At 42.8% G+C, this 113,309-nt stretch overlaps 6 protein-coding genes across 8 annotated transcripts in view; 1 reads left to right on the top strand and 5 right to left on the bottom strand.

The window, feature by feature from the left end:
* Positions 1-4,621: 4,621 nt before the first annotated feature.
* LOC311139425 (carboxypeptidase Q-like) lies at positions 4,622-45,871 on the bottom strand. Its single transcript, XM_084174301.1, has 8 exons — positions 45,741-45,871; positions 44,783-45,221; positions 44,003-44,210; positions 41,844-42,051; positions 13,636-13,747; positions 10,993-11,084; positions 8,981-9,182; positions 4,622-5,184 (listed from the first exon to the last, which is right to left on the bottom strand). The coding sequence occupies exons 2-8, from the start codon at positions 45,219-45,221 to the stop codon at positions 5,024-5,026; spliced, it is 1,422 nt and encodes a 473-aa protein (XP_084030427.1). The 5' UTR covers positions 45,741-45,871; the 3' UTR covers positions 4,622-5,023.
* A 1,092-nt stretch (positions 45,872-46,963) lies between these two features.
* Positions 46,964-64,189, bottom strand: LOC311139858 (syndecan-2-like). Of its 2 annotated transcripts, XM_084174836.1 has the most exons (6): positions 63,820-64,189; positions 51,218-51,320; positions 50,485-50,645; positions 50,191-50,350; positions 49,033-49,245; positions 48,329-48,953 (listed from the first exon to the last, which is right to left on the bottom strand). In XM_084174836.1, the coding sequence occupies exons 1-5, from the start codon at positions 63,877-63,879 to the stop codon at positions 49,082-49,084; spliced, it is 648 nt and encodes a 215-aa protein (XP_084030962.1). In that variant the 5' UTR covers positions 63,880-64,189; the 3' UTR covers positions 48,329-48,953; positions 49,033-49,081. The 2 variants fall into 2 exon arrangements, with proteins under 2 accessions (XP_084030961.1, XP_084030962.1); XM_084174835.1 differs by having other exon boundaries at positions 46,964-49,245; positions 63,820-64,166.
* Positions 64,190-65,247: 1,058 nt separating this feature from the next.
* LOC311140488 (magnesium transporter MRS2 homolog, mitochondrial-like) lies at positions 65,248-75,490 on the bottom strand. The gene is made up of 11 exons (XM_084175565.1): positions 74,546-75,490; positions 74,360-74,424; positions 74,023-74,059; positions 73,726-73,838; positions 73,327-73,503; positions 72,517-72,647; positions 71,931-72,047; positions 71,425-71,577; positions 67,952-68,069; positions 67,595-67,708; positions 65,248-67,372 (listed from the first exon to the last, which is right to left on the bottom strand). Exons 1-11 carry the CDS (start codon positions 74,733-74,735, stop codon positions 67,304-67,306), a joined length of 1,284 nt encoding a protein of 427 aa, XP_084031691.1. The 5' UTR covers positions 74,736-75,490; the 3' UTR covers positions 65,248-67,303.
* A 284-nt stretch (positions 75,491-75,774) lies between these two features.
* LOC311140487 (lipid scramblase CLPTM1L-like) lies at positions 75,775-83,822 on the top strand (the record flags this gene model as incomplete). Its single annotated transcript, XM_084175564.1, has 17 exons — positions 75,775-75,978; positions 76,191-76,282; positions 76,451-76,631; positions 76,754-76,893; positions 77,069-77,147; positions 77,272-77,389; positions 77,499-77,593; positions 77,681-77,765; positions 78,128-78,231; positions 78,483-78,548; positions 78,753-78,803; positions 78,900-78,982; positions 79,085-79,119; positions 81,281-81,336; positions 81,438-81,482; positions 82,272-82,387; positions 82,758-83,822. 17 exons carry the CDS (start codon positions 75,775-75,777, stop codon positions 82,834-82,836), a joined length of 1,629 nt encoding a protein of 542 aa, XP_084031690.1. The 3' UTR covers positions 82,837-83,822.
* Positions 83,823-96,392: 12,570 nt separating this feature from the next.
* LOC311140552 (focal adhesion kinase 1-like) lies at positions 96,393-111,358 on the bottom strand. 2 transcript variants are annotated; one of them, XM_084175657.1, is made up of 9 exons: positions 111,278-111,358; positions 110,733-110,870; positions 110,392-110,523; positions 106,959-107,021; positions 104,293-104,332; positions 103,666-103,769; positions 97,892-98,047; positions 97,497-97,577; positions 96,393-97,251 (listed from the first exon to the last, which is right to left on the bottom strand). In XM_084175657.1, exons 2-9 carry the CDS (start codon positions 110,868-110,870, stop codon positions 97,033-97,035), a joined length of 933 nt encoding a protein of 310 aa, XP_084031783.1. In that variant the 5' UTR covers positions 111,278-111,358; the 3' UTR covers positions 96,393-97,032. The 2 variants fall into 2 exon arrangements, with proteins under 2 accessions (XP_084031783.1, XP_084031784.1); XM_084175658.1 differs by lacking the exon at positions 111,278-111,358 and having other exon boundaries at positions 110,392-110,518; positions 110,733-110,810.
* LOC311140551 (focal adhesion kinase 1-like) overlaps positions 110,785-113,309 on the bottom strand; it is a 98,751-nt gene continuing 96,226 nt past the window's right edge. The window contains exons 23-24 of the mRNA XM_084175655.1: positions 111,278-111,364; positions 110,785-110,870 (exon numbers count right to left, since the gene is read on the bottom strand). Coding sequence (XP_084031781.1) covers positions 110,831-110,870; positions 111,278-111,364 — 127 coding nt within the window. The 3' untranslated portion in view covers positions 110,785-110,830. The remainder of the gene's footprint in view (positions 110,871-111,277; positions 111,365-113,309) is intronic.

Below are 113,309 nucleotides of genomic sequence, written 5' to 3'. Positions count from 1 at the left end.
AGATGAGTAGAGGAGTAGAGGAAGAGAGGAGTAGAAGAAGAGAGGAGTAGAGGAAGAGAGGAGTGGAGGAAGAGAGGAGTAGAGGAAGAGAGGAGTAGAGGAAGAGTAGAGTAGAGGAGTAGAGGAAGAGAGGAGTAGAGGAGTGGAGGAAGAGAGGAGTGGAGGAAGAGAGGAGTGGAGGAAGAGAGGAGTGGAGGAAGAGAGGAGTAAATGAAGAGAGGAGTAGAGGAGTAGAGGAAGAGAGGAGTAGAGGAGTGGAGGAGTAGAGGAAGAGAGGAGTAGAGGAAGAGAGGAGTAGAGGAAGAGAGGAGTAGAGGAGTAGAGGAGTAGAGGAGTAGAGGAAGAGAGGAGTAGAGGAAGAGAGGAGTGGAGGAAGAGAGGAGTAGAGGAGTAGAGGAGTAGAGGAGTAGAGGAGTGGAGGAAGAGAGGAGTGGAGGAAGAGAGGAGTAGAGGAAGAGAGGAAGAGAGGAAGAGAGGAAGAGATGTCTGGGAGGTTATGTTACTCTTTGAAGTGAACAAAACACTGGTCTGCTAGGCTGATACCACAGGATGTTATCCACATGAGAGGAACATTATAGTGAAGAGAGACAGCAAGACACCACCAAACCACGTCTTGATACAGTGCATGTGTAGCGAAAATTCCACTGATAAGTGTTTTTAAGTTGTCATAGGAACAAGACCTATTTTGATACTTCACTTAGCTCACCCACACAAAGTGACATCAAATGCAATGTGCAAGGTAGCTATACAGAGAATAATACTGACAATAATTATGTTACCCTGTTTGGACTGATAATGGACTAATAAAATACTGCTGCCAGAGACATTTTGAGACATCCAACTGAAGCTACAGCGTTCAATATAATTTCCCCCGGGTCACAGTCTTCAATATAATATGGTCATCGTGTAAAGGCCTTTGCTGTGTCTGTAGCAGAAAGTAAAGTGTAGTGGTGTACCACATAGAGGAATGGGAGTCCCATCAGTTGATTACCCTCTCCTATCTATAACAGATCTGTAGGGCTCTCCCAGCATGAGGCCTCATACATTCCCCATATTCATTAAACAGTCCTATTTGATGCCTGGAGATTATGTGACTTGACGAGAAGAGAGAGAGAGAGAGAGAGAGAGAGAGAGCGAGAGAGAGAGAGAGAGAGAGAGAGAGAGAGAGAGAGAAAAGAGAGAGAGAGTGAAGAGAAAGCGAGAGTAGAGAGAGCGAGAGAAGAGAGAGAGAATGAAGAGAGAGCGAGGAGAGAGTGGAGAGAGAAGAGAGTGAGAGAAGAGAGAGCGAGAGAGAGAGAGAGCGAGAGAGCGAGAGAGCGAGAGAGCGAGAGAGCGAGAGAGCGAGAGAGAGAGAGAGAGAAAAGAGAGAGAGAGTGAAGAGAAAGCGAGAGTAGAGAGAGCGAGAGAAGAGAGAGAGAATGAAGAGAGAGCGAGGAGAGAGTGGAGAGAGAAGAGAGCGAGAGAAGAGAGAGCGAGAGAGAGAGAGAGAAGGGAGAGAGAGAGAGAGAGAGAGTGAAGAGAGAGAGAGAGAAGAGAGAGTGGAGAGAGAGAGAGTGAAGAGAGATAGAGAGAGAAGAGAGATAGAGAGAGAAGAGAGTGAAGAGAGAGAGAGAGAGAGAGAGAGAGAGAGAGAGAGAGAGAGAGAGAGAGAGAAAAGAGAGAGAAAAGAGAGAGAGAGAGTGAAGAGAAAGCGAGAGTAGAGAGAGCGAGAGTGAAGAGAGAGCGAGAGAAGAGAGAGAGAGAAAGTGAAGGGAGAGAGACAGTGAAGGGAGAGAGACAGTGAAGGGAGAGAAAGAGAGAGAAGAGAGTATGGTACCAATGCTGCCCAGGCTTGGCCCACAGCCCATGAAATGTCTATAAGGGCAACTCAATGACCTAGTCTGGTGACTATACAGCCTTCTAAACTATAAAACAGCTGGTAACACTGAACAACGTAAACATGTTAACACACACTGTATACAGACAGAACGAAATAAATACATCTGTCTTCATCTCCTACTTGGATTGATGAGGGACTAAAACGAGTGAACTGCCCCCTGACATCTATAATAGTCTGGTTGCCCCACAACTCACCCTGGCCTGGTGAGAGGAGGGACTGACATCTATAATAGTCTGGTCTGGTGAGAGGAGGGACTGACATCTATAATAGTCTGGTGAGAGGAGGGACTGACATTTTATAATAGTCTGGTGAGAAGAGGGACTGACATCTATAATAGTCTGGTCTGGTGAGAGGAGGGACTGACATCTATAATAGTCTGGTCTGGTGAGAGGAGGGACTGACATCTATAATAGTCTGGTGAGAGGAGGGACTGACATTTTATAATAGTCTGGTGAGAAGAGGGACTGACATCTATAATAGTCTGGTCTGGTGAGAGGAGGGACTGACATCTATAATAGTCTGGTGAGAGGAGGGACTGACATCTATAATAGTCTGGTCTGGTGAGAGGAGGGACTGACATCTATAATAGTCTGGTCTGGTGAGAGGAGGGACTGACATCTATAATGGTCTGGTGAGAGGAGGGACTGACATCTATAATAGTCTGGTCTGGTGAGAGGAGGGACTGACATCTATAATAGTCTGGTCTGGTGAGTGGAGGGACTGACATCTATAATAGTCTGGTGAGAAGAGGGACTGACATCTATAATAGTCTGGTGAGAAGAGGGACTGACATCTATAATAGTCTGGTCTGGTGAGAGGAGGGACTGACATCTATAATAGTCTGGTGAGAGGAGGGACTGACATCTATAATAGTCTGGTCTGGTGAGAGGAGGGACTGACATCTATAATAGTCTGGTCTGGTGAGTGGAGGGACTGACATCTATAATAGTCTGGTGAGAAGAGGGACTGACATCTATAATAGTCTGGTGAGAAGAGGGACTGACATCTATAATAGTCTGGTCTGGTGAGAGGAGGGACTGACATCTATAATAGTCTGGTGAGAGGAGGGACTGACATCTATAATAGTCTGGTCTGGTGAGAGGAGGGACTGACATCTATAATAGTCTGGTCTGGTGAGAGGAGGGACTGACATCTACACTGAACAAAAATTCAGTATCTCTGTGCATTCAAATTGCCATAGATAAAATGCAATTAAGTTTGTTGTCCATAGCATCTCCCTGTCGCAAACCTCTCGTACACACAACGCCATATACTCCATCTGCCCGGTACAGTTGAAACTGGGATTCATCCGTGAAGAGCACACTTCTCCAGCGTGCCAGTGGCCATCAAAGGTGAGCATTTGCCCACTAAAGTCAGTTACGACGCCGAACTACAGTCAGGTCTAGACCCTGGTGAGGACGACGAGCATGCAGATGAGCTTCCCAGAGACAGTTTCTGTCAGTTTGTGCAGAAATTCCTTGGTTGTGCAAACACACGTTTCATCAGCTGTCCGGGTGGCTGGTCTCAGACGATCCCGCAGGTGAAGAAGCCGGATGTGGAGGTCCTGGGTTGGCGTGGTTACATGTGGTCTGCGGTTGTGAAGCCGGTTGGACGTACTGCCAAATTCTCTAAAACGACGGTAGAGAAATTATCATTCAATTCTCTGGCAACAGCTCTGGTGGGCATTCCTGCAGTCAACATGACAATTGCACGCTCCCTCAAAAAATTTAGACATCTGAGGCATTGTGTTGTGTGACAAAACAGCACATTTTAGAGTGGCCTTTTATTGTCCCCAGCACAAGGTGCACCTGTGTAATGATCATTCTGTTTGATCAGCTTCTTGATATGCCACACCTGTCAGGTGGATGGATTTTCTTGGCAAAGGAGAAATGCTCACTATCAGGGATGTAAACAAATGTGTGCACAAATATGAGAGAAATAAGCTTGTTTGTGTGTATGGTACATTTCAGTGATCTTTTATTTCAGCTCATGAAATATGGGACCAACACTTTACATGTTGCGTTTATATTTTTATTCAGTATAGAATAGCCCGGTCTGGTGAGAAGAAGGAAGTCATAAAGATATCACCTTGTAAACCGGGTTTATCCTGTCTGTCACTAGGCCAGTCTGGCACCAGAACCCCATCACTTCCTGTAACATGAAACATGCAGTACATAGCCGAACACAGGTTCATTTCAATGGAGCTCTGAACAGACAGTGTCCCCATTGGTGTGGTGGAACCAGAAGTACTTACTGTCTGCAACATGCAGGCTGGCTCCTGGAGGACAGACAGAACAACACAGGTAAGGAGTCAGTTACATCAATGTATTAACTATGATGTGTGTGTGCCTCTGAGTCCTTGAACGTACCATTATGACTGATCAAACGTGCAGTGCATACTGTATTCTAACTTCTAATCAAATCACATTCTCACCATGATTACTGTTGACAAAGCTAAACCCAGAGTTCATTACAAACCCATTATGTTATGCTTTCCCATGTATTTTGCAAGTGAATGGAAGTAGGAGCAGGGGGAACCAGAGCAGTACCCCCATCACTTCCTGTATCTAAACTTCCCAAGCACGTAAAAAAACGAAGTGCCTGACCAGCACACCAATGTTGAAATTAGGTTAAGGTTAGGTTAAAGGTCAAGTTTTAGATTGAGTCTAATTGGACTCTTCGCCAGAAAAGTCCCTGTTAGTCTCTTCCATCTATGAATGAGGCATTCATAACATACACGTGTACCATGGTCCAAGAAATGCTCAGCTTTATTGACAGATTGGACATAATGACAGTCAACATGAAACATGCAGTACTTAGGCGTTCATTATAAAAAAAATAGACTGCAAATAATGCCATAAATACTTCATTCCATTTTGTACATTGTGTGGTTTATACACACAATTAATTATTCCTTAGCCACTTAACCACAGTGGGGTATAATTTCACAGAGATTGGTTACTGCAGTAAGCCCTTCTGGAGGACAAACAACATAAAAGCATGTATACATACAATCAATCAAAAATAAATGCTCAGTAAAGCATTTTCATGACAGCATATTCCCTATAGTGCAATACTTTTATTCCTCAAAAAAAATATATAAGGGATAGGGTGTCATTTGGGACACAGGACAGTCCAAGTGGACTACCTGGGCAGCATCTCCTCCAGGTCAGCCACTACGTAAGCCACGACCGCCCACAGGGCCGAACACAGGTTCATTTCAATGGGGCTCTGAACAGACATGGTGTCCCCATTGGTGTGGTGGAACCAGAAGTACTTACTGTCTGCAACGTGCAGGCTGGCTCCTGGAGGACAGACAGAACAACACAGGTAAGGAGTCAGTTACATCAATGTATTAACTATGATGTGTGTGTGCCTCAGTCCTTGAACGTACCATTATGACTGATCAAACGTGCAGTGCATACTGTATTCTAACTTCTAATCAAATCACATTCTCACCATGATCACTGTTGACAAAGCTAAACCCAGAGTTCATTACAAACCCATTATGTTATGCTTTCCCATTTATTTTGCAAGTGAATGGAAGTAGGAGCAGGGGAAACCAGAGCAGTATAAGTGCATCTGGTAGCAGTTAGTTTTAGCTTGGCAATCAGGTCCCTGCACAGTTTCCATTTGGAAACAGCACGACATAGCAGCCCTTCCTGACACTAACATTCCCATGGTACTGCTAGGAAGAAATCTAATGTCCTGTTAAACATCTAGATTTCTGTCTTGTATTCTTCCTGATAGAGAGCCTGTTACGTTCTGTTAAACATCTAGCTTTCTGTCTTGTATTCTTCCTGTTAGAGAGCCTGTCATGTTCTGTTAAACATATAGCTTTCTGTCTTGTATTCTTCCTGATAGAGAGATACTTATGTCCTGTTAAACATATAGCTTTCTGTCTTGTATTCTTCCTGTTAGAGAGCCTGTCATGTCCTGTTAAACATCTAGCTTTCTGTCTTGTACTCTTCCTGACAGAGAGCCTGTCATGTTCTGTTAAACATCTTGCTTTCTGTCTTGTATTCTTCCTGATAGAGAGCCTGTCATGTCCTGTTAAACATCTTTCTTTCTGTCTTGTATTCTTCCTGACAGAGAGCCTGTCATGTTCTGTTAAACATCTAGCTTTCTGTCTTGTACTCTTCCTGATAGAGAGCCTGTCATGTTCTGTTAAACATCTAGCTTTCTGTCTTGTACTCTTCCTGATAGAGAGATACTTATGTCCTGTTAAGCATCTAGCTTTCTGTCTTGTATTCTTCCTGACAGAGAGCCTGTTACGTTCTGTTAAACATCTTGCTTTCTGTCTTGTATTCTTCCTGTTAGAGAGCCTGTCATGTTCTGTTAAACATCTAGCCTTCTGTCTTGTATTCTTCCTGACAGAGAGCCTGTCATGTTCTGTTAAACATCTAGCCTTCTGTCTTGTATTCTTCCTGTTAGAGAGCCTGTTACGTCCTGTTAAACATATAGCTTTCTGTCTTGTATTCTTCCTGATAGAGTGATACTTATGTCCTGTTAAACATATAGCTTTCTGTCTTGTATTCTTCCTGTTAGAGAGCCTGTCATGTTCTGTTAAACATCTAGCTTTCTGTCTTGTATTCTTCCTGTTAGAGAGCCTGTCATGTCCTGTTAAACATATTGCTTTCTGTCTTGTATTCTTCCTGTTAGAGAGCCTGTCATGTTCTGTTAAACATCTAGCTTTCTGTCTTGTATTCTTCCTGTTAGAGAGCCTGTCATGTCCTGTTAAACATATTGCTTTCTGTCTTGTATTCTTCCTGTTAGAGAGCCTGTCATGTTCTGTTAAACATCTTGCTTTCTGTCTTGTATTCTTCCTGTTAGAGAGCCTGTCATGTCCTGTTAAACATCTAGCTTTCTGTCTTGTACTCTTCCTGTTAGAGAGCCTGTTACGTTCTGTTAAACATCTAGCTTTCTGTCTTGTATTCTTCGTGTTAGAGAGCCTGTCATGTTCTGTTAAACATCTAGCTTTCTGTCTTGTATTCTTCCTGAGAGAGATACTTATGTCCTGTTAAACATCTTGCTTTCTGTCTTTTATTCTTCCTGATAGAGAGATACTTATGTCCTGTTAAACATTTGCTTTCTGTCTTGTATTCTTCCTGATAGAGAGATACTTATGTTCTGTTAAACATCTTGCTTTCTGTCTTGTATTATTCCTGTTAGAGAGCCTGTCATGTTCTGTTAAACATCTAGCTTTCTGTCTTGTATTCTTCCTGAGAGAGATACTTATGTCCTGTTAAACATCTTGCTTTCTGTCTTTTATTCTTCCTGATAGAGAGATACTTATGTCCTGTTAAACATTTGCTTTCTGTCTTGTATTCTTCCTGATAGAGAGATACTTATGTTCTGTTAAACATCTTGCTTTCTGTCTTGTATTATTCCTGTTAGAGAGCCTGTCATGTTCTGTTAAACATCTAGCTTTCTGTCTTGTATTCGTCCTGTTAGAGAGCCTGTCATGTTCTGTTAAACATCTAGCTTTCTGTCTTGTATTCGTCCTGTTAGAGAGAGACTCCTGATAGAGAGCCTGGCATGTTCTGGCTATGGCGGTACTGATGTGGGAAAAAACTGTACCCAACCATGTGCCCAAATCCACTGTAACAGAGGGAAAAAGCAACACCACATTTTCACTCTGGAAAAATGAAGGAGTGTGTGAAGTGAAAGGTCATTAGATGGAGCTAAATTACATTTAGGGTGAATCCCAAATGGCACCATATTCCCTACATAGTGCACTAAGTTTGACCAGAGCCATATGGGTCAAAAGTAGTGCACTATATGGGGAATAGGGTGACATTTAGGACGCAACCATAGACGTTTTGCCATTGGTGAAATGAGAGTGAGGTGTTTGGACAGCTGGTCCAGTGATTCATTTGTTTAACATTGTGGCTTTTTGAACCCTCACACAGTGAACAGCCCTTCTACAGGTTACACCATTCATCCACCCAGAATAGCTACTTTTCCACTGACATAAGGTGATGTCATTCCTGAAACATTTCCTTTACAGTAGAAGGGGTGATCTTTTAATGAAAAGTATTTATACAGGTTGGTAACACTGCTTCTGGGTTAGGGGGAGTACAGTCAGAGGACAATCTATTAGCTGGACTGATGGAGGGAGAAGTGGACTCATTTTACATTTCAGTCATTTAGCAGACGCTCTTATCCAGAGCGACTTACATACATGTTTTCATACTCATCAACATTAGATTACTGTAGAGGTCTGGGCCTGTAGTCATAAAGCATCTCAGAGTAATGTACGAGTGCTGATCTAGGATCAGTTTTGTCTTTTAGATCATAATGAATAAGATGATATGAACAGGGGGGACCTGTTCCTAGATCAGCACATCTAGCTTACTCTGAGACACTTTATGAATACTGTGAAAAACGTGCATTTTAGAGGATTATCTTCTAAAACATCCTTTCCCTCTACTGGTTCCTAATGAGCTTCATTGTTTCTTTACGATCTCCACCTCAGCTTTAAGGGACACCAAAACAACTGTCAGATGAAAGCCATGTTATTGACGTAGGTTAGAGTAAACACATGCTGGTAGGCTGTGACACACACACACACACACTTCCTTTATTTAGTCTATAGACAAGTTTCTGCGGTCATAGCACATATCAGCAAATACGATATTGGGGATGTGTTTCATAACACACTTCCTCTTCCCTGTCATACCAAATGGTTTGTTTGCCTACATAGCAACGCTAGTTATTTTAAAATCGGTGTACACAGCATATTTCACTTCTATATAATGTTATTTGAGAAACTGATCAATTCCACAAAAATGACCAGGTGGAACTGAATGTCCAATTGGTCTACTAATAATGTGCTACTTCCTCTTTAAAAGGTCAAAAGCACTTCTGCAGAGGGTCGGTAGAGGAAGCCTCCTCAGCTTATCTCCCAGACAGACAAAAAGCGTTGGAACAAAGAGTCAATAGCTATAAGCAAACCTTGACACTTGGAGGAACTTGATGTGGACTACTATTGGAAAGCCTTCTCAGATGAAGTCCCAGACAGACACAAACAAAATGGTAGTCTACACACCTGGCTCCTACTGACTCAGACAGACAGACAATAAAAGGCAGTCTACACACCTGGCACGCCGGCATCCATCCACATCTCTATATCAGTTCCCTCTCCGTGTTCCTCCAGGGTGGTGGTGTTGATGGGCTTCAGTAGCTTCATCACCTCAGCCATGACAGCCCTAGCCTGGGCTGAGCCTGTGAACTGCAGCCCCTGGGGGGTGAAGGTACCCAGGTCAGACTCCATCACCAGGTTCAAGTTAGAGATGTTCACCTGGGGGACAGCAGAACAGGTATACAATCATGAATAATCATTGATTGGATTTATATAGTGTTTTTCCAGTGCTGAAAGCCCTTTATATTGTATAACTGCCCTAATGTTGCTGGACCCCAGGAAGAGTAGCTGCTGCCTTGGCAGGAACTAATAGGGATCCATAATAAATACATAGTAAGGTGGGAAACTCACCTCTTCAACCACAAATGTGTAGCACTCTTGGGTGATGCATGACAAACATTTTGTGCCAGGATGCTCACCACACATCAGAGAGAAATTTGTACATTCAACTCTCCTGGCTGTTGATTCATTTAGCCAGCGTTCGAGCTAAAAAGCTTCACCAGGATGTGAGAGAAGTTGGGGAAAAGAGTGGACCATCACCCCCAATTCACTCACTAGCGGCGAATACGCTTCTGCAAGTGCGAGTGCATAGAATGTCCCACAAAGCGGAACAGGAACCTCCACTCCATGATAGTCAATGCAGATTCCTCTTTGAGAAGCACGACGGGAACGTTTGCTGCAAACGTCTGCTCTAAGGCAGTGGTATTCAAAGTCAGGGTTACGGAAACCAAAATGAAGAGAACAGATTATTGTATGGGACAGTATCCAAACGTTTTTGAGACAGATATTTCGAAAAATACAATTTTATTGAGTAAATGTATTTATTGGTTTCTTTTCATTTTGATAAGAGATGAAAATGTAATAAATTGAAGATTATTTGTTGATGTAACAATCGAAATGTACCGATTTTAAGTTTGCGTCATAATTTTGGGGGTGGGGTCATGAGAAATTAGAGTGAAAAAAATTGGGTCCCCAGAAATTCTGCCGGAAAAAATGGGGTCCCTGCTGAAAAAAAGTTTGAATAGCACTGATCTAAGGTATTTGTATATCCAATGTGTAGTGGTATTACTGAAGTTTTTCTGAGAAATCTGAGGAAATCCATCGTATATAGTTGGATCCAGTGCAGGCCAGGGAGAAGGTGGGTCTCTGGTCAGAGTCAATATGTGAACCCTCTTTTTCCCTCTAACCACTGGCCATTCTGATTACGTTCACATTAAAATGCACAGAAACCACAACGCTCACAGAATGCTGCTATTAAGTTACAGTGCGGTCTCGGCTCCATTCTGACTTAAACAATCTGTGCAGTGCCCTACATCCCAGTGGCTCTCCTACAGTAGATCTGACAACAGTTTACATTTCTGTGTACCGCTCCGATTGAAGCCAGATCCTACCACATGCTGACTGGCAAAGAACAACCTGATGTTGATGAAAAGCCATCAGCTATTGATAGTAAAATGCTATTACCGGTACGCACACAATCTGAAGGAGACTGGCGTCAACGATTCACATGTAAGAACAACCACATAATAGTTGTACTGTTTCAGTGGTTTGTATGACCTCTTCTACCCAGTGGACTGTGTCTGTGTGTGTGTGTGTGTGTGTGTGTGTGTGTGTGTGTGTGTGTGTGTGTGTGTGTGTGTAAGAATCAAAAGCGAAGAGAACAGGAGTCTTAAATCTAGCCACAAAACGAGCTTATAGGAGAGGGGTGTTTGACTCTGACACTATGAGGTCCGGAGCCTGCTGGTTTTCTGGTCTACCTGATAATTAATTGCACCCACCTGGTATCCCAGGTCTAAATCAGTCCCTGATTAGAGGGGAACTATTTAAAAAATGCAGTTGAACTGGCATCGAGGTCCAGAGTTGAGTTTGAGGGTTATAGGATGTACTGTATGATAGGATGATAATGGTTAGAGTGTACAAGTTGATTGGCAGTAAAAAGCCAACAAGATGCACGATGGTAGAACGGTACCTTGTGAAGCTGGAAGTACTGTTGTGCTCCAACCCCTCCCTGCTCCTCTGCAGACCACAGCACTGTCCGGAGGGTTCTTCTGGGACGCAGACCTGGACACACAATCAGAATTCATACATGGGCCACAACCATTTCAACAAAGCAGCAATACAAAAAGCGCTTTACAACAAATGGATTCCCTCTTCCTCACCAACCCTTGGGGTATTTAATATTCCACATATTCAGCAGAAAAGTACTATTCACCAGACCCTAGTCAATATTTCCTCCATTCACTGCAATGATAAGCACCATTCAGAGAGAGGACTTCCAGCCTGTATGTTATTTTATGAATGACCCCCACAAGGCTACTACTTTATGTGGGCTACAAAGGACAGCAGGCCACTCCCTTCCTATAGAGGATCTCTAATATAAACCCTTTAGCCTACACCCTCATCTGCCATCACTGGCATTTTATTTATATTTTTTTAACTTTAGTTTATTTAGTAAATAGTTTCTTAACTCTATTTTCTTAAAACGGCATTGTTGGTTAAGGGCTTGAAAGTAAGCATTTCATTGTAAGGTCTACACCTGTTGTATTCGGCGCATGTAACAAATAAAATTAGATTAGTTTTTTATCTCTAGGGTTGAGTCCCAAATGGCACCATATTCTCTATATAGTGCACTACATTTGGGCCCTGTTGAACAGACTACTGCACTATATAGGGAATAGGGTGCCATTTAGGACGTAGGCGCACTAAGCCCAAGGGACCAATTATTGTTCAGTGGCTTCATCTTGACTAAATGTTTCATTGATGATAGGTCCTCTTCATTAATTTAAATTTTTACATTTTTAGTCATTTAGCAGACGCTCTTATCCAGAGCGACTTACAGTTAGTGAGTGCATACATTTTTCATACTGGGCAAAGCTGGGCATATTTCAGCCAAGTACTTTACTATACATGCATCCAGCCGCAAGAACGAACAATAAAGCAGCGACTGGTTATTACTGTCCAGACATTACAACGTCTTCACATATTCAATGGGAATGACATACTTTCCATGGCAACATTAGTGGGAAAAGGAAAAATTCTCTTAAGTCAACGTTAAGGCTTCCAGTCAGAGAGCACAAACAGCTCGGTGGTCTACTCCACCTGTCTAATTACACTTCATGTGGAAAAAGTTATACTTTATTAAGTGAACAACGACCAGAAAAAGAATGAAGTAGGCCATGCTAATTGCTATATTTGACGAGTCATCAGACCGCAGTTTAGATGCATTTTCAAGTGTACGTCACAAGAGCGCTGATCTAGGATCAGGTCTCCCCTGTCCATGTTATCTTATTCATAGTGATCTAAAAGGCTAAACTGATCGTAGATCAGCACTCCTACTTTGAGAAGCTTGATACATACGGCCCCTGATCACAAAACAGCTTCAAAAGGATGCCAATAGACTCGATACAAAAGAGGAATCTTTTTGTTTAGGCTCATGTCAATAAGAGCTTCAGAGAGTGGATTATGTTCCAGATAAATAGAGTCTAAATCCTAAATGGTACCGTCTTTCCTATATAGTGAATTATTTTGACTAGGGGGCCCTGGTCAAACGTAGTTCAGTATAAGTAGGGAATAGGGTGTCATTTGGGACAAAGAGGGTGTGAGCTGAGAATAGTAGTACCTCCCAGGATCTGGTTCTGACCCAGGTCTTTAAGCAGAGACTCCCAGGTTCTGGTTCTGACCCAGGTCTTTAAGCAGAGACTCCCAGGTTCTGGTTATTACCCAGGTCTTTAAGCAGAGACTCCCAGGTTCTGGTTATTACCCAGGTCTTTAAGCAGAGACTCCCAGGTTCTGGTTCTGACCCAGGTCTTTAAGCAGAGACTCCCAGGTTCTGGTTCTGACCCAGGTCTTTAAGCAGAGACTCCCAGGTTCTGGTTATTACCCAGGTCTTTAAGCAGAGATAGGTCCTCCCATGTTCTGACCCAGGTCTTTAGACAGAGACAGGGCATCACAGGTTCTGGTTCTGACCCAGGTCTTTAAGCAGAGACAGGGCCTACCAGTTTCTGATCCAGGTCTTTAAGCAGAGACAGGGCCTCCCAGGTTCTGACCCAGGTCTTTAAGCAGAGACAGAGCCTCCCAGGTTCTGACCCAGGTCTTTAAGCAGAGACTCCCAGGTTCTGGTTCTGACCCAGGTCTTTAAGCAGAGACTCCCAGGTTCTGGTTATTACCCAGGTCTTTAAGCAGAGATAGGTCCTCCCATGTTCTGACCCAGGTCTTTAGACAGAGACAGGGCATCACAGGTTCTGGTTCTGACCCAGGTCTTTAAGCAGAGACAGGGCCTACCAGTTTCTGATCCAGGTCTTTAAGCAGAGACAGGGCCTCCCAGGTTCTGACCCAGGTCTTTAAGCAGAGACAGAGCCTCCCAGGTTCTGACCCAGGTCTTTAAGCAGAGACAGAGCCTCCCAGGTTCTGACACAGGTCTTTAAGCAGAGACAGAGCCTCCCAGGTTCTGACCCAGGTCTTTAAGCAGAGACAGAGCCTCCCAGGTTCTGACCCAGGTCTTTAAGCAGAGACAGGGCCTCCCAGGTTCTGACCCAGGTCTTTAAGCAGAGACAGAGCCTCCCAGGTTCTGACCCAGGTCTTTAAGCAGAGACAGGGCCTCCCAGGTTCTTACCCAGGTCTTTAAGCAGAGACAGGGCCTCCCAGGAGATGAGCGCTCCACCACCATCATCCATGGCCCCCTGGCCCACATCCCAGCTGTCCAGATGGCCACTGAGCAGCACCACCTGAAGGGAGGGACAGACAGCATACCTGGGATTAGTGATGGGGAAAAAAATTACAAAATTGATACAGTTACATATCGGAATATTATTTTGTACGCTACATCGTATTGACAATATTATTTTTGCTCTAGTTGGCGGTAACTGCATCAAAAGCATAGCTTGTTCTCCATCATCTTTTTAAATAGGGAGCCAAATTGTATTCAGTAATTTTATTTACATGACTGATCAAAACTTGTTTTCTCATGACTCTCTCTTGTCCCTCTGCAGCAGACAACAGTATGGTGAGCAATATGTTTGGAACATCGAATCGCAATAAAATCACAGTATCGAATAGCAATACATACCGTATTGGCACCTAAGTATCGTGACAATATCGTATCGTGAGGTCCCTGGCAATTCCCAGCCCTACCTGAGATCAGTACTAAGTTACATGGATGATCAACACAATCATTAATTATACTGTAGGTCAGACAGAGGTTTGGTTTCAAAGCAAGAATGGTGAACCGGAAATTCCAGGTTTCACCCTCGGCTCTCTTGGATTACAATGTACTGTAGCCAATAGCTACTGAGGGGGTCAACAACCAGCAGGATCCTACTAATGATAAAATGTTGAAGGGGGATGCCAAAGATATTTTAAAAAACACAGCAGCACCACCTGAATAAAGGATAGCAGACCTGGGCTCTGTAATACGTTAAATACTGTAGATCAGTACAGTCATTATAGGTCACAGGTTTAGTTTCAAAGCAAGAATGGTGAACCGGAAATTCCAAGCTAAAGAATGCAATATTTCACCCATGGCTGTCTCGGACTACAATGTACTGTAGCTGCATAGGGGTCAACAGTCAGCATCCTACTCAAAGTGTGCATCCCAAATAGCACCCTATTCCCTACAGTATCTAGTGCACTCCTTTTCCCCAGAGCTCTATGGGATATAGTAAAATGTCTAAGGAGGATGTCAAAGGTGTTCACAACATGAACAGAAAGAAACACAAAAAGGCTGATGAATAAAATCCATTCACTTCACAATGGTTAGAAGGAAAAATACGTTTGAGAACAAACTTTTCCAGATGTTGGCTGTCGTCGGTAGAAATGGGAGTGTGCCATACAGAGAGGGAGAGAGGGAGGCCGATTGGGTGAGGCGCCTTTGTGCAGACACTGAAAATAAACCAAACTACCCCCCATCCCTCAGTGTGTGCCATGTGTTAAAAATATCCCCTTCTTCCATGAAGAGTATTTCAAGTCTTCAACCCGTCTCTTGTCCTAGAGACAACACAGGAGTATGCAGAGTCATTGGTATGGATTTTGGTGGGAATATACTGTAGACATACCGATCGTGGCTAAAAATAACCAGATTGACCTCCAATAGGAAATGATTCAACAGCTCCCATCATTACGCCACAAAATAATAGTTGAATGAGTAAAATCCCAATCAAAAGAATCTAGGCCTGACATAGTGAGTCCCAAACCCCTAAATCATGAAGAGTAAATATGATCCTCTTCAACATTAATAACCGTCACCACTTTGCACTGATGGTTTTGCCATGAACCTCCCAAAAAATGAACACCCAAAACTAGAGCATGAAATCAAATGATTAGGCCTAATATCTTTTCAGACGTCCACCAGCGGGTGGTCCTCTGTAGCTCAGCTGGTAGAGCACGGCGCTTATAATAATAATATAATATAATAATAATAATAATAATAATATAGTAATATGCCATTTAGCAGACGCTTTTATCCAAAGCGACTTACAGTCATGCGTGCATACATTGTAACGCCAAGGTAGTGGGTTCGATCCCCGGGACCACCCATACACAAAAATTTATGCACGCATGACTGTAAGTCGCTTTGGATAAAAGCATCTGCTAAATGGCATATTATATTATTATTATTATTAAATACATTTAATTTGGACAGTTCTACCAATACCTCGAAGTTGGCTTGGTTACCATGCCAACAGAAGCGTGCCGTCAGAAAACCCTTCAGACTAATCATCGAAGCTGCTGTACCAGGATCTTCAGACAGCAAGGTTGAAAGATTTGGCTAAATCAAAATGGAACAACTTTCTCCTTTGAAAATACAGTTTTTATGCTCTGTGACAAATTGAAAAAGAGAAGAGCCTTGAAATCTAAGCTGATGAATTGCGCCAGTGAACTGCCTAAAACAGATCTACGATCAGTCAGATAAATCATATCTACCCCATTGTCTTCTCCATTTGTGAGTTTTATGAACTACACTCTATTCCCCGCACATCCTCAGCCCCAGAGCCTTTCTCCCAAAGTCACACATCTGGGGCGCATAGACCTCCAGCATTAACAGCACTGAGTGAGTGAAGGCCATTGAACCACACAATCGGTATTTCTACCTTTCAGATGAGGAGAAAATAAATGAATGCCAGAAAGGAAGGAGGAGAAAGGAGAGGTTTTGATAAATGACATGGGGGAAAATAACCTCATTGTGTGCAACATATCTTCCAATGTCCAGGGATTAGCCTTGGTTTTCTACATCTAAGAAAATAAGAATCCTGTTACATGTTTCTTCTTCTGTTTATTCAGGAACAGACTCGGGTATATTTGCTGCGGCAACAGAGAACAAAGGTTGCTTGATCCCGAGCACTGAGGGAACTCTGATGTTCTTTATGGTTCGAGCAGAGATGATTTTGATGAAAACATATTCAGGAATCCAAGCAGAGAAACTAAGCAAAGTAAAATTAAACATGGATGTCCCTCTTCAGGCAACTTTCATCGCAGACTCCTTTGCCGATGTCAGGTAAATGGTTATCTAATCTACACTATGAGTCTGGGAATCTGGCCCCATGAACCATATAGAAGTAGGTAAGACAACAGTAGCCTATATGACATTTGTAGCAGAAGAGCATAATCTTAAGGCTCGGACACACTGGTAGTATTTGCTAGCCCAGAGTACTTAGCAGCTCTGAATAGAATGCTGGCCATAATTTGCTAACCGATTCTACATGTAGAATCGCGCGGAAATGTCGGCAGTCAGACGTCCACCAGCGGGTGGTCCCTAAAACACACTGCGCCGAACAAACAGCAGATGAATGACAGATCATCATTCGGTGCATTGTGTGTGTGGTCCCTTAGACCTAGATTGTGTAGCCAAACTAAAGTTCAAATCTTCAGTGTTTTTCAGAGAAACTAAAGTCCTGAACTTGATTCCCAGCGTACCTCCCTAGTCACTATCAGACTTCTATCTTGCTGGACTGAAAAGGAGACTAATTTGCTTGACTGGTGGACTTCCCTGGATGCAAGCACTTTAAAGTGGGCGAGAGATTCAACATGTTCATGCACAAAGGTGTAACATATGAATCACATTTTAATTGCAGCTTCTCTGGGTATTTTTGGCAGGCAGAGCCCGCCAGCAGTTGCAGTTAGAGTATAGGTGTCTGCTGGGGTTAGCAGTGTAAATAATGGGATTCAGACAACTTGTTAAATTGTTCTGGCCTTCACAGGACCTTTCTCACACAATCTGCTTTAGGTTATGTTATGTTAAATTTCATAGATACAGTGCATTCGGAAAGTATTCAGACCCCTTGACTTTTTCCACATTGTTACATTACAGCCTTATTCTAAAATGGATTAAATAAAAAATGTCCTCATTAATCTACACACAACACCCCATAATGACAACGAGAAAACAGGTTTTTAGAAATTTGCGCAAATGTATTACAAATTTAAAACAGAAATACCTTATTTACATAAGTATTCAGACCCTTTGCTATGAGACTCAAAATTGAGCTCAGGTGCATCCTGTTTCCATTGATCATCCCTGATATATTTCTATATTCTGTGGTAAATTCAATTGATTGGACAAGATTTGGAAAGGCATACAGCTGTCTATATAAAGGTTCCACAGTTGACAGTGCATGTCAGAGCAAAAACCAAGCCATGAGGTTGAAGGAATTGTCCGTAGAGCTCTGAGACAGGATTTCTGCAGCATTGAAAGTCTCCAAGAACACAGCGGCCTCCATCATTCTTAAATGGAAGAAGTTTGGAACTACCAAGACTCTTCCTAGAGCTGGCCGCACGGCCAAACTGAGCAATTGGGGGAGAAGGGCCTTGGTCAGGGAGGTGACCAAGAACCCGATGGTCACTCTGACAGAGCTCCAGAGTTCTTCTGTGGAGATGGGAGAACCTTCCAGAAGGACAACCATCTCTGCACCACTCCACCAAATCAGGCCTTTATGGTAGGTTGGCCAGACGGAAGCCACTCCAGTAAAAAGGCACATGACAGATCACTTGGAGTTTGCCAAAAGGCACCTAAAGAACTCTCAGACCATGAGAAACAAAATTCTCTGGTCTGATGAAACCAAGATTGAAACTCTTTGGCCTGAATGCCAAAAGTCACGTCTGGAGGAATCCTGGCACCATCACTATGGTGAAGCATGGTGGTGGCAGCATCATGCTGTGGGGATGTTTTTCAGCGGCAGGGACTGGGAGACTAGTCAGGATCGAGGGAAAGATTAACGGAGCAAAGTACAAAGAGATCCTTGATGAAAACCTGCTCCAGAGCTCTCAGGACCTGACTGGGGTGATGGTTGACCTTCCAACAGGACAACGACCCTAAGCACACAGCCAAGAGAATGCAAGAGTGGCTTTGGGACAAGTCTCTGAATGTCCTTGAGTGGCCCAGCCAGAGCCCTGACTTGACCCCGATCGAACATCTCTGGAGAAACCTGAATATAGCTGTGCCTTGACGCTCCCCATCCAACCTGACAGATCTTGAGAGGATCTGCAGAGAAGAATGGGAGAAACTCCCCAAATACAGGTGTGCAAAGCTTGTAGCGTCATAACCAAGAAAACTTGAGGCTGTAATCGCTGCCAAAGGTGCTACAACAAAGTACTAAGTAAAGGGTCTGAATACTTATGTAAATGTGATATTTCAGGTTTTATTTTATTTATAAATTTGCAAAAATGTATAAAACCGGTTTTTGCTTTGTCATTATGGGGTATTTGTGGGTAGATTGATGAGGAAAGAAAACAATTTAATCAATTTTAGAATAAGGCTGTAACGTAACAAAATGTAGAAAAAGTCAAGGGGTCTAAATACTTTCCGAATGCACTGTATATATATATATCACTGGCACAGTAGAGCGGTACAGAATCATGGGATTAAATAAAAAAGGGACAATCTGTGATTGGTACAACCATTTTTGCATATATAGCCAAAGATCTTCTCCGGTCAAAAACAGCCACCCTGAATATAATAAAGTCAAACCAGAAGCAGACTTTCTCCATGCTTTGATGAGAACAAGCCATAGGTTCCCAAGGAATAACCGAGTGTGAGTTAGCCTGTGAAATACATTATGGGGTCACACTAGTACTTCACTTTCCAGTTCAATACTTTAATACCACTAATGAGAATAAGGCAGAGGTTTTATTCACTACTATAACGTCTATGCAATGGTTCAACACCCAGTATTCCAGATGTTGCATGGTTAAGGTAGAACGAGCAGTGAGGGATATTAGCCTAGCTACTCCTATAAGATTCAAATGATTTGGACAAACAGGCTACCTCTTGTTTAACACAACATAATGGCCTAATCATCTCGGTTGAGCCATAAATTAGGTTCCATTAGTTGATTCGTGTAAACAGAGGTGTGAGCCAAGTCATTACAGTGCTTGAGAACTGCTGCTGCAACCAAAACTTTAGTCTATTTCAAAGTTGAACAGAGCTCAGTTAAAGATGCACTATGGAAATGTAGTTGCCAGTTGCAAACGCTATGCTTTTAGTCATGGATGTTGATACAGTGGGGAAAAAAAGTATTTAGTCAGCCACCAATTGTACAAGTTCTCCCACTTAAAAAGATGAGAGAGGCCTGTAATTTTCATCATAGGTACACGTCAACTATGACACACAAATTGAGGAAAAAAAATCCAGAAAATCACATTGTAGGATTTTTAATGAATTTATTTGCAAATTATGGTGGAAAATAAGTATTTGGTCACCTACAAACAAGCAAGATTTCTGGCTCTCACAGACCTGTAACTTCTTCTTTAAGAGGCTCCTCTGTCTTCCACTCGTTACCTGTATTAATGGCACATGTTTGAACTTGTTATCCCCCTGCTTAAGCCAGTACATGTCCAGGCCCGTCTGAAGTTTGCTAGAGTGCATTTGGATGATCCAGAAGAGGATTGGGAGAATGTCATATGGTCAGATGAAACCAAAATAGAACTTTTTGGTAAAAACTCAACTCGTCATGTTTGGAGGACAAAGAATGCTGAGTTGCATCCAAAGAACACCATACCTACTGTGAAGCATGGGGGTGGAAACATCATGCTTTGGGGCTGTTTTTCTGCAAAGGGACCAGGACGACTGATCCGTGTAAAGGAAAGAATGAATGGGGCCATGTATCGTGAGATTTTGAGTGAAAACCTCCTTCCATCAGCAAGGGCATTGAAGATGAAACGTGGCTGGGTCTTTCAGCATGACAATGATCCCAAACACACCGCCCGGGCAACGAAGGAGTGGCTTCGTAAGAAGCATTTCAAGGTCCTGGAGTGGCCTAGCCAGTCTCCAGATCTCAACCCCATAGAAAATCTTTGGAGGGAGTTGAAAGTCCATGTTGCCCAGCGACAGCCCCAAAACATCACTGCTCTAGAGGAGATCTGCATGGAGGAATGGGCCAAAATACCAGCAACAGTGTGTGAAAACCTTGTGAAGACTTACAGAAAACGTTTGACCTGTGTCATTGCCAACAAAGGGTATATAACAAAGTATTGAGAAACTTTTGTTATTGACCAAATACTTATTTTCGGTACATAAATACTCCCCCAGACAGACACACAGGCTCACTTATGATAAACCCTGTCATTTCCTGGAACACAGGAACTAGTGTACAACCTTCCACGCTTCCAAAAATCTATAAATCACATCACCCTGGCCTTTTGGCCAAATAAAAGTGCATTTGTCACATGCTCTGAATACAACAGGTGTATTCTAAAAATTGCAGAGTTAAAAAGTAAGAAAATTTGCAAATAAAAATAGTAATACAATAGATAACAATAACTAGGCTATATACAAGGAGTACCAGTACCGAGTCAATGTGCAGGGGTACGAGGTAGTTGAGGTAATATCTACATGAAGGTAGGGATAAAAGTGACTAGGCAATCAGGATGGATAAGAAACAGAGTAGCAGCAGTTTATGTGGACAGTGTGAAAGTGTGTGACAACTACAAACAGAGAAGAATGTTTTAGGTTAAATAAATAGGTTAAAAATAGATAGTATCTACACAGTAAATCAGGAGATTTCACAGTCTCCTTCTCTTGCCCTACAGTGAGGGAAAAAAGTATTTGATCCCCTGCTGATTTTGTACGTTTGCCCACTGACAAAGACATGATCAGTCTATAATTTTAATGGTAGGTTCATTTGAACAGTGAAAGACAGAATAACAACAACAAAAATCCAGAAAAACGCATGTCAAAAATGTTATAAATTGATTTGCATTTTAATGAGGGAAATAAGTATTTGACCCCTCTGCAAAACATGACTTAGTACTTGGTGGCAAAACCCTTGTTGGCAATCACAGAGGTTTCTTGTAGTTGGTAACCAGGTTTGCACACATCTCAGGAGGGATTTTGTCCCACTCCTCTTTGCAGATCTTCTCCAAGTCATTAAGGTTTCGAGGCTGACGTTTGGCAACTCAAACCTTCAGCTCCCTCCACAGATTTTCTATGGGATTAAGGTCTGGAGACTGGCTAGGCCACTCCAGGACCTTAATGTGCTTCTTCTTGAGCCACTCCTTTGTTGCCTTGGCCGTGTGTTTTGGGTCATTGTCATACTGGAATACCCATCCACGACCCATTTTCAATGCTCTGGCTGAGGGAAGGAGGTTCTCACCCAAGATTTGACGGTACATGGCCCCGTCCATCGTCCCTTTGATTCGGTGAAGTTGTCCTGTCCCCTTAGCAGAAAAACACCCCCAAAGCATAATGTTTCCACCTCCATGTTTGACAGTGGGGATGGTGTTCTTGGGGTCATAGGCAGCATTCCTCCTCCTCCAAACACGGCGAGTTGAGTTGATGCCAAAGAGCTCAATTTTGGTCTCATCTGACCACAACACGTTCACCCAGTTCTCCTCTGAATCATTCAGATGTTCATTGGCAAACTTCCGACGGGCCTGTATATGTGCTTTCTTGAGCAGGGGGACTTTGCGGGCGCTGCAGGATTTCAGTCCTTCACGGCGTAGTGTGTTACCAATTGTTTTCTTGGTGACTATGGTCCCAGCTGCCTTGAGATCATTGACAAGATCCTCCCGTGTAGTTCTGGGCTGATTCCTCACCGTTCTCATGATCATTGCAACTCCACGAGGTGAGATCTTGTAGCCCTTTCCAGCCTTGTGTAGGTCTACAATCTTGTCCCTGACATCCCTGGAGAGCTCTTTGGTCTTGGCCATGGTGGAGAGTTTGGAATCTGATTGATTGATTGCTTCTGTGGACAGGTGTCTTTTATACAGGTAACAACCTGAGATTAGGAGAACTCCCTTTAAGAGTTAGCTCCTAATCTCAGCTCGTTACCTGTATAAAAGACACCTGGGAGCCAGAAATCTTTCTGATTGAGAGGGGGTCAAATACTTATTTCCCTCATTAAAATGCAAATCAATTTATAACATTTTTGACATGCGTTTTTCTGGATTTTTTTGTTGTTATTCTGTCTCTCACTGTTCAAATAAACCTACCATTAAAATTATGGACTGATTATTTCTTTGTCAGTGGGCAAACGTACAAAATCAGCAGGGGATCGAATACTTTTTTCCCTCACTGTATGTTCATCCCAAAAAAATCAGTCTAAAAGTTGACAGACCTTGAACAGATTACTACAATTAAAAACTACAATTCATTACATATGCATTCTCTTTCCAGGATTAGCTTTAGGCTCTGAAATAAAATACAGAGGTTAGATCTAGGTTTCCATCTACTTCCTTATCTATTTGTAGCAATGTGATTTACATTATGTTTGGTAAGCATTTTATTTGTTGCGGCCCCCAGGAACTGTCAGCCAGTGAATCCGATTCCCCCCCCCACAGTAGTGATGCAGCTGCACATTGTGTTGGTTCGACTCTGGGCATCTACAGCCTACTGATGGGTGACAGCCCAACACAGGCAGGGCACATCATGGAGACAATGGAGAGACACATCATGGGCTCTATTTTTATTCTACAACAAATGCTTTTCTATATCCCCACATTCATACCACGTGGTACCCAACTCATTGTCCAAATTAAATTGTTAGGCTAGTTTGTAGCAGTGTTGTAGTGTGCAATTCCCATCCAATGTAAAGCACTGGGATTAAAGAAAAGCACAAACTTTTCATGACAATGGATTGCATGTATACTACAGCCTTGATGTGTCATGACATGGTCCTCAACTAAGTGGGCATAGGCCTATTTATTCAAGCTCTGACTGCATTTTATTGGCACAAGAAGAAATTGAGCTAAACGGAACCACAAAGCGCCATTTTGGTGGTAGTCATCTGTGTCTAAAAACAGACCCTGGACCTCGAGACAAACTGAATCATACAGGCCAACGAAAGACAGGAAATGAGGTCAAGAAACCCACCGGTTTCATTTCCTGTGATTACGCTGAAAGCCTGCTCCACAGATAAGAGCAGCAGCTGCTTTCACAGAAATATGTACAGGGCCTTGCAAAAGTATTCATCCCCCTTGGCGTTTTTCCTATTTTGTTGCATTACAACCTGTAATTTAAATTGATTTTTATTTGGATTTCATGTAATGGATATACACAAAATAGTCCAAACTGGTGAAGTGGAATGAAAAAAATAACTTGTTTCAAAGAAGTCTAAAAAATAAATAATGGAAAAGTGGTGAGTGCATATGTATTCACCCCCTTTGCTATGAAGCCCCTAAATAAGATCTGGTGCAACCAATTACCTTCAGGAGTCACATAATTAGTTAAATAAAGTCCACCTGTGTGCAATCTAAGTGTCACATGATCTGTCACATGATCTCAGTATATATATATATACAGTGGGGGAAAAAAGTATTTAGTCAGCCACCAATTGTGCAAGTTCTCCCACTTAAAAAGATGAGAGAGGCCTGTAATCTTCATCATAGGTACACATCAACTATGACAGACAAAATGAGGGAAAAAAAATCCAGAAAATCACATTGTAGGATTTTTTATGAATTTATTTGCAAATTATGGTGGAAAATAAGTATTTGGTCACCTACAAACAAGCAAGATTTCTGGCTTTCACAGACCTGCAACTTCTTCTTTAAGAGGCTCCTCTGTCCTCCACTCGTTACCTGTATTAATGGCACCTGTTTGAACTTGTTATCAGTATAAAAGACACCTGTCCACAACCTCAAACAGTCACACTCCAAACTCCACTATGGCCAAGACCAAAGAGCTGTCAAAGGACACCAGAAACAAAATTGTAGACCTGCACCAGGCTGGGAAGACTGAATCTGCAATAGGTAAGCAGCTTGGTTTGAAGAAATCAACTGTGGGAGCAATTATTAGGAAATGGAAGACATACAAGACCACTGATAATCTCCCTCGATCTGGGGCTCCACGCAAGATCTCACCCCGTGGGGTCAAAATGATCACAAGAACGGTGAGCAAAAATCCCAGAACCACACGGGGGGACCTGGTGAATGACCTGCAGAGAGCTGGGACCAAAGTAACAAAGCCTACCATCAGTAACACACTACGCCGCCAGGGACTCAAATCCTGCAGTGCGAGACGTGTCCCCCTGCTTAAGCCAGTACATGTCCAGGCCCATCTGAAGTTTGCTAGAGTGCATTTGGATGATCCAGAAGAGGATTGGGAGAATGTCATATGGTCAAATGAAACCAAAATAGAACTTTTTGGTAAAAACTCAACTCGTCGTGTTTGGAGGACAAAGAATGCTGAGTTGCATCCAAAGAACACTATACCTACTGTGAAGCATGGGGGTGGAAACATCATGCTTTGGGGCTGTTTTTCTGCAATGGGACCAGGACGACTGATCAGTGTAAAGGAAAGAATGAATGGGGCCATGTATCGTGAGATTTTGAGTGAAAACCTCCTTCCATCAGCAAGGGCATTGAATATGAAATGTAACTGGGTCTTTCAGCATGACAATGATCCCAAACACACCGCCCGGGCAACGAAGGAGTGGCTTCGTAAGAAGCATTTCAAGGTCCTGGAGTGGCCTAGCCAGTCTCCAGATCTCAACCCCATAGAAAATCTTTGGAGGGAGTTGAAAGTCCGTGTTGCCCAGCGACAGCCCCAAAACATCACTGCTCTAGAGGAGATCTGCATGGAGGAATGGGCCAAAATACCAGCAACAGTGTGTGAAAACCTTGTGAAGACTTACAGAAAACGTTTGACCTGTGTCATTGCCAACAAAGGGTATACAACAAAGTATTGAGAAACTTTTGTTATTGACCAAATACTTATTTTCCACCATAATTTGCAAATACATTCATAAAAAATCCTACAATGTGATTTTCTGGATTTATTTTCTCATTTTGTCTGTCATAGTTGACGTGTACCTATGATGAAAATGACAGGCCTCTCTCATCTTTTTAAGTGGGAGAACTTGCACAATTGGTGGCTGACTAAATACTTTTTTTCCCCACTGTATGTATACACACACACAGTGAGGGAAAAAAGTATTCGATCCCCTGCTGATTTTGTACGTTTGCCCACTGATCAGTCTATAATTTTAATGGTAGGTTTATTTGAACAGTGAGAGACAGAATAACAATAAAAAAATCCAGAAAAACACATGTCAAAAATGTTATAAATTGATTTGCATTTTAAATGAGGGAAATAAGTATTTGACCCCCTCTCAATCAGAAAGATTTCTGGCTCCCAGGTGTCTTTTATACAGGCAACGAGCTGAGATTAAGAGCACACTCTTAAAGGGAGTGCTCCTAATCTCAGTTTGTTACATGTATAAAAGACACCAGTCCACAGAAGCAATCAATCCGATTCCAAACTCTCCACCATGGCCAAGACCAAAGAGCTCTCCAAGGATGTCAGGGACAAGATTGTAGACCTACACAAGGCTGGAATGGGCTACAAGACCATCGGCAAGCAGCTTGGTGAGAAGGTGACAACAGTTGGTGTGATTATTCGCAAATGGAAGAAACACAAAAGAACTGTCAATCTCCCTCGGCCTGGGGCTCCATGCAAGATCTCACCTCGTGGAGTTGCAATGATCATGAGAGCGGTGAGGAATCAGCCCAGAACTACACGGGAGGATCTTGTCAATGATCTCAAAGCTGCTGGGACCATAGTCACCAAGAAAACAATTGGTAACATCCTACGCCGTGAAGGACTGAAATCCTGCAGCGCCCGCAAAGTCCCCCTGCTCAAGAAAGCACATATACAGGCCCGTCTGAAGTTTGCCAATGAACATCTGAATGATTCAGAGGAGAACTGGGTGAAAGTTTTGTAGTCAGATGAGACCAAAATCGAGCTCTTTGGCATCAACTCAACTCGCCGTGTTTGGAGGAGGAGGAATGCTGCCTATGACCCCAAGAACACCATCCCCACCGTCAAACATGGAGGTGGAAACATTATGCTTTGGGGGTGTTTTTCTGCTAAGGGGACAGGACAACTTCACCACATCAAAGGGACGATGGACGGGGCCATGTACCGTCAAATCTTGGGTGAGAACCTCCTTCCCTCAGCCAGGGCATTGAAAATGGGTCGTGGATGGGTATTCCCACATGACAATGACCCAAAACAAACAGCCAAGGCAACAAAGGAGTGGCTCAAGAATAAGCACATTAAGGTCCTGGAGTGGCCTAGCCAGTCTCCAGACCTTAATACCATAGAAAATCTGTGGAGGGAGCTGAAGGTTCTGCAAAGAGGAGTAGGACAAAATCCCTCCTGAGATGTGTGCAAACCTGGTGGCCAACTACAAGAAATGTCTGACCTCTGTGATTGCCAACAAGGGTTTTGCCACCAAGTACTAAGTCATGTTTTGCAATTTTTAACATTTTTGACATGCGTTTTTCTGGATTTTTTTGTTGTTATTCTGTCTCTCACTGTTCAAATAAATCTACCATTAAAATGATAGACTGATCATGTCTTTGTCAGTGGGCAAATGTACAAAATCAGCAGCGATCAAATACTTTTCTCCCTCACTGTGTATATTATGGTGGAAAATAAGTATTATTTTTGGTCATATTTCTTGTTTGTTTCACAAAAAAATTTATTTTGCATCTTCAAAGTGGTAGGCATGTTGCGTAAATCAAATGATACAAAACCCCCCAAAATCCATTTTAATTCCAGGTTGTAAGGCAACAATATAGGAAAAATGCAAAGGTGGGATGAATTTTTTTTTTATTTCCCCATATTGCCGTAATAAAACGTGACATTTTAAAGCAGAGTCGAAGGACGCTGAGCTAGGCTTTCTGTAGCGGGCTACTCAACACCACAGCTGCTACTCAACACATCACAGCTGCTACTCAACACATCACAGCTGCTACTCAACACATCACAGCTGCTACTCAACACATCACAGCTGCTACTCAACACATCACAGCTGCTACTCAGACTTTGTAGGCTGATGTTTTGGGTGTGAATTTAACTCCGGTCTAATTAGCATACATGGCTCATATCTCATACTTTATCTAAAGTATATTTTTTGCCCAGCACCGGTTTTCTAAAGTTGTGCTGATGTGCTGTCCATCACCCTTGTATGGTTTTCTGGATGATTCAGTGTCATTACTAAGTGAAAACCGACTTGCTGTGAAAAATGCATTTGGTCCGACATTAGAGAAATCTAAATCACAGCTCAGTCGAAGAGTCTAGCACATTTTATTATTTATTATAAACCTCCAAATGCCTAGACAAGGAATTTATACACCAATTCATCATACCACAGGGAAACAGGCAGCACTTGCTTTTATCACTTTTTTATAGCAACAGTTGATAGATGTTACCACTGTGTCATTGTCTACAGAGAATGGTAACCAATAGGCTGACTGATGTTTGAAGAGGCTCCTCTCCTCTCGACCCCATTCAGGAAATAGCCAGCTTGAATCCCAAATAGCACCCTATTCACCAAATAGTGCACTACTTTTGAACAGATCCCTATGGGCCCTGGTCAAAAGTAGTGCACTATAAAAGGGAATAGGGTGTCATTTGTGACACTGTGACGCAGACCCAGCCTCAAGGTTGTTTGCTCATAAAATATGTTCCCAGGAGTTACGCAAAACACATTCCATGGACCTGACTAGGCCGGCTCAGAGCCAACACAGTGAATATTTGCTCCTCTCAGGGGAGAGACCCATGTCAGCTAAAGCACATAGCTAGCTAGCATATAGATTGGCCAACGCCAAAGTTTCCAGTCAACCCAGTGGGTCATTCTTAGTGTGGCTGAGTCCTCCTGACTTCAGAGTCTGGAAAGGCTATTTTGATGTTGTCGGCACGATGCGTGGGTAATGAAGGGGATGGTACTGATTGGTTCTCCTCTGTCTCTTTCTCACTCAAACCCACGTGGACATAATAGTTTGACAACCTTGTTTGTAAGCTTTTAAATGATACCAATCTCAACCGTTGAGGGGGACCTAGTGAATGACCTGCAGAGAGCTGGGACCAAAGTAACAAAGCCTACCATCAGTAACACACTACGCCGCCAGGGACTCAAATCCTGCAGTGCGAGACGTGTCCCCCTGCTTAAGCCAGTACATGTCCAGGCCCGTCTGAAGTTTGCTAAAGTGCAATTGGATGATCCAGAAGAGTATTTTGAGAATGTCATATGGTCAGATGAAACCAAAATAGAACTTTTTGGTAAAAACTCAACTCGTCGTGTTTGGAGGACAAAGAATGCTGAGTTGCATCCAAAGAACACCATACCTACTGTGAAGCATGGGGGTGGAAACATCATGCTTTGGGGCTGTTTTTCTGCAAAGGGACCAGGACGACTGATCCGTTTAAAGGAAAGAATGAATGGGGCCATGTATCGTGAGATTTTGAGTGAAAACCTCCTTCCATCAGCAAGGGCATTGAAGATGAAACGTGGCTGGGTCTTTCAGCATGACAATGATCCCAAACACATCGCCCGGGCAACGAAGGAGTGGCTTCGTAAGAAGCATTTCAAGGTCCTGGAGTGGCCTAGCCAGTCTCCAGATCTCAACCCCATAGAAAATCTTTGGAGGGAGTTGAAAGTCTGTGTTGCCCAGCGACAGCCCCAAAACATCACTGCTCTAGAGGAGATCTGCATGGAGGAATGGGCCAAAATACCAGCAACAGTGTGTGAAAACCTTATGAAGACTTACAGAAAACGTTTGACCTGTGTCATTGCCAACAAAGGGTATATAACAAAGTATTGAGAAACTTTTGTTATTGACCAAATACTTATTTTCCAACATAATTTGCAAATAAAATCATAAAAAATCCTACAATGTGATTTTCTGGAGAAAAAAAATCTTATTTTGTCTGTCATAGTTGACGTGTACCTATGATGAAAATTACAGGCCTCTCTCATCTTTTTAAGTGGGAGAACTTGCACAATTGGTGGCTGACTAAATACTTTTTTTCCCCCACTGTACACATTGTACATTCATCTAAGTCCATTCCTCCTCTAAACTGCTAGTTGTTTGTGTTCATGCAGGAATCTAACCATCACATGACTGATGAATGTGCAGAGAGAGGAGGGTATAAACTGTGGTTTCCCCCAGCTGGCTCCGACCCATCAATCAGCAGCCAGCAACAACCTCAGCTAAACCCACGGGGGTTACAACCTCAGCTAAACCCACGGGGGTTACAACCTCAGCTAAACCCACGGGGGTTACAACCTCAGCTAAACCCACGGGGGTTACAACCTCAGCTAAACCCACGGGGGTTACAACCTCAGCTAAACCCACGGGGGTTACAACCTCAGCTAAACCCACGGGGGTTACAACCTCAGCTAAACCCACGGGGGTTACAACCTCAGCTAAACCCACGGGGGTTACAACCTCAGCTAAACCCACGGGGGTTACAACCTCAGCTAAACCCACGGGGGTTACAACCTCAGCTAAACCCACGGGGGTTACAACCTCAGCTAAACCCACGGGGGTTACAACCTCAGCTAAACCCACGGGGGTTACAACCTCAGCTAAACCCACGGGGGTTACAACCTCAGCTAAACCCACGGGGGTTACAACCTCAGCTAAACCCACGGGGGTTACAACCTCAGCTAAACCCACGGGGGTTACAACCTCAGCTAAACCCACTGGGGTTACAACCTCAGCTAAACCCACTGGGGTTATAACCACTTTCTACTGTAAGGAGGACATCAATGTTTAAAACCAGAGAACTCGGGACGAGACCCAGTCGTCCAACACATGATGCACCTAAACAGGCTTGAAGGATAAGAAAGGATGGTGATGCTGAGGGGCTGTGCTGCGTCTTGGCTCAGCTGCCATAAAGATGGAGAAATAAATGGCAGTACGCACGGTGGGAAACCACCTCTCTGCGGTTCATTGATCAAGATGAGCGACTGGCGGCCCTCTGCGTGGCCGGGACGCTCAGGCTGCGTCCCAAATTGCACCCTATTTCCCTATATACTGCACTACTTTTGACCAGGGCCCATAGGTAGTGCACTACATAGGGATTATGAGGCCATTTAGGATGCAGACTCACCCTCAAGAACAGAACAAAACCCAGATGGCAGCAGCGAGGGACTTTACAGATTTACAGTTACTAGGATCTCTAGGAAAGGAGGGTACGACAGACAGATTGAAAGCAGACCCAGGGTCAAAATAGCAAAATGTGCTTTTTCAAATACTTTGAGGATTTGATGGAGCATGCAATGAATAGAGTGTCAGATGCGCAGGTTTGCCCTTTTGGGACTAGTCCCTAAAATCCATAAACACCCTCCAAGGATGCAGGGTCTGTCCTTTCTGAAAGACAAGTGGCCTCACGATTCTCGCTAGTTGTGCTAACATTGTGCCATTTCTAGTAAAGTATCAAGGCTATTATTGATAGGCAGGCTGTTCAACACAGTGGAGTTAATGAAAGGTTCTGACAAGACAGAGGCTGTTCAACACAGTGGAGTTAATGAAAGGTTCTGACAAGACAGAGGCTGTTCAACACAGTGGAGTTAATGAAAGGTTCTGACAAGACAGAGGCTGTTCAACACAGTGGAGTTAATGAAAGGTTCTGACAGGACAGAGGCTGTTCAACACAGTGGGGTTAATGAAAGGTTCTGACAAGACAGAGGCTGTTCAACACAGTGGAGTTAATGAAAGGTTCTGACAAGACAGAGGCTGTTCAACACAGTGGAGTTAATGAAAGGTTCTGACAGGACAGAGGCTGTTCAACACAGTGGAGTTAATGAAAGGTTCTGACAGGACAGAGGCTGTTCAACACAGTGGGGTTAATGAGGGGTGATGGTGATAGGGCAGAGGCTGTTCAACACAGTGGAGTTAATGAGAGTGCAGAGGCTGTTCAACACAGTGGAGTTAATGAAGGGTTCTGATAGGGCAGAGGCTGTTCAACACAGTGGAGTTAATGAAGGGTTCTGACAGGGCAGAGGCTGTTTAACACAGTGGGGTTAATTAAGAGTTATTACAGGGCAGAGGCTGTTTAACACAGTGGAGTTAATGAAGGTTTATGACAGGGCGAGTCCCAGAGGACAGTAGCCTACCAAGGAATGGAATCATTAGAACGGACATAGAACCTCTTCCCATTTTAGTGATTCCATTTCTATGTAGCCTAGCCAACGAACTGAGGTAATCTCCTACTATTAGCCCTATTAATGTCCCATACTGAGTGCCGTAGCCAACAACTATTATTAGAGAAAAAAAATCATATGACAAATAACACAGAAATTGCCAGGTACAAACAAATGGCCCCAAATATTCTGTTAATGCAGCACTTTGGGCCATTTGGGAAAGTGGATCTCGTTTTAATAAAATATAGCCTATGCATGATATGTTTTGTTACATAATTACATTAGGCCAACATGTATATGGAATAATTATATATTCTCAGCAAAGAGAACAGCTAAATGTCAAAATCTAAGGCTTCAATTTAGCCGTCAGTGAGAAGATAATTGCCTTGACATACCCTGGTAATTGTACTCTAGTCTGAATCTGTTGCCAAACTGCTGCTGCCTTCACACTGAGGAGAGAGCAGCCGAGGATCGATTTGTTCTGCCGGGACAAAAGAGCCTGAGTGACAGATGAAATCACAACACAGACCTTTCTGAAGGCTATTTTGTCAAAGACAAATGACTGAGTGAGTGAATAGCAGGGCTGTGATTAATCGAAATTGAAGGCAGTCAATTCAGAAAGGAAAACTTTTTTTTTTTTTATAAATAGCTTCTACTTCTCAGTTTATGGAGAAGTCATTGAAAATTGTTATTCAAGTTTACTTCCTGAATTGACTGCCTTCAATTCGAATTGACCTCAGCCCTGGTGAATATCTAATCCCAGTTTGTGTAGCCTAGAGGACAACAACTTCTAGTCCTAACCATACCCTGCATACAGCACTGTAGACTCCACATCAGTACAAATGAATGAGGCATGTTCATAGCCTACAGTTAGCAACACTGCATAAAACATTTTAGCAAGGGGAGCTATTTACATTATGGATGACATGTGTCTGTTGGGCGAAGAGCCAACTATGAGCAGACCAAGTGCAGGTGTGGTCACTGAAGCTAAGCACAGTTGTGGCAGGTCTTCAGACCAAAAGGACCAAGCTCATTCCGTGACCTATTATGACATAACCTCAACAGAACAGACCACACAACCAAAAAGAGGACAAACTGATTTTATAAGACAGCCTTAAAAACACACACATTAAAACTAGAATGGAGCTTTCCAGTCAGAAAAAGCACATTCTGCACTATTGACAGAAGCTCTCTCTTTTTTGTTGCAATGGCTTTTCTGGCTGCCTTTGAACTTTCTCACCGTGAAATTCCGCTGACACGGCCGCATTGGCTTTATTTGTTAGAAATAAAAAAGTTAAAAGCATCTCTAAAGCATTGGAGATAACGCAGAATCTGATTGCCCTTGAGTGTCTGTATGAGGGGAGTTAAGTTCAGTCTCAAACTCTGTAAAGAGAATACAGGGTTCTTGGTGTGTAGGGTTTCGAGAGAGAGAGCAGGGCTGCGATCAGATCAGTGTTCAGCAGGGAGACATTTTTATGAAATTGGGAATTACTACCTGAACAGATTTTAAATGTTCTGTTGAACCCAGGTGGGGGCTGGAGGGGGAAGGCTGGAGGGGGCGGCTGGAAGGGGAAGCGGAACGGGAGGAAAAAAGGAGGGCGAGGCATTAGTGTAGAGTCTGTGTACGCATCATTACAGCACAGCCACTCCTCTGACCCAGAAATCCCTGCTTCAAACTCCAGAGGAAATGGACTTGAAGGACAACAGATAACTAGCTCAAAAAACAACAGCCTGTCTGAGAAAGGTCAAACTGAAGGAACAGAAGTTAAGTCACGTAGTTCTATTACTGATAAGACTAAGTAAGGAGAACGTATCTTACGAGTCACAACTTGATTGCTTTAAAACTTTCATTGGCCTTTACTTGTCCTTCTGCGAAGTGCTTCTGGCAGAAGGAGATGAATGGAGAGTATATGGGTAGTGGGGATTCAGTAGCAATCTCCTCAGGATATACCCCAGACTTATCTGTGATAGCCTGCCACTTGTAAACGAGTCGTGCCTGCAGCCGACTGTCTAGATCTCCCTTCGAGCCAAGGAAGGTATATCCACAGGGCTTGTAGCTCTGCTCTGGGCTTAGCTAGCTGGAGCTGTGATAACTCAGCCAGATTAAACATGGCAGTGGAGTCGGTAGAGACTGCGGAGGAGGATATGTCCCTCTCCCCTCTGTAATTACAGCAGACGAAGGAAGGCGTCCGTCTGTCACATCACACGTCTGTGGGACGTGAGTATTGGAACAATGAGGGAAGGAACATCCTCAGTTCTCACCATCACTAGCAGCACCAGGCCTGGCTGTGTGACACAGTGACAAGTCAGACTGAATCCTTCTTTAACCTTGTAAAGACCCATGTAGGCTAGCTACTTCAGTAACGCATTTGACTGCCATGTGGGTGAGGGTCTACACATGCATTAGGTATGGGTAAAAGGTATGTAATATAGGCCTCAGATTTTCCTGGAATAAAGTGAAAGCCTACATTTCCCTTCCATAGGTCTCCATTATAAAGCCCTCCATTGCAATACCACTGGAACCCAAGATCTGTACTAGCCCATTCTGCATATTCTAGGTTATATCCATTTAGGGAATTGTCAAACAGACTGTTGATGATGGAATAGACCAAATCACAGTCAACAGCAAAGTTCAAACAGGTTTACAAACAGGTTTACATGGATTACCACTGAAAACACTGCTACTCCTGCTGCTCTCTCCTCGTCTGACCAGATGCTCTCGGTCGTCTGACCATGTGTTCTCGCATACCCCGAGAGCATCTGGTCAGCGGGGTGGTGGCACAGGAATCCTCATCTCTCCCAAGTGGACATTCTCAATTTTTCCCCTGACCCATCTGTCTATCTCCTCATTTGAATTCCATGCTGTCACAGTCACTAGCCCATTTAAGCTTAATATCCTTGTCATCTATCGCCCTCCAGGTTCCCTTGGAGAGTTCATCAATGATAAGTTCCTTTCCTGAGGATGGCTCACCCCTCACAGTTCTGGGGGATTTCAACCTCCCTACGTCTACATTTGACTCATTTCTCTCTGCCTCCTTCTTTCCACTCCTCTCCTCTTTTGACCTCACCCTCTCACCGTCCCCCCCTACTCACAAGGCAGGCAATACGCTTGACCTCATCTTTACTAGATGCTGTTCTTCTACTAATCTCACTGCAACTCCCCTCCAAGTCTCCGACCACTACTTTGTATCCTTTTCTCTCTCCCTCTCCTCCAACACTACTCACTCTGCCCCTACACAGATGGTAATGCGCCGTCGCAACCTTCGCTCTCTCTCTCCCGCTACTCTCTCCTCTTCCATCCTATCATCTCTTCCCTCTGCTCAATCCTTCTCCCTCCAATCTCCTGATTCTGCCTCCTCAACCCTCCTCTCCTCCCTTTCTGCATCCTTTGACTCTCTATGTCCCCTATCCTCCCGGCCGGCTCGGTCCTCCCCTCCAGCTCCGTGGCTTGATGACTCATTGCGAGCTCACAGAACAGAGCTCCGGGCAGCTGAGCGGAAATGGAAGAAAACTAGACTCCCTGCAGACCTGGCATCTTTTCACTCCCTCCTCTCTACATTTTCTTCATCTGTTTCTGCTGCTAAGGCCACTTTCTACCACTCTAAATTCCAAGCATCCGCCTCTAACCCTAGGAAGCTCTTTGCCACATTCTCCTCCCTGCTGAATCCCCCCCCCCTCCCTCTCTGTGGATGACTTCGTCAACCATTTTGAAAAGAAGGTTGACGACATCCGATCCTCGTTTGTTAAGTCAAATGACACTGCTGGTCCTGCTCACACTGCCCTACCCTATGCTTTGACTTCTTTCTCCCCTCTCTCTCCAGATAAAATCTTGCGACTTGTGACGGCAGGCCGCCCAACAACCTGCCCGCTTGACCCTATCCCCTCCTCTCTTCTCCAGACCATCTCCGGTGACCTTCTCCCTTACCTCACCTCGCTGATCAACTCATCCTTGACCGCTGGCTATGTCCCTTCCGTCTTCAAGAGAGCGAGAGTTGCACCCCTTCTCAAAAAACCAACACTCGATCCCGCCGATGTCAACAACTACAGACCAGTATCCCTTCTTTATTTTCTCTCCAAAACTATTGAGCGTGCCGTCTTTAGCCAACTCTCTTGCTATCTCTCTCAGAATGACCTTCTCGATCCAAACCAGTCAGGTTTCAAGACTGGTCATTCAACTGAGACTGCTCTTCTCTGTGTCACAGAGGCTCTCCGCACTGCTAAAGCTAACTCTCTCTCCTCTGCTCTTGTCCTTCTAGACCTGTCTGCTGCCTTTGATACTGTGAACCATCAGATCCTCCTCTCCACCCTCTCCGAGCTGGGCATCTCCGGCGCGGCTCACTCTTGGATTGCGTCCTACCTGACCGGTCGCTCCTACCAAGTGGCGTGGCGAGAAGCTGTCTCCGCACCACGTGCTCTCACCACTGGTGTCCCCCAGGGCTCAGTTCTAGGCCCTCTCCTATTCTCGCTATACACCAAGTCACTTGGCTCTGTCATATCCTCACATGGCCTCTCCTATCATTGCTACGCTGACGACACACAACTAATCTTCTCCTTTCCCCCTTCTGATAACCAGGTGACGAATCGCATCTCTGCATGTCTGGCAGACATATCAGTATGGATGACGGATCACCACCTCAAGCTGAACCTCGGCAAGACGGAGCTGCTCTTCTTCCCGGGGAAAGACTGCCCGTTCCATGATCTCGCCATCACGGTTGACAACTCCGTTGTGTCCTCCTCCCAGAGTGCGAAGAGCCTTGGCATGACCCTGGACAACACCCTGTCGTTCTCCGCTAACATCAAGGCGGTGACCCGATCCTGTAGGTTCATGCTCTACAACATTCGGAGAGTACGACCCTGCCTTACACAGGAAGCGGCACAGGTCCTAATCCAGGCACTTGTCATCTCCCGTCTGGATTACTGCAACTCGCTGTTGGCTGGGCTCCCTGCCTGTGCCATTAAACCCCTACAACTCATCCAGAATGCCGCAGCCCGTCTGGTGTTCAACCTTCCCAAGTTCTCTCACGTCACCCCGCTCCTCCGCACACTCCACTGGCTTCCAGTTGAAGCTCGCATCTGCTACAAGACCATGGTGCTTGCCTACGGAGCTGTGAGGGGAACGGCACCTCCGTACCTTCAGGCTCTGATCAGTCCCTACACCCAAACGAAGGCACTGCGTTCATCCACCTCTGGCCTGCTGGCTCCCCTACCTCTGCGGAAGCATAGTTCCCGCTCAGCCCAGTCAAAACTGTTCGCTGCTCTGGCACCCCAATGGTGGAACAAGCTCCCTCACGACGCCAGGACAGCGGAGTCACTCACCACCTTCCGGAGACATTTGAAACCCCACCTCTTTAAGGAATACCTGGGATAGGATAAAGTAATCCTTCTAACCCCCCCCCCCCCCCCCCCCCCCCCCCCCAAAAAAAAAAAAAAAAACATTGTAAGGTGGTTATCCCACTGGCTATAAGGTGAATGCACCTATTTGTAAGTCGCTCTGGATAAGAGCGTCTGCTAAATGACGTAAATGTAAATGTTATGCAACTTACACTACAGGACAGAATGGGTACGTTCTCCCAAACCAAAGCAAATATATTTTGGAGGACAGTGTGTCCCTCCCTCCCTACCATAGACACTGATTTATATTCCTCTTCATCGGGAGAGGAGACGCTACATAAGACATTTTGAGGGCTCCACCTTGACAACTCTCATCTAAGCTTCCATGTAAACTACATAAAATGACTTGAGAAGTCAATGTTAAGTCCTATTTCTTTTTACCCACTCAGTGGTTAGTGTCCGCCCTGAGTTCCATCCCCCACTGAGTCATATCAAAGACTGGGACCCAATGCATCTCTGCTTGGCACTCAGCATTAAGGAGATAGATTGGGGGTAAGGCCCTGCGATAGACTAGCGTCTTGTCCAGGAGGTGTACTGGTACATTAAGCTGCTTCACACTACAGAAACAGGAGATAGACTAGTGTCCTGTCCAGGTGGTATACTGGTACATTAAGCTGCTTCACTACAGAAACAGGAGATAGACTAGTGTCCTGTCCAGGAGGTGTACTGGTACACCAAGCTGTCTCACTACAGAAACAGGAGATAGGCTCCTGCTCCTATGAGCCGTTACGGCTCTCAAAAACCAAGGCTCATGCAAGGCTACTTCCTTATTAGGCAATGTAGGTCAGAACTCTGAACTGTTTTAAGAGAACAGAAAGGTCTCTTCTTTAGAATATTTTGTTCATGACATCAATTACCAAGTAGCACATGATTGGAGTGCTCCTCCCTGCCCCATGACTGGATGACTCGGAGTCAGGACAGGACACACCCAGTCACTCACACTGCTGTGCTAACGCATCATTGACATCTGACACACAGCAGCTAAATACAGTAAAACACCCACATTCAGTGTACTGTCACTGTGACTCATTTTAATAATAATAATAATAATAATAATAATAATAATAATATGCCATTTAGCAGACGCTTTTATCCAAAGCGACTTACAGTCATGCGTGCATACATATTTATTTTTTTGTGTATGGGTGGTCCCGGGGATCGAACCCACTACCTTAGCGTTACAAGCGCCGTGCTCTACCAGCTGAGCTACAGAGGACCATTTTGGGATTACTGTCACAATGTTTCAATCAATTAAAGTGGTACTTGTATGCTTGGCTTAGGGATTTTCTAGAGAGAAGTGAAAGCTGTTTTTGCGGTCGCTAAATGAGTCACCTTCGATACGGAGATTATATCTTCTTCAGAACAGAATGACGCATCAGCACAAGCCCTATAGTAGAGCGGAGTACACAGACAATACCGTTTCTCCCATGTAGCCAAGTGTTCTATTGGAAAACGTGTTAGGCCTAGTCAAATTTCAGAACAATGGGAAGTGAGGTTTATTACACAGAATGGTGTTCCCATAATGTCAGTGTTTCCTAGGGATCCCAGTTGTGTTTTTCCTCTGTAGAGATGACATCACAGAAAAGGCAGACTAAAGAGAAGTAGGAATCTCTTAAGTCAGCAGAGAGAGTTAGAGCTACGTTCCTTCCTCCTTACGCAATCTGGGACCGAGCTCAAACAGAGGAGAGCACCGAAGAGAAGCATTACTGACAGGGCATGGCACTACAGAATAGTCTCAGAGGGCTGGATCTGCCATAGACGTGTTGAGGGATGCTAGTGACTACAGAATAGTCTCAAAGGGCTGGATCTGCCATAGAAGTGATGAGGGATGTTAGTGACTACTGAATAGTCTCAGAGGGCTGGATCTGCCATAGACGTGTTGAGGGATGCTAGTGACTACAGAATAGTCTCAGAGGGCTGGATCTGCCATAGAAGTGTTGAGGGATGCTAGTGACTACTGAATAGTCTCAGAGGGCTGGATCTGCCATAGAAGTGTTGAGGGATGCTAGTGACTACAGAATAGTCTCAGAGGGCTGGATCTGCCATAGAAGTGATGAGGGATGTTAGTGACTACAGAATAGTCTCAGAGGGCTGGATCTGCCATAGAAGTGATGAGGGATGTTAGTGACTACAGAATAGTCTCAAAGGGCTGGATCTGCCATAGAAGTGATGAGGGATGTTAGTGACTACTGAATAGTCTCAGAGGGCTGGATCTGCCATAGAAGTGTTGAGGGATGCTAGTGACTACAGAATAGTCTCAGAGGGCTGGATCTGCCATAGAACTGATGAGGGATGTTAGTGACTACAGAATAGTCTCAGAGGGCTGGATCTGCCATAGAAGTGATGAGGGATGTTAGTGACTACAGAATAGTCTCAGAGGGCTGGATCTGCCATAGAAGTGATGAGGGATGCTAGTGACTACTGAATAGTCTCAGAGGGCTGGATCTGCCATAGAAGTGTTGAGGGATGCTAGTGACTACAGAATAGTCTCAGAGGGCTGGATCTGCCATAGAAGTGATGAGGGATGCTAGTGACTACTGAATAGTCTCAGAGGGCTGGATCTGCCATAGAAGTGTTGAGGGATGCTAGTGACTACTGAATAGTCTCAGAGGGCTGGATCTGCCATAGAAGTGTTGAGGGATGCTAGTGACTACAGAATAGTCTCAGAGGGCTGGATCTGCCATAGAAGTGTTGAGGGATGCTAGTGACTACAGAATAGTCTCAGAGGGCTGGATCTGCCATAGAAGTGTTGAGGGATGTTAGTGACTACTGAATAGTCTCAGAGGGCTGGATCTGCCATAGAAGTGTTGAGGGATGCTAGTGACTACAGAATAGTCTCAGAGGGCTGGATCTGCCATAGAAGTGATGAGGGATGCTAGTGACTACAGAATAGTCTCAGAGGGCTGGATCTGCCATAGAAGTGTTGAGGGATGCTAGTGACTACAGAATAGTCTCAGAGGGCTGGATCTGCCATAGAAGTGTTGAGGGATGCTAGTGACTACAGAATAGTCTCAGAGGGCTGGATCTGCCATAGAAGTGTTGAGGGATGCTAGTGACTACTGAATAGTCTCAGAGGGCTGGATCTGCCATAGAAGTGATAAGGGATGCTTGCTAGTGCGAAACTCCTAAATCAACCCCTAGTACATCCCCTACTCTCTAGTCACTCCTGTAGAGCTGAGGGGATTGAATAATAGGAGCATGAGATACAATGTGGGATCCCCTTAGGTGTAGTACTCATTTCAGAATAGATGAATGCTTACAAAACTGTCAGAGAACGTGACGAATCTCCTTGTCAAATCAAACAAAGAAACATCCTACCGGAACAAATTCATAGACCTCTTGCTAACAGATCAGAAGCTTAGATAGACAGAGGAGCGTTAGCTATAGCAGAGTCACAATGAAACTGCAAATCTCTGCAAAGAGCCCAAATGGCACCCCATTCCCTACACAGTGCACCTCTTTAGACCAGAGCCCTATGGACCCTGGTCAAAGGTAGTGCACTATATAGGGAATAAGTTGTCATTAGCGACACAACAAGTGTCCGGTCATGACTAATGAGAAACTCCATGGACACGGCTCACAGTGTGCTTGGACAAATGCTGTGTAACTGGACAGAACCTTACAGAATGACCCTCCTATGATTGACATCCCCGTGCCGTTCCTGTCTTCTAATTGGCTCCCAGGGGAGAGGAGATTCAGGCCTTCACGCTGCCCTTATAGCACACACAGAGCATGTGTCAAACCCATGTGAAATTAGTCTCCAGATCTCTCCCTACCTCTGACAGACTACCCTGGTCATGGTCATACCTCAGTGCATCTGTTGGTGGAAAGTGATGCCTTGTCTACGGATTTGTTGGACTGGACGTACAGGGGGAACGTCGGTCTTACCAAGACCCCATACAGTTCTGTATTATCTCAACGTGACAAATGGCAAAATAGGAGAGGATTGGAATGCAAAAAGTAGACCCATGCTTTAGTACCTTTTTTTAAATTGGTATTTTACCCCCAATTTCGATCTTGTCTCATCGCTGCAACTCCCCAACGGGCTCGGGAGAGACGAAGGTCGAGTCATGCGTCCTCCGAAACATGACCCGCCAAACCGCGCTTCTTAACACCCGCCCGCTTAACCCGGAAGCCAGCCGCACCAATATGTCGGAGGAAACACTGTTCAACTGACGACCGAAGTTAGCCTGCAGGCGCACGGCCCGCCACAAGGAGTTGCTAGAGCGCGATGAGCCAAGTAAAGCCCCCCCGGCCAAACCCTCACCTAACCAGGACGACGCTGGGCCAATTGTGCGCCGCCCTTTGGGACTCCTGGTCACGGCCGTTTGTGACACAGCCTGGGATCGAACCCGGGCCTGTAGTGACGCCTCAAGCACTGCGATGCAGTGCCTTAGACCGCTACGCCACTCGGGAGGCCCTTTAAGTACATTTGAAAATGTTTACATTTTTAGTCATTTAGCAGACGCTCTTATTCAGAGCGACTTACATTAGTGTATTCATCTTAGAGCTGGGACGATAAACCGAAAATGACCGATACCGACCATACAGACCACTTACCCAAGGCATTTTGCTGATATCGTTCATTACGATACGTAGCCTATTCTAGAGAAATGTGAAGTTTGAAATGAAATGTTTGCTAATATGGGTGATTCTTAATGGGACAATTGATGGCTACAACCATGTTATAAACTGTGGTGCCCATTAATGTTATAAACTGTGGTGCCCATTAATGTTATAAACCTATCATTCTATTTATTGTTATCGCATCAATTCAGGCAATTTATCACGATATGGATGTTTGTCCTTATCGCCCAGCTCTAATTCATTTTAAGAAAGCTTGGTGAGACAACACATCACAATTGTAGCAAGTACATTTTCCCTCAACAAAGTAGTCATCAGCAAACTCAGTGCTAGTAGGAAGACAAGTGCATATTATTATTATGTATTTGGGGGGGGGGGGGGTCCCTGTAACGTTTCACAGATCAAATTAACATTCGTATAAGAATACGATAGCCATTTATACAAATGGTTTAGACCCAATGGAACATTTCTCATAGCTTACCTGTTCTGGGTGCTCGCTGCCAATGATCTCAGCCACAGTGTTGAAGGAGTCAGCGTCAGGGAAGGTCTGGGCGTTCATGGTGAGTCGGACCACGATCCTCTGTCCTCGCTTAGCCATCCTGGCCATCATCATGGCGTCTTCCACTGTGATACAGGCGGTAGGGATCTTCTGCACTCCCTCCTCGTAGTCCTGCCAGCCTGTGTGAGGACTGCAACACAGAGAGACCCATGTTAGAAATTATCAGCAGAAATAGGGCACGGTACTACTTTCGGATTCCCATAAATATGACTTACGATAACACACTTTCAAAAAGTCAATATAAAACAATATAAAAAGGTGTACTAGAGGAATACAACACTATATGGAATATATCAATAGCTAGAAATGTGAGGGAAAAATGACATGCAGTCAGACTAGACAGGAAGAGAGACGGCAACATGCAGTCAGACTAGACAGGAAGAGAGATGGCAACATGCAGTCAGACTAGACAGGAAGAGAGACGGCAACATGCAGTCAGACTAGACAGGAAGAGAGATGGCAACATGCAGTCAGACTAGACAGGAAGAGAGACGGCAACATGCAGTCAGACTAGACAGGAAGAGAGATGGCAACGCAGTCAGACTAGACAGGAAGAGAGATGGCAACATGCAGTCAGACTAGACAGGAAGAGAGACGGCAACATGCAGTCAGACTAGACAGGAAGAGAGATGGCAACATGCAGTCAGACTAGACAGGAAGAGAGATGGCAACATGCAGTCAGACTAGACAGGAAGAGAGACGGCAACATGCAGTCAGACTAGACAGGAAGAGAGACGGCAACATGCAGTCAGACTAGACAGGAAGAGAGACGGCAACATGCAGTCAGACTAGACAGGAAGAGAGATGGCAACATGCAGTCAGACTAGACAGGAAGAGAGATGGCAACATGCAGTCAGACTAGACAGGAAGAGAGATGGCAACATGCAGTCAGACTAGACAGGAAGAGAGACGGCAACATGCAGTCAGACTAGACAGGAAGAGAGACGGCAACATGCAGTCAGACTAGACAGGAAGAGAGACGGCAACATGCAGTCAGACTAGACAGGAAGAGAGACGGCAACATGCAGTCAGACTAGACAGGAAGAGAGACGGCAACATGCAGTCAGACTAGACAGGAAGAGAGATGGCAACATGCAGTCAGACGACAGGAAGAGAGATGGCAACATGCAGTCAGACTAGACAGGAAGAGAGATGGCAACATGCAGTCAGACTAGACAGGAAGAGAGATGGCAACATGCAGTCAGACGACAGGAAGAGAGATGGCAACATGCAGTCAGACTAGACAGGAAGAGAGATGGCAACATGCAGTCAGACGACAGGAAGAGAGATGGCAACATGCAGTCAGACTAGACAGGAAGAGAGATGGCAACATGCAGTCAGACTAGACAGGAAGAGAGATGGCAACATGCAGTCAGACTAGACAGGAAGAGAGATGGCAACATGCAGTCAGACTAGACAGGAAGAGAGATGGCAACATGCAGTCAGACTAGACAGGAAGAGAGACGGCAACATGCAGTCAGACTAGACAGGAAGAGAGATGGCAACATGCAGTCAGACTAGACAGGAAGAAAGACGGCAACATGCAGTCAGACTAGACAGGAAGAGAGATAGCAACATGCAGTCAGACTAGACAGGAAGAGAGATGGCAACATGCAGTCAGACTAGACAGGAAGAGAGATGGCAACATGCAGTCAGACTAGACAGGAAGAGAGATGGCAACATGCAGTCAGACTAGACAGGAAGAGAGACGGCAACATGCAGTCAGACTAGACAGGAAGAGAGACGGCAACATGCAGTCAGACTAGACAGGAAGAGAGATGGCAACATGCAGTCAGACTAGACAGGAAGAAAGACGGCAACATGCAGTCAGACTAGACAGGAAGAGAGATAGCAACATGCAGTCAGACTAGACAGGAAGAGAGACGGCAACATGCAGTCAGACTAGACAGGAAGAGAGACGGCAACATGCAGTCAGACTAGACAGGAAGAGAGATGGCAACATGCAGTCAGACTAGACAGGAAGAGAGATGGCAACATGCAGTTCCAGCCATAGCCAAGCATTCAACTAATTGGCATTATAAAGGAAGGGATACATTGGATCATTGTGACCCATCCAGTACCTGTTGATGGAGAAGGGTGTGACGGACCGGATGAGAGTAGCCACAGCTCCTACTTTAGCTGCCTTGGATGCCCCAGACTCCCTGTACTGCACAGTCTCCTCATAGCTGACAAAGGGCTGGTTATACACCACGATCTTCCCACTGGCTTCCTTCTGCCTTTTCTTCAGCTCTTCAAAAGACTCCACCACCAGCACCTCTGCTTCAATGCCTGAACCGAAGAGGAGACCGAAAGCAAAAAAAATATGACATGCATGATCATACATCAGTGCACCAATCAAAGACTAATCTAAATATCTACACCTTGGCTTGAGTTGGGGCCTAGCAAATAGTGGCAATACCATTAGCATTGCCTAGGCTTGAGTGATACAACTCATCACTACAGAACATACGGGCAATTCCATGGTAACTGAATTACGCTGAGAACAACAAACATTGATTTCAAAGTTTAACAAACTATACAACTCTATGCACAATGCCTACTTTGAACGATTTACACTGTAAAAAACAAAAAATTACTGGAAAAACTGTGCAGATGCAAAGTTTGGTAACAGAATTACAGTAAAATCATCCTCAGTTTTATTCTGTTACCAAACTTTGTATCTGCACAGTTCTTCCTGTAAATGTATTTTTGTTAAATGTTCTGTGGAAATTGTTAAAGTAGTCCTTGTGCATAGAGTTTGTTAAACTTTGAAATCAATGGTTTTTGTTTGGTATACATTTCTTTGTGAAAAATCGAGTCTCAGTGTAATTTCGTTACCATGGAATTGCCCATAGGCCTACCTCCTTTGGGTGTAGCCACACTGCTCCCCAGTCCTAGGATGGCCATGGTGTGGTTCCGGGGCTGCAGCATCACAGCTCTCTCCTCTCCCCTGACCCAGTGTGGAATCTTCACTGGTTCTAGATGTACGTTCTCCAGCCCATCCTTCCTCAGGGCGTTGAACATATACTTGATAGCCAGGTCCAGGTTCTTAGAGCCACTGACACGGTTCCCTATTGTATCTGTGAAGTCTGCCAGTCTCTCATAGGAGCGGTTCTGGGCTTTGCCATACACAGCCAAGTCTATGATGCTCTGGGCTACCTTTGCATAGCTGGCAATTTCTTTAGCGGTCTCTGGAAATGGCTTTCCACCAGTACTGCGTTGCAAACAGCTACAATGGAGAAATGTGGCCAAAAGAGTCAGTGAGAAAAGGCCACATTGTTTTATATGCCGGTCCTGCATCTGGAGGCAGACAAGAACATATTAAGGTTATTTACAAATATTTTCCTCGTGAGAACAGGCTATTTGCCCTAATGGTCAGACTACACTACATGACCCTAACTTGCTTAAAATATGACAGCACGCTACACGTGCCAGTGTTTACTTCATTATCGGCAACAGAAACCTATTGAGGTATAGCTGATTAAACTCCACGATGGAGTTGAGCTCCGACGTAATTTACATTTTTATCAAAAACTACTTATTTCAGAGACATTGCTCTGTGTAATTGCAGGCTATTCTTTGGGTGCTGAAATCATTCGGGTTTTTTATTAAAAGATAATGTGACGTCGGAGCTCCAGTCGGGCCATAGAAGTCATAGAGTTAGTCTGCTAATTGAAGCAGTGAAATGCAGTTAGACAACAAGCAAGCAAGCCACAAGCATCCATATATCTAGCGAAATATAATTGTCAGTCGTTGTGATTCCTAACTAGCGAAACATGAAAGGACTTTTAAATTAGGACGTTAAAAAAAAGAACAAACCTTCCTCTGCAGTTAGTTGGTAAATTGCTGACCGTCTTGACAGATGGAATAATTCACAACATATATTTAATTCCTTCTCGCCAACTAGCTATTTCTTATCAATTTCAAAACTACTTCCGTGATATTTGAATGACTACGGCAACGCAGTAGGGACAGTCATGCGTTTTCACTTTCATTGACAAACATCCCGTTTTGTTTTTGTTTCTTTACCAAATTCTGATTTTAAAAAAATAATGCAGTCTGCTCTAACTAATTACTACTCTTGATGTTTACTGCGGACATTTGGCTTTACTCTAGCCATTTGGCTCACAGCAGCATGTTTGTTTAGTATGTGTTTTGATCAGAGATCGCAAACTAACAAAAGCTACTTTTTATTTTACATTTTATTTCAGCTTGCACATTGAAATCTGAGATACCACAGATATGGTATTTGTGCTGCAAGTTATATTCTTACATTTACTTTGTAACAAACAGTGCGTGTCAACATTCCAAAGAATATGTTGGAGTCTTATCAGAAATACAATCAACCTAGAGAAAAGAAACCACATGTGATCACTATTTCATATTAAGACACATTTTTTATTCAGTAGTGTCTCCCATGATAACATACAACACTGCTTTTGTAACACTAAGTTGCCATCTGTCTCCTGCGCTTATGATCGTGACTACTACTTCATGATGCCACTGAAAATATATCCTTTGTCCCTAACAGTAAAAAAACACTTTCAGAATGGTAGGCACTTCAAAAAGGCTTAAAACATCTGTGAATATACATTAAGATACTTGAACTAACATATTACTTCTAGTATCTTCTATATCAATTAATACGTATAAATTATAGTACATTAACATTACAGATACACCATTGCCTTAAAGGTAGAGTCAGCGAAATTGTTGTACGAGCAGCACCGCAGATATTTCAATGAGCAAGATGCAAGACTTTGCTCACACAGTCACGCACACAGTATTTGCGCATGTGCATTGGTTCGCGTCACCGCACGCTCTTACAATGTGGTAGCCAGGTGACCAAAAACAGCGGAGAAGTTTAGCCTCGCGCGCCCACGCTCCTAGTTGTTGCGGAAATTGACCCACTATGCGGTTTTACTTTATGCATCTGCATCATATCGCTGAGTCTACCTTTAAAATAGTCAGGACTAAAGGTAACAAAGTAAATGAGACTGTGTTACATGTCATAATGGCAAAAATACTGTTCCAAGTCCAAGGAAAGTCTTACAGTTAGTACCTTTATTCATTACATACCATGAGAAAAATACACCAACCCAGTGATCAGAGGTTCTTTTTTTAGGGAGGAGGACCGTTCTGTTCTATAGTAGACATTCATAATTCCTTAGAGAGGGAACAGAGAAGTAATAAGGTACACCATGTCCTGTTCACTGGGACTACGTCCCAAATGACACCCTATTCCCTATTTAGTGCACTGCTTTTGATCAGGGCTCTTACGGCTCTGGTCAAAAGTAATGCACTATATAGGGACTAAGGTGCCATTTGGGAACGCACCCTGGGCTTTCAAATCTGATTGACTGAAAATCTAAGTTTAAACAGATATCAGATGCGTCCGGTGTCCCAGCTGTGGCTATAGTAAATCACTGTACTACTCAAGTCATTACAAAGTCAACTGAAAAGAGTTGAGCGCAGATGTGACTGTTCATTTGCATTAGTTCCCCATATCTAGCAAGTCATAATTTAAAAGCTGCAGATTATATAAACGAAAATCAGCTTTTATATCATAAATTGGTCAGAATAGTTGCAGGTTTGTTTATAAACACCCAAGTCTAACATACCATTGTGATCTGAGGAGAAAATTCAGCGACCTAGTAGTGAAATCTACTGAAAAGGTTCCTCTATATTTTGGGTAACAAAAACTGGAACACAGAGTACATATAGCAGTGGAGGCCGCTGAGGGGAGAACGGCTCATAATAATGGCCGGAACGGAGCAAATGGAATGGCATCAAACACCTGGAAACCATGCGTTTGATACCGCTCCACTGATTCAACTCCTGTCATTATCCCAATTAAGGTGCGACCAACCTCCTGTGATATAATCCACTCCTCAAAGCACGTGTCAAACTCATTCCACGGAGCGCCGAGTGTCTGCGGGTTTTCGCTCCTCCGTTGTACTTGATTAATTAAGTTCACTAATTAGTAAAGAACTCCCCTCACCTGGTTGTCTAGGTCTTAATTGAAAGGAAAAAACCAAAACCCAGACACTAGGCCCTCCATGATTGAGTTTGACACCCCTGCCCCAAAGAGTACCATTTCAAAATCAGTGTTTCCCAACTCAAGTACCTCCAACAGCACACATTTTTGTTGTAGCCCCGGACAAACTCACCTGATTGAACTTGTCAACTAATCATCAGGCCCTCAATAAGTTGAATCAGGCAAGTTTGTCAGGGGCGACAACAAAAGTGTGTACTGTTGGGCGTACTTGACTGGAGTTGAGAAACAATGCTTTATATCAGTAATTTTTTACTAGAAAGGAATGTGCTTTGCTTGGGCCAGATGACATTGGGTAGTTTTGGAATCCTGTAATTCATTTCACACAATGACAAGAAAAAGAACATTTTTTAAATTAAACCAGATTGCTTTATGAGACTAGAAACATTACATAACCTCAACATGAAAAACATAAGTTAATGAAAAAAACACTTGACATGCTATGAAAAAAAATCAAAAATAGAATAGATAGGAGAATTATATTCTGTTGTCTCTGTATTTTTATTTCAGTGACCTTTAAAAAAGTTGTTTTTCCTTCCTTACAAATATGTACCGCTACAGGTAGAAAGTAGTCCATGACAATCATATGAATATATTTCACGTTCTCACATTACAAATAAATTCTCCAACAGTTCTAATGATCCAAAACATGAAATGTTTACAATAGCCCTGTTTGGCATCATTTAGGGAAAAAAAAGTATTATATATATATATTTGCTTAATGAAAAAGCTCCTTGAAACACTTCCTCATTCAATATCATTTCAACCAACAGCATGCGAGGAGGACCCTGCTGTACGTATAGTCCCCTGTAACTCAGTTGGTAGAGCATGGCGCTTGCAACGCCAGGGTTGTGGGTTCGTTTCCCACGGGGGCCAGTATGAAAATGTATGCACTCACTAACTGTAAGTCGCTCTGGATAAGACCATCTGCTAAATGACTAAAATGTAAATGTTTTCAATGTGACCCAAATGGCACCCTATTCCCTATATGGTGCACAGATCCTGGTCAAAAGTAGTAAGTACACTATAGAGTGAATAGGGTGCCATTTGGGACACAGCCTTTCTGTTGTTCGGTTTCTCTTCATAGTGACAGGGTGGTTGTGCTTCAGGCATAGAACTCCTTGGTGGGGGCTTTCTGATAGGCTGAGCTAGGGGCCTTGCGTTCTCCGAGGACGTAGCTCCCCTCGTCCTTCTTCCTCATTCTGTAGACCAGGAGGAGGATGAGGAAGACGGCGAACAGCAAACCTATAACCCCGCCGGCTATCACCGCTGGACCCGTGGAGGGGGGGGAGAAGAACCACGTCAGAAGATGCTTATCAATCACAATAATTCAATACATTAGCAATACAAGTGATTGGCGTTGACAACACAACAGTGGAACCTTGCTAGAAAGTAAAGTGTTAATAACAGTCTAAATGTCAGATATGATACACCTTTAAAAGATTGTGTGTGGGGCAAGGTAATTACCCCAACCACATTAAAGATAAGTTTGTGATGTGTTTTCTCACCTAGCTATATTAAGATGAATGCACTAATTGTAAGTCACGCTGGATAAGAGCGTCTGCTAAATGACTAAAATGTAAAGTAAATGTAACCCCATTGCCTTCTGTTAACTTTTATGAATAATTAAGAGGGAACTATGATTGCTTTGTGCCTTTTGTATCAAATGTTTGGCAACAACTCACGTTGAGAAATTAATGGGAAACGGCACCCTGATAGCTTGATGCAGTAGACTGCAGCTAAGATCAATGGACTAATCAAATATGAGACGGAGCCAACTCAGGAGGAGTCACAATTATACATTTAATTCATAACGTGCTTTTCATTGTAAAACAATCCCGAAGTGTTGTTGGTTGATTGACTCAGTCTCCTTCCCTCTGCTATCAAACTCCAAGGCTATGAGTCTGTTTTTATTAATTCTGAAAGCAAAGTCTAGAGTTACCCATATTTCAAACAGAGGCCATGTTTCAGATCCAATCTCTGATAGTGGGCTGTATTGAAAAATGACCTCTTCAATTGGAACTGAGATTACAGATTACTGTTTTGATTAATCATTATCGTATTGTGGATCGCTTTTTTGTGTGATGTTTAACTTATATGTTGTCTCATGATATTTTATTGCTTTCATTATGCTCAGGTCTCATTTGAAAAAGAGATATGCTAATCTCAACACGATCTCCTGAATAAATAAAGGATAAAAAAAAAAAAACATACCTGCAAGCACCTCCGTCCTCTGGAAAAGGTTTTCGGATTGCACATCGTAAGGTGTGTCTGCCTCATACAGCAACCTGGAAGCACTGGTGGTGCTGGGAGGAGCTTCACTGCTGATAACAGTCTCCTCTGTCACGTCCAGAGACTGTTCAGGGACCTGGGTCTGACACACACAGACAGAGGGAGAGAGAGATTTAGAATTTTCACAACAACTATAAAATCACAGGGATACTATTAAGTCCTTGCCATGTCAGGGGTGCGAGGTAAGGATGAAGTCAGTTATAAAGAGAGGCATACCTCCGTCTCTGTCTCAGCTATTTCTGTGCTCTGGTCAGTGAATGTAAACATCTCCTCCACGGTGGTTGAAGGGTCTGGTAGAGAGTCCTGGGTTGGCTCTGCTTCAGGAGCAGCGAACACCGTTTTCACTTTGACCACTGGCTCAGTGACCTCACCGATAGCTGAGGAGGAAAATAATCCAAATGTATCGACTCCAGAAGGAAATTTGGTTTGCAGGCAGGGGTAACATGATAAACTAACAACAATTCACAATAATGCCAGTGCTAATGGATTCAATACTAATGATAGAGGCACTTTTCATTCATAAAGAGTTGACCAATAATCACGCAACCCCTGCCATACAGACCCAGAAATAGAGTGGAAGCCAGATCTGTTTGAGTGTTATCGTACAGTACATGGTACAGTATCACTGTTCAGGTTAGGGTATATGAAATAATGACTCATTCATTATAGAAGGCGTCTCTCTATATGACATATGACTGCACTTGGCCGCATGTGAAACATCTGTGCTTTCACCGCCTCCGTAGGTCCATTGTGATCCTGCGGTACCAGTGTGCCCTAGTAGTCTAACCAAAGTCAAAGGTTCCTGTGCACCGTCTATGACCTTCGTAGAGCCAGTACAATTAGAGCTTTACATACAGCTATAACTCTTAAATGGCATTATCAGGTTGCTATGTTAATTACATTAGGAAGTAACGGTGAAATATTTTATAAGAATGTAACCATTGCTTACTCATATCACCGGACCCTGATCCAGAGTTGTAACCGTCGTCATCTACGGAGTCTCCTGACTGGTCATCCAGGTACAGGTCATCCGACTGCGCCGAGATGAATATCTGTCAATGGAGAGCAAGAGATTAATGAAAGTGTCTCCACCATAGAAATTGAATTATACTGGTACCCACATGCTATTTAGACAATAAGGCACGAAGGGGGTGTGGTATATGTCCAATAGACCACAGCTATGCACGACGCAATGCACAGAGTACAGCCCTTAGCATATTGGCCATATACCACAAACCCCCAAGATGCCTTTTTGCTATTATAAAGTAGTTAAACATAAATAGAACAGTAAACAAGTGTGTTTGCGTCATACCCATGATATATTGTCTGATATACCACAGTTTGATCAGCATCCATAATAATAATAATAATAATAATAATAATAATAATAATAATAATAATACTCTAACTGACCCCATGACACAAACTATTCCCAGTGTAGATTGTATAATCTTAAGGGCATGAATCAAACACCTTTCACCGTGGAGGATATCCATGCTGTTTATTTTATACAGGCATTAGAAGCGCAAGAGCAAAAAAATATATAGAAAGAACCATTCTAAGAAAATCAAGAGCTCTTAAATGTTTTGGAAGAACAAAATAAAGACAAATATTTTTGAAGAAATACAACTTTTTCTTATCACAGTTCCCTGGAAAACAAACTGAACAGAAGCAGGCGTCTCACAATGAGCCTCCCCATTACCTGAAATACCACTTAGAAGCTATGAAGGCCTGGATCAAATCTCCCCATTTTCTGAAGTGGAACCCAAAGACAATGTATGAGCCTTCCTGTAATTCCTCTGCATGTGGGGAGCAGGCTAAACAGGAAGGTGTCATTGTCTGACTGGCTCATCCAATCCCAAGGCAACTTGTTGTTGTTGTGCGAGTGTGAGAGAGTGAATGGATGGATTAATTAATTGATTAATTAACAGAAACTACTTTTCAGGGCAGGAGGCTGCTCTCAGAGCAGATGGAGCAGTGTCTTGTCTGACTCTCTGAACCCTGGGTGCTTCTAGTCATCCCTCCCAACCCCCTGCATTCCTTTAAATCTCTGCCCCACCACAGTAGCCTAGTAGGGCTCATGGAAACCACCAGTCACAGCCACTGATGCTCACCAAGACGTGTGATGTTTCCACACAATTGTGCTTCCCAAAATCCCCACAAAAGCAATATGTTTGACAAAGGTACTAAGGATGCACCCTCAGTGTGTGTGTGTGTGTGTGTGTGTGTGTGTGTGTGTGTGTGTGTGTGTGTGCGCGCGTGCCTTGTCTGCCTTTTTGCTCAGCTGATAAATGTTGACACTAAGGAGTCTGGTTCAATTTTCAGGTCTTTGTTGGTGAAGGAGAGAAAAAGAAGAGTGCCAGACAAGGATGCTGTAATAAAGAGGAAGGACGTGCGCTTCAAAGGAAGCAGAGCCTAGTACACAATAAGAGGACATGTCATTTCAGACTCACTGAAGGAGAAAGAGGCTACAAAGAGCACAATGGCGCTGGCTGAAAATAGGGTATACCCAGCTAGATATAGAGCTTTCCTTTTGGCCTCCGACTGGGATCACTGAGGGAAACAGTTCAAAGCCACAAAAACTCATCAACCTCTGACTAACATTTCCTTTTGGATGTAATTGTCGTCTGTACAAAAACACATATTTGGTGTGCCATTGTGTTGTGCTCCAGTGGTCTTTCAAAACTCACACACAGTGGATCATCTTTTGATTGCTATGCAACATACTATAGAGAACGCAGCAGACAGAACATAAGGCAGAGAAAGTCATGATCAAAGTCAGCCTCTGAAAGTAATCCAGTAAAACGATGTAGATAAGGGCTCCCATGTTTTTAGTCATTTAGCAGACGCTCTTATCCAGAGCCACTTACAGGAGCAATTAGGGTTAAGTGCCTTGCTTAAGGGCACCGACAGACTTTTCACCTAGTCGGCTCGGGATTAGAACCAGCGACCTTTCGGTTACTGGCACAACGCTCTTACCCACTAGTGCTACCTAACGGTGTTCCGTACACATTTTGCGTAACCGTGGCATTCAAACGAGGCTGCAATGAAAACTAAAATGGGACTGTAGCGACTGTGTTGGCACCAAAATCTGGGGTGTAAGCTACGTTTCTATTCAAGCGTTGATTGACATGGTAATGGTTCAATAGTATGAGAAAATATGAAAGAAAACGGACCCCTCTGACGCTGTATGTTACATCGTGACGTGTCAACGCTCAGTGGTGACTAATCCTAGAAGACCACTAGTACACTATGAAGAGTATGACTGATACCTACTGTACACTATGGTATGAAGAGTATGACTGATACCTACTGTACACAATGGTATGAAGAGTATGACTGATACCTACTGTACACTATGGTATGAAGAGTATGACTGATACCTACTGTACACTATGGTATGAAGAGTATGACTGATACCTACTGTACACTATGGTATGAAGAGTATGACTGATACCTACTGTACACTATGGTATGAAGAGTATGACTGATACCTTCTGTACACTATGGTATGAAGAGTATGACTGATACCTTCTGTACACTATGGTATGAAGAGTATGACTGATACCTACTGTACACTATGGTATGAAGAGTGATTGATACCTACTGTACACTATGGTATGAAGAGTATGACTGATACCTACTGTACACTAATTCCATTTGCCGGCCCTGAAAACCCTTCCCGGTATTTAAAAGTATTTGACCCAGGTCTGCTTGACTGCTTCAGAGGCTAATCAGCTAAGTGTTATGACTAATTAAGTCAAGTTGACCCCAAACATCTAATAGAGATAACCTATAGAGAGAACATTGTGAGAACGATGGAGACTCTCAGGGTCAGCCGGTGACCATACAGTAGTAGTCTAGTAATAGTCTGAATTCCTAGCCAGTGCGTCATGAAGTACAACGTCAATAGAGACTGAAACATTAAGCAGCCCTGACCATTTCCTCCAATGGCCTTTGTTGGTTAAGATTAGTCCAGGACCCAGGTCCTGGTACGGTACAGAGTAAGATTGGCTACTGAAAGCCCCTTGCTTCCTGCGTTCCAGATTCTTATTAGATAGTAGTGTTAGGTTGTATCTAAGAATAGGGTAAGATTGTGTCAGGGGCTGTTTTCCAGAGGCCTATTTGTTCAGATAGGCAATATGTACATACATTAGGACTATGTGTACACACACAAACAAAAGGATGCCATTTCTCTATGATTAGTCTCTGAACAACATTTTTGCACCTAGACCACATATATATATGCCTTGACAAAATACACTGTTCTAGAGGTGAGGATCAATTACTTTCACAAGCCCTACAACCTTCTTATGAATAGGCCTAACTGCTATATAAAGCAGTGGTTTATGGGGGTTTCAACACAGCATCATATGGGTCTGCCTCTTAACTCTTCAGTGAGAGGGAGAGATAGAAGAGAAGAGGCGATGAGAGAACGGTGTTTGCAGCAGTACGATGTGGTGGTGAATAATATCTCTCATTCCAAAACAAACTGCTGTCAGACATATGAAGGTGAGCCTCACATTCCTGGGTCTAAGTAGCAGCACAAGTGAGGTATTGTGCAGGGAGCCGAGGAGCTCAGGACTGAGCTTTCAGGCTGTGCCAAACCTACAACTGAAAAGGAAATACTCCCTCTGCTCACTAGCTAGCTCCTTCCAGCCAGCCCAGCCACACTACACGGTCACTGGCCTCTTTGCTCCTGGCTCACGGAACATTGTGTGTGCTAAAATAAGTGTTCAAATAATGAGAGCCTGTTAATTCTGGCACAAAAGACATCTTGATGGAAAACATTTCACATCAACAAAACATGTCCCTTCTCCGTATGTGAGACCTTTAGTAAAAGGTTAGAATCTAAAGGTTAGAATCATTAAGGTATTGTCGTTAGTGGCTATCACAGCAACAAATACTGGGGACGTGTCAGCTAATCACGTCACCCTCCTCCACAGGTATAGTTGTCAGATGTAATGATGGGAAGAGAGAACCTGCCAAGATATGGCTAATACCACAGGACTTATGGAGCCTTGCTATTTATTTATACACATTCCAGGCAGATCTAGGATGACTCCCTGATATGATCTAGGATGACTCCCTGATATGATCTAGGATGACTCCCTGATATGATCTAGGATGACTCCCTGATATGATCTAGGATGACTCCCTGATATGATCTAGGATGACTCCCTGATATGATCTAGGATGACTCCCTGATATGATCTAGGATGACTCCCTGATATGATCTAGGATGACTACCTGATATGATCTAGGATGACTACCTGATATGATCTAGGATGACTACCTGATATGAATGGAATCTCAATATGGACATAGGATTTCCTTTGAAAGTCCTCCTCCATGCCCTGAAGGCTGTCGTTTCTCAGCATACCCCGGTCAGACAGCTAGAGGAAAACAGGACATTCCGTGCTGCTTACATTCACACATTAAATTACATCCAGCGCTACCAGCAACACTGTCCAGATAGCATCAGTACTATACTCTCAACCTGGAAAACAGTCTCCAGTCCAGAAGGTTGCAGACATTTCTCCCCACAACACAAATAAAAATATCAGAAATCTTGAAAAGGAACTTACTGCAACTGTCAAATCAGTGGGTTATTATAACCTTTGCATTTCTATCACTATTAGCGATCAAAGCTAATAGTGATGGGGGGTTCAATTATCCAGTTAAATCAGACATCTGAGACTGTCAAGCAGGACAAACACATTTTTAACAAGTTGACAGAGGTTCATGAAGATGTTACATCACAGGAACACAACCCAGGAGTTATATTAGTTGTTAGGAGGTACATTTGATTTGAGAAGCAGTTTGAGGAACATGTTAATTGTGCATTACCTTCCACAACAAAATAGATATACCATCTCTGCCAGTATCACCCAATAACACCAACACCATGAATGCAACCAAACAGGCCTACCAAGACAATAACCCAGCATGTGGACCTACGGTACATACAGGAGCTCTCTAGTAACCAGCTTCCTTCCGCAGTGCTGGGAAGCAGCACAGATGTTACAGGTGTGGGTTACAATATTAACCCACATCTGCCAAGGGCTCAGCTCAGCTCCTTGCAGGGCACAGCAGTTCTAGGCTACGTCCCAAATGGCTCCATTCTCTATTTAGCGCACTACTTTGGATGGGCCCTGGTCAGAAGTAGTGCACTACATAGAGAATAGGGTGCCATTTGGGACGCAGCCCTTGATGATGTAGTAGCTGTCCAACCAGCTGCTGACATTCGCAGCCCCTCAGGAGTACACAGGAAGAGCATTAACTAACTACTAGACGGTGCCAGCGCCCCACCAGAGCTGCTGCAGAGGCTAACAGGATGAATACAGCCCATTCAGACCAGAGGCATGTCTGGTATTCTTAATATGATTGCATAAACACAGGTGTTGTACTAAGGCAATGGGGCTGGGGAGAGGAGAGGAGATTATACTGTTCTGGGTTTTCCAGTAATACTGACCGTCTTCTTGGAGGGGGCGGGGAGCGGACTACTGGCGTCAGAGAAATTCTGGGGATTTTTTAAAAATGGACTGTACAAGCCTGAATGGAGGAACTAGGTGTAGCGTACGTGGTTCTGAAATTATAGAGAGTGACAAAACCCAATTATGGTGAGATTACGTGCTGTTTCAGCGTCCACAAAATGTGACTTTGTCAAGTGTCGTCTTTCAAAAGAGAGATGTTGCCACTACTCGTCAGAGCTTCTTATACACCAAGGCCTGTCACTGCTGTCTTTGCCTCTGGACAGGCAAAGACAGATTAAATAAATACAAAATACATTCACTTTGGTCCTTGGACATAATTGAATACTACCGTAGTATGTGAGTATGAAGTAGCTTACTGTGGTGTGGGACCCTGTGTGAGGGCTGGCTGATCCCACTCCTTCAACTCTGACCTTAACGTTAAGGACTATATTCAATCAAAGCTGCATTGCGGGATTTAGGTAGTAGCGCTCCGGAATGACCACTTTAAGTCTAGCACATATTTAAAAAATTAAAAAGAAATGGAAAAAATATCTAATACTTTCATATCCAATTCAACACTTGGCAATAGATTATTTATTTTTAAGGTGTATTTTGATATCTTATTATTCTAGGAAGTTTTCAGAGGACAGAGTTCATGAAAGAGTTGGGAACAGAAAATCTAACAATCATTTATAACAAAACCCATTATTTACCTGAGCCAAGACAATTGTCTAATTTCAGTGATTACCTGAGCCAAGACATAAAAACAGGGGACCTGTGCGGGATAGTTTCAGGAGTAGCCAAGGAAAAGCAAAGTTCAGTTGTGCAAAATATAGCTACTGTAAAGCAGATAATATATTGAGAAATTCATTGCATCTTTCTGTTAATTCCAGAGTAAAACATCTGACAGCAAATGAGTCTGCACATGAAATCACTTCAAAAAGACAGGATTACTAAGCAATTACTGTCTAAATTCAGGCTCATTGATAATTATAGCCTTTCACAAGTTCTTAAACTATACCCCAGGCTTGGTCAGAGAGAGAAGCTACGGATCTGTCTCAGTTTGCTGTATTCCTTGACGTGATGCCACCACACACACACAGCTTTAAGGCCTCTACACTGTTCACGTAGATCTACGCACGTGCGTGTTCGTAGGTGGAGTCGATTTTGGGGGGCAGCGGACACGTTGTTGCGTTCTACCCAGAGAGGAAGTCCGCCTTGTGTAGTGTAGATCCACTAGCGGGCTTGGGGAGCCAGAGTAGCCATCAAGCACTTCCGGAACCGGTGTATATGCCTGGTTACAAATATAGCTAGCTAGACATGTCTGGTGTTCTATGCTTTCAACGCTACTTTAAGGATTTATATATATATATATATACATACATATACACACACACACACACACAAACCTTCGCACTCCAGATAAACTTACTTTCAGGATTTAACTAGCTGCAGAAGCAAACATGTCTGCCTCCAAATTGGAAGAGCTTAACCTGTTCTTACTACTCATGTTTTTATTTCTCACAGAGAAAAATGCATGTTGGTCCACTGAACATTGCAAGTGGGCACAACTGAGAATACGTCTCGTCTGACCTATTTGAAGCATTGACGAGGGAAGACATTTTCAATACTTTCGGATGTTTTTGGCGAGTGGCGGCACACAGCAAAAGCATCGCTGCGAGTTATAAGGTAGGAAACTCGACAGTTTGCGCCAGGCTATCTGGCATGTCCCGAAGACAGATTATGTTGCTTATCTCTCCATAGCAAAATGGTCCGAAAACGCCTGAGTTTTGGGATCGTTGGAATTATCAGTTTTGTGTAGGAGCAGTCGACAGGAAACATATTTGGATCCGAGCTCCAGCAAACTCTGGTAGCGAGTACTACAACTACAAGGGATATTTCTCAATGGTCCTGCTGGCAGTCCGCGATGCAAAGTACCGCTTCAACATGGTCAACATGGGTGCATTTGGGAGGGAGGGAGATGTGGGAATCTTCTCACATAGCAAGTTCAGCTCCCAACTCATTGCAGGCCATCTGCCGACAGCAAGGCCAGAGTCCATGGCGGTGACCCAAACACCGAGCCCATATGTCTTTCTGGGAGACGAGGCATTCCCTCTGAAGGTCAACATGATGCGACAATATCCAGGTAAGATTCTGTAAATACATATGACTTGTAATATTACGATGTGAAAATTATACCAATGTGAATAGCAGTTGTAATGATATGCCTCACATAAAAATGCTCTGGCATCCCAGTAGGAGGATGGAGGCCTATGTCCAAAGTATAAACTACACAGCTGTTACAGTACACATTTCATAGCCTTCATATTCCTGTTCAACACTAATGCTTATTTTATTCAAAGGTTCTTCGGGCCTTGATGATGCCAAGAAGATCTACAACTACAATCACTCAAGAGCCGGAAGAATTAGTCCTGAATCATGAGACAGACAGCTGGCCCATACTCCACACCTGGCCCCAACACACAACTGGGTTAAAACAATTAGGAACTAGATCATGAACAACTAACTCATCAACACCAAATGAGAGCAGACAACTGAGCACCTGAAATAGAGTAGGAGGTTTCACTATAAAAATGATCTCCTGTGGACAGACTATTTTATTAACAGAGTTTACTAAAAAAACAGCAGACATATACTGAGTGTCCAAAACATTATGAACACCTCTTTCCATGACAGGCTGACCAGGTGAATCGAGGTTTAAAGCTATGATCCCTTATTGATGTCGCCTGTTAAATCCACTTCAAATCAGTGTAGATGAAGGGGAGGAGACAGGTTAAAGGAGGATTTTTAAGACATGAGACATGGATTGTGTATGCGTGCCATTCAAAGGATGAATGGGCAAGACAAAATATTGAAGTGCCTTTGAACAGGGTATGGTAATAGGTGCCAGGTACACCGATTTGTGTCAAGAACTGCAATGCTGCTGGGTTTTTAACACTCAACAGTTTCCCGTGGCATTGGAGTCAACATGGGCCAGCATCCCTGTGGAACGCTTTCAACACCTTGTAGAGTCCATGCCCTGACGAATTGAGGCTGTTCTGAGGGGAAGGAGGGGGGGCAGGTGCTCCTAATGTTTTGTACACTCAGTGTATACCCACTATTAGTATAATAATAATAATAATAATAATAATAATAATAATAATATAATATGCCATTTAGCAGACGCTTTTATCCAAAGCGACTTACAGTCATGCGTGCATACATTTTTGTGTATGGGTGGTCCCGGGGATTGAACCCACTACCTTGGCGTTACAAGCGCCGTGCTCTACCAGCTGAGCTACAGAGGACTACAAGCTTTAGAAACAATAAGGCACTTAACCCTAATTGTTCGTGTAAGTCACTCTGGATAAAAGAGTCTGCTAAATGACTAAAATATAAATATTGACTTGTTTCCCCTTCATTTCTGATGGCTGTGGGCCAAATCAGGCTCCCTCTGGATCTATAAAAAGGATCCCACATTTACTGTTGAATTTTGAATGATATGTGTTGGGTTGCAGCCGGGCTTCTGTGACATGCTTAGCAGAGTTCTACAAAAACACAAACTCCTCAGCAGAGACATATAATCCCAATGTTGAAAGATCAACAAAGGCTCTGTGAGCAACTTCCCTCCCTTAAATCATCACAAAATATTAATAATTGATGTAACCCAAGTGACATCAACTGATTGAACTCATATACTTCAGATTGGAGGTAGTGACCTAACTGGAGAACCTCAGACCTTTTAAAAAGACTGAACAATGCTGTCAAACCACAACCCTACAAGTATTTGACCCAGCAACAAGCTCAACCCTACAAGTATTCAAATCAAATCTGATTGGTCGCATGCACATATTTAGCAGATGTTATTGCAGGTGTACCAAAATGCTTGTGTTTTTGACCCAGCAACAAGCTCAACCCTGCAAATATGTTTAACATTCCAGACAAGCTTTGGTGGACAGATAAAAGGGAAGCCTCTGATACACACACACACGAGAGAGAGAAAGAAAGAGGTGGGCAAACGAGCACAAATACAGATGGAGCACAGTTCCACTTACATGTGCCCTGTCTGTCAGTCCATACATACTAGCCAAAACAAAAACAAGCCATCTCCCCAGACCATAAGTTTGTAGTATTTTGAGCTCAGAGCTGTGTATCTTTATAGCTCTACTGTTTGTCAGACAGGCAGGGTAGAGGTGAGTAAACAGGACTGTCAGACAGAGAGGACAGAACCCAGAAGCTACATGAATCCCAGACAGATAGACCAGCCCTATCCAGCCAGCACTGATCACTTAGACAGACCAGTCCTATCCAGTCAGCACTGATCACTCCCAGACAGACAGAACAGCCCTATCCAGTCAGTACTGATCACAGCTCTACAGAACATGCTGTACCCTGTGTATTGCATGCATGACTAACACTGGTGAGGGCCTCCCTCCTGACAGGAAACAATTAACTTGTTTATTTAAAATATTCCCAAATGAAGTCACACATGAAAATAACACCACTGGAACATCTTAGGTCATGTGTGAGACCGCAGTTCCAAAGGAAATAAAACTGATTCGTTCCTGTTTTGTATTGACAAGCTGTGATAACGATATTATCAGTCTGTCCTTCTGTGTATCAATCAACCCAAGAGGGTCAGAATGACATAAAACATGTGGATTAAGAGTCCAGATCACTCTGCCTTTTACATTCATTACATTCAGACCTTCACCTCTGACTCACATAGGGCTTCAGCTGTCTCTAAAAATTACACTAATGTCTATTGAGGAGAGCACATCTGCCAGAAACATACAGTACAAAAACATCTGGAGTGGGTGTTTTTGTTTTTCGGAAAGTGTTATGGCCATATGGAAATAACTCAAGGCAAGGGACATTTAGCACCAGTCACATCTATCAGCAAAGAGCAGACAGAGGGGTATTCTACCTCTCTGAGGCTTTTCAACTGTGTAAACAATGTCGGCTGGCATAACACCACAACAACACAATAACACCACAGCAAGCTGTCGATAGTACACAACGTCATGGAACATCTTGTGTTTGACTACTGTCCACGCTATTCTAGAACATGTTACGTTAAGGTTAACTTTCACTCTAGGATGTATATCAGAGTAGCAATGATCAAATAATTCCATGTACAATCAAATCAAAAAAATAAAACTGGGAGAAGTCAAAGCATTTACTAAATCTACATGCATATGATACATTTGTCAAGAAAGGTTAAAAACTAACATCTTATTATTGACCTTCAGATCTGAGCCAAACAACCTACACAGTTTCATTATCCAGTTTCCACAACTTCAGGGCTTCATAGATGCACATAGCAGACGGTGTCTACATCACAAGGTTTTCCCCACACAACCCAGCCGCGTAGTGCCTTGCTGCATAACCACCCCCAGGTTTTCACTGAGAACGTTACATTTGCTAAGCTAACTGAGGCAGGGAAGGAATGAGTGTAACAGTCAGTACTGAAGCTGCTGTACATGACCATTTTCCATCCTCCCAAGAAATCCTATTTGTCAGCCTACTATTTCATTACTTTTCTCATTCAGGTTTCTAGAGCTCTGATCAATGTCAGTTAAGTACATTTAACGCCAGATGTTTCTATACCGTTGAAGTTATTCCCAACCATGCCTTAGTATTTGATGTGGTACATCTGTATGACGAACTTTCAGTGACACACCGTTGGTGATGATATGACAAGTGATGTCACTTCAGTTACACCTAACAGCAGACGTTTCTTCACTGTTGACTTTAATACCAATCAGGCCAGATGTCATGGCGACAGTGGTATAGTACATTAAGCACTTTCAGTGACAAACAGTTGGTGATGATATGACGGTTACGACATCTCAGTTAAACTATTGCTCTAGTTTTAGCTAAATATTACTAACTGTTCCCGCGTTAACAAAAAGATGGATAGTGATGAGGGAAGAGTCCAGTCCAAGATGTAATGAATGAAGAGGAAAGCGACGGTGTTTATGTTTTCTGAAGAAAAATGGAAGGGGATGAGTGATGGTGGTGTCTGAAATGCTGAATGGACCAAATGCAGTCAACAGCTCTAAAGGAGTGGAGTCTGACCTAATGTTAGAAGGGAGCGTCGGGCTTGCAGCCTTCACCACAGTTACAACACACACATCCCCCAAAATAACTTCGTTCATCCACCCACCTTCACTTTAGTAGAACGCCCCTAGGTTGATACCCTCACAACTACTACAACTATAGAACCCTGCACCCCCATTCTACTTTAAATCAGAGATGAGGGCCCTCGCCTTTATTGTTTTTTGGTTTATAAAACAATCCATGTTGGGAGGCTGGGGCTAATGAACACAGATGTGCCTTGCAGCCAAGTGCAAAACTGCTGCTTCATAACAATGGCCATGTTAGTTAGGCAACGGCATCACCGTGCCAATGATAGAGGCCTGTCTACTGTAGTGGAAGACGGGTGGGGAAATGTCCCTATAGAGTAGTATACAAACAAACTTATAAAATGTGTGTCATCTCCATTGCTGGACAATTCAGTAGTTGCTCAATGTGTCTTTCAATAGGTTGTTATTGTACACTTGTTATAAGGCAACACTGAGATGCCTGTGTTTTGAGCCTGGTTAAATGGAACCATTTAATCTGTTTTGACCAAGGAACAGAGACGACTATAGCTCCACACCGCCTCTTGAAAATCATATTTGACCACTGTGAAATCAAGCTGTGTAAAAAAAATCTTCGATGATGAACGTCTTCATAAAAATATTAATTCTACACGTGCTTTTCTGGCAACTGTAAAAGGTATCCTTATAATTGGGGCCACAATATGATAAGACATCAGTCATATGGGAAGCGCACAAGGGAAATAAAATGGGAATACATTATAAATAAGGGAATAGTTACATTGCCTTCTTTACTTGTAAAAGTAGACAGATACTCGCAGAGGTTATGAAGAACGCGAGTGAGGCAAGCATGCAAAGTAGCCTACATCGAAACTAAAGCCCGTTTAGAAAACATTTCAGCAGCGCCTTACCGCGCGAGGTATAACAAAACCTTTTAATATTACTTTCTTTGTCTTGACAACTTTACTCACCGTTTTACTCATAAAACAGGTCGCCACCGCGAAAATCAAGAGCATCCAAGTGTTCGTCATTATTCCTTTGGAAAGAACAAACCGTGGCGTGGGTGAAAAATAGATCTATTAGCTAGCGCTCATAGAAAAAATAAAAATGATCTTCACAGTTGTAAACCCCACTCTCTCGCCCACAGATTATACTCTCCCAATCGAATTATTCCAAAACGAGAAAACCAAGATTCCCCACTCGATGTTTATCTCCGAATAAAATAGTCTCTCTCCCGTTTTCCAAGTACTTTTCTACTGAAAGGGAGCAGCGGAAGAACGCGCTATTGCTCAGGAACCATTACACGTACTGATGCGCCCAGCTTGGAACTCAACATTCATTGACAAACTCGCGCAGGGGTGGAAACAAGGTAGTTAGGAAAGTGTATTCTACAATTGATTGACAGATACTTGGACCATAAAGAAGCATCCTTCACTTGAGGGTGCAGTGATACTTTTAATTGGCAATTTGACATAGCCACAAGTGAATGAGTTATGATAGGCTAGTAGAGTATGCCTACACAGGTTATGAACCATCCGGATATGATAGAGCCATCTCACTTCTGACACCAATGCAGCATTCAGGGGTAGTATGACACCTCACAATACATTGAAAGGTCTAACCCAGGGCTCTCCAACCCTGTTTCTGGAGAGCTATCGTCCTGTAGGTTTTCGCCCCAACCCTAATCTAGCACACCTGATTTTAATAATTAACTGGTTGATAAACTGAATCAGGTTAGTAACAACTGGGGTTGAAATTAAAATGTACAGGATGTTAGCTCTCCAGGAGCAGGGTTGGAGAGGAGCCCTGGTTAAACCTATTGTTTTTACATCAGTGAAAATGAAGAGATGGCGCCACTCAACTGTTTAGAACAGGGGTGTCAAAACTCATTCCATGGAGTGCCTAGTGTCTGCTGTTTTTTGGTTTTTCCTTTCAATTAAGTCCTAGACAGGTGAGGGGAGTTCTTTACTAATTAGTGACCTTCATCAATCAAGTACAAGGGAGTGTGAAAAATGTATGCACTCACTAACTGTAAATCGCTCTGGATAAGAGCGTCTGCTAAATGACTAAAATGTCAATGTAAAACCCGCAGACACTCGGCCCTCCATGGAATGAGTTTGACACGTGGTTTAGATGCACTGTTGTCTATACTTAGATATAAACTTTACTTAAATAAAACATCAATATATGAATACAAATATAATAATATGACGGGATCATACAACAAAATAAAGCGTATCATGCAAATAATAATACTTTGATTATACCTTGCTCACGGTGTGGCAAATTAGATCTAATATTTTGTCTGGTTAGTTCAGTTTTGCTTCCCCCTGTTGGGGAAAGTTGGTTCGTACATACACTAAAGTTATGTGCCTGAATGACAATGTCATTATCAATGTCCATGTCATTTAGATTTTATTAAATAACACATAACAGCTCAAAGGCATTTTTATGATGCATCAAAAAGGTTGATGTTTTCTGAAAACACACAATGACCGCTGTCGTAACATTATCTGTTTAGACCAGGGTTACCCAAACTCGGTCCTGGGGCCCCCACCAGGTGCACATGTTGTTTTTTGCCCTAGCACTACACAGCTGATTCAAATAATCAAAGCTTGATGATGAGTTGGTTATTTGAATCAGCTGTGTGTAGTGCTAACGCAAAAACCAAAACGTGGACCCAGGATCAGGTTTGGTTTAGACCAGCAAATAAAGGTCCAATCATGTACTATGGAAGGTCAATTGTATAATGTATGCAAAGCTGTAATGAGGAGTAGTAAAGCAGAGAATGAAGGAATCTGCATAATTAGGGCTCTTTCTGGATTCATCTTTCCTCTCATCCTCTCTCCTCGCATTCTCAAAACACATTGGAGAAGGTCTGAGAGGAGGGATCTTGGACCTTCTCCTTCAATACGGTTGAGAAGGAAGCGAGAGGATGTGAGGAATTTCAGAAAGACAATTTAAGATACAACCTAGCTAATACTTTTAGCAGGTAATCTGACCAGAGATATATATATTTTTTTCTTCTTATGAGTGATGTTGGGCTGATGTTGTTGAGTAAAAGTAGTCACCCCCACCGACTGACATTATGGTTCATGTCAATTCTGTGGACATTACAATATTAAGTGCTGTAGTTGATGAGTATACAATAATAAGATAAACATTTCTCGACTTGCACACATCTACATTATAAACATTAATAAAGCCACTAGTGTAGACCAACAATGCCTGCCAATATCCCACATTACACTATATTTCCAGAATTATTAAATATTTCACATATGGACACATTGGCTATTTTACCCTCCATTCGACTCTTAATGATAAAGGGGTACGGTATCACATTGAGACATCATTCGAAGAGATGTTCCTTCTTTAAGCATGAGTAGGCCTATTGAAAGACAGTTATGACAAACAGCATGGCAGTGATCATTTTGTGAATGATACAACTAATAAATACATACTACATTACTGTATGTGACTGGCACATACAAACCAGAGTTACAATATATAACCAAAGGTATGTGGACACCTGCTCGTCGAACATCTCATTCCAAAATCATGGGCATTAATATGGAGTTGGTCTCCCCTTTGCTGCTATAACAGCCTCCACTCTCCTGGCGACGAGTTTACACCACTCCAGGCTCGGCCATGGAAACCCATTTCATGAAGCTACCGAACAGTTCTTGTGCTGACGTTGCTTCCAGAGGCAGTTTGGAACTCGGTAGTGAGTTTTGCAATTTTTACGTGCTTCAGTGGTCCAGTTCTGTGAGTTTGTGTAGCCTAGCACTTCGTGGTTGAGACGTTGTTGTGGTTGAGCCAGTTGACCGGGGAAGCTCCAGCAGGGCAGAAATTTCACAAACAGACTTTTTGGGAAGTTGGCATCCTATGACGGTGCCACGTTGAAAGTCACTGAGCTCTTCAGTAAGGCCATTCTACTTCCAATGTTTGTATGTGGAGATTGCATGGCTGTGTGCTCGATTTTATACAACTGTCAGCAACGGGTGTGGCTGAAGTAGCCGAATCTACTAATTTGAAGAGCTGTCCACATACTTTTGTATATATGGTGTATCTTGGGTTTTAGTTATTTAAAAGTTTGAGATTGTTCAGTACTCAATACCTTTATTTATTAGCTGTATAGTCAGGGAAAACCTTTTGTGAACAGTGGTTTTGGTGAACAGTAGTATTGTGGGGGAGTGGGACCATGTTTTTGGACAGTAAAAATTGGTGCAGTATTCTTGAATACAGCTGGAGGTATACTGTGTGCTAGCTAATAATATATCCATGATAATAAATACATGAACACTGCTTACAACAGTTTTAAAACAATGGCAAAAATTGATATTGAGATTATGAAGGGGGGGGAAAAGCACTCCTCTGCAATTACTTCTTAATGAGAGGGAACAGTCAAACAGTTCAGATTCCTCAGCAGAGCGGTGGTGCAACAAGGAACTATCATCTTAGTCCACTCTTCACCTCTGCTCCTTTTGAGTTTATTTGGTTTCTCTTCCAAACTGTTGGGATCTAGGGAGGAGAAAGAGGGTTTTTATAACAACACAAGTCATGGAAATCATCAGAACAATCTCAAGACAAAACACTGAGCTAAGCATGATCAAGAAGTCAGCCACATATGCAGTACCCAGGGACTGGTTTGACAATTTGTGAGCTATACACGTTACACACTAGTATGCATCAGATGATATTCATTCCTATCCAAATAAATCATGAAATTAACAATTCAATTACCTGTGGTGGGACGGTAGGCTCCAGGTGTCGACCAAGGAACGAGAGCAGTCTCCTCCAGATTAGTCCACTACCCAGGAACATGAAGCCTGTCACCAGCCAGAACACCTTGGGGTCCTGGGGAAACAAACATGACACCATAGATATAACACTAGATAGAACAGAGATGTTTATCTCTATGGACCACACACTGAGCCAGTCATCCTTCACCTCAGGTTCATCTGCCATTCAGCCATATTACGTTGCTGCAGCTGGCTGGTTTACAATTAGCATGTGTTGCCAGGTTAACAAACTCAATGTTAAATTGTCTCATGTGTAATTTATAAGATTAAAGCTTTATCATCAACGCATATCATTGACCTCCTCAAACGTGGATTCCAAGTTCATCCCGAAGGCGACGCCCATCAGGCCAAATAGGGAGAGTGAGAAGGTCCCCATGGTAAGCTGCAGGTTCAGACGCATCATCACGTTCCGGTGACTGGGTGTGCCATGGCCCATGGGGACAGAGGGAAATGGATGGTGACAAACCAGGCCTGACTAACATAGCTGTTCAAGCCAATTAACAGGAGAAAAGGAAAACACCATGTTCAGCAGTTGGAAAAATAGGCTAGTTCCCCTGATAGCATGAAATGCAGCTAAGAACAGCAAATGACATCAGGACAAATTAAGTCTACCAAAAGCCAGTTAAATCAGCAGTACAGATAATTCTGCCAGCATATTTTGTATGGGCGCAGCATGATGATGGAATGGCCAGCAGGGATGTAGCTCAGTTGGTAGAGCATGGCGTTTGCAACGCCAGGGTTGTGGGTTCGATTCCCACGGGGGGCCAGTATGAAAAAATTAAAAATAACAAATGTATGCACTCACTAACTGTAAGTCGCTCTGGATAAGAGCGTCTGCTAAATGACTAAAATGTAAATGTAAAATGTATGATTACACTATACCAGAGATGCTTAACTGGCAGCCCCCCTTTTGTAGGCCTGCGGCTCAATTTTGGGGGGGAACTCAGTCGGGGTCTCAACTTACTGTTGAGAGTTACAATATTAGAATACACAAGGTGCAAATTCGCTATTTGGTTGTGCAATCAGCAGTTTCTCGTTATGTCAGTCACTCAATTAGGCCATACCAATCTACATTTTTTTAGCTGATAAGTTAGTCTAGTGGTCAGCTATCTACACAAAATTCCACTTAGGGCCCCCAAAAGACTAGGGCCGGCTCTGACTGCATGTGTGGGTATGGAGGTGGGTACGCAGACCGTGGGTACGCAGACCGTGGGTACGCAGACCCGCGAGTCACTGCAGCCCATTATGATGAATTCAGATTTTTTTGTGGCCCCCACCCCCATCAAAGTTGCCCATTCCCTGCACTATACATAATCTGCATCCCAAATACCACTTTATTCCAAGGGTTCGCACATAAAAAATGTAAATAAATATTCCTAACAACAGGTTAAACACATTTTGGCCAAGGGATCCATGAAATACACTACGGGTCAAACGTTTTAGAACACCTACTCATTCAAGGGTTTTTCTTTATTTTTTACTATTTTCTACATTGTAGAATAATAGTGAAGACATCAACACTATGAAATAACACATATGGAATCATGTTGTAACCAAAAAAGTGTTAAACAAATCAAAATATATTTTATATTTGAGATTCTTCAAATAGCCACCCTTTGCCTTGATGACAGCTTTGCACACTCTTGACATTCTCTCAACCAGCTTCACTTGGAATGCTTTTCCAACAGTCTTGAAGGAGTTCCCACATATGCTGAGCACTTGTTGGCTGCTTTTCCTTCACTCTGCCATCCGACTCATCCCAAACCATCTCAATTTGGTTGAGGTCAAGGGATTGTGGAGGCCAGGTCATCTGATGCAGCACTCCATCACTCTCCTTCTTGGTAAAATAGCACTTACACAGCCTGGAGGTGTGTTGGGTCATTGTCCTGTTGAAAAACAAATCATAGTCCCACTAAGCCCAAACCAGATGGGCTGATGTATCGCTGCAGAATGCTGTGGTAGCCATGCTGGTTAAGTGTGCCTTGAATTCTAAATACATCACAGACAGTGTCACCAGCAAAGCACCCCCACACCATAACACCTCCTCCTCCATGCTTTGCGGTGGGAAATACACATGCGGAGATCATCCGTTCACCCACACGCGTCTCACAAAGACACGGCGGTTGGAACCAAAAATCTCAAATTTGGACTCCAGACCAAAGGACAAAATTTCCACTGGTCTAATGTCCATTGCTTGTGTTTCTTGGCCCAAGCAAGTCTCTTCTTATTATTGGTGTTCTTTAGTAGTGGTTTCTTTGCAGCAATTCGACCATGAAGGGCTGATTCACAGTCTCCTCTGAACAGTTGATGTTATAATATAATAATAATATGCCATTTAGCAGACGCTTTTATCCAAAGCGACTTACAGTCATGCGTGCATACATTTTTTGTGTATGGGTGGTCCCGGGGATCGAACCCACTACCTTGGCGTTACAAGCGCCGTGCTCTACCAGCTGAGCTACAGAGGACCACGTTGAGATGTGTCTGTTACTCGAACTCTGTGAAGCATTTATTTGGGCTGCAATTTCTGAGGCTGGTAACTTATGAACTTATCCTCTGCAGCAGAAGTAACTCTGGGTCTTCCTTCCTGTGGTGGTCCTCATGAGAGCCAGTTTCATCATAGCGCTTGATGGTTTTTGCGACTGCACTTGAAGAAATGTTAAAAGTTCTTGAAAATGTTCCGTATTGACTGACCTTCATGTCTTAAAGTAATGATGGACTGTCGTTTCTCTTTGCTTATTTGAGCTGTTCTTGCCATAATATGGACTTGGTCTTTTACCAAATAGGGCTATCTTCTGTCACAACACAACTGATTGGCTCAAACGCATTAAGAAGGAAAGAAATTCCACAAATTAACTTTTAAGAAGGCACACCTGTTAACTAAATGCATTCCAGGTGACTACCTCATGAAGCTGGTTGAGAGAATGCCAAGAGTGTTCAAAGCTGTCATCACAGCAAAGGGTGGCTATTTGAAGAATCTCAAATATAAAATATATTTTGATTTGTTTAACACTTTTTTGGTTACTACATGATTCCATATGTGTTATTTCATAGTTTTGATGTCTTCACTATTATTCTACAATGTAGAAAATAGTCAAAAGAAAGAAAACCCTTGAATGAGTAGGTGTTCTAAAACCTTTGACCGATAGTGTAAGTTTAGTGTGTAATACAATAAAATGTAATATTAATCTACAATTTATGTTCTTAACCCTGGGCAACATGGGCCTGGGAGGCTCACAGGGATATTGGTGTTCACAGTACTCCACCAATTATACATTTGGAGCTCAATATGTCTTGTTTTCCCCAAATGCACTAATTGAAGCTTTAAAACGTCAACGTTTTCTCTCTGCCTCGTGGAAAAACGTATACAATTGCAGGACATTAGTGTTAAAGCTGCAACAACAAAAAATCTCTGCCCTGTGACAAAATGTGCAGAATTACAGGAAATTAGCTTGAAAACTGCTAAATGTTCTTTCCGATGCCTATAGACAGGGCTTTAAAATGTTCCTTCCCAGGGCCTGAGACTTCGTTCGTCCGGCCATGCGCTGCCAAAGTCAAAGTAAAACTTTTTGTATGCTATTTTTATCTCACTCTAGTTGTTTTCTGATTATGAGGGGGTCCCTGATGAATTTGCTATCACAAAAGGGGTCCTCGGCCCTATTCCCTACATAATGGACTACTTTTGAGACCTATGGGCCCTGGTCAAAAGTACTGCACTATATAGGGAATAGGGTGCGATTTGGGACGCAGACCGGGTTTAGTCATCAATACCTGTCCAGGTTGATGAAGATAACACTCTCGGAGTCGTCTATCAGGCCCTTGAGCTCCCTGGTCGTGTTGCCCAGCTCCTCAGCCTGCATGAAGTAGTTCTCCAGGAGAAGCTCCATCTCCTCAGCATGATCAATGCCCAGACTGCTCTCCTCACTGCCTCCAGAGACACGCACAACAACAAGAGAGACCAATAAAGACTTCATCCAACAACTCTTAAGAAAAAAAAAGAAGACTTTATTAATCCATACGAGAGAGAAATGCGTCTTCTGCTGTACCAACCCCTCAGATACACACACACACATTAGGTTGTAGAGGCTGGACCAGAGGCCAGCCACAGTGCAGCGCCCAATGAGCAGTTCAGAGGGTTTAGCTAAAGGTTGGCCCCTGACAGAAACCCTCCCGTTGTCAGCTCACTCCCGGCATAATGAAAAACGTGTAAAATGAACACAAATAATCTCATTAAGTACCATGTGTCTACAAAATATGCATGTTGAAATTTCACCTACAACACACGTGGATCCGTCCACTTGGTGACACAAAGCTCTTCGATCATCTCCTCTTCGTCTAGGATCTTCAACAGACTGTCCTTGAAGACCTTGATGTCTGTCTCCAGCTCTGACAGGCTGGGCAGAACACACAGGTAGGGTTGAACAATTCTGGTAACTTTCCCCAGAATTCCCAGAAATCCCGGTTGGAAGACTCCCAAATCGGGATGGAGAAAGTTAATGAGATTGACTACACAGAGCTAAACCAGCCACGCCTTCTAGTATAGGATGTCTAGATCCATACAACAGCCCTTGCCCAATTATGACCATAGGTGTCAATCTTTTCTACACCTACAATACATTTTAGTCATTTAGCAGATGCTCTACCCAGAGCAACTTACAGGAGCAATTAGGGTTAAGTGCCTTGCTCAAGGGAACATTGGCAGATTTTTCACCTAGTCGGCTCTGGGATTCGAACCAGCGACCTTTCAGTTACTGGCCCAACGCCCATAACAGAGGATCTGCCTTGATAAGATAAATCAAACGTTACACGCAAAAGCGGCAATGCTGGTTATCATGATGTGACTGTCAGTGCTTTTCCACTCACTTCTTGCGGTTCTGAAGAAGTATATGCAGTTTGCTGCGATCTGCAGAGAGTAGTTTAGGATCCACAAGAGACTCTAGAATGTCCAGGATGACAGGGTGAACCTCATTCAGCCGAGCCTGAAGGGTGTTTACCTTTACAAAAACAAAGACATATACATGCATAAACAAATACCAGCTGGACATGCTATCACATATTACATCATATACCCCAATCCATTTAGAATTGCCGGTTAATACTTTATTTGGATAGTCCCAAGTAGATGGTTTGTAGATGTTCAATAACTGTCAACAACATATCAACTAACTATCCACTAACCCTTATCCTGAGGTACTGACCTGTTGCACCCTGTACAACCACTGATCATTATTTGACTCTGCTGTTCATCAATCTGGCCTTAATGGCCATGTACTCTTATAATCTCCACCCGGCACAGCCAGAAGAGGACTGTCCACCCCTCAGAGCCTGGTTCCTCTCTAGGTTTCTTCCTAGGTTCCTGCCTTTCTTGGGAGTTTTTCCTAGCCACCGTGCCTCTACATCTGCATTGCTTGCTGTTTGGGGTTTTAGGCTAGGTCTCTGTATATCACTTTGTGGCATCTGCTGATGTAAAAAGGGCTTTATAAATAAATGTGATTGATCCGAACCCTAAACTCAACCATTACCCTGACCCTAGCAAGCAGTTGCTTATCAACAGATAGTTTGTTGATAGTATAACCATGTGTAGATCATCTACATGGAACAATCCAAATAAAGTGTGAACAATTGTTGTGATAAATTAATAGTAAATGAGTGATTGAGTAGCGTGTGTCTTACCCTATGCTGCAGAATAGCTTCAAGGGCTCTGAACTCAAATGGCAGTGAATGAGTGGCCATTGCTCCATGATCCCCGTTCAACTGTGGAGCCAACTCCAGGACCAGCCATCTCTCCAATCCCAGACCTCGGAAATCCAACACCAACAGGCTATTGGGGGTCACTACTGCCTTCAAGGCCTGAAGACACAAGAACAGATAGACTCGGTTCAGGTGCAAAAACAAGTCAAGGTCGGTCACCTGTCTTTTCTAGTGTGCAATTTTATACTTTATTTTTTCATTCTCTAAAAGTTAGAGGATAATTTGAGGCTAGCTGTCACGAAAGGTGACAAACGCAACAGTTTGGCTAACAGTACCTTCAGCATAACGATGTAACACGAAACAAAAACAGTACGTAGCTACCTCCATGCGAATGATGATGTTGTTGTTCCTAGCGTTGATGCTGGTGAGGTGTTGGAACCTGAGGTCTCTGGCCTGCAGACTCAGCTCTTGATACAGCTCCATCTTTTTCTTCTCTAAGATAGGAATCAGATCAGGGGTCAGAGGTCAGACTCAAAACGTATAGGAAGGACAAATACCTTGTCAGTAACAAAGTACAATAAACAATTGCATTTGATGTAGTGCTCGTGAGAACAGAAAACTAAAGAAAAACAAATAATGGGCAAGCTAATGAGGCCGTTAAGATGTTCCAATACTTACCAAACGAGGTTACATTCCCATCTTTGTCAAATTTCATCTATGACAAAAAAGCACAGTGGTAGCTACAGCCAGTATCTTTCTGTATAGCTTCTAGGTACATTCCACAAGCTCCCTCAGGTGAACAATATAGACAGTCACAATTGAAATGACACATTGGTTTACTTTTCTTGCATTTTGCAGAAGCAACCTTTTTGTAGAATGTTGGCATTGTCAATGTTGATAAACATTTGAACAAAAGTGATCATATCCCATATATACTGCCGACAGACAAAACATTTTGGAGAGAATAACAATTTCAAATTGGATATGATTGACACAACCAAAACTTCCCACTTACCACAACAAAAGCAGGAACCACACTGGAGAGGGACGCCTCAGTTACTCTATGGCGAATGAAATATGCTGCCAATTAAACAAAATAATAATCCATTAGCCAACAACAACATGTGTGTTGCAGCTAAGCCTAGCCACCTAGGGCTCCTTCAATCACAGACCATAACAGTAAAAATATAACAGTACCTACCAGACGGACTTGATTGCAACAGTGTTGCTTTCCCTCTCGTCACCGGCAGATGCTTGGAGAGTTGGCACTTTAAAGGTGATCTGGAACAACTCACTGTTCTGCAGGTCAAACAGCAGGTGAGGACCCTGAATTTAATTTCCAGAGATCTCCGAAGACCACCCATCGCGAACGACTTGAAACAAGCTTCCATTGCTTTGTTCACCACCACAGCATTTTAGCAAAGTGTCCTTAGTTATTTAGCTAGTCCAGCCAGCTGATCAGTTGCATTGCTGGTTATTCCAGTTGCATCCGGAACTGAATAACTAACATAGGCTAGGTAACGTTAGCTAGTGAATTGATCACCTGGCAACGTAGCACTGGACAAAGCCAGTGGTTTGTTCTGCAAAATCATGCAACCGTTGCGAGCACATTTATTTAACTAACGTTACCTAGTTAGCACGCAAACAAGGCGCTAGCTAGCAAGTTAGCTAACTGCTAACATGAGCTAACAAACTTTTTATGCTGCTAGCAGGAGACTAGCTCGTGCTTCCCGAACGAACTTCTCAACCTGCCGTACAGTCGCAAAAAAAGCCAGATGTGAGTAAAATAGCAAATAATAGTAGGCTTACAGCTGGTATAGCTACATCCAAGAAACGTGATTCCTCCTTCAGAAAGGGGTATCTAGCTCTGTGCAACTACAACCAGCAGGCATCGGGGTGTTTTGGCGTTACAGTCACACGTGCATGACCCTGAACTAGAGAAGTTGAATCCATTTCAACCAATGAAGTTCTTCAAAGAAAGAAAACCCTACTTGAGATTTCCGTAAATGTTCGCAGGCAAAGAAACAAAACATCCTACACATTTTCCAATTTATCCACGAAATTTCATTTCCCTATGATGAAGAGATAAATTAAATTGAGGGCTGTGTTTTCACATTGTGGCTACCACCGTGGTCACCCAATCGTCACCCTGTATTTCACATGACGTAGAACGAGGAGGCGTTATCATGGCGTCTTCAGCATCAAGACCACCGAACCATCTGCGTATTCCAGAGCTGCCTCGATACAGTTCTGGGTTGCTGGAAGATGCCTTTGCGGCATGATGCGCCTGATTTGACAAATTGTATATTTTCTGATGATATCATTGACCATCGGTGACGCACCTTTATGGAACCATACCGTTCGCTTTATCTGTCAATGTCCACCATTCGTTTTTGTCGTTTTTTAATTATTTGTACATTTCAGACCAGTATGTTCCCTTCGTGCTATTCAAAGCCGACGAGTTCAAAGGACTTATTCAAAAGGACTTCTCTGACAAAGATATTACTAGGAGTGTTCGTCGTGTATATGTTACACACCTGCTGGGTGATCTATGGCTTCGTGTACACAAAGCCTTGTGAGAGAGGTAAAGGAGACTGCATTTCTTCCTACCTTGCAGAAAGACCCCGTCTCCAGGTAATTAGTGGCCTTGGTCTTACACATACTGCAGTGAAACCCTAGATGTAGGGTAGGTTTTTAGTACAATTAATCATCTTTAGCTATTGTATTTGGTCAGATAATTCATGCATCACAATTTAATTAGTGACCATGGTGCACAAGAAGTGTCTTTCATGGCCCATAAAGATCAATTGAATTGAATCTATGAGAAGTCTCATTTATTTTAACAGCTCAGCATTTTCTCCAGTTTGAGGCCTGACGACAGTGAACTCAACCTCATCATCAAGATAGATGACTTTGACATACATTCTAATTTTGAAAGGTAGGCCGAAGTCCCATTTAAATCTGCAGTCATGTGGCTTGTAGCCCAAATGGCACCCTTTTCCCTATGGACCCTGGTCAAAAGTAGTGCACTATATAGACAATATGGTGTCATTTGGGACAGAAGCCGAAATCTCTCACCTGTCACCATTGCTTTTCTTGATTCAAGGGTGGTGAATGTATCCCTGCCATTGGCAACACGTAACAACGGGACTCTGCACACATTGGTTTATGTACACAAGTTTGGAGTGTCTCCCTTGCAGGATAACCGGCAGGTCCATCATGTTGCCCAGCTCAGCACCTACATGCTGTCCAAAGGAAATCTCAGCTCTGCTAAAGAGATCCTCAAAGTAAGACAACAAAACAATTCCTCTGTTTCAGTCTGGACTGTGAAAATATCAGCTTTAACTGCTCTGTTTGGTTGACCCATTTGATTCTCTTTCATGGCTTGTCCTGGTCTTGCGTTTCTCAGAAACATGCTGTCACTGCTCCTCGAGTTGTAGACCGACCCATCTCTCACTGGAGGTCCCGTCTAACCCTAAACATGATGTCAGAGGACTTCACCTTCAACAGAGGGACCTTGCCAAGTGATGTCCGGCGCTACATGAGAGTGTAAGTCTCTCATATTAAATGTTTGTATTGTGTGAGTGTGTTTATTTGGGGAGTGGGTGTGCACTATTAGACCTAAACTTATAGCACAGCATCACTCACATTATGCAGAGCTAGCTACAGAGATGGTGAGAAATATTGATGTTTTGTATCTCAGATATTTTGTCCTGTGTTTTAGATTTCAGGATGAGAACAGGATGGTATATCTCCCACTTTTACACATTGATGAACTCAGCGTCAGGGTAAAGGATATGATGGTGAGATGTTACTCTTCTTGTAAAATATATTACAGTTATATATAAATACTAATTTCAAGAACATTAAAACATACCTCAAAAAGAGGACTTGGAGGATACTTGTTTTTACAATGTGTGTTTGTAGGAGATTAACGGCTCCACAACCAAACTACCTCTTACAATATCCTACGAAGGCCTATCACTGAGGCAATTCCGTTTCTGGATCCACATGCAGGATGTAATGTTTTCACTGAAACATTTTGGTTAGTTTATTACTTCAGTCCTGAACTTTAACCCTCCTTTTTAAACTACTGAGATACTGTACGTTTGTCAACTTCTTGTAAAAAACCTTTTTTGCTTCATTTATTACAGGGTTCACTGAGGTGAATATAGATGAAATCAAAGGTGTTCTTGTGGACAACAACTTATACCTGTTAGCATTGACTACCCTTGTGACTGCATTCCATGTAAGTGATTTTCTATTAGAATACATTAATTATATCACAAAGATCATGACACCCATCTACACTTCTTTTATTTGTCTAATTTTTCAGTTCATATTTGAATTCCTGGCCTTTAAAAATGACATAAGCTTTTGGAGGAAGAAGAAAAACATGGTGGGCATGTCTCGAAAAGCAGGTAAGAGTGAGGGAGGGGTAAAATACATCTTTATAATAATGCATGTCATGTTCTTATTTATGCATCTAAGTTTTCATGCCAATTTCCTAACTGAGTTAGGGAAAATGAGTTGTAAGGCTTGATTTGCGTTCCAAATGGAACCCTATTCCCTTTATAGTGCACTGCATAGGAAATAGGGTACCATTTGGGACAGATCTTTGGTCTTTGTGTGGATTTGGGTATCATTACCATACAGATAGTTATCCAAGCAGGGTCTCTGGATAATCCCACCATCCGCCCACAAACACTAATCTACTGATCTACTCCCATCTACCTCAGAACTAACCCAGCTCTATCTGTTTCTCTATGCTGTTCTGTTCCAGTGCTGTGGAGATGCTTTAGCACCATAGTGATTTTCCTGAAAATGCTGGAGGAACGAAGCAGCTTGCTAGTTCTCATTCCTGTTGGAATAGGAATCATAATTGAGGTATCTGCCACGAATCAGCAGTTTGGAAAGGATTTAGAATATCAATAAAAATAATCAATGCTTTTTGGTGCTTTTTGTCAAACGTAGCCGGGGATGGCAGAAGGTTCAGTGTTGCCTGCCTGCTGTTCTTAATGTATAGTAGTAGTTTATATTGTACATGGCAGAACTTTATAAGACAACCCACTGGTTAGTGAGGTTTGAGACATGAATGTCTTACCAGAGCTCATTAATTCCTTCTTCTCCCCCTATAGGTATGGAAGGTCAAAAAGGTTTCCAAAATACAGCTACAGTGGAGAACGTCTAGGTCTATAGTTCATGTAAGTATTTAAAAATGTATATAAATTGTTTATTCTTAATGGTTTATTCACGTTGCATTCATGGAGGGCCAATGAGTGTATGTTGGTTTTAATTAAGAATCTGTTATTGAAAAAATATATCGAATTAAATTGATCTTTTAGCGTAAAAAACAGTTGTGTAAACTCTGAATTATTTCATTATTCTTTGAAACTGGTTGTCTTCAGGTTGGTAAATTTGATGAATCAGAGAGAAAGACTACACAACATGACACACAGGTAAGTGCAGAATTAGTTGTATGTTTGGTTCCTCTTAACACTAATACAATAAATCAAGCAGACAAGTATTTTCTAATGCAGCTCTCTCTTTTCTAGGCAATGAAATGCCTGTCTTATTTAGTGTACCCTCTGTCTATTAGTGGATCCATCTTCTCTCTGGTATACCTGAGGTATAAAAGGTAAGACAATTCTGGAATTTAATTGTATTTAAAATATAAATAAATAGGTTTGATGAGGACATTGATCATCAACGTATCTAATATTCACATGTATTTTGACAGCTACTATTCATGGTTAATCAACAGCCTTGTCAGTGGTAAGTTTACACATACTCTATCAAGCCTCCTTGGGGGTTATGTTTTGAAAATAATATCAATTGATTACACAAATACAGTGGGGGAAAAAAGTATTTAGTCAGCCACCAATTGTGCAAGTTCTCCCACTTAAAAAGATGAGAGAGGCCTGTAATTTTCATCATAGGTACATGTCAACTATGACAGACAAATTGAGAAAAAGAAATCCAGAAAATCACATTGTAGGATTTTTAATGAATTTATTTGCAAATTATGGTGGAAAATAAGTATTTGGTCACCTACAAACAAGCAAGATTTCTGGCTCTCACAGACCTGTAACTTCTTCTTTAAGAGGCTCCTCTGTCCTCCACTTGTTACCTGTATTAATGGCACCCGTTTGAACTTGTTATCAGTATAAAAGACACCTGTCCACAACCTCAAACAGTCACACTTCAAACTCCACTATGGCCAAGACCAAAGAGCTGTCAAAGGACACCAGAAACAAAATTGTAGACCTGCACCAGGCTGGGAAGACTGAATCTGCAATAGGTAAGCAGCTTGGTTTGAAGAAATCAACTGTGGGAGCAATTATTAGGAAATGGAAGACATACAAGACCACTGATAATCTCCCTCGATCTGGGGCTCCACGCAAGATCTCACCCCGTGGGGTCAAAATGATCACAAGAACGGTGAGCAAAAATCCCAGAACCACACAGGGGGACCTAGTGAATGACCTACAGAGAGCTGGGACCAAAGTAACAAAGCCTACCATCAGTAACACACTACGCCGCCAGGGACTCAAATCCTGCAGTGCGAGACGTGTCCCCCTGCTTAAGCCAGTACATGTCCAGGCCCGTCTGAAGTTAGCTAGAGTGCATTTGGATGATCCAGAAGAGGATTGGGAGAATGTCATATGGTCAGATGAAACCAAAATATAACTTTTTGGTAAAAACTCAACTCGTCGTGTTTGGAGGACAAAGAATGCTGAGTTGCATCCAAAGAACACCATACCTACTGTGAAGCATGGGGGTGGAAACATCATGCTTTGGGGCTGTTTTTCTGCAAAGGGACCAGGACGACTGATCCGTGTAAAGGAAAGAATGAATGGGGCCATGTATCGTGAGATTTTGAGTGAAAACCTCCTTCCATCAGCAAGGGCATTGAAGATGAAACGTGGCTGGGTCTTTCAGCATGACAATGAACCCAAACACACCGCCCGGGCAACGAAGGAGTGGCTTCGTAAGAAGCGTTTCAAGGTCCTGGAGTGGCCTAGCCAGTCTCCAGATCTCAACCCCATAGAAAATCTTTGGAGGGAGTTGAAAGTCTGTGTTGCCCAGCGACAGCCCCAAAACATCACTGCTCTAGAGGAGATCTGCATGGAGGAATGGGCCAAAATACCAGCAACAGTGTGTGAAAACCTTGTGAAGACTTACAGAAAACGTTTGACCTGTGTCATTGCCAACAAAGGGTATATAACAAAGTATTGAGAAACTTTTGTTATTGACCAAATACTTATTTTCCACCATAATTTGCAAATAAATTCATTAAAAATCCTACAATGTGATTTTCTGGATTTTTTTTTCTCATTTTGTCTGTCATAGTTGACGTTGAAAATTACAGGCCTCTCTCTCATTTTTAAGTGGGAGAACTTGCACAATTGGTGGCTGACTAAATACTTTTTTTCCCCACTGTACAATATTTTATATAGATCTTTAACACTAGCCTGGTCAAGCAGACTGAACACTGCACTCACTATTTGTTTCACTGTGAAGTGAAACAGAATGTGAGCTATCGAGATATCAGGCTGGTTTCACAAGGCTACTTTTTCACAGCCAATATGTTTTTTTTTATTAGCAGCTACAGATGTAGGATCTTAATTTGATCACTATTTTGTTGCTGAGAATTTTCCTACACCGTACGAAATGCAAATAAGCTTAATGATTTACATAAATTAACTGAAAACCCTCACTAACAGACAGTTATATTAACATTATTGCACTTTTGATGTAGCCTACCTTTGGCCAGCTAATAGCCTAACCACCGATCAAGCAACATGGACTAAACGTTCAAATCCTGTTGCTGCAGGATTATTTTGCTGTGACAATATAGGTCAAATTAAGATCCTACATTTGTATTAGTGGGTAATATCAATATTTCCAACTGAAACTGGGCTTCCTCCTGCAGGGATTTATGCTTTTGGATTCCTCTCTATGGCTCCTCAGCTGTTCATTAACTTCAAGGTTTGTCCTACTTGAAATTTAGAGCATAATGGGCCCTGAGTAAAATGTTAGATTTTGACACAATTCTTCACATTTTCTTTCTTCTTTTTCTTCTTCTTCAGTTGAAGTCTGTGGGCCATTTGCAATGGAACGTATTGATGTATAAAGTGAGTAGCAACAGTAACCGTTTTATGGTATAATTCGTTGTTGTTGGAGCGATAAACAGCTGCTTACCTAAAGTCAATCTAGTTGATAAAGAAATGTGTGATTTGAGATATGACTAAAATGTCACACCCTCAGTTAAACTAATTATTACACCCTGAAACTGTGTGAAATGTGTTAGAGTGTGAGCGTAGGGCAAGTTAAGAGTATGACATTGTGTTACCATTTAGCAATGTGAGTAAGAGTTAGACCAGACAACAAAGGACAAGGAGAACTGTCTACAGACAACTGAGAAACCAAGATAAAGAGGCCTCCCAATTTAGGGAGGAGAGAAACTGTTAGGCTTGGAAGAGTGTGTGTGTGTGTGTGTGTGTGTGACCTGATGGTCAGGAGAGCAGTTTTCCAGTGGAAACAGCCCGCCTAAATAGGGGTGGGATTTATCCTCTGACGTGTGCATATAAAAATATTGTACGACCATTTTGTTTTAGAACGTTCTCATGACTAAAGCCTGATGATTGTATGCTGGGCTGCTTGGTCTGATTATTAGAGATTTACAACCTCTGGAGTAATAACTTCATTTTTGAAACATTGGGATAGAAATTGTCTTAACACTAGTGTCATCAAGTTGTCGGTTCTTCTTCACATTGACACTGTGGACGCATCCCAAATGGCCCTCTATTCCATAGTGCACCCTGTGGACCATGGTCAAAAGTAGTGCACTATGTAGGGAATAGGGTGTCGTTGGGGTTTCATTCAGAGTTAGAATAAAACACTTGTGCCTTTCTTCTCTTCAGGCAGTCAATACATTGGTCAACGATGCCTTCGCCTGTGTCTTCAGCACACACCCATCCCACCAGCTGGGCTGCTTCAGGGATGAGGTTCTGTTTCTCGTCTACCTTTACCAGAGGAGGTGGGTGGGACATGGTGGCGGCAGGTAGCCTAGCGGTTAAGAGCGTTGGGCCAGTAACCGAAAGGTCACTGGTTTGAATCCCCGAGCAAGGCACTTAATCCTAATTGGTCATGTAAATTGCTCTGGATAAGATTATCTGCTAAATGACTAAAATGTTTATTTATTTAGTCCGGGTAGCCATGATTAGCTGTTCAGGAGTCTTATGGCTTGGGGGTAGAAGCTGTTAAGAAGCCTTTTGGACCTAGACTTGGCGCTCAGGTACCGCTTGCCGTGCGGTAGCAGAGAGAACAGTTTATGACTAGGGTGGCTGGAGTCTTTGACTATGTGATCTCATTCATTTACTTATCTATCTGCCCCCCACCCACTCTAGGCTTTACTCTACAAACAAGACCAGATGTCGTGAGTATGGATCATGCCACCACAACCACAGGAAACTCAAAGCCCAATGATGACTGAGGTTAACACCAGAAAACAGAGTTGAATGAAGGAAACATACCTGCACATGGTGGGGTTGTAAACAGCATGGGAGAATCTCTGAGGGTGCAGCGGGTTTATTATAAGCCTTTAGGAAAGTTTATCATTAGTTTTGTAAGTAGAGAATACAGCTTATTTTCTGTCAACCCTGTGTTGTTCATCATTAACCACTGATATTTCCATGTGTTATGACTGACCTTATGTAGCCTACTGAAGCATGAACCTTGGGTTATTTTTAGTGATACATATTGATTACTGCATTGTTGGGTTTGGAGCTTGCAAGAAAGGCATTTCACTGTACTTGTGGACATGACATTAAAATTTGAAACAGGAAGCTACCCCTCGCCCTGCCTGCACTGCTCCATAATACCAGATATAACCAGTATGTAGCCTACTGAAGCATAAAACTACCCCTTGCCCTGCCTGCACTGCTCCATAATACCAGATATAACCAGTATGTAGCCTACTGAAGCATAAAACTACCCCTTGCCCTGCCTGCACTGCTCCATAATACCAGATATAACCAGTATGTAGCCTACGAACAGGAAGCTACCCCTCGCCCTGCCTGCACTGCTCCATAATACCAGATATAACCAGTATGTAGCCTACTGAAGCATAAAACTACCCCTTGCCCTGCCTGCACTGCTCCATAATACCAGATATAACCAGTATGTAGCCTACTGAAACAGGAAGCTACCCCTCGCCCTGCCTGCACTACTCCATATTGTCCACAAGGAGGCGGTGTTGTCAGCTCCTTGCTGTACGGTTTTCTGCTTGTTCTTTCAGTCTTCTACTTTCTGTTTGAGAATAGTACATGGACAGATGGGTGCTAAAAGGGGGAAATAGAAACATGTACAAAATATGGAGTAACATGAAGTACAGTGAACTCTGTAGCTCAGCTGGTAGAGCACGGCGCTTGTAACGCCAAGGTAGTGGGTTCGATCCCCGGGACCACCCATACAAAAAAAAAAAAAAAAAAATGTATGCACGCATGACTAAGTCGCTTTGGATAAAAAGCGTCTGCTAAATGGCATATTATTATTATTATATTATAACTCCTGATAAATTCAATGGCTTTGGACTGTAATATGTGAGAGCTAACTGGAACATGCACATATCCTGTATGTATCCATGATGTATTTGAAATGGGACTATTGAGCTACAATGCACTAATGGAGTTTTTGCACTTCTACAATGCGCACTTATCAGGAATCAACTGTACTTTAAATCATGATACTGTAAGGTCTTTTAAAAATGAAGTAGAAAGGCTAGCGTGATGTTTTTGAATCACATTTGTCTACTAGGGTTTAGGGAATGCCTTTCCTCTTTGATTCAATTATGACAATTAAATGATTTACCTGTATCTCTGTTGCATTGTCATGACTGAACATTAAAAGCCAGCTTGTTAACAAGCATGACCCTTGGCTGGAATCTGAAGTAACTTAAGATACCAGGATGGACTTCTGTTTCCAACAAAATGAAACCTTACGACAATATTTAATAATATTAATACATGTCTTCTATAGCGCTTTTCTGAAACGCAAAGATGATTATATTTTATTCTAGCAACAAGTTAAATTACTAGTCCTTACAGAGACAAACTTACAAACAAATTATATCTTGAGTTCAGTTGGCTTCAGTTGGAGTGGAGTGGAGTTTGTCTGATGGGTGTGATTCACAGTTCTTCATTTGCAATTTGTGTGTATGCTCAATTTCTACTGATAATAAAACAAGTAGCCCCACTGTTTCGTAATGACACAGAGTAGGCTGTGAATCATCTGTTATCATGACTGCTGTATATTCCACCTCAGTACAACAAACTGTACGAGGCTATAAACAAGCAGGAAACCTTGCAACCGGAGGCTGCTTTTCTTGTTGCCGGTGACTTCAATTCTGAGTCACTAAGATACGTGATGCCCAACTTCTACCAACACGTCTCCTTCGCCACTAGGGGCGATAAAGTCCTAGACCACTGTTACTCAACCCATACAGGGCCCTCCCTCGTCACCCCTTCAGCAAATCAGGTCACGACTCTATATTCCTGCTTCCTGTTTATAAACAGAAGCTCAAACAGGAAGTACCCATGACACGCTCCGTAGCGAAATGGTCCACCGAAGCAGAGGCTATGCTGCAGGACTGCTTTGCAAGCACTGACTGGAATATGTTCAGGGACTCCACCGATAGCATCTCTGAGCTAACCACCTCCGTCACTGGCTTCATCAGAAAATGCATCACCGACATTGTCCCCACAGTGAAGGTTCGCTGCTTTCCCAATGAAAAGCCCTGGACTAACACAGAGGTACCCGCTAAGCTAAACGACAGAGTTACCACTCACAGGGCTATCACAGTTAACCCTGAGGCTACACTTGAGGACAGGAACAAGTACAAGAAGTCCCACTACGACCTCCGCATAGCCATCATACAGGCAAAATGACAATATATGAACAAGATGGCATCCTATTACACAGGCCTTGACGCTCAACGCATGTGGCAGTGGCTACAGTCCATTACTGATTACAAAGGAAGACCTAGCCATGATCTGCTCAACAAGCCGTGCATGAGGGCCCCTGCCGTCCCAGAGGACTGGGTGATCTCGCTCTTAGGCCGACTCTAGTACGTTTTTCTTCACAAGGCTGTGTGGCTGGACGGTATTCTAGGGCGTGTTCTCACAGCATGCGCAGATCAGCAGCCAGGCATCTTCACGGTCATTTTCAACCTCTCCTTGTCCCAGTATGTAATCTGCACGTCTTAAGCTGACCACCATCATTCCTGTTCCCAAGAACTCTAAGGCTACATGCCACAATCACTACCTCCCTGTAGCATTCACATCTGTAATCATGAAGTGCTTTGAAAGGCTGGTCATGCCACACATAAACTCAATCATCCCAAACACCCTAGACCCACTCCAATTTGCATACCGCCACAACAGATTTACAGACGATGCAATCTCAATTGCACTCCACACTGCCCTCTCCCACCTGGACAAGAGGAATACCTATGTGAGAATGCTGTTCATCAACTACAGCTCAGTGTTCAACACCATAGTGCCCTCCAAGTTTGTTACCAAGCTCGGGACCCTGGGACTGAACAACTTCCTCTACAACTGGATCCTGGACTTTCTGATGACCGACCCCAGGTGGTGAGAGTAGAAAACAACACCTGTGCCACGCTGACCCTCAACACGGGGGCCCCTCAGGGGTGTGTGATTAGCCCCCTCCTGTACAGTCATGGTCAAAAGTTTTGAGAATTACACAAATACTAATTTTCACAAAGTCTGCTGCCTCAGTTTTGATGATGGCAATTTGCATTTACTCCAGAATGTCAAGAAGAGTGATCAGATGAATTGCAATTAATTGCAAAGTCCCTCTTTGCCATGAAAATGAACTTAATCCCCCAAAAACATTTCCACTGCATTTCAGCCCTACCACAAAAGGACCAGCTGCCATCATGTCAGTGATTCTCTCGTTAACACAGGTGAGAGTATTGACGAGGACAAGGCTGGAGATCACTCTGTCATGCTGATTGAGTTAGAATAACAGACTGGAAGCTTTAAAAGGAGGGTGGTGCTTGAAATCATTGTTCTTCCTCTGTTAACCATGGTTACCTGCAAGGAAACACGTGCCGTCATCATTGCTTTGCACAAAAAGGGCTTCACAGGCAAGGATATTGCTGCTAGTAAGATTGCACCTAAATCAGCCATTTCTCAGATCATCAAGAACTTCAAGGAGAGAGGTTCAATTGTTGTGAAGAAGGCTTCAGGGTGCCCAAGAAAGTCCAGCAAGCGCCAGGACCGTCTCCTAAAGTTGATTCAGCTGCGGGATCGAGGCACCACCAGTGCAGAGCTTGCACAGGAATGGCAGCAGGCAGGTGTGAGTGCATCTGCACGCACAGTGAGGCAAAGACTTTTGGAGGATGGCCTGGTGTCAAGAAGGGCAGCAAAGAAGCCACTTCTCTCCAGGAAAAACATCAGGGACAGACTGATATTCTACAAAAGGTACAGGGATTGGACTGCTGAGGACTGGGGTAAAGTCATTTTCTCTGATGAATCCCCTTTCCGATTGTTTGGGGCATCCGGAAAACACCTTGTCCGGATAAGACAAGGTGAGCGCTACCATCAGTCCTGTGTCATGCCAACAGTAAAGCATCCTGAGACCATTCATGTGTGGGGTTGCTTCTCAGCCAAGGGAGTGGGCTCACTCACATCTTTGCCTAAGAACACAGCCATAAATAAAGAATGGCACCAACACATCCTCTGAGAGCAACTTCTCCCAACCATCCAAGAACAGTTTGTTGACGATCAATGCCTTTTCCAGCATGATGGAGCACTTTGCCATAAGACAAAAGTGATAACTAAGTGGCTCGGGGAACAAAACATCGAAATGTTGGGTCCATGGCCAGGAAACTCCCCAGACCTTAATCCCATTGAGAAGTTGTGGTCGATCCTCAAGAGGCGGGTGGACAAACAAAAATCCACAAATTCTGACAAACTCCAAGCATTGATTATGCAAGAATGGGCTGCCATCAGTCAGGATGTGGCCCAGAAGTTAATTGACAGCATGCCAGGGCGGATTGCAGAGGTTTTGAAAAAGAATGGTCAACACTGCAAATATTGACTCTTTGCATAAACTTAATGTAATTGTCAATAAAAGCCTTTGACACTTATGGAATGCTTGTAATTATACTTCAGTATACCATAATACCACAAAAATATCTCATAACACTGAAGCAGTGAACTTTGTGAAGACCAATACTTGTGTCATTCTCAAAACTTTTGACCACGACTGTACTCCCTGTTTACCCACGACTGTGTGGCCACGCACGACTCCAATTCCATCTTCAAGTTTGATGACACGACGGTGGTAGGCCTGATCACCAACGGCGATGAGACAGCCTACAGGAAGGTCAGAGAACTGGCAGTGTGGTGCCAGGACAACAACCTCCATCTCAACATCAGCAAGACCAAGGAGCTGATTGTGGACTACAGGAAACAGAGGGGGGTGCACACCCCCATCCACAGGGACGCAGCCGAGAGGGTCAAGAGCTTCAAGTTCCTCTGTGTCCACATCACTGAATACTTAACATGGTCCTCTCATACTAGAACAGCCTTGAAGAAGGCATGACAGCGCCTCTTTAAATCGTTTGGGGTATGGCCTCGTTTCCAAGGAATGCTCCTCTGAGCCAGATGTTGATGACAGGTTGCTCTATGCAGGACAGCTGGTATCGAACTTTCATAAACTACATTGTCCTCAACTGGAAGGCCCTACAGAGGGTGCTGCGGACGGCCCAGTGCATCACCAGGCGTGAGCTCCCAGCCATCCAGGACGAACATGCCAGGCGGTGTCTGAGAAAGGCCCAAAAAATTGCCAAAGACTCCCGAGACATGGACTGTTCTCCATGCTCCCGTCAGGCAGGCGGTACCGGTGCATCCAGACTCCTAAACAGCTTCTATCCCCTGGCCATAAGTCTGTTCAAGGGGAACTGCACCAGCTGATTTGGCCTAGTTTTTTGGCTTGCTCCTCAAGAAATGCTGGCGGCCATAACAGAAGCCAAATGTGAGTTGGCGTGGGGGTGTGGTTTGATGTGGTGTGGTTTGGGGGTGAGGTTTGATGTTTCTTGGGTGTGTCCAACACCAAGACACACCCGTCTGTCAGAAACTTGCTTGCAGTGGTTTCCCACCACTCAATCACAACAAACAAACCTCCTGCAGGTTGAGTTTAATAACTACAGGCAGATGTATGGTGAGATGCCATTGGAAGCTTTTAATAGTTCAGTAGCCTACAAAATAAATGAGAAGAATGCAATTGCTGAATTTATGTAGATTTTCTAAACTAAGTGTTTCAAATGTAGTAACAGGTCCATGTAGAATAAACAACCCTTTAATAATATAATAAATTAGAAGCAGTGTTCTGCTAATATACCAATGTGCACCTTTCACCTTTCATTGTCATTCCCAGCCGATACAGATACTGTGCCTATCTGCATTTAGTCTGGTGGTAATGGGGGTACCTTGGCAAACATGTCAGAGTGGTCGTACCTTCCTATGTGGTGTCCTGTATACAACAGGAGTTCCCTGATCCTGGTGCAGAATACACAGGGGTCTCCTTCCTCACATTGACTGATACCATTCAATTCAATAATAAAAAAGACAATACAAGTAAAAGTTGTGTCTAGTACATTTTCTATGCAGCATGCCAGGTCTCTCTCCAATCAGAGACATCAGTAGCTTGTCTGTCAGTCTGGACTTCACATCATCTTGGAAGTCTCCATGTGCTGGCTCCATACATGTTTTTGTGAACACATACACACATAGTCACTGTTCTATTACCAATGGCATTTAGGATAGGTAATATCTGACACACAAACAATTCATCAGTGACACATGGAATGAAAAGGGTGTTGCTATTACTGGACATTTGTGCTGTACTGTATTATTAGTAATCATCTCATTGTGGATGTGTTGAGTGGATGTGTTGAGTGCCAGGTCTCTCTGCATCTCATGCATCTGTGAACACATACACACAGTCACTGGTCTATTACCAATGGCAGTTAGGGATAGGTGATATCTGACACACAAACATATACTATGTTGAAGTTTGAACAGGTCAGACTAAACCTACCTAATTCTGTTCTCCCCATCGACGACTGTTGATGAGCACATACACACACACACACACACACACATTACATTATCAATGGTGGTTGTGATTAGCCTGGTGGAACCAACATGATCGCTGCATTCACACCTTCCTATTTCACTTCAGATATCATAAAATGTGAAGTGAAATAGAATGGTGAACACAGTGATCAGGCTGGCTCCACCAGGCTAGGTTATGCCCTGGACATTATATGGTAACACAGTAATCAGGCTGGCTCCACCAGGCTAGGTTATGCCCTGGACATTATATGGTAACGCGGTGATCAGGCTGGTTCCACCAGGCTAGGTTATGCCCTGGACATTATATGCATCTAAGAAGTAGAAAATAAGCAACAAATAATGTCAGTTTCCATAAATTATGTTTCACAATTGGGTTATCAAATATATCAAAATAATGAAGTGGGTTACCATCTGTATTTGTACAATGATGAGCCTGTGAAAGCTGTTGCTGTTGACATGTGAAGGTTGCTGACAGGATACTTGCCAACATGTGGCTGACTGTTCCATTCATAGGAATGCTCACAGCGAGGGCATGTCTGCATGATGCTGATGAGGGCCCCTCTGCTGGTCTTCTATACGCTCAGTGGTGTAAAGTACTTACGTATCAGATCTCTTCAACAGCAAAGGACCTTGTGAAGATGCTGGAGGAAACAGGTACAAAAGTATCTATATCCACAGTAAAACGAGTCCTATATTGACATAACCTGAAAGGACGCTCAGCAAGGAAGAAGCCACTGCTCCAAAACCGCCATAAAAAAGCCAGACTACGGTTTGCAACTGCACATGGGGATAAAGATTGTACTTTTTGGAGAAATGTCCTCTGGTCTGATTAAACAAAATAGAACTGTTTGGCCATAATGACCATCGTTATGCTAAAAATGTATTTATTTATTCGTTTTTGTATTTTTTATCTATTTTTCTTTATTTATTTTCCTTTATTTTTATTTATTTTTTCATATTTTTGTTCATATTTTTTTATATATATTTTTTCATATTTTTTTTCATATTTTTTTTTATTTTTTTTAAATATGTTGTTACAAATACAACATATTAAACATTTTGCTCACCTCTCTTTATTTCCTTCTTCTTGCTTGAACGATATTATTCGCGCCAAATTTCTTTCAACCTCTGAATAGAAAAAAACTTGCAGATCCACGTGGTACGATACTGTTGTGTTCTGCTTGAAGGAGTCTCACTAGAAAATGTGTTGGGTTACTTTAGTGTTCCGCTTTGCCACTGTCTAATAACGGATGTAAAAAATAAAATAAAAAACCGGTGATAATTATTTCAGACTCCGCATTTAGGGGGGCCACAAGGGGGTCCAAGCTTGTTGTCACAGGGGCACTGCCCCCCCCCCCCCCCCAGAACAGCTAGTGCACTGACCCTGTATAGAGCTTACATTCTCCTGTTTTTTTTCTCTCTCTCTCTTATTTCTCCAGTTTTTTTGTTGTTGTACTATTTTGATATTGAATACTGCACTGTTGGGAAGTGCTTGCATGTTAACCATTTCATTGTACTTGTGCTTGTGACAAATAAAACTTGAAACTTGAAACTAGGCCCTACAAGGTGTGGAATGTTAGCTAAACAGATTGGTACCCAGGGTAGAGCTGAGCTACACAGCTCTGAAGTCACCTTTCACTGGGAATGGAAGCTGTTCGCTCCTGTTCTAATCTATTTGTAATCTCCTAAACTGCCAAATGTTCTCCTTGGTTTCTTTCCACAGAAAACTATTTTTTCCAGAACTGAACCCGCACTCAGAACTGAATCACCCCACATTTCATCAGAATCACAGCTCCACCCTGTGTAGTAAATGTTATTATTTTACAATTAATCATCCAACTCATGAAATAAACAGATTTCTCTTGAGAAAATGTATGATTTAGGCTACCAGAACATTTCGCCCAACCCTGGACAGTATGCATGTCTTATGGGTGGACCTTATGAGAAAACGTTATTTCAAACACACATGCCCACAGAGCCCACACAAGACACACTGAAACAGAACAGAAACATGAGGACTCTCTCCTTTATACTACTACTCAGTCTATCCCTTTCCTCAGGTAATTATAATAATGATGATATAATCAAGTTATGTTTCAGTATGAATTTGACTTGTGATTATTTAAGTGATAAATACATTTATAAACTGTATTTTTGGTAATTCTATATATTATTTTGCTTTACTTTACCACATTCATGATCTTATTGACATGTCAGAAAGTCAGGTATCAGAACTGTCATTGTATGGATGGATGTGTCTTTTGAATAATGATGTTGATGACTCCTCACACTGTAATTCTTTCACATTATATGTTTGTCATTTCAGTAGATGCACTGAAATACTATGCATGTTATCCTTTCAATTTGTTATTTTATTTGTTTGTCATTTATGAAATGCTCTCCGTGTTGCTCTTTGTTATTTGCAGTTCGTCATTTAATTTGTTTGTCATTTCAGTTGATGCACTGAAATGCTATGTCTGCAATTCAACCACCTCCAATGCTGACTGTAATAAGGAAATATGCCTGGTTCAGAATGCTACAGTGGGGAGAACAAGTATTTGATACACTGCCGATTTTGCAGGTTTTCCTACTTACAAAGCATGTAGAGGTCTGTAATTTTTATCATAGGTACACTTCAACTGTGAGAGACGGAATCTAAAACAAAAATCCAGAAAATCACATTATATGATTTTTAAGTAATTAATTTGCATTTTATTGCATGACATAAGTATTTGATACATCAGAAAAGCAGAACTTAATATTTGGTACAGAAACCTTTGTTTGCAATTACATAGATCATACGTTTCCTGTAGGTCTTGACCAGGTTTGCACACACTGCAGCAGGGATTTTGGCCCACTCCTCCATACAGACCTTCTCCAGATCCTTCAGGTTTTGGGGCTGTCGCTGGGCAATACGGACTTTCAGCTCCCTCCAAAGATTTTCTATTGGGTTCAAGTCTGGAGACTGGCTAGGCCACTCCAGGACCTTGAGATGCTTCTTACGGAGCCACTCCTTAGTTGCCCTGGCTGTGTGTTTCGGGTCATTGTCATGCTGGAAGACCCAGCCACGACCCATCTTCAATGCTCTTACTGAGGGAAGGAGGTTGTTGGCCAAGATCTCGCGATACATGGCCCCATCCATCCTCCCCTCAATACGGTGCAGTCGTCCTGTCCCCTTTGCAGAAATGCATCCCCAAATAATGATTTGTCCACCTCCATGCTTCACGGTTGGGATGGTGTTCTTGGGGTTGTACTCATCCTTCTTCTTCCTCCAAACACGGCGAGTGGAGTTTAGACCAAAAAGCTCTATTTTTATCTCATCAGACCACATGACCTTCTCCCATTCCTCCTCTGGATCATCCAGATGGTCATTGGCAAACTTCAGACGGGCCTGGACATGCGCTGGCTTGAGCAGGGGGACCTTGTGTGCGCTGCAGGATTTTAATCCATGACGGCGTAGTGTGTTACTAATGGTTTTCTTTGAGACTGGTCCCAGCTCTCTTCAGGTCATTGACCAGGTCCTGCCGTGTAGTTCTGGGCTGATCCCTCACCTTCCTCATGATCATTGATGCCCCACGAGGTGAGATCTTGCATGGAGCCCCAGACTGAGGGTGATTGACCGTCATCTTGAAATTCTTCCATTTTCTAATAATTGCGCCAGCAGTTGTTGCCTTCTCACCAAGCTGCTTGCCTATTGTCCTGTAGCCCATCCCAGCCTTGTGCAGGTCTACAATTTTATCCCTGATGTCCTTACACAGCTCTCTGGTCTTGGCCATTGTGGAGAGGTTGGAGTCTGTTTGATTGAGTGTGTGGACAGGTGTCTTTTATACAGGTAACGAGTTCAAACAGGTGCAGTTAATACAGCTAATGAGTGGAGAACAGGAGGGCTTCTTAAAGAAAAACTAACAGGTCTGTGAGAGCCGGAATTCTTACTGGTTGGTAGGTGATCAAATACTTATGTCATGCAATAAAATGCAAATTAATTACTTAAAAATCATACAATGTGATTTTCTGGATTTTTGTTTTAGATTCCGTCTCTCACAGTTGAAGTGTACCTATGATAAAAATGACAGACCTCTACATGCTTTGTAAGTAGGAAAACCTGCAAAATCAGCAGTGTATCAAATACTTGTTCTCCCCACTGTACGTGTATGATCACTAAGAATAATGAGGGTAAGGAAACTGGTAGTAGCCAAGAGTCATTCTAATCAATATCATAATTTTATAAAACATTTTGAACTGATTGTGGAACATGTTAAACTCGTGTTCTAACCCTAATGTGTTAATACACTGCAATCATAGAAAAAACAGGGCACCAGTGACTTTCCAGAAAATCTGTAATGTAATACATAATAACTGATTCATTATTAACCTATATTTACTAAGCCTTGAATAGCTCTAATCTAAAATCTACTTAATGTTAGTTTGTACAAGCTAAAGTAATAGTCTATCTATTGGACAGGACTTGATTGAGTGACTTACATGAGGAAAAGACATACAGTGAGCTCCAAAAGTATCGGGACAGTGACCAATGTTTGTTGTTTTGGCTCTGTACTCCAGCAATTTGGATTTGAAAATATATAATGGCTATGAGGTCAAAGTGTGTACATAGTCCCCTATTTTAGGGGACCAAAAGTATTTGGACAAATTCACGTACACTACCAGTCAAAAGTTTGGACACACCTACTCATTCAAGGGTTTTTCTTTATTTTTACTATTTTTTACATTGTAGAATAATAATGAAGACATCAAAACTATGAAAAAACACATCTGGATTCATGTAGTAACCAAAAAGGTGTTAAACAAATCAAAATATATTTTATATTTGAGATTCTTCAAATAGCAACCCTTGGCGTTGATGACAGCTTTGATTCCATATGTGTTATTTCATAGTTTTGATGTCTTCACTATGATTCTACAATGTAGAAAATAGTAAAAATAAACAAAATCCCTTGAATGAGTAGGTGTGTCCAAACTTTTGACTGGTACTGTACGTGTATTAAAGTAGTCAAAAGTTAAGTATTTGGTCCCATATTCATAGCATGCAATGACAACATCAAGCTTGTGACTCTACAAATTTGTTGGATGCATTTGCTGTTTGTTTTGGTTGTGTTTCAGATTATTTATGCCCAATAGAAATGAATGGTAAATAATGTATTGTGTCATTTTGGAGTCACTTTTATTGTAAATAAGAATAGAATATGTTTCTAAACACTTCTACATTCATGTGGATGCTACCATGATTACAAATAGTCCTGAATGAATCGTGAGCAATGATGAGTGAGAAAGTTAGACGCACAAAAAAAAAGCTAACTTCCCCTGTTATTGTAATGGTGAGAGATTACCATGTCTTCGGGGTATTATATTTGTGGGTCTAACTTTCTCACACATCATTTTTCACGATTCATTCAGGATTACTTGGCGCTCACTGTATGTTGTTTTCTGTTGATAGGTGAGAAGAAAGTCATGCAACATTGTGTCAGTTCTGAACACTGTACGCAAGAGAAGGCTGGTGCTGGTTTGAGTGAATCCGGAAAAGGCATCCGAGTGACCTGCTGCATTACTGATCTGTGTAACAATGTCACTGTGGCTACTGCCAAACCCAGCAGTGGGGCTACTGCCATCCACATCCACACAGCTCTCCTGCTTCTACCACTTGGTGTCCTCTCTCTCCTCAGCAAATATTACAGATAGACCTAAATTATAAGTATGTTATAATGTAATATTATGTGAGAGCTAACCAGAACATGCACATACTGTATGTATCCAGGATGTATTTGAAATGGGACTATTGAGCTACAATGCATTAATGGAGTTTTTGCACTTAGGGAACTGGTATTAACCAAGCTCAATATCCAGATCAATATCATTACTTTACATTTTTAACTGATTGTAGAATATGTAAAAGTCAGTTAATACACTGCAATCATAGAAAATACAAGTTACCACTGACTTTCCACTTTAAATAGAAAGCTCTGGCGTAGTAAATAATGGGGTGTGTTACACCAACATACATTCACTTTTAAACTGGATTAAAAATGGAGTTTTATCTATTCATCATGTTGCACAAAACTAGTTTTAAATGAAACCTACATTTACTAAGATCAATTTAATGTTAGTTGGTGCAAGCTAAAGTAATAGTCTATCTATTGGACAGGACTTGATCAACTGACTTACGTGAGGGAGATAGAAATATGTTGTTTTCTGGTGGGAGAGGGTGGTTGTTCAAATTTTTTAATTATGATTCTCATTGATTGTATTAATAAAAAAAAAACAATTGTTCACAAAACATGTTTTCTGTTGATAGGTGATAAGAAAGTCATGGTGAAACAGTGTGCCAGTTTTGCCACCTGTCAGGGAGCGGAGGATGGTGCTGGTTTGGATCCCTTCAGAGGCAGCAATGTGGTGACCTGCTGCAGTACTGATCTGTGTAACAATGTCACTGTGGCTACTGCCAAACCCAGCAGTGGGCCTACTGCCATCCACATCCACACAGCTCTCCTGCTTCTGCCAATAGGTGTCCTCTCTCTCCTCAGCAAATATCACAGATAGACCTAAATTATAAGTATGGTCACTTGTCAGTAGGCTATTAATAAGACTTATGTAATAGCTGATTAGATGAGAAGTACTGCTGAGATGCTCCCTTTAAGGTATTCATTCCTGTAAACGAGACCTTATGTCTGCTGTTGGTGTTAAATGGGAACATGTGTTGATGAAGTGTCGAGAAGTTTAAAATATGAATGGAAATCTATTGAACTATTGGAAAAATGAAAAATTCAGCTAAACATCATTTAGGAAAATAAATGACACGCAAACACCATCCTTTGGCTGTCATTCATAAACACAGGGAAGCACTGTCACAGCTTTGTCTCTCGGTCATCATTTTATTTCATACTTTATTTTCTCCTATTTGACAAGATGGCCGATTGAGCCAAGACAAAATATATACCAGTGTTTGTGATCCACCATTAATCACTATTGAGCTTGTTAACAATGAAACAGACATGTTAGACGTAGTGTGAGGAGTTCTGTCTACTAAAGCATAGAGGTTCCAGTTCAGTTGTGTTGTCCACGTCATCTCCCCTATGTCCTCTAGGGGGAGCAATTTCTGAAGTGTGCCTCCTGATCCTTCTTCAGCCGAAATCTGGGACTGTAGGAATTCACAGTTAGTCAGCCGACACAATCGGTGCAGCATAAAATAAAATAACTCTTCAAAGATTCCAAGTCTATAAAAAGGAGTTCTGTGTTGGGGAGTGAGGGTCAGAGGTGGTCGCTAGTCTGCCTGGTGATGCGCATGGTGTCCAGTCCATCCTGACGGTACTGTAGAAGCAGTGCCCAGTTCAAATGACTTAACAGTGCATTCTTCCTCCTTCCTCCCTACCTTGAAGTAATCACTGATTAGACATGACAGTACAGGTGAACAAACCCACTACATGGCTTCAATCTGTCCCGACAGTCATTCAGCCAGAGGCTTTGAGCCAGTTCATCCCACACTCCAAACCCTCCTCCCCCAGCACTAGTGAGGTGGCGGCCGGGCCTGGCCCAACATCCTGAGCCGGCTCTGGTCGATGACGTCCAGAAGGTTCTTGGCGTCTACAGCCAGGGCGTGTGCGGCTGTCAGCATCTGTTTCTTATAGTCCTGCTGCAGGCTGGTCATGACATACTGCTGGGCCAGCTTCATCTTGTTGATCAGCTCGGCCAGGTCAGAGTTCAACAGCTTCTGGGCCATCTCCACCTTTAAGATAAGATAGGATAGTAAGATAAGATAGTACTTTATTAAAACATAATGTTCCACATATTATTATTATTATTATTATTATATTTTGAGAGATTAAATAAAAATCGTTTGAGAGAATGAACAGGGTGCACAGTATTATATTACTCATTAAAACATCATTTCCTGTGCGTTCCTGTATAAGGGAAGGCAGAGGGTACTAACATAGTACTGGATCAGAAATGGCCCATGCCTGGTTAACGTACCTCTCTGTGTGTGCTAGCTGGAAGTAACGTGATTGTTTCATCCACTGTGGACAGGAGTGTCCTCAGTGCCAGACCCACATCCTGAAACACAAACACTCATATGAACCAATCCTAGAACTCTGCTCTGTCACGTGTAGCTCAATTGGTAGAGCACGGCACTTGCAACGCCAGGGTTGTGGGATTGATTCCCACGGGGGACCAGTACGAAAAAAGTATGAAAATGTATGCACTCACTACTGTAAGTCGCTCTGGGTAAATGTAAAAAAAGCCCTAGGCCATGTTCAGTAGGGATAAAACATTTCCAAAAAGAGTGAAACGTAGACGTTTTGCTACAGTGTGCCCTAATGAACCCTGATGATTAAATGTGGAGTTAACGAAAACTGTGTCTCTCCTACCTTGACCATTGGCACGTATTCCTCGGGAGGCGCAGGCTGAATTTTACTGGACATCTCTATGACAGCCTTCACCAGTCCTGTGACATTCTCATAGACCTTGTCATTAGAGCGGTCCAGGTTGGCAGTGGGGGGCGGGCTGATCTCCTGAGGCTGGAGCTAAATGAAGGACAATAATACACTGTGAGCAGAGATGGAGAAATAACACAGAGGGTCAGATGTTTTATATAATGTTCAACCTTGCATTTCTCACCAATAGATGGCAGTATATATCACGAGTCAATCAACACCACAGTCATTCATGGTAGTGAATCACAATGACAAAAACCCAAGGAATTTGAAATGTTTGTAGAGACCAGGAGCTAAATTAAGTCAAATATATCCTTGAAATTGTAAGTTGGATCTAGAGAGGGTTAGAGGTTATGTTAGGAAGATATCAGCATCTGGAATAAGCAATACATTCTACAGTGGAGTTATATGGAATTCAGCATTATTTATAATTCATGTCAAAAGGGTCAAAAGTGCACAGATTCCATTTAGGAACAAGTCAGTGTGTTACGTTTAGGATTCAGAGGGTTGTTTGAAACAATGTCGTAGACAAACACACATTATTACAGCCACACAAACACATATCTGACCATACACAAGCACTACATGGCCCACAATAAGACCCACTACATGGCCCACTACAAGACCCACTATAAGACCCACTACAAGACCCAATACATGGCCCACTACAAGACCCACTATAAGACCCACTACAAGACCCACTACATGGCCACTATAAGACCCACTACATGGCCCACTACAAGACCCACTACAAGGCCCATTACATGGCCCACTACAATACCCACTACATGGCCCACTACAAGGCCCACTACAAGACCCACTACAAGACCCACTACAAGATCCACTACATGGCCCACTACATGGCCCACTACAAGACCCACTACATGGCCCACTATAAGACCCACTACATGGCCCACTACAAGACCCACTACATGGCCCACTACAATACCCACTATAAGACCCACTACATGGCCCACTACAAGACCCACTACATGGCCCACTGTAAGACCACTACATGGCCCACTACAAGACCCACTACATGGCCCACTACATGGCCCACTACATGGCCCACTACAAGACCCACTACACAGCCCAATACAAGACCCACTACATGGCCCAATACAAGACCCACTACATGGCCCACTATAAGACCCACTACATGGCCCACTACAAGACCCACTACATGGCCCACTACAAGACCCACTACAAGACCCACTACATGACTGTAAGTCGCTTTGGATAAAAGCGTCTGCTAAATGGCTTATTATTATTATTATTATTACTACATGGCCCACTACAAGACCCACTACATGGCCCACTACAAGACCCACTACAAGACCCACTACATGGCCCAATACAAGACCCACTAAATGGCCCACTATAAGACCCACTACATGGCCCATTATAAGACCCACTACATGGCCCACTTTATGGATGTAAAGAGGTGTTGTGTCAGTACGGTGAATGGAAGAAATGCATTAGGAAGAGAAGGCTAAAATGGTTCAATGAACAGACAACAGGTGAATGAACCCTGGTTGAGTCCCAAATGGCACCCTGTTCCTTATATACTGCACTTCTTCTGACCAGGGCCCTCTGGTCAAAAGTAGTGCACTATATAGGGTATGGGGTGCCATTTGTAAAGCACCCCAAATCAGATGATGCATTAGAAATTCACAACTGTTACCAGAGATACAGATAGTCCCACCCCACTATATAATCTAACCCATTGCCTGCTTTTTCAACATCAAATAACAACTGATTGACAATTCTGTGAGAAATTAGGTCTAAAGAGACACACAGGAGCGTATGAACGCACACACACACATTCACAGCGTTCTCTTACCCTCCAGGGCTAAGCTCAACAACAGTAAGGCAGAGGCAAGAGGGACAGAAGAGGGAGAAAATATTAATGCAACAAGCATTAACAATACACGCAACAACACAAGAGAGCAAAGTGTTATCAAAATAATGATGGTTTTGGAGAGGTTGGTTGAGTAAATACCTAAACATCTACAGAGGTGGTGACTCAAATGTTGTGGTCATGCAACTATGTCTGTGTTTATACAGGCAGCCCAATTCTGAAAATGTACCCAATTATTGGCAAAGGATCTGATCTGATTGGTCAAAAGACCAATTACTGACAAAATATCAGAATTCGGCTGCCTGTGTAAACGTAGCCTTTGTGTTTTATTTGACATTTCACTAATTCCCTCATCAGAACAGGACATGGTAGTACAGTACTGAGTACATGGTAGTACATCGTCACAAAAGGCATCCTATTTCCTATATAGTGCACTACTTTTGACCGCTAGGGCCTATGGGGCTCTGGTCAAAAGCAGTGCACTATATAGGGAATAGGATGTAATTTGTGACGCATCATATCATAGCCCAGTCTGACCATCTCAGTTCCAGTCATGATGGGCTGATAATGTCCATGTCAGTGTTTACATGTTGGCTTGGCTTCCATCCCTGATTTCTTTTTTTTCTTCCAGAAAGAAGGAACCACATTAGATAGATTATTCCTCTTTTTAAAATAATTTTCCATAGTGATGTTAATAAGGCAGGGTAATGGAAAGAGTGTGTTCCTTCCCAGGATGCATTGCAGGCCTGACTGCCTGGTTGATCATGTGGTATTTATGAGCGTGTTTGGGGAAGGAGGGGAGAGGGGGTGAATTACAGCTGGGACTGCTTTAGCTGAGGTTTAGGGTGCGCCCCAAATGGCCCCTTATTCCCTATTTAGTGCACTGCTTTTGACCAGGGCCCATAGGACTCTGGTCAAAAGTAGTGTAGTGCACTATATAGGGAATAGTGTGCCATTTGAAGGCCAGCGGTAGCAGAGCAGAGCTAACAGTTTGGATAACTTAGGGAAGGTAATGCTCCTGGATGCTCTATACTGATACAGAGAAACTCAAGCTGACTGTTACCATAGTAACCATCACTAGGGAAATAGTGACATGTCTCTCCAGTCTTTTGGGTGTCATAAAAAAAGGGGAAGTCTGTGTAGTTGAAGTACAGTGGTAGTCGTTGTGATCTGGCCAACGTGGTTAAGGAATGTAGGAGTGTTCTAACAGAAATGGGGCCAGTTAGTCATGTTTTAGATGCAAGTAGCCGTGAACTCCTTAGCTTAAAGATAGAATCCTAAATTGCGACATCCATTTTTGGATGTATAAATTAATTATACATTGAATGTACAAAACATTAAGGACACCTGCTCTTTTCATGACATATAATGACCAGGTGAATCCAGGTGAAAGCTATGATCCCTTATTGACGTCACTTGTTAAATCCACTTCAATCATCAGTCGTGGTCAAAAGTTTTGAGAATGACACAAATATTAATTTTCACAAAGTCTGCTGCCTCAGTTTTTATGATGGCAATTTGCATATACTCCAGAATGTTATGAAGAGTGATCAGATGAATTGTCCCTCTTTACCATGAAAATGAACTTAATCCCCAAAAAACATTTCCACTGCATTTCAGCCCTGCCACAAAAGGACCAGCTGACATCATGTCAGTGATTCTCTCGTTAACACAGGTGAGAGTGTTGACTAGGATAAGGCTGGAGATCACTCTGTCATGCTGATTGAGTTAGAATAACAGACTGGAAGCTTTAAAAAGGAGGGTGGTGCTTGAAATCATTGTTCTTCCTCTGTTAACCATGGTTACCTGCAAGGAAACACGTGCCGTCATCATTGCTTTGCACAAAAAGGGGTTCACAGGCAAGGATATTGCTGCTAGTAAGATTGCACCTAAATCAACCATTAATCGGATCATCAAGAACTTCAAGGAGAGAGGTTCAATTGTTGTGAAGAAGGCTTCAGGGAGCCCAAGAAAGTCCAGCAAGCGCCAGGACCGTCTCCTAAAGTTGATTCAGCTGCGGGATCAGGGCACCACCAGTGCAGAGCTTGCTCAGGAATGGCAGCAGGCAGGTGTGAGTGCATCTGCATGCACAGTGAGGCAAAGACTTTTGGAGGATGGCCTGGTGTCAAGAAGGGCAGCGAGGAAGCCACTTCTTTCCAGGAAAAACATCAGGGACAGACTGATATTCTGCAAAAGGTACAGGGATTGGACTGCTGAGGATAATTTTCTCTGATGAATCCCCTTTCCGATTGTTTGGGGCATCCGGAAAACACCTTGTCCGGAGAAGACAAGGTGAGCGCTACCATCAGTCCTGTGTCATGCCAACAGTAAAGCATCCTGAGACCATTCATGTGTGAGGTTGCTTCTCTCTCAGCTCACTCACAATTTTGCCTATAAACAACACAGCCATGAATAAAGAATGGCACCAACACATCCTCCGAGAGCAACTTCTCCCAACCATCCAAGAACAGTTTGGTGACGAACAATGCCTTTTCCAGCATGATGGAGCACCTTGCCATAAGGCAAAAGTGATAACTAAGTGGCTCGGGGAACAAAACATCAGAATTTTGGGTCCATGGCCAGGAAACTCCCCAGACCTTAATCCCATTGAGAACTTGTGGTCAATCCTCAAGAGGCGGGTGGACAAAAACCCACAAATTCTGACAAACTCCAAGCATTGATTATGCAAGAATGGGCTGCCATCAGTCAGGATGTGGCTCAGAAGTTAATTGACAGCATGCCAGGGCGGATTGCAGAGGTCTTGAAAAAGAAGGGTCAACACTGCAAATATTGACTCTATGCATAGACTTAATGTAATTGTCAATAAAAGCCTTTGACACTTATGGAATGCTTGTAATTATACTTCAGTATACCATAGTAACATCTGACAAAAATATCTAAAAACACTGAAGCAGCAAACTTTGTGAAGACCAATACTTGTGTCATTCTCAAAACGTTTGACCACGACTGTAGATGAAGGGGAGGAGACAGGTTAAAGAAGTATTTTTAAGCCTTGAGACAATTGAGACATGGATATGGTAGTATGTACCAGGCGCACCGGTTTGTGTCAAGAACTGCAATGCTGCTGGGTTTTTCACGCTCAACAGTGTGTATCAAGAATGGTCCACCACCCAAAGGACATCCAGCCAACTTGACACAACTGTGGGAAGCATTGGAGTCAACATGGGCCAGCATCCCTGTGAAATGCTTTTGACACCTTGTAGAGTCCATGCCCTGACGAATTGAGGCTGTTCTGAGGGCAAAAGGAAGGGGGTGCAACTCAATATTAGGAAGGTGTCCTTAATGTTTTGTCCACTCAGTGTATGTACCCATTGATTCTTGAAGAATATAACTTATAAATGCCTCATGAGCTTAGTTCAACTGTCGTACCCCATCAGCACCCAAAATATAAGATTGTTTTATTCCAATGTTTGTAAACAAAGTAAATGTAAACGAACACCATATAGCTTCAAAACATGGTTAAAACTATAATGTTGATATCATGAATGGCCAGTCCTTGCATCCATAGCTCTGTCTATTAATTTTTGAGTGGTTACATTTCTCCAGGTCCATCCCTCAGCTTTAAAAAAAAACCAAAACAGAGGTGGGGTGACCCAGTTTGTTATCGTTTCAATTAAGGATTCTAGCTTTAAAATGATGGATAAACACTTTGTTTTGGAGTAAAATAGCAACACAATAACTAAAAATAAATTGAAACTACTTTGAGACATGTTGCACATCTGTGGGCTTAAATTGAGCGATAAAGCCAAATCATTGGATTGTTGTAGAATCTGTGTAAAGTTTGATTGCTAGGTATGGTAAAATAAACATGTGAGCATCAGCTTACCTTCACTCCCTCATTGTAGCTGTCTACGGGGTTCAGGCTGGCCTGACTACCCAGGTGACTGGGGGCTCCAGGACGGGGGGGCTTCTTTGGTGGAGCTGCATGTTCTGTGGCGGCAAAGGACCCATCAGATACTTGAGTACAACAGAATCAACAGACACTTAAACTACAACATATAGTACAATATATACATGTTATGTGGAGGCAAAGGACCCATCAGATACTTGAGTACAACAGAATCAACAGACACTTAAACTACAACATATAGTACAATATATACATGTTATGTGGAGGCAAAGGACCGATCATCAGTTACATAAGGACATATAATCAATGCATGACTATATGGAAGATGCATTGGAATTGTAGCATTTCTTATCAAACGTTCAAAGATTCAATGAAATTCCTATCAAATATCTACTATTATGCCAACATAATCTAACACAGGCCTAGCAGAAATAGCCAAATTGTCAGCCTGTCAACATAGTTCAGCAGTTAAATTGGTTGAGGAATGTGGTAGAACAGTTGAGGGAATAACAGTGCAGTTAGAGTCAGAGTTAGAGAACCACAGGGGAACAGTGAAAACAATACGTGGTGGTAAACCCGTAATTACATTGGCTGAGACATTACCTGGTTTGCCTATGGGTTGGTATATGTGCTGGTTTCCTGTCTGCACAAACAAACACAAACAAGCAGTTGAAATAAACGAGCAGGATTCATTCCACATTTCCAACACTGTTTTTCCACAGCATCCCAGTTAGCAGTCTCTCTGGTGCCATCTGTGATGTTGTGGTCTCTCCAACAACACAAAATACTCCTGCTGCTTGGCGACACAGATCTAACCGGACCACAGCAAACCATCAGTTTACATGATGTGCCACAGTAAAAACCCATCTCTGCTTTACTGTGATAGCCCTAAAACAAACTGTAGAACAGACAATATGCAGCATTCCCTGTTTAATTGTAAGTCAATAAAACACTTGCTGATTGAAGTTTACAGAATAGCCTAGAGGTTATTGAGAGTTTTATTCAATATTTTTGTGCATCAACTCAACATGCTAAACGGCTATCCATCACTCCTTGGCTTCATCCTCTGCCTGGCTATAATTATCCTGACAGTTATCTTGTGCTGAAGCTTGATTTTGTTTTTTGCAAATGGCCCAGTAAAGTAGTGTGGATTGCATGAGAACGGCTGCTTTAATGTGGCTGTGTTTTTAGCTAAGAGTGGGTTTGGTTTGGGGCTATACCCTTCTAATGTTCCATGCAGCTCAGAACACAGTTGTCCATACAGCTCAATGTAATGATACTGAGCAATGACAAGGAACAAATTAAACAGTTCTACATTCTATGTTCTAATAGTTCAACGTTTTATGTTCTAATAGTTCAACGTTTTATGTTCTAATAGTTCTACGTTCTAATAGTTCTACGTTCTATGTTCTACCAGTTCTACGTTTGATGTTCTAATAGTTCTACATTCTATGTTCTAATAGTTCTACATTTTATGTTCTAATAGTTCTAAATTCTATGTTCTACCAGTTCTACGTTTCATGTTCTAATAGTTCTACATTCTATGTTCTAATAGTTCTACATTCTATATTCTAATAGTTCTACATTCTATGTTATAATAGTTCTACATTCTATATTCTAATAGTTCTACATTCTATGTTCTAATAGTTCAACGTTTTATGTTCTAATAGTTCTACATTCTATGTTCTAATAGTTATACGTTCTAATAGTTATACGTTCTATGTTCTACCAGTTCTACGTTTGATGTTATAATAGTTCTACATTCTATGTTCTAATAGTTCTACGTTCTATGTTCTACCAGTTCTACGTTCTATGTTCTACCAGTTCTACATTTTATGTTCTAATAGTTCTACATTCTATGTTCTAATAGTTCTACATTCTATGTTTTAATAGTTCTACGTTCTATGTTCTACTAGTTCTACGTTTTATGTTCTAATAGTTCTACATTCTATGTTCTAATAGTTCTACATTCTAATCGTTCTAAATTCTATGTTCTACCAGTTCTACGTTTCATGTTCTAATAGTTCTACATTCTATGTTCTAATAGTTCTACATTCTATATTCTAATAGTTCTACATTCTATGTTATAATAGTTCTACATTCTATATTCTAATAGTTCTACATTCTATGTTCTAATAGTTCTACATTCTATGTTATAATAGTTCTACATTCTATATTCTAATAGTTCTACATTCTATGTTCTAATAGTTCTACGTTCTACCAGTTCTACATTTTATGTTCTACCCGTTCTACATTCTATATTCTAATAGTTCTACATTCTATATTCTAATAGTTCTACATTTTATGTTCTAATAGTTTTACATTCTAATAGTTCTACATTCTATGTTCTAATAGTTCTACATTCTATGTTCTAATAGTTCTACGTTCTAATAGTTCTACATTCTATTTTCTAATAGTTCTACATTCTATATTCTATACATGAGAACAGATGGATATTGTAATAGTTCTACATTCTATGTTCTAATAGTTCTACATTCTATATTCTATGAGAACAGATGTATATTCCTTAATTTCAGTCAGTGTTCTATTCTTCTCCTTTTAAGCCCAGTAAACATGTTGGTGTCCTAAAGTGAATTCAAAGAGCAAAGACCAAATCTTCAACCATTCTTTTTTTTGTTATTATCAATATCTATTTACAATTGTTTGTCCCCAGATGATCTGTGTCAATCGGTTAACCCCTTGGCCCTTGACTTTCCCTTTTCCAGTAGAAGGCAAATCGCCAGAGTGCTAACACAAATACCTAAAACGTGCTTATGGAATGCCTATGTAGTAAGCATCTATCTATTATGTATTTATATGTAGAAACTCAAGTCTTGTTCTAAAAACTGATAGCATCTATCTGTCAGGGGGACTTTTTCTATTTTACCACAAAACCATTCAGTTAGGAAAACATTTATGCTTGCTAATATACAGTACTACAGCGTAAATACAGAAATACTGGTTTGATTGACTTGAGCCTCTAGAGTTACTACACAGGCTGTCTGGGAGTGTCTATCCCACTGTACGACTGACAAGTACTCACTGACTCACTATAGAACTCCTACACAGCCCCAGGCTAGGAGTGGTACAACAAGCACAGACAGACAGAGAGACGTTGACGGGGAAAACCCCCCCAGACAAAAGCTCTTCAACTTCTTTTGAGAGAGAGACCAAGGTATTTTGCATGTTTGTGAGAGAGGTAAAGAGATAAAGAGATAGAGCTGACTGTTATTCCATCTAGGGAAACCAAGTAAAAAGAGGAGACTTACTGGGCCTTGGAGGCTGCAGTCATCCCGGTCAATACTGCCTCTGGATCTCCTTGAATCTGGCTTCTGGTTGAGACAGAGAGAGAGAGAGAGAGAGAGAGAGAGAGAGAGAGACACAGCGGGTTAAATTAATGATCAAACGAACGAACGAACGAATGAACAGACTGATTTCAACGTGGAAAACAATCATTATTTCTATATTCCACAGTGAAAATTGACATTAATTTGCTTCAATAGTGGTATGATATCTGTTAACGTGCACTGACTTCTGATGCACAGATATTAAAATCAGTCAGATCAAATCTAAATTAATATACAACCCAACATCATGACAAATACAAATCACTGCTAAGTAAACACAGGACAAATGGTAACAAGAGACATTCTCCATTCATTAGAATTGATGTGTGTGTGTGTGTATTGTATTACAATATAGGTTTTCAGCAAATGTAAGCTAGTTAGGCTTTCTTGACGAGACTTTCTGTTGCTGAGGTAAATGTGTAATGGCTCCAAATAACTTTACACGCGCTGGTCCTCCAACTTGAGGAAAGCTCGAGACCCAACAACTGCACACCCGTAAAACCCTTACATTGCTTGATACGGTTTTCCACAAGCAAAGTCAACTCTAGATTGCAGCTAAAACCACCTCTTCTGAGCGACTTTATCTAATGCGCTGTAATGCACCTAAAGTAAATTTAAATGGCTTTCCAGTGCGATTGTCACTGTTATTTCTTGATGTGCATCAATATGTTTTATGGTTATTAACATCTACAGTAGTAGGCACATTCAATTATTTCTCTTTCCAGCGCTTCAACACAGAAGGAACAGTTCAACATGTTGTACACAGCTTAGAATCCCACAGAGCAGAACATGTATTCCTGCTGCTGCTCTGCCCGTTAACTTATTAACACTTCAGTCTCACACCAGCTGCTTGCCAAACAATTTGCATTAAAAACACAGAGTCACGAGATACCACCCCACATCCCTCCCTCCTTCCCTAATGCTGTACCAGTTTTCCGAGGCAGGACTTGAAAACCTGCATCCTTTGGACTGCTGTTCTCTGCCGGGTGTTTCAGTGCCTGGGAGCAGAGCATGGAGCGAGCTGCTAGGAATTCCATCAACAGGATGAGAGAGGTTTACCACTTTTACTCCTGTTTATACAGCTTGGCTCACTGACTGACTGACTGACTGACTCACTGACTGACTCACACAAAGTGAAAATGCAGCCAGATAGCTGTCTTTCTCTGTTTGTCTGTCTCTCCCTCTCTCTCTATCCCTCTCTATCTCTCCACCTCTCGCTCTCTCAACCTCCCCCCCCCCCCCCTCTCTCTCTCCACCTCTCGCTCTCTCACCCTCTCTCTTTCTCCCACCCTCTCTCTCCCCTGGTCCTCTCCTCCCTTTCTTCTAGTAGTCCCTCCCCTTGTATGAAAGAAGTGTCTACGGGTCTAAACTACATACAACCTACTCAGCTTTCCAGCAAAGATCATTTGGCTTTCACCAACAGTGGGTCAAAATAAGTTGAACACACTTGACGGCGCATGGAGGGACAAACCTATCATTAGCTAGGAATTTGCTGTAGCCACACCTGCAGCATGCATGCATGCACACACACACACACACACACACACACACACACACACACACACAATAGAAAACTTTGAGAACACACAGAACTTCACAGCTTTGCCAAAGGTCTGAAAAACATCAGACGACAGTTTGTTTCCCCCCTTTCTTCTCTGAAAACGTCTTTTGTCCGTTGAAAGTGAAAAATGATCCATGAAGTGCACTCTGTGACATATCTCAGAGATAATGATACTGTACTACTAAAATAACTGAGGGGTATGAAACCAGTGTAAAACATAACGTACAACATCACAGGGCTTTCCAAGGAATGCTGATCTATCTTTGTGTCAGACATTACAGTTGTAAGTAAACTACCTGAAAACAGAACATGAAGGGGCAAGTCTTATCTCCTGCATCACCATCAGAGGGGTTACAGGAGGCAGGTATGTACAATGATTATGTGTGTGTGTGTGTGTGTGTGTGTGTGTGTGTGTGGTGTGTGTGTGTGTATGTGTGTATATATATAGTGTGTGTGTGTGTGCTTGTATATATACAGTGCCATCCTTAAGATGTTTCTACAACTTGATGGAGTCCACCTGTGGTAAATTCGATTGATTGGACATGATTTGGAAAGGCACACACCTGTCTATATAAGGCCCCACAGTTGACAGGGCATGTCAGAGCAAAAACCAAGCCATGAGGTCGAAGGAATTGTCCATAGCGCTCCGAGACAGGATTGTGTCGAGGCACAGATCTGAGGAAGGATACCAAAACATTTCTGCAGCATTGAAGGTCCCAAAGAACATAGTGGCCTCCATCATTCTTAAATGGAAGAAGTTTGGAACCACCAAGACTCTTCCTAGAGCTGGCCCCCCTGCCAATCTGAGCAATCGGGGGAGAAGGGGCTTGGTCAGGGAGGTGAACAAGAAGCTCTAGAGTTCCTCTGTGGAGATGGGAGAACCTTCCAGAAGGACAACCATCTCTGCAGCACTCCATCAATCAGGCCTTTATGGTAGTGGCCAGACGGAAGCCACTCCTCAGTAAAAGGCACATGAAGACTCTCAGACCATGAGAAACAAGATTCTCTGGTCTGATGAAACCAAGATTGAACTCTTTGGCCTGAATGCCAAGCGTCACATCTGGAGGAAACCTGGCACCATCCCTACGGTGAAGCATGGTGGTGGCAGCATCATGCTGTGGGGATGTTTTTAAGCGGCAGGGACTGGGAGACTAGTCAGGATCGAGGCAAAGATGAACGGAGCAAAGTGCAGAGAGATCATTGATGAAAACCTGTTCCAGAGCGCTCAGGACCTCAGACTGGGGCGAAGGTTCACCTTCAAACAGGACAACAACCCTAAGCACATAGCCAAGACAATGTAGGAGTGGCTTCGGGAAAAGTCTCTGAATGTCCTTGAGTGGCCCAGACAGAGCCCAGACTTCAACCCGATTGAACATCTCTGGAGAGACCTGAAAATAGCTGTGCAGCAACACTCCCCATCCAACCTGACAGAGCTAGAGAGGATCTGCAGAGAAGAATGGGAGAAACTCCCCAAATATAGGTGTGCCGAGCTTGTAGCATCATACCCAAGAAGACTCGATGCTGTAATCGCTGCCAAAGGTGCTTCAACAAAGTACTGAGTAAAGGGTCTGAATATTTATGTAAATGTCATATTTCTGTTTTTTATTTTTAATAACTTAGCAAAAATGTCTAAAAACCTGTTTTTGCTTTGTCACTATGGGGTATTGTGTGTATATTGATGAGGAAAAAAACAATTTAATCAATTTTAGAACAAGGCTGTCACGTAACAAAATGTGGAAAAAATCAAGGGGTCTGAATATTTTCCGAAGGCACTGTATTTGTGTGTGTTATTACCAGGAAGCGTTCCTCCTGCTCCAGCCACCGCTGGTCCTCCTCCATCTGCTGCTGTTGCATCATCAGCTGTTCCTCCATCAGGAGGGGGGGCAGAACCTGACCCATCACCTGCATGTCCAGAGACCCCCTGTCCTGAGACAGAGAGGCAGATAGAGAGGGAGAGGGAGAGGAAGTGGGGGAGAGAGAGAGAGAGACAGAGAGAGAGAGAGAGAGAGAGAGAGAGAAAGAGAGAGCAAGAGAGAATCAGTGCATTCTCCCTCACCAACCACCATCACTACTACAGTACCGTCTTGTTATTGGGAGCACCAGGTGTACAACACTGGTCCATCCCCAATCCTTACCTCAATGTTGGGGGACCACATAGGGAGGTCCTGCTGCCGGTGGTGGTTCCAGGTGTCATGGGGGTCGTGGGAGGCCTGGGGAGGGTACATCCCACTCGTCATGGAGGGCATGCCGTGGGGGCCAGGGTATCCTGCCATCTGGGAAGAACAGGAGCCTTTGAATTAGTAATGTATCTACTTAGATCAGGAACCGAACTACCAAAACTGAATCCCATGACATCTAGGGATTCTGTTTTGGTATAAACACAGGGTACCATCTCTCCTTGGTAGTGGTTATTCTGTTATAAATACTTTATAACACAATGTACCATCTCTCCTTGGTAGTGGTTATTCTGTTATAAATACTTTATAACACATTTACATTTTAGTCATTTAGCAGACGACTTACTGGAGCAATTAGGGTTAAGTGTCTTGCTCAAGGGCACATCGAAGATTTTTCACCTAGTCGGCTTGGAGATTCGAACCAGCGACATTTCGGTTACTGGCCCAACGCTCTTAACCACTAGGCTACTTGTCGACCCATGTACCTGCTCTCCTTGCTCTACCTGGTAGTGGGTGGGCTGCCCAAGGTGCTGTGGGCTGGGGTAGAACCCCTCACTGGAGCGTGGGCTGGGGTACCCTGGTCTGCTGGGCTATAGAGAGAGAGAGACAGAGAGCTCTGTTAAATACATGCTGCTGCATCTCCATAGCTAGGTCTGTGTTAGAGAGGGAACTAGGCATTCACACACACTGACTGGCACACAAACTCCAGATGCAATTTGTGTGAATGGGAAACAAAGAAAATCTATGAAACAAGCAGGCGGTTAGTTCCACATCCACAACAAAGAAAAGCTATGAAACAAGCAGGGGGTTAGTTCCACATCCACAACAAAGAAAAGCTATGAAACAAGCAGGGGGTTAGTTCCACATCCACAACAAAGAAAAGCTATGAAACAACCAGGGGGTTGGTTCCACATCCACAACAAAGAAAAGCTATGAAAAAAGCAGGCGGTTAGTTCCACATCCACAACAAAGAAAATCTATGAAACAAGCAGGGGGTTAGTTCCACATCCACAACAAAGAAAAGCTATGAAACAAGCAGGGGGTTAGTTCCACATCCACAACAAAGAAAAGCTATGAAACAAGCAGGGGGTTAGTTCCACATCCACAACAAAGAAAAGCTATGAAAAAAGCAGGCGGTTAGTTCCACATCCACAACAAAGAAAAGCTATGAAACAACCAGGGGGATAGTTCCACATCCACAACAAAGAAAATCTATGAAACAAGCAGGCGGTTAGTTCCACATCCACAACAAAGAAAATCTATGAAACAAGCAGGGGGTTAGTTCCACATCCACAACAAAGAAAAGCTATGAAACAAGCAGGGGGTTAGTTCCACATCCACAACAAAGAAAAGCTATGAAACAAGCAGGGGGTTAGTTCCACATCCACAACAAAGAAAAGCTATGAAAAAAGCAGGCGGTTAGTTCCACATCCACAACAAAGAAAAGCTATGAAACAACCAGGGGGATAGTTCCACATCCACAACAAAGAAAATCTATGAAACAAGCAGGGGGTTAGTTCCACATCCACAACAAAGAAAATCTATGAAACAAGCAGGGGGTTAGTTCCACATCCACAACAAAGAAAAGCTATGAAACAAGCAGGGGGTTAGTTCCACATCCACAACAAAGAAAATCTATGAAACAAGCAGGGGGTTAGTTCCACATCCACAACAAAGAAAAGCTATGAAACAAGCAGGGGGTTAGTTCCACATCCACAACAAAGAAAAGCTATGAAACAAGCAGGGGGTTAGTTCCACATCCACAACAAAGAAAAGCTATGAAAAAAGCAGGGGGTTAGTTCCACATCCACAACAAAGAAAAGCTATGAAACAACCAGGGGGATAGTTCCACATCCACAACAAAGAAAATCTATGAAACAAGCAGGGGGTTAGTTCCACATCCACAACAAAGAAAATCTATGAAACAAGCAGGGGGTTAGTTCCACATCCACAACAAAGAAAATCTATGAAACAAGCAGGCGGTTAGTTCCACATCCACAACAAAGAAAAGCTATGAAACAAGCAGGGGGATAGTTCCACATCCACAACAAAGAAAAGCTATGAAACAAGCAGGAGGTTAGTTCCACATCCACAACAAAGTTACATGACAGTTCCGGTGTTGGACTTAGTAGAGTTGCTGGTTATCTTTGGTGCAGGGGGGGGAGAGAGAATGAGGGGTGAATAATAATCTCCAATTCAGGGTGACTTGTTGATAGGCAGGCAGGCAACAATCTCCTCCTCGACTGAGCATTGCACTCAGACTCTCCTTATATTTGATCATTGGGAGACATCTACCTTACAGACCCTTTCACAGTAAGCTTCTCGAGGCCAAACCTCCTGATTAGCAAAAGACAGTGAATAAAACAGAACAGGCTGTACGTTAAAGACTTACAACGAGTGACAACACTGTGGAAACTAAACATGAAATGATGTGCGAGATACAGAGTTCAGATATACATTGCGAACACGTATAATGGAAACATCAGAATACAGGAAATCCAAGATTCTAGTTGTCAACAGAAGACAACTACGTGG

Source organism: Coregonus lavaretus, assembly GCF_964263955.1.
Source record: "Coregonus lavaretus genome assembly, chromosome: 13".
Taxonomy (NCBI): Eukaryota; Metazoa; Chordata; class Actinopteri; order Salmoniformes; family Salmonidae; genus Coregonus; species Coregonus lavaretus.
The sequence above is the reverse complement of the archived record's forward strand: the minus strand, read 5'-3'. Positions and strand labels throughout refer to the sequence as shown.

Bases quoted from the DNA above. Each gene is read 5' to 3' on its own strand.
- LOC311139425 (XM_084174301.1), bottom strand. From the start codon at position 45,221: ATGCAGGACCGGCATATAAAACAATGTGGCCTTTTCTCACTGACTCTT. The intron at 13,748-41,843 runs GTAAGCTATGAG...CCCTCCCTTCAG, and splicing joins GCAGCGAGCACCCAGAACAG to GTGGTGCTGCTCAGTGGCCA. The intron at 11,085-13,635 runs GTAAGAACCTGG...TTGTGTGTCCAG, and splicing joins GTCTCTGCTTAAAGACCTGG to GTCTGCGTCCCAGAAGAACC.
- LOC311140488 (XM_084175565.1), bottom strand. From the start codon at position 74,735: ATGGAAGCTTGTTTCAAGTCGTTCGCGATGGGTGGTCTTCGGAGATCT. The intron at 74,060-74,359 runs GTAAGTGGGAAG...TTTTTGTCATAG, and splicing joins TGGTTCCTGCTTTTGTTGTG to ATGAAATTTGACAAAGATGG. The intron at 68,070-71,424 runs GTATTGATGACT...TGGCACACCCAG, and splicing joins ATCTTCATCAACCTGGACAG to TCACCGGAACGTGATGATGC.
- LOC311140552 (XM_084175657.1), bottom strand. From the start codon at position 110,870: ATGGCAGGATACCCTGGCCCCCACGGCATGCCCTCCATGACGAGTGGG. The intron at 97,578-97,891 runs GTAGGAGAGACA...TTTGTGTTTCAG, and splicing joins AATACGTGCCAATGGTCAAG to GATGTGGGTCTGGCACTGAG. The intron at 97,252-97,496 runs GTACGTTAACCA...CTTATCTTAAAG, and splicing joins CAGCTAGCACACACAGAGAG to GTGGAGATGGCCCAGAAGCT.
- LOC311139858 (XM_084174836.1), bottom strand. From the start codon at position 63,879: ATGACGAACACTTGGATGCTCTTGATTTTCGCGGTGGCGACCTGTTTT. The intron at 51,321-63,819 runs GTGAGTAAAGTT...CTCCATTGACAG, and splicing joins CCTGTTTTATGAGTAAAACG to ATATTCATCTCGGCGCAGTC. The intron at 50,646-51,217 runs GTAAGCAATGGT...TTTCCTCCTCAG, and splicing joins ATCAGGGTCCGGTGATATGA to CTATCGGTGAGGTCACTGAG.